Below are 144,179 nucleotides of genomic sequence, written 5' to 3' on the forward strand. Positions count from 1 at the left end.
TCTAACCACTAAGCTATGTTCACAAAACCTATACATAATAAAAATAAATAAATAAATAAATAAATAAATAAATAAATAAAAGGACTATACTAACTGGGACTAGGAAAAGAGACCTTGGTGTACATCTTAGTCCTTTCCAAAGACACCCAGCCCCAGAAGAGGGAGCCAAAAGCTGTGGGTTTCAGATATCTCTAAACAGGGTACTCAGGGCAGTCAGAAACAGCATCTGACACTGTCTAGAACTAGATATTGGGAGTCATAGCTAATATATACTAGTAGACACAAACTCAAAGAGGCAGCCAAAATGGGGAGACAAAAAAAAATAATAATAATGAAAGAACAAGAAGAATTCTGTAAAAGAAGAGCTAAATGAAATGGAGGTAAGAAATTTACCAGATATATAGTTCAGAATAATTATGGCAAAGATGCTCAACAGCATGGGAAAAGAGACAATAACTATAAAGAACGACATAGCATTAATAAAGTACACAGTGGACAGAATACCGAAGATTCTGGAAGCCGAAGATTGAATCAGTGAATTAGAAGAGAGTATAGAAAAAAAACCACTCAGAGAACCAAAAAGAAAACATAAATTAAAAAACAAGAAGACAGCTCAAGAGAGCTGTGGGACAATGAAACATACCAATCAAATCATAAAAGTACCAGAAAAGGGAAAATGTGAGCAAGGGGTAGAGAACGTATTTGAAGAAATAATGGCAGAAAATTTCCCTAAACTGGTAAAAGAAAAAGTTACACAAGATTACAGAGTCTTAAGCAAGAAGAAACCAAATAGGTCCACGTCCAGACACGTCATAATTAAAATGCCAACAATTAAAGACAAAAAGTGAATCTTAAAGGGAGCAAGAGAAAATCAATTAGTTACCTACAAAGGAGATTCCCCATAAGTCTGTCAGCTGATTTCTCATCAGAAACTTTACAGGCCAGAAGGGAATGGTTTGAAGTATTCAAGGTAAAGAAAACCAAGGAACTGAAACCAAGACTACTGAATCCAGCAAAGCTATCATTCAAAAAAGATGGTGAAATAAAGAGCTTCCAAGAAAAAAAAAAAAAAAAAAAAAAAAAAAAAAAAAAGGCTAAAGGACTTTATCACTACCAAACCAGCACTCCCAGAAATGCTAAAGGGATTCTTGTAAGGAGAAGAAGAAATATAGATGGAAACATATGTATAAAGAATTAAAATTGCACCGGGACCGGTTTGGCTCAGTGGATAGAGCGTCGGCCTGCGGACTGAAAGGTCCCGGGTTTGATTCCGGTCAAGGGCATGTACCTTGGTTGCGGGCACATCCCCAGTAGGGGGTGTGCAGGAGGCAGCTGATAGATGATTCTCTCTCATCGATGTTTCTAACTCTCTATCCCTCTGTCTTCCTCTCTGTGAAAAATCAATAAAATATATTAAAAAATAAATAAATAAATAAATAAATAAATAAATAAATAAAAAGAATTAAAATTGCAATAAATAAGTACCCATCAGTAATAACCTTAAATGTAAATGAATTAAATGCTCCAATCAAAAGACATATGGTAGCTAAATGGATAAAAAAATATGACCCAAACATATGTTTTCTACAAGAGACACACCTCAGAACAAAAGACTCACACAGGCTGAGTGAAAAGATGAAAAAAAAAAAAAATCCAGGCAAATAGAAATGAAAAAACAAACTAACTGTTGCAATAGTCATATCTGGCAAAATAGATTTCAAAATGAAGGCCATCGCAAGAGACATTAAAGGTCACTACATGATTTTTTAAAAAGATAAACAAGATTGATGAAGCTTTAGCCAGACTCAACAAAGAGAGAGAACCCAAGTAATTAAAATCAGAAACAAAAGCGGTGAAGTAACAAGTGACATCACAGAAATACAAAGGATTGTTAGAAAATACTATGAGCAACTATATATGGACAATGTGGAAGAAAGGAACAGATTTCCAGAAAAATACAATCTTCTAAAACTGAATCAGGAAGAATCAGAAAACCTGAATTGGCCAATAATAAATGAGGAAATTAAAGCATTAATAAAAATATTTCCAGCAAACAAAAGCCCTGGTCCAAACGGCTTCCCGGGGGAGTTTTTCCAAACATTCAAAGAAGAACTAACACCTACACTCCTCAAACTATTCCAAAAACATCCAAAAGGAAGGAACACTTCCAAGCTCTTTTTATGAGGCCAGCATTATCCTAATTCCAAAACCAGAAAAAGACACTACAAAGAAAGAAAATTACAGGCAAATATCCCTGATAAACGTAGATGCTACAATCCTCAACAAAATATTAGCAAATGAGACACAGCAATATATTAAAAAGATCATAACACCATGACCAAAATATTAGCAAATGAGACCCAGCAATATATTAAAAAGATCATAACACCATGACCAAGTTGTATTTATTCCAGGGATTCAAGTATTCACAAATTAATAAATGTGATACATCACATAAACAAGTTGAAAGGCAAAAATCTCATGATCATATCAATAGCACAGAAAAAGCTAACATTCATTTTTTATAAAAACTTTCAGTGAATTGGAAATACAGGGATCATACCTCAACATAATAAAGGCCATATATGACAAACCTACTGCCAACATCACACTCAATGGGTAAAAACTAAAACCACTTCCCCTAAGTACAGGAGAAAATGGGGAAGTCTGCTTTCACCATTCTTATTCAACTAAGTACCATAAGTGCTAGCAACAATAATTAGACAAGAAGAAAAATTAAAAGGCATCCAAATTTGAAAGGAGGAAGTGAAACTCTCATTACTCACAGGTGACATGATATGTTACATAGAAAACTTTAAAAACTCCACCAAAAACTATTAGATTTAATAAATGAATTTGGCGATGTAGCAGGATACAAAATTAACACCTCAAATCGATAGCATTCTTACATATCAATAATGAATTCTCAGTAAAAGAAACTGAACAAACAATTCCTTTTACCACTATAAAAAATTTAAGATACCTAGGAATAAACTTAACAAAGCAGCTAAAAGACTTGCACTCAGAAAATTATAGGATGTTGAAAAAAGAGATAGAAGAAGATATTAACAAGTGGAAGAATATATCATGTTTATGGACTGGTAGAATTAACAACATTAAAATGTTCATACTACCTGAAGCAATCTATAGATTCGATGTACTAATAATTCCTATTAAATTATAAATGGCATATTTTATATATCTAGATAGAACATTTACTCCAAAATTTATATAGAACCATAAAAGACCCTGAATAGCCACAACCATCTTGAGAAAGAAGAACAAAGTTTGAGGGACCACAAGAGCAGATATCAAACTATACTACAAAGCCACTATAATCAAAACAATCTGGTACTGACATAAGAAAAAGCATAGAGATCAATGGAACAGAACAGAGCACCCAGAAATCAACCCAATTAATATTTGACAAAGGAGGTAAGAGCATACAATGGAGTCCAGACAGTCTCTTCAATAAAGGTTGTTGGGAAAATTGATCAGATACATGCACAATAAAAAATGAAACTAGACAAACAACCTACACCATACACAAGAACAAACTTAAAGAAGACTTAATTGTAAGTTGTGAAACCATAAATATTCTAGAAGAAACCATAAGCATCAAAATCTCAGACATCTCTTTAGGGCAAAGGAAACTAAGGATAAAATAAACAATATAGGCTACAATAAAATAAAAAGCTTCTGCACCATCAACAAAATGAAAAAGGAACCCACTGTATGAAAGAACATATTTGGCAATGATGTATCTGATAAAGGGTTAATATCCAAAGTACATATGGAACTCTTACAACTTAACAGAAGAAAGACAAACAACTCATTTTAAAAATAGGCAAAAGACTTAAGTAGTCATCTCTCCAAAGAGGACATACAGATGGCCAAGATACATGAAAAAAATGCTCAAAATAACAGATCATCAGAGAGATGCAAATTATCAAACAATCACTTCATACTTGTCAGAAAGGCTACCATAAACAAATCAACAGCTGAAACCGGTTTGGCTCAGTGGTAGAGCGTCAGTTTGAGGACTGAAAGGTCCTGGGTTTGATTCCGGTCAGGGGCATGTATGTTGGTTGAGGGCACATCCCCGGTAGGGGGTGTGCAAGAGGTAGCTGGTCGATGTTTCTCTCTCATTGACATTTCTAGCTCTCTATCTCTTTCCCTTTCTCTCTGTTAAAAATCAATAAAATATATTTTTAAAAAATCAACAAGTGAGAGGTGCTGGTGAGGATGTGGAGAAAAGGAAATCCTAGTACACTGCTGGTGGAAATACAGACTGGTGCAGTCATTTAGAAAACAGTATGGAGTTTCCTCAAAAAGTTAAATTTGACCCAATGATCCCATTTCTAGGAATATATCCTATGAAACCAGAAAATTGTGGCAAGAAAGGAAATAAAGAAAAAAAATCATGTAGAAAACCAATAGACATTTCACAAATAGTGAGAAGTATTTGAAATTTCTATAAAGAGGAAGTAATTCAATAGAGAGTACTTATTTTTTAATGTATTTAGAGCTATATATTATTGTTGATTGATGCATAACAGATTACCCCAAAATTTAGCAGTTTAGGACAACAAACATTTATTATCTCTCAGTTTTTAAGTGTCAGGAATATGGGAAAAGCTAAGCTGGGTGGTTCTAACTCAGAATCTCTCATGAGAATCCTGGTATGCTGTCAGCAAGGACTGCAGTCTCATCTGAAGGCTCAGCTGGGGCTGGAGGATCCACTTCAAGGATTATACATATGCTTCTTAGCAAGAATCCTCAGTCCCTCAACACATGGCCTTCTCCATCAGTAGTTGCCTGACATGGCAGCTTGTTTCCCCCAGAGCAAGTGACTCAAGAGCAAGAGAGAGAGCTACCAAGAGTGAAGCCAGAGGTCTTTTACCAGTGAGTCTTGAAAATGACATACCATTACTTCTGCCATATACCCTTGGTCATTCAGACCATTCTTCATAGAGGTTTTACTAATATCTATGATCATTCTGGATCATTCTACAATGTGGAAAGGGACTGAAATGGTGTGTATACCAGGAGGTGAGGGTCATCTCTGGTATCTTAGAGGCTGCCAAATACAAGCAAATATAGTTCAATAAGAAAAAAAAGAAAAAGAAGAAAAGAAACAACCCTCAAAACAATAAAATAGACAAAAGCAAAAAAAATCTGTTCATAGAAAATACATATAAATAACATATATTAAGTTACATCTTAAACATAAAAATTAGAATAATGTAAATTGAAACTACATTGAGATACCATTTCTACCCATAGGATTTTAAACCCACTGTATTTAGGGATTTAGGGAAATACAATCTCATATTTTGTCAAGGAGCATAGATATTAGTAAAACCTCTATGAAGAATAATTTGGCAATAACTATCAAAAGTAAAAATACACATTTCAAACAAAACAACATCTGCATTATAGTTGTACCAGAAGGAGAGGAAACTGAGCAAGGAATAAAAAAAACCTGTTTGAAGAAATAATGACAGAAAACTTCTCTAATATAAGAAAGAAAAAACTCACACAAGTCTAAGAAGCTCATAGTATCCCAAACAAAATGAACCCCAAAAGACCAACACCAGGACACATTATAATTAAATTGGCAAACACCAACAACAAAACAAGAACCTCAAAGGCTGACAGAGAGAAGCAGAAAGTTACCTACAAGGGATCTCCCATCAGACTACTGACTGATTTCTCAACAGAAACACATCAGGCCAGAAGGGAATGGAATGAAGTATACAAAGTCGTGCAAAACAAGGGTCTGAATCTAAAAATACTCTACCCAGCAAGGCTATCAATCAAAGTTGAGGGTGAAATCAGGGGCATCACAGACAAAAAAGGACTAAGGGAGGTTATTACCACTAAACCAGAAATACAAAAAATGCTAAAGAGACTTCTGTAAAAAGAAGAAATAGGAAGGGAAGGGATAAAGAATAAGGCATAAAGACTAAGAATGGCAACAGGCATAAAGAATAATAATGGCAATAAACAAGTACCTATCAATAATAACTTTAAATGTAAATGGATTAAATGCCCCAATCAAAAGTCAGAGTAGCTGAGTGAATAAGAATACATGACCCATATGTATGCTGTCTACAGGAGACCCACCTCAGAACAAAGACCTCATACAGACGGATGGTGAAGGGATGGAAAAAGAGTTTTCAGGTGAATGGAAATGAAAAAAACAAAACAAAACAAACAAAAAAAAAAACACACAAAAAGCTGGGGAAGCAATACTTCTATCTGACAAATTAGACCTCAATGTGAAGACCACAATAAGAGATAAGGAAGGCCACTTCATAACACTAAAGATATAACTCTGGTAAACATATATGCACCCAATACTGGAGCACCCAAATACATTAAAAAAAAATTCTGGAGGATATCAAGGGAGATATTCACAGCAATGCAGTCATAGAAGGGGACTTTAATACCCCACAGACACAACTGTATAAATCCTCTAAACAAAATATCAGCACCCGCCCAGTGAATTTTGTGCACTGGGCCTCTAGTGTAGGATATAATGATCAACATAATTTGATGAACAAGAATAGATTCAGAGACAAATGGCAGGGGAGGGGGTATTAGAGAACAACCAAAGGGCCTGTATGATTTCATATTAACATAATCAATGGATACAGACACATTGGTGGTGAGGACTTGCCCAGCGTAGAGATGGCTGGAGGGGCTAGGGGGGCATGAATGTCAAGCAGGGAAAAAGAAGACATATGTAAAACTTTAGATAATAAATAAATTTTTAAAAATGAATGAAACAGCCCTCTTTACACTGATTTTGATTTTCTCCAACATGTACAGAAAGATGTGAAGGTAAGGTGCAGAATATTGTATCATAACTTGTGGGAAAACTATGTATGAGACTGGAAAATGAATGCAGTATACACTGAGTGGCCAGATTATTATGATCTCTGAACGCATAATAATCTGGCCACTCAGTGTGTGTGTGTGTGTGTGTGTATGGCACCTGTTGCAGGAATGCAGGAATATTTCTGTAAGACTTCTGGCAGGCTTCTTTCCTTCCCCCCCTCCCCCTCCCGCCCCACCTCTCCTGCTGTGGCAGGCAGGGCAGGGTGGGCACCTCCGCCACTGTCTCCAGGGCCTCGCGTGCTGCCAGTGCTTTCCCTCCAGCAGCTTCAGCTGCCTTGCTTTCCAATTTCCCTCCCTCTTCCTTCTATGCTGTCTTCACTCTTCACTCCCTTTTCCCTCCGTATATGCAAATTATCCTCCATCTTTGTTGGGTTAATTTGCATACTCAAACTGATTGGCTGATGGGTGTGACTGGTGGGTATGGCTCATGTAGCAGAGTGATTGTTAATTTGCATATTACTTATTTATTTATTTTAGAGCATGAATTTGTGCAAGGGTGAGGTCCCGCAAGCCTGGCCAGGGGGAGGGGACATGGGCAGTTGGCTGCCCTGTCTGCGGGTCAAACTTCTGGTCCAGGGGACAATTTGCATAATAGACTTTTATTATATAGAACATACACTGAATGGCCAGATGATTATGCGTTCAGAGATCATAATAATTTGGCCACTCAGAGTATGTGGAAGCATCTGTAAGAGATTGGAATTGTAGTTGCTTTTGAAGAGGGGAACTAGGTGGCTAGAGGATACAGTATGAGAAAGATTTTTAAAAATATATATATTTTATTGATTTTTCACAGAGAGGAAGATATTTTCACAGGAGAGGGATAGAGAGCTAGAAACATTGATGAGAGAGATACATCGACCAACTGCCTCCTGCACACCCCCCGCCAGGAATGTGCTCACAACCAAGGTACATGCCCCTGACCAGAATTGAACCCGGGACCTTTCAGTCTGCAGGCCAACGCTCTATCCACTGAGCCAAACCAGTTTCGGCTGAGAAAGATTTTTTAATGCAGACACTATTGTACACTGATTTTACGTGTGTACAGGTATTACCCACTCAAAATAATCTTAAACATTTTTTTAAAGTATATTGTAAGAACCCAAAATAATGGTGCCTTAAGCTAAACATGCGTCAATAGAAACAAAGAGAAGAGAATTGGCAGGACATGATAAATAACTGGATTGGCAAGTGGGAGAAGGAAGAGTCCAGAATGGTGCTCAGATTCTGAGTGGATAGAAGGCAGAGAACCTAAGAGCATATTGCTTCAAAGAAAAATTAATCCTATCTAATAAAACTCTAATATGCAAATGGACTGAATGGCAAAACGACCAGTCACTATGATGTGCACTGACCACCAGGGGGAAGACTCTCAACACAGTAGCTGCTCCCTGGTGGGTCAGTGCACTCCCACAGGGGGAGCGCTACTCAGCCAGAAGCCAGTCTCATGGCTGGCAAGCACAGTGGCAGTGGCAGGACCCTCTCCCACCTCCACTGCAGGGATCCAGAGGGAGGGATCCCAGACTGTGAGAGTCCCTGACTGTGAGAGGGATATCCACCTGCCAGCTTAGGCCCCATCCCCTAAGGAATCGAGCCGAAGCTGGCAGGTAAACAACCCTTAGGGGTCCCGTACTGCAAGAGGGTGCAGGCTGGGCTGAGGGACACCTCTGAGTGTATGAATTTCATGCAGTGGGTCTCTAATGTACATGATAAGACACTTAAGTTTATAGAAAAACCACATTTTAAAAAATTCAAGGCTGTTCCTTTCTGTATTGAACTATCATAAACTACTTGTAATTAGATTATATTTTAATTTTCCTTTTATTTCTTACAGAACCTAGTATGGTGTTTGACTTGTTGTAGATGCCCAATAGATATTTGTTACATAAATGTATGAAAATTAAATTTCTAAAAATGTAGGGTGTTCTCTTCCCTCCTCTCCCCCCTCCCTCCCCCCTCAGGGCAAGGATACTTGCCCTGATATTTTCTGAGCATGAGCATCAAAGAGACTGAAAATAAAATAAAATATCTCATCATCTTTTTACTCGAAGGTGACAGGCACAGGTGGAGAAAGATGTAGTTCCTGCAGCAAGTTGCTAATTGGAACAAGGCATAGGACTTGCAAAACATAAGTTCATTTATTTTAATATCTCTAAGTAAAGGTAAGAGTCAGTTTAGCCACCAGAGGGCTCTCATCATTCCATTTATTGTAGGCCTAGAATTATTCATGAAATAAAAAAAAAGTGCAGTTGAAGACTATAAGATAAAATATGCTCTCTCCCACCCCATTAAATGTATGCTACCATTGTAAGGCCATTCTGCCAAGTCATCTTATTACACAATGAGAGAATTTAAAGTAAGCAAATGTGCTTTAAATACTCTATTTCCAAATATCAAGGATGGCCTCCTTTTCTTTTGTTAATTAAAAAAAATGAATGTATCTCTGGTGCCTTGTAATGCAAAGACTGCTTGGGAGGTATTCTATTCTATTTTAGGCGGCAAGGAAGAGGAGTTTGCAATGGGCTGCTTCCCTTAATGTAAGCCTACATGATGTGATGTTTGTTGAAATTTGAGTGCTTTATGAAGACCTAGGGTTCTAAAATCGAGGATTCCTGGAATCTATGGCATTTACAAGTTTTCATTGCCTTCTCCCTATTTTTTTATTCTGTTGGGTCAAATGTAATGGTCTCACAATTATACTTCAAGTTAGGGAGTGATTGGGACCCTCTTGCTGATTCTGAAGAGTCACACAGACAATAAGTTATTCTGACCCCCTGTACCCCATTGGCTGTTTTGTCCATTGATTTAACACTAAATCTACCAGGTTCACAAAGGATGACCTATAAATACCCCTCATTGGATTAATAGAGCTCTTGAGTTAAGAGAGCAGACAAGGAAAGTGATGTTTACTGACTGCCAGATCTTTGTGTGTTCCAGATCCATTATGACATTTCATCCATATATTCCAGTAACTCTAATACAGGGTAAGTATTTCACATCAAGTTTATATATGAGGAAACCAGCTATGAAAGTTTGGATACGTCGTCTAAGGCTGTGGAAGTGGGACTAACTGAATTTTGTCTGCCTACATAGCTCACCCTCTTTCCGACATTGCAGTAGCCCCTATGATATGAGCTTATACTTTAGGCATTCTTCATCCTCTGGCTACCACCCTTTCCCCAAACCATTCAGGGGTCTTTGGAGCTGTGGTTCACTTATGGAGCTTTAAGGCAGTGTGTTCTGTAGCCCATGCAATGCCCACTGGGAATGTGGTGTAATAGTGGTTGCAGAAACATCACAGGGCAGTAGGAAGGGGAAGTAGTATTCCCCCAACCCTCCATCAATCACAGTGCATTGGACAGTGATTAGAACCTTCCAGTTCTTTTGCAGTAAATTCTATGAGCTATTAATGGCCTCTGACTCTGGAATGGCCTGCAGGTCAACACAGATGAGGTTAATGAGCCACCAGATCAGTGATTGTGTGCCTTGCTGTGGACTTTATGTATTGGTCATTTGTTCTGAGCTTATATAATAATGGGTCTTGCTCCCAGGAGTAAGACACAGTGACCCATGGTCAAAAGGACATATGCTTATGGATTTGTAGTGACTCCTTCACACCTTCTCATCCAATTCACCTGGTAGACAGTGTTACCTGAGCAGGATGGTAGTTGAGGATGTTTATAAAATCTGTAACCTTAGAGAGCAGTGGTCTTCAGTACCTCCTTCAGAAAGTCCTACCCAAGACCATGGCCTTATAAGCATCATTAGCACATTTTCCAAACATGAATGCCCTGGGCAATCCGATCGTTAAGGCATAGCATTTTGAAACATCAAGTTCCCTCACGGTCACGAGTGGAACAATTTTGAAGCAGCACTCACACATTAGTGCTTTCTTCCTGAAATCTGTTCACTGAATGAGCTCATCTGAGGGAGGGCAGACTGTTGTTTCCTTGATTGGAACATGTGGGATTTCAGTAAATTCTTGAATGAAGGGAAGAGAGAGACTTTGGCAAAGGGAAGCAGAGGGCTTATTATAGGCCTATGAGTCACAGGGACTGCAGGCAAATGATCTAGAGGACCAGTGAGTGAAGGCAGGTGCTGAGTAGGGCTGGAGGGCAAACTCAGGGGAAGGTAGAGGAAGGCATTAGTCAGGGTGCTCCAGAGAAACAGAACCCACAGGGTGTGTGTGTGTGTGTGTGTGTGTGTGTGTGTGTGTGTGCGCGCGCGCACGTGCATGCACATGCATGTATGATTGATAGATTTAACTTAAGGAATGGATTCATGATATTGAAGAGGCTGGCAAGTCCAGGGTTTCCAGGATGGGCTACAGCTGGAGATCCAAGAGAACTGAGGCTGCAGTTTAATCTAAAGGCCGACTGCTGGCAGAATAGCTACAAGGAGCTCCCACCATGTTCTAGTCTGGGCTCTTTCTCTGCTGAGGAAGTGAACTGAGGTGTGTAGGTAGATGTGAGAATACCCAGTCAGAAGGCTCTGTATGGGCCCTGCACTCTGCCTTAAAGTCACCTCTGATTTTGCAGCCAAAGGGACCAGGCATCAGTCATACCACCAAATATGCCAAACATCAGGATGGCCGGGCTGGAGAAGGCAACTGAGAAAGAAAGTTGTAGCTCTCCCAAGTTTGCTGCATTAGAAAGACCTAGAGGTGCTTCCAAACTCCCAGTGCATAATCTGTAGCCAAATCCAAACATTATGGAGGAAGGATCTGAGCAGAAGTATTTTCATAAGCTCCCCAGGTGATTCTAAATATGCAGACTAGGCCGAATAGCTCTGCCATGCACCCCTTCAGCAGCCCTTTGCATTATCATTCTTCAGTGTCCATTTAACCATTTTCTTGTCCATTCAGGCTGTGAGGGCTCAAGAAAGAGGGTTGTTGTTTTTTTGTTTTGTTTTGTTTTGTTTTTTTGTTGTTGTTGGTGGTGGTTTTTATTGTCTAAAGTTTTATATATGTCTCCCTTTTCCCCACTTGCTGCCCCCCTAGCCATTCCCACCCCCAAGGACAAGCCCCCACCACCCCAGTGTCTACGTCCATTGATTATGCTAATATGCATGCATGCAAGTCCTTTGGTTGATCTCTAACCCCTCACCTTCCCTGTCATTTGTATCTAGATCTATTTTTGCTCATCAGTTTATGTTGATCATTATATCCCACATAGGAGTGAAATCATGTGATATTTTCTTTCTCTGACTGGCTTATTTCACTTAGCATGATAGTCTTCAGCCATGCTGTTGCAAATGGTAAGAATTCCTTCTTTTTTTACAGCAGTGTAGTATTCCATTGTGTAGATGTACCACAGTTTTTTAATCCACTCATTTGCTGATGGGCACTTAGCTGTTTCCAAACTTAGCTTTTGTAAATTGTGCTACTATGAACATAGGGGTGCATATATCCTTTCTGATTGGTGTTTCTGGTTTCTTGGGATATATGCCTAGAAGTGGGATTACTGGGTCAAATGGGAGTTCCATTTTTAACTTTTTTGAGGAAACATCATACTGTCTTCCACAGTGGCTGCACCAGTCTGCATATCCACCAGCAGTGCACGAGGGTTTCTTTTTCTCCACATCCTCGCCAGCACTTGTTGTTTGTTGATGATAGCCGTTCTGACAGGTGTGAGATGTTGTTTTGATTTACATCTCTCGGATGATTAGTGACTTTGAGCATGTTTTCATATGTCTCTCCACCTTCTGCATGTCCTCCTTCAAAACCAAGAAAGAGGGTTTTCCACAATAATGCGTTTTCTTTTTTTCAGGGCCTGCATCCTTTCCATATTTCCTAAGAAGGTTTAAAATGAACATGTTTAATATTTTGACCTTGAGGAGGCAGAAGGAAGGATTTTTTCTAGACATAATAAAGAAACAGAAGCAGGAATTTGAAGAAATCATGTGGCATAAGGAAAAGGGAACACACAGCCCTTTTCCTGACCATGCTGGGCATGAGCTCCATTCTTCTTGGGTAATTCTCCTTCAGAAAATCCACTAATCTCGCTGAGCCTTGGTTTCTTCATCCTTAACTTTGGAATAATAATATCTTCCTTTCAGGGATGTGGGGAGGTCTAGCAATAATAAGGTGACCCTTCTTAGTAGGCACTCAGTAGTATAAATTATTGGTGACTGTTTGAATTAAGACAGACAATTGAGAAAAATAAAAAGCTAAAATTTGATATCTAATGACCTCTGACCTTCAGTATTCTTATTTGTAAAATAGGGATAATATGCTGAGTTGAAGAGCATCTCCCCAATATTTATGACCTAGAAAGTCAGAATGTGACTTTTATTTAGAGACAGAGTCTTTACAGATGTGATCAGTGAATCATTTTTATCATTTTCATAGTAATTTCAGCAAGAAGTGATCATTTCACTTAGTTTCATAAATCAAGGGGGAACCCAAAAAAAAGGGGACACAAGAGATCACAGAAGTCTGGAAACAGATGGGCTTGCATGGCCCTGAGTTCCTTCCCTAGGAGTCTTGGCAGGTGTATTGGAATTGAACCTTCTTTTTCTTCATTCAACTTAAGGCCTGGTACAGAAAGCCACTCCTCCTCCTGCCCCACCATCAGAGGCAGAGAAATTGGTGTCTCCATTGTGTGGATGGATTTAAGTCTGGGGCCCCTTGTTCTTCTCCCACAAGGCACCATCCACTGCCCCTGTAGCCAGAAAGGTGTACTGAGAGGTGAGAACTCTCTGGTAGACAGGTTTGAATGAAACATTCTAAACTATGGTTGGGCCTTAAAACCAATGACTGTGTCTTTATAAGAAAAAGGGATTTGGACTCAGATTCCCTTTGTGGTAAGAGATACAGAGGCACACATATATAGAATCCATATGAAGATAAAGGCATAGCTGAGAGTGGTGTGCACAAACCAAGGATTATCATGAGCCATCAGGAGGAAGAATTCTTTCCTAGGTCTTCAAAGAGAGCATGGTGCTGCTGACACCTTGATTCATACTGTCAGCTTCCAGAACTGTGAGAGGGTAAACTGCTGTTTTTAAGCCACCTGGTTTGTGGTCTTTTGTAATGCTAGCCCTAGGAAATCAATGCAGAACATAAAAGCTATACTACTTATAGGTTATTGCAACAACACATTAATTTATATTGTAAATATAATTAAATTTAATAATGATAAAGTTTTAGTTCAATGTTAATTAGGATTATTTAGATATTGGATGAACAGCCTAGTCTGATAATATACTTTAAGAGGAGCCAAAGCCGCTGGCACTTGCAGGGTCTTTCAAGGGAGACCATGTGAGATAAAGGGAAATGACAAGTGTTGAGTATAAAAGGGGGCAAGGAGAGATAAGGCAATAACTCAAAATCAAAACCCTCCAAGGATACCTTCACCCACCAGCCAGGGAAAAAGGGCTGACTGCTTTTCGATCTCAAGTACACAAGCACAACCCTTTGTTTATTTATTTATTTAAATATATTTTATTGATTTTTTTCAGAGAGGAAGGGAGAGGGAGAAGAATAGAGAGTTAGAAACATTGATGGGAGAGAAACATTGATTCAGCTGCCTCCTGAACACTCCCCACTAAGGATGTGCCCGCAACTAAGGTACATGCTCTTGACCTGAATCAAACCTGGGACTTTTCAGTCCACAGGTCAACACTCTATCCACTGGGCCAAACTGGTTAGGGCAAAAGCAAAACCCTTTGTAACACACACAGACACATACACAAATAGCTTAGAGCTTTGCTGGCTCTCATCCTTGGGGACGCACCCTGGAGTGGTGCTTTGAATCTCTTTCCCAATAAACAGCCACTGAACTGAGATTCATATGCACATATATTAAACCCACTAGAATGCTCATAGAAATATCCTTCCACCATTGTTTAGATCACTCAAGTAATCTCTGGATTTCATGTGGAGTCTAAGATGGCTCCCCAGTGGGCCAAAGAGAAGTTTATCTGTGAGTTGGAAGGGTAATTTGCAACAGGCCTCTTCTTTCTCTTGATGTGAGAAAGCCACATTGCTTTGCAGGAGACTGACAAATTGGGTACAGATAGATCCCTTGGCCTCTTGCTTTTAGTGTGGCAACATGTGAGGGCACTAAGAGGTCGTGATGGCAGGAAGTCTAGCAGAGGAAAAACATGCAGTGCCAATACAATCTATTTTATAGTAAAAATAGTTTTATTTAATCCTATGACTTTAAAAATTGGCAAAGTTGAGTTAATGCAGGCACATAAAATGACAATGTGAGTACATTTTAGCATGTAATTTAAAAAATTTTAAGTGGAATAAAACATGGCTAAATTGAGAATTTTCAGAATTGTGTGCCAGATTTCTGGCAAGGTAAAATCATACAGTACTTGTTTTCCTAAATCTCCATCATTTTAACTTCATAATTCAAGTTATAATGAAATTAAGTGTTGAGTGAAAACAAATCCCTAAATGTAACCAAATCTACCTGCTCAGACCAGACTTAAGCCTCAGCGGAAGGTTTGCAAGCTCTTGTAGAGGAAGTGTTTTTTTTCTCTTCTTCCTGTCAGCATCTCAAAGGAGCTCAGTCCAGCAGAGCAGCTGCTAATGAATGAACTGGAAATCAGGGCTTGGTTCTGCATTCCCAAGAATGCCGCAGGGTAAAAGGATGGAAATCTCAAATCCTAATGCAGATGGACTGGATGATGACTACCATGTTCCTATTCTCATAAGCATGTACTGGCCAGGGCCAAACGCATAGTAGGCATTTTATAATTACTTGTTTAATGAATCCTATGGTATGGTGGAGTGGAGTGTTGTTCAACTTATTGGTTGCAACTCTATCACTGGATTTTAAAAAATCAATGTAATTGTCACAATATATTTCAAACAATAGAAGAAAATAGGGTGGAAAATAAAGGGGTATATCATACATGTTAAAAGTTCGTATGTGTGTTTCTATTGGACGTAGAAGTAAAATGTATTTCTGAGGGTATCAGGAAATATTAAAAGCCATTGGTGGAATAGAAGCTATTGGAGTCAGATAGATCTAGGTTTGAGTTCTGTCAGCATGAGACATCTGATCATGTTACTTAAATCTGACCGAACATCAAATGTGTGCCATTTATAGTGTACTATGTATTATGCATTGTGCTGTGCATGGAGGATTCAGTGGTAAATAAGATATGGTCTTTGCCTTTAATGCACACAGTGTGCCTTTAATAAGTGTGAGTCTCTCTTCAACATTTCAGTAGCTCTGAGACTGGTTAGTAAGATGTTTGAGTAAGAAGGAATCTTGGGGAAGTTCAATCCTAGATCTCTTCATGAGCCAATGGAATTCAAAATTCTTTCTTTGCTCTGTTGCCTTTCCTCAAGAATGATGACAGCCCAATACTGACTTCTCTCCCCAGCCAAAAATGAGTTTAAATTCCTGTAGTGCCAGGCAGGCAATCAAGACTGGAAACAAAGAGTGACATGTCACAGCTGTGTCTCCTCTTTCTACTCCTCCAAAGGCATCCAGGATTTTATTGACCCGAGTGGCCAGGATCACTGTCTAGCTCTATTTTGGGGCACGATAACCACAGAGTAGCTCTCTAGGGAGGTCTGGAGAGCCAAGATACATACCCAGTCTTCTCTTGGCAGCACACATGGTAAAATGTGAATGAGGCAAAGTCTGTCCTCAAAGTCTGAAGCTCACCCATTTTGTAGCTGTTCTTTTCCTCACAATATCCCCATTTTCACTCTGCCAAGCATACCACCTCCCATACTAATACTTGCTTTCAAATCATGAACTATCTTTCATTGGAAATTGAACATAAATAAATAGGTCACCCCTGTCATAAGCATTTACATGCTAAATTTGTCTCTCAGTGTCACATGGAAGGCTTTACCCTTCACCCCTGGTGAAATACATACATATATATATTTTACATTAGCAAGATACATGGGATGGTAGTAAAAGCAGAGACCCTTCCCGTGGTTCCTAAAGAATCACACCATAGAAGTGGCTAAGGAAGTCTCCATTATGATAAAACAAGGGTTAGACTATACCAGGTCTTAATGAGAGCAAATATCATCTGTAAGGAAGGAATGAGCAGGCACCTGAAGGAAAATAAATTCTGATGTAAAGAAGGTTTGTCTTCAGTGCTCCCCCTGCTCCATTTCTCTTTCAAACATCAGTTTCTCTGACTTGGAACCTCAAACCCCATATGCTGTCCTTGGGGTAACTGTCCAGTGCTTCACCTGCATGCAACCATTATTCTCCAGGCCATTCCACATGTGTTTTTCCTCTTTATCAAAACTTATTTGTTCTGTGTCCCATTTTACCAATGTGCTTTCCATGCTAGGTCCCATGAACTATAACTTGATCACCATTGTTGTCAATAGGATTCCGGGATATAAGATGGGGAGAGTATCTTAAGTGAGATAGGGAGTCTCACGTTGAGAATACCGACTTTTAGGAGAGCAGAAAGATATTTGGTGAGGAAGCTTATAGGCAAGAAGCTGGAAGTATCCTCGAGTCCGTCTGTAAGTATTTTCTGTATGTTCTCACGGTGCTGAGGCAGGCCTTGTTGGGGAGACAACTCAACATGATGATTATGGCCTCGAGGAATTTGCAGTTAAGCAGGGTGGGATGGGGAATCCAGGATGCCAAGCACATGCATTCACCACTGAAATAGTGGTATTTTATTATGGTAGGTATTATCATGGGACTTGAAGGCACCAGGGCTCAGAAAAGTCAACTATTTTCCCCAACTTCTATATAAATTGTGAGTGTGGAGTCAGGGTTTAGATTCACATCTGGTTGGCTTCTGAAGCTTACACTCTTCCCAGCATTCCATACTCTTATGGAAACAAAAGCCAAGAGGAGAGATAAAGGAGAGAGTGCTGGAATGCCATGTAGGACTGATGTGGACTGCAATGGGTAGCTTAAATAATGTAATCAGCCCAGGGCCGAGAGAAAAGAGGAAACCTTTTAGGAAAACTAGGAAGTGATGTTCCAGTAAGTTCTGAAGCCATGAAGAACAACATATTTATTCCATAGTAGCAGAAAGAAGGAGATATTTTTAGGTAGAGTTTAAGGAGAGGCTTAGGAGTAGGAAGAAAAGTGTGCTGCTGGCGGCCAAAGCCAGAGACTTAATTCAAGAAATGAAAATTATTCCTTGTGGGGCGCCTTCTCTTTTGCCTCATCCTAATTCAACAGAGGGAGGGAGACCCACCGCAGGAGAGGGTTCCCTCTCAGGGCCAGGATCTGAACAAACCCAGCTTCCTCACAGTCCTGCCCGGAGCCACAGCCTCAGGAGGATGTTCAGGGTCCCCAGAGCAAGGGGCCCTTTCTCAGAAATCCTAATGGCGCAGGTTGCGAACTTCTGGGAGGAAGGTGAGGGAGCCAGGTGGTTCCGTTTTCTTTTTGAAATCCTGGCCAGTTTCAATTTACATAACACAGCTTAACCTACAGGGACAGGAGCCAGGAGGCAGGTCCTGTCCCTTATTTTCCTCTCCAAGACACAGAAACCTTTATTTTCTCCCTATTCCGCAAACCAGTGCTGTTAAATAATATTGGATAATTGCACCTGTCGTCCTCTCCATATTGTGCTGAGGAAAAATAATTGCTGGTTTTCTGCTCTGCAGTTTAGCTGTGACTCCGTCATTTGACTCCGAGCATGTCATTTTCTCCCATTTTATACTGTGTATAGTCGAGCTCTGTGAAAGGACTCACCCATAGCGGCCCCGCGTGTGTGAGTGGGCGCGGGCCTCATTCAGCAACGATTTCTAATTTATACAGCATTGAAAATCCACAGCTATAAATAAACAGTTCTGGCTGGCTTGGCTGCCTACTCAAATGCTTTATTTAAAAAAAAAAAAAAAAAAAGAAGAAGAAGAACTGCCAACTGCATGAGAAGAGCAATATCTGGATGTAAATTCTGGTTTCTGACTTTTGGCCCTCTGAGAGGGATAGCAGGTTAGGGATGGGAGACCTGGCCTCACCTCACTCCTTCCTCCCTCCTCCCCCAGCACGCCCTCCTCCCTCCCCTCCCCCACACACACTCTCCCTGTGCAGGCACAACGTGTTTGGGGATTATTACAGTATATGAAACTGACTTCCTGTTATGACAAGTATTGCGAGGAGGTGCAGAGGAGCTGGAAATAGCTTGAGAAATGTATGACTCTCCTGGGGGATGGGTGGGTAGAGCTAATGTTTTGTTTAGGCAAACAAGACAAATCTCCTCAAATTCAAAATTAGCGTCACATGTGAGACCGGCCTCCAGAACATACACATGGGGATGGAGCAGTGAGGTCCCTGAAGCAGGGGGGGTCGCTCCTCCCTCTACCAGCATGCATGGGTGAGAGTTTCCACCAAGTTAGGGTCCCCTGTCCTCTTTTATTTTTTTATCCAGCCTTGCAGATATACTTACATTTTTGCTTTTTTAAATAAAGGCTTTTGCATAACCATTTATTGCTTTGCTCGGGGATAAAAAGGAAGATTGGCTCAGGAATCAACCATCTGTGTGGCCTTGGCCCTGTCTTTTCCCTTCTCTGAACCTAGTGCTGAACTGGAATCAGCTTGTACAGGCTTACAAGGACCAACTGGTGGTTCACATCTCTTCCCAACTCTATATTCAGTGACCTGTTGACAGCTTGGAAAAGGCCATGGCAGAGTATTTACACCAGGAAAATGGGCAAACACTATAAATGAGAACCTTAAATTTTTTTTCCAGATAGTTGTGTGTTTTTTCTTTAAGAATAGTTTACTGATTTCTAGAGTAAGAGAAAGGAAGAGGGAGAGAGACATTGATGTAAGAGCACAACATCAATTGACTGCCTCCTGCATACCCCCCACTGGCGATGGAGCCTCAAACGCCTGGATTATGCCTTTGACTGGGAATTAAACTGGCAACCTCGTGATGCACAGGGCAACAGCCAACCAACTGAGCCACACTAGCCAGGCCTAACGAGTTGATTTTAAAACATGTATCAGGATACCAATATCAGAAACTCAGTATATTCACTTGTAAAATGAGAACAATAATGCATTTTCTACTTAAGATTTTTGTGAGGATAAAATGAGATCACAGAGGTGAGTATGGCTATAAATTACATGACATGATACAAATATTATTGCAGGATATATGCACCCCTGTTCACAATTTACAAAAGCTAAGATATGGAAACAGCCTAAGTGCCCATCTGCAGATGAGTGGTTTAGAAAACTGTGGTACATCTACACAATGGAATACTACACTGCTGTAAAAAAGAAGGAATTCTTACCATTTGCAACAGCATGGATGGAACTGGAGAGTATTATGCTAAATGAAATAAGTCAGTCAGTGAAAGATAAATACCACATGATCTCACTCATTTGTGGAATATAAAGATCATTATAAACTGATGAATAAAAGTAGATGCAGAAGCAAAGAAGCATCAAACAGACTGTCAAACTACAGTGGGAAGGTAGGGGAGGGCTGTGGGAGGGGGAGGTAAGATATCAACTGAAGGACTTATATGAATACATATAGGCTTAACCAATTGATACTCGGGGGAGAGACGGTGAGGGCATGTGCCGGGGGATAGGGAAGACTAGGGGGAGGGGGAGTTGTCAATGGGGAAAAAAAGGATACATATGTATTACTATTTGTAATTTTTTAAACAATAAAAATAAAATTAAAATATATATTATTGCTGGTATGTAATCATTTCTATATATATATATTTTTTACATATTAATAGCTTAACACAGCCTGATATGGGCACTGCATACCTTTTAATGAATATTTAATCAATATTCTTCATGGGTGTTTTTTTGCCATTCTTTTTCAAAGCTACAGCAGCTCCAAGAAATCATGTGTGCTTGTGTATGTGCTTAATAGGAAATGAATCTGAGATAGTTCTGGTGTTGGAATAGATACTGTACAATGGCCAGTCATGTAGCAATCAAGGCTTACTTTGGTTCTAGGGACAGTAAATGAAAATTTGCAGGCTCGCCGAAACCAGTTTGGCTCAGTGGTAGAGCATCGGTCTGCGGACTGAAAGGTCCCAGGTTTGATTCCGGTCAGGGGCATGTACGTTGGTTGTGGGCACATCCCCGGTGGGGGGTGTGCAAGAGGCACCTGGTCGATGTTTTTCTCTCATCGACGTTTCTAGCTCTCTATCTCTCCCCCTTCCTCTCTGTAAAAAATCAATAAAATATATTTTTAAAAAATCTTAAAAAAAAAAGAAGAAAAAGAAAAAAGAAAAGAAAAGAATATCTGCAGGCTCATTCCAGCCAAGAGCTTGCTATGACTGTTAGAAGTATGCAGCCAGAGTCATCTTTTGGGTGTGGAAAATTTGGGTGATCCCTTGCAGGCTTCAGATTTGGGGAATTTCCACTGTGCCAACTGCTTCCGGGCTCTTGCTGAGACCAGGTGCTTGGAGCAGTCAAGAAGCAGCAGGTATAGGAAAAGAGTGGGTGTCCCAGCTCAATCCAGAAGGATTTGAGGCTCCTATTTACATGAGAGTAGAGGAGTAGGAATCAGGCAGGTTTCCTGGTGTCTGTCCTAGTCTTCCCTTATACTGCTGACTTAGTGGTATAGTCTGCTCTCTTCCCCAGCCCTGCAAGACCACTCTAGGTATTTTTGAGGCATTTTTAGAGTCGGAACAGATATTGCACAATGGTCAGTTATGCAGCAATCAAGATTTAATTTGGTCCCAGATACAGTGTTACCAGGTTTTACCCATTTTCACCAAATTTCTTCTGTATCATGTTTGGTTGTAAAGCTCAAGTACTATTTATTCTGGTGCCCACACCCCAATGCCCCTGGGCCTTCGACACACCACTAGATTTGACTATCTTTACCCACCATGTATTTCTTTACAAAAATAGACCTGGAAAATTCCATTAGGAAAATCGAAGCAGGGTTCATGAATGTGCTTGCTGACAATCAGCTTTGTTAAACCATAAACTAACTTAGCAAAGTACTTTGTACCAAAGCAATCTCAGCAGTCCTCATAATTATATCACGTCCCACTTAGACTGTTCCTCAAGTAAAATGTACAACATTTATTTGACAAGTTAATCAATACTTGAATGAAAGAGGTTTTGACAATGTCATTTGTTCAGTGTTTAGATATGCCCTGAATGCTGCTCACATGGGGGAAAGATTTCCTAATATTTTTATAAGTGATTTTCTCATTGCCCCAAATAATTTGCCACTATACCATATCAGGTAGAATTTCCCTACACACCTGTCTAGATTGAGGGGGGGAAATAGATGAGAAATCCATGAAAATAACTAGTTATGAAAATGCTTGTTTTTAGGAAAGTTGGGATTATTAAAAACATGACACAGGATTGAAAGTTAAAAGATTTGGGAGACAAAAGCTCCTGACTCAGTTCTGACACTAACTCTGGCCTCATGCAGGTAACTTCTCATCTACATCCTCGGCAACCTCCTCTGTAAAGTGAAGATTTTGGATGATCCTAAATTCTTTCTCTGTCTAAACATTCTCTGACTCTGAGTTTATGAGTTTCTTTGGCTTTTGGGCAGATTTTGACCACAGACCATACTCTACAGAGTTCAGACAAAGGTCACAAATTCTGAGACAGCAGGATTTAATTTTGTATGGCCTTTTAAAACCCAAGAGTCCTTAGATTGAGCTACCTTCATACCCTATTCTTAATTTAAATATTGTTTTATGTCCTTTTTACTTTCCTATGTTTCTCTACCACCTCCCTACACCAAAAAGAAAAATAAAATCCACATAAACAAAACAAAAAAATAAAAAAAATAAAACCAAAAAGATGGAAAAAGAACACCCTCTTGTGCTTTCTTTCTTTTTCTTGGAAAACAGCATACAATCACTTCTTCTTCTTTGGCTGCCTCATGTCACCTGTGCAAACAAGAACAGAGAGAGACTTCAGACTTCAGGGTTTCCCTGGTGGGTTCTTATGTAGGTTGACATTCACCCTGACTTCAGGCAGTGGAAAGTCAAGGACTTTTACTAAGGCAAAAGGATGTCCTTCAAGGAGTTCTGAAAACATACCACCACTATCAAAACAGCAAGAAACCTCTCTGCTGTCCCCGTTGGTGTTTAGCTCATAGCCAGCCAGTTGACCAATGATGCCCTTGGACTTCATGTGGTTTTGTATATCTAACATGAGCCAATGATTGCTGTTGCTTTTGGCCACATGTTCCCAAAGCTATACACACTCCATCAACAAACTTGGAGGCTTTACATATGGAGACAAAGAGACCACATCAAATTAGAGAGGAAATGAAAGAGTGAATATTCACCTAATTAGGGGTCATTTTGTGACCTCTCACTAAATCAACTTATCAACCGGGGAAGAAAAGTACTTACATATTGATTAGTTTTTAATAAGCTCACAAAAGTTCTTTATTCAGCTGAAATTATAGCCTTAGACTACTAGAATGACTTCCATTTACCTCCATATTTAATGATCATAAATCTTTGCATAAACTTTGAAACTTTACTAACTCATTATCCTGTCTATTGGTAAATGCTACCAATCCTACTTTGAAAACTTTTCAACTCAGTCTCTGCTTGTTCCTTCTGGAAGTTAGAGCCCTGTTAGATCTGGTTCTGTGGTACCATAGCAGCCTCATGCTTCTTATTTCAGGCTTTAAACCCTGACTCCCCCCAATCCCTTAAATTATATCCTTAGCAGTAATCTCTAAATCTTTTCCTAATTTATGTCATTGGAACACCCCTTCTCAGAGGCTTTAGTAACTGATAACTTGAAGTCTTGCTATGGCCTGGTCATCACACTGATTTTCTAGGACAGCTAGCTCCTAATCACAACAGCTGTCATGGCCATCCGTGCATTGGTGTCTCTCCACATTCTTAAGGACAGTCCTCGTCCTTGTTCTTGTCATCCTCATCAGTTCAGACTGCCTCCAGTCACTCCAGCAGTCTTACAAATTTATCCAGCTTTACAGGGTTCCTGTTCTTCTCATTTATGCTTCCACTTACTATTTATTTTTTATGAGAATTCTCTCCTCCCCAATTAGGTTATCTATATTAAGTCTATAAGTACAAATACCATCTCTTTTCTGAAATATATACTTTGGGCTGTTAATGAATAATTTTTCAACTAAATAACACATTTATTTCCTCAGGTTCAAGGGCTTGGCCAATATAAACTTTTCAAATTTGTTCCCCTTGTAGTCATTCTGAGGGCTCCTAAAGCTTTCATTACCCATATTGTTTACCAACCCCCAGTGCTTTGAGTCTAACTATAATCATAACCTCACTCCCTCAACCCCAGGTGCCAAGGATTGGAGACTCCATCTTTATTTAAGAAACAACAGAATATGAAGGTTTAGAGAGAAGCAGCAGAAGCAGGATTGGAAGTAGTTGTGGGAGTTCCTCTGAGAACAGGTGGCTCCTTGCACTGGATCAGAGTCTCCCACATCCAACTCCAAGCAGCTAGATGGAGCACTAAGGAATTCTCACATACCTACCACTGTGCTAGAGAAGGCATGGGCCCCCCTGAAAATATACCTGCATGGAGTTCCAATAGTCATTTCATTTTCTAGAGACTTACATGATGTGAATATAACAGAAACAATGTTTTATTTTTGTTTTACAAGTGAGGGTGGGCTCTTAGTTTTGAATTCTCATGAGGCTGAGCAGTTTCTAGACTTCTTCAGAATTCCTCTCGCACCATATTTCCATAGTTCCAGAGATAAGGAAACTGTTGACTTAATAATAGATCATATAATCTTACCCAAACAAAGTTCACAAAATTTATTTTAAACTCTGAATTCCCAACATAATTGGGAAATTATGTTGTTTGTTATCACCCTTTTCTTCATTTATGGGAGTTTTTCTGAGTGGAACAGTTCCTAATTTGTGGTTAGGGAGTTAGGTCCACTTTTGTCTTTAGTCCTTTCTTTATCCTCGTTATATAGTACCAAGAGTAGAGATATTTTAGGCCAAACATTAAATGTTCTTTTGCAAAATCCAAATATTTTCTGCTGGCATGGTAAAAAACAAACAAACAAACAAAAAAACATTCTTTTAATCAATATCACTATGTATATTATATATAATTACACATCTTATTATTTAAGTAGTCAGGACATGAGCTAAGTAAAAACATACTGTTCACAAAGATTTACACTAAGTGTCTAAAACCACAAAAGCTACTGCTAGACTTCAAATTAAAAATTTGAAGAATATTTGCCTAGTTTCAGCAGGTTGGCTTGGAAAAGGGCAAAATAGCAGATGGTTAGAGGGATATGAGGTGTTAGAGGAATGAGATTTGAGCACCAATGAGTACAGTCACAGTGCAAAAGTAGCAGGAAGTAGACGGAGTTGAGGATGGCTGGAGAAACCTTGAAGGTAAAGAGGCAGAGGAAGAGGGATAAGGAATAATCTAGAGTAGACTATTTAGGGGAAAAAAGTTAGGACAAGAAAGACAAAAAAAGCTTTAGAAATACTTAAAGAGTAATGTCATGATACGATCCTTTTGTTATGAAATGATCAGGGACAACATGCAAGGCAGTCTTTATAAATTATTTCTTTATGGATAAAACCAAGAAGGTAGACTAGATGGCTTTTAAACAGCTTTTAACAATGAAAATCTCCTTTAAGACAAACAAGTAAACAAAAAACAACAAATTGCTCTAGTAGGGGTGTCGAACTCAATCAGAGAAGGGGCCAAAATCTAAAATCCAGCCTAAATCGCGGGCCAAATGGTTTACTGAACAGTCATAAACTGTCATTGTGATGGAAACGCAGCGGAGTGCAGTGATGACAGCGCGGTGCGGGCCACATTGCAAGGCCTGGCGGGACGGATTTGGCCCGCGGGCCTTGTGTTTGACACATGTGCTCTAGAGCAAAGAGTATTAAAGGAAGGTTTTAATGTCATTCTGCCCAAGATACTATTACCCTGTCACTTGGCCAGATTGAACTTTTCATCTCCTAAACTTTCCTTAGGAGGGGAAGGATCTATGGTCTCAGGCCTCAGAACATATCCCTCATGGATGTAAGGAGAGTGGCCATGGGCTTCCAAACAAAAATGGCAGGTCTCCCATATGTAGTAGGTGTGGCCAGAGCAGCAGTCAACTTATTGTCCAGGACTCTCAATTGGGCTATACTGGCCTCAGGATTTCAGAAACAGAGATTCCAAGAATTCTAGCTTGAATTGCTTGTTCTCCTATTTCACTCATTAAGTTCTTCAGGAACTGCACCATCTCTGTCAATTTGCATTCAGTTAGGTGGTTGTCACTTTTCATCGTCTTGCCTGGGGGAATTGGTAATTTATGAAAAAAATAGAAGGGGGTAATCGGAACGTCAACATAGACAAGAAGTTTTCTGATATTTTTCTGGAGGAGAATGAGATTAACTGCAATAGTGACTAACTGTATGTGCCAGGCCCTGTTCTTGGCCCTTGACACTACCCAAGTCATTTAGAGTTCTCCAGGCTCCTAGGAGGTGAGTACTAATATTGGCTTCATGATGCTCAAGTGAAAACTGAAACAAAATTACATCAAGTCTTTTTGCAGTGTTACACATCTGTGAGTGGTAAAAACAAAATAGGAACCCATGCAGTCTGACACAGAACTTTTCCCCTAACCACTGCTTCCCATCACGTCACCAATGCACTCCTTTGAATTTCTGTTCTCATTCAAGGAATCTCAGACTGCGGAAGGATATTAGACAGTAGGGTTAACCCTGGATTTGAACAGAGTAGATCCAGAACAGAAGATTTGGAGAGGAACCCAAGATAGAGGATCCACATAATTGACTGTCCAAGCATAGACAATATTATACTATGTGCCCGTTGGCAGAGCAGGCATTAGCCGGAACCCAACTGAGATGTGCAGCTGCCCTAGTTAGAGGTAATCTAATGGTGTTGACACAAGTCATATAGTTGAGGGAAGCCTTAGAGTGTTTTAAGCCCAGTAGGACATGAGAACATGTGTTTGCATAGATAGTTTAGTTTTAGACAATTTAAAAGTGTTCACTGCCATTGGAATTTTAAGTAATCTACTCTCTTAATGTCTACTCAACCTTTTGTAATTAAGATCTGTTCAGAATTTAACACATTATGATCCTATTCTGATGCCATATAGCATGAGTGAGTTTTCACTCATTCGATTTTTAAGGAGTTGGAAATCTAGAGAGAGGAGAGTCATAGTAGTCTCTATCCACTTACAATAGTTTATCCCTCATATAAACATTCACATATGCACATGTAAATGAAGGTCCACATAGTGATGCTGGCCTGTTTGCTCAGTGGGACTTAATTGTAATGAAAAAATGGATCTAGTATTTAAACAACAAGGCTTATTAAAAAGAGCTTGGTTTTGAAAATAATGACTCAATATTAAATATTGTGAAAATTTTGTTTTTTAATTCAATGGATGTTTCAAAGTCTCTGTTTAACAATTTAAAAATCAATCATTATTGATCTAAATACTTTTTATTAAAAAAAGTTATTGTTGCCAAAATCAGTTTGGCTCAGTGGTAGAGCGTCGGTCTGCAGACTGAAAGGTCCCAGGTTCGATTCTGGTCAAGGGCATGTACATTGGTTGCGGGCACATCCTCGGTAGGAGGTGTGCAAGAGGCAGCTGGTCGATGATTCTTTCTCATCGACATTTCTAGCTCTCTATCCCTCTCTCCTCCTCTCTGTAAAAAATCAATAAAATATATATTTTTTAAAAAGTTATTGTTTTCTACGCTCAATTTTTTGTCTGTACATTTTTATCTGTCAAATTTTATATGGATTTGTTTCTTTCTTCTTTTCTTTTATTTTTATAAAGATAGATTTGGGGAAGGCATCAGAAATCTTTATCCTGATTTTCAAGGAGCCAAAATAAGTTAGAATTAGATATCAACACATTTCAAATGTTAACACTTTTTTTTTTCTCCTGGAGTTTTCTGTGATTTAGAGTCTGATGTTGGGATTAACTTTTAGTATTCCATTTTTTAAGTGTTTTCAAGGAGGTTATTACCTTTGGCACTTTCTTAATCAGTTAAATTCTTCACAAGTAGAAAGCATGAACAAATTGCTTATCCAGGGTCCCAATATCCTCTCAAAAATATACTCTTTTGTACTGAGCCTTCTGAAACTGTTGTATTGTGTGTTTTTTTCATACACAGTTTATGTTTTCACACCAGTTCATAAATTGGGTGGAAGATGCCACTTCTGCCACTTCTATTTTGATATAACAGAATGGCATGTGGGTGTGTGAGGTGGGCCTTCCTTATATACAAAATCGGGGTAGAGTTCCTGTACTTCTCCTCAGGTGGGGAAAAAATCGTGGGTATTGTGCAATTTTGACTTTTTGGTGGTTAATTTTCCAACAAAATAATATTTTGGACATTGGGGTGGTGGGGAAAGCAGGGAGGAGAATGAAACTTTCCATTTTAAAATCAACTAAAGATTATTTTTTCTTATGAAGAAGCAACATGGTTCTACCGACCTATAATTAGAAAGCTTAGCTTGCTGACATATTCTCATTGCCCAAGACCCTGTCTAAATGAGAATTTCAATCTCAAGTACAGGATGTGATCTTTATCTGGTAAATGCTTCACTAAAGGTTGAAAAGCAACCTAATGCGAAAGGGATGGGAACTCATCCCGGAAGGCACTGCTGAGGTTGGAAGAGCTAAAAGGGTCATTTCCTTCAAACCAAACCAAAGCAAAACAAACAACAAAAAACCTTGACATTTAAACATATTGTATCCTTCAAGCCCTTACTTAAGGGAGGATGACCCTGAATTCATTTTTTTATGCCAGGCCTGGTGACACCTTGCTCTCTGGGCCCTAAATTCTCTACAGATCATGTCTAGCCTTAAAGGTTTATGGGAGAAGAGGAGATAATGTGATGGGATTCTTTGAGAAAGTATGAACTTCCCTAGGCTTTTCCTTTGCTTCTCTTGATAAGACCCATCTGAGTCTTTGGCACAAGCATCAAGGTCACTGCTTTCTTCTTTGAACTAATTTCTCTTGTTTCTAGGAGGAATGGAGAAAGGACAAGGAAGAAGAGTCTGCAGGTAAAATAGAAATAAACTGACCCCATTGTGAGTGGTTGAGCTTCTCTCCAAGTAGGTAGATGCTGGCAATACAGATGTAGCTGAGCGAAAAGAAGGCTGCTAGACCCACTGGGCTGAGTTTGGCAAACACAGGATATACCCACGTACCAGTCTCAGAGTAGATCCAAAGGACCCTGCAGAAAATGACAAGCCACAATGATTAGGACAGTAGAAAGAAAATATATTATTTATTTATTTATTTATTTATTATTTTCTTTATTGATTAAGGTATTACATATGTGTCCTTAACCCTCCATTGCCCTCCCCCACCTCCCCACTCATGCCCCCTAGTGTCTGTGTCCTTTGATTATGCTTATATACATGCATACAAGTCCTACAAGGTTGATCTCTTCCACCCCCCACACACACACTCCCCTTCCTTTTTCTGAGGTCTGATCAATGCTACTCGGTCTCTGGATCTGTTTTTTGTTCATCAGTTTATGTTGTTCAATATCAATGAATTCTAGAGCCCAGGCAAACAAACAAACAAAAAAACTCATAGGGGATATTACCCAATAGCTTGGGTGTACCAAAAACCTTCAGAAGTGAGTCTTTTCTAGATAGATTTGATTCAATGGGACATCCTATTTCATGAGCTGGGCTTGGCTATTTTACCTAATCTCTATCAAATTCAATTATGGTGAAAAAATGTGGGAAGACATTGAATATATCATTAGTCAAAGACAATATTTGAGAACATGAGTCATTCCTTTCCCTGAGAGGTATAACCTGCTGAAACATTGAGCCTACTCTCAGCCAGACAGGTGGGCTTTGTATTTCTGTACTTGAGTCATGTGTTGCTTTCTATTAGCTCTCCAAGCCTTTTGGGGTAGGAGAGACAAAGATTGAACATTATTGCTATAACACAATATGCCTTGATTTTCATTATCAACCTTGATTTTATTAATACTTCCTGGATATAGCCATGGGTAGAGTGTTAAGTAGGAATGGATGGAATTACAGAAGGCTCAGATTTTTGCTCATGTGAGGATAGAATATGTCATTTCTGTAAGACAAGAGAAGGAAAAAAAATGCTAGAAGAGGAGTTACAATGTCTTAAGTGAAGCCTAAAAATGCAGTTCTCTGGAAATCAACTGCACTGGAAGATGCCAAAGTCTGAAATAACTTTTAAAATTAAATGTGGGGAGGTTGCCCTCAGTGCAGTAGGCAGTGCGTCAGTCTCATAATTTAAATATGGGGAAGATGATGTATCAGCTACAGTTTATAACTGGTGTAGAGTACAGAATCTGGAACCAGACTTCCATGATTCAAATCCCAGTTCTGACACCTATTAGTCATGCTGCCTTCAACAATTTATTCAATCTCTGCCCCTGCCCTCATGTATAAAATTGGAGTACAAATATCATGCACCTTAGAAAGCCATAGTAAGGATTAAGGGAGTTAACACATAAAATAGAACATTGCCTGGCATATTGTAGTAATTTAATAACAGTTTAAAAACATCTTCTCTGGGGATCACACAGTGAGAGTCTTCTAAGAAACCTTTCTTTTGAGGCAGTTCATCTCTTATAACCTAGGATAGGCTAGGTAATGCTTCATAAACAATATTCAAGTTATCAAAAGGTGGAAGAATGAAATTCTGTGCTTAATTAAACTTTCAGAAACCCAAATGTCATCTTGTTTCAAAAGTTGAAGTTTGTCAAATGCATGTGGATGAGACAAGGACTAATATCAGGGCCAGGACTAGGATGAGGCATTAAATTTCAGGGGCTATCTCTGTGCATCAAAGGGTACAACAGAGTGAAAATGGAAGGTATGGAATGGGGAAAATATTGGCAAATCATATATCTGATAAGAAATTAATATCCAAAAGATATAAAAACTCCTATAACTCAACAAACAACCTAATTAAAAATGGACACGGGATTTGAATAGGCATTTCTCCAAAAAAGATATGTAAATGGATAACAATCACATAAAATGATTTGCATTTCCCCATAACATTATTAATCATTCGGTAAATGCAAATCAAAACTGCATGAGATACCATTTCATACCCATTAGAATGGTTACTATCAAAACAGCAGAAAATATTAAGTGTAGAGGATGTGGAGAAGCTAGAATCTTTGTGCACTATTGGTGAGTATGTAAAATGGTATAATTACTGTGGAAAACAATATGACAGCTACTCAAAAAAATTAAACATAGAATTACTGTATGATCCAGCAATTCTACTTCTGGATATATACCCAAAAGAGTTGAAAGCAAGGACTCAAATTGATACTTGTACACTTATGCTCCTAGCAGTATTATTCACAATAGCTAGAACATAGAAGAAACTCAGGAGTTCAACTATGGACAGATAAATAAAATGTGGTATATTTACACACAATGGAATATTTGGCCTTGAGAAAGAAGGAGATTCTGATATATCCTACAACATGAATGAAACTTGAGAATATTATGTGAAATAAGCCAGTCATAAATATTGTATGATTCCACTTGCGAGTCATCAACTTCATAGAGACACAAAACAGAATGGTGGTGGCCAGTGCCTGGGTGGGGGAGGGGAACTGTAAAGTTACTGTTTAATGGGGACAGAATTTTCAGTTTGGGAAGCAAAGAGTTCTGGAGATGGATGGAGGTAATGGCTGCACAACAATGAGAATGAACTTGATGCCACAACACTATATACATAAAAATGGTTTTAAAATAAAAAATTTTATGTTATGTGTATTTTACCACAAAAAAAAAAAAAAAAAAATTAAGGAGGCATCAGGCCTGGCAGTGTGGCTTGGTGGCTGAGTATCAACCTATGAACCAGAAGGTCATGGTTTGATTCCTGGAGGAAAGGAGTGCTGGGATGCACATCCACAGGATTCTACTGTTGGAAGGTATGAGGAACACAAAGTAGACAGCCCCAAGGAGCAAGGGTTAGGAGTTTGGGCTCAATGAGGACATCTGAATATATTCTAAACACTAGGATTAGTTCACTTTGTTTACTTTATATACTTAAAATTAGGGCTTGCTAGTTTCCATGCACATTTATATAAGATAGTCTATAAATAAGAACATTGCTCTACAGGCCTGGAAAGTTTCTGTTTATTTACTTCATTTTTGTTTCCTTCAGCATAAGGTTCTGGAAGGAAAGTTTCTGAAATAAGATAAGAAAGTCTGTACAAAGAAAGTTATAGGTGTAGTAACTGACAGTGAGAAAAGTAATGAGAATGCAAATAGAATATCAAGCAAGAATGCAGTTATTTAATGAAGGGCAGTTAGCAGAGAAGCCTGAGTGAGGAGATGTCACTCAGTTGGTATTGTTTCTTTATGGATTGCCTAAATATATGTTCAAAGGAGAGAGAAATGGAGAAGGAGAGAAGTTGGGAGAGAAAAGGAAGAGAAGGAGGAGAGGGGCATAAAAGAGAAAAGGGGAGGAAGAGAGGTGAGGAAGAAAGGGAGGGAAGGAGAGAGAGAGTGAGAGAGGGAGGGAGGTAAAGAAGGAAAGAGAGAAGAAAGAATGGAAGGAAGGAGGGAGGAAGGAGGAAAGGAAAGACAGGGAGGAAGGGAGGGAGAGAGAGAAGAAGGAAGGGAGGGAAGGAGGGAGGGTGCGAGGGAGGGAGGGAGGGAGGAAGAACTGGCTTAGCAAGTCCAAAACGGAATGCCATTGTTCTCTGTCTCAGTCAGTGTCAGCTTTTTTGAGCCCCAAGTGAGATCCCATCAAATCATATCTAAATGTTTCTCCAGTGCACTCATTTCATGATCTCAGTCTAGGCTCCTTCATCCCACCTGGATTTCTGTAATTGTCTATTCACTGGGCTTTCTTGCTCCCTTTAATTCACTTTCTGCACCCTAGGCCACGAGTAATCCAATATTCTTTCTAAAAGAGAGATGTGTTCATGGCACTCCTCTGATTCCAGTGGGTCCCTGTTGCTTTAGGAAAATATCCAAGCTCCTTCACCGAGCCTACCTGACCTCGCCCTGCCTACCCATCCACCCTTAGATCTGCAGTCCATTCATATTGAATCCCTTTCTGTTTCTTTAGTAGTAGTAGTGGTAGTAGCCCTGCTCAGGAATCTGTGCACCAGTAGCTCTCTGTGGGACCTGGCCACACTCCATACCCACTTCCCAGATTAATGATTTTCTCTCATCATTGATCTCTCTCTCTCTCTCTCTCTCTCTCTCTCTCTCTCTCTCTCTCTCTCTCTCTCTCTCTCTTTCTCTCTCTCTCCTGTCTTTCTCTATGAAATCAATAAAAATATATATTAAAAAAAAGAAAGTGCTGGCAATAGTAAAAGTTGGGATGGCAACCTCTTTATGGCATTTAAAACTGTTAGCAATCTCTCCCTGGAACGTTCCCTTCTGGCTTGAAGCTTCCTCTTCCCTTCAGGGAGCATGAGGTTCTTGTACATTCCTGATTTTCTAACATCTGATTATTCTTTGCTACTTTGCTGCTCCCTTACACCTCCTGTCCCTTAGATGAGGACATTTCCCCAGCATTCTCTTCCCATGTTTCTCCCCTTCCTTTCTCTCTCTCTCTTTCTCTTCCTTCCTCCATCTCCCTTCCCCCACTCCTCTCATTACTCCAGCAATCTCATCTCACCAGGAGGGTTAAAATCCGAATCTCTTGAGCCAGGTTTGATTAACCAAATAGAAGTTTCTCTGAGTAGGTGGTTCTCAGCCTTGACTGATGATTAAATTGCCTTGGGGGCTTTAAGATTCTGATGCCCAGGACATATCTGAACCAATTTAATCAGAATCTTTTGAAATGAGGCTTAGATATGGGATTTTAAACTGAGTTTTTACTTATACCCAAAACTATTTCTTTCCTAACTTCTCTACATCTATTAATGGAAGCACTATCTTTCCAAGCTGCTGGCTGAAAATTCTGAGAATTATCCTTGATATTTTCATTTGCATTTGTCTGCTACTTGCCAGTCAATCCATAGAACCTTCTGTTACTTCAAACAATGAATCTTAGGTATATCCCTCATTACTGATTGTACAGCTGTATCCCTCTTCAGGTTGTCTTATTTCCGATTTCTGTAACAGGCATTTTGGGTGAGCAGGAACTGATTTTGGACAGGAAGGATGAGGAACATAGATAGCCATTTCCTCTCCCAGCCCTTCACTCTCACCCCTCTTCAATATCCATGCTGGCTAGCCTGGGCCCCAACATTGATAACAAGAGAAGCTGTGTGGCATTTTTATATTTACTTTCATAGATTAATTTACAAGAGAACTAAGGAGTCCTTTGGAAAAATGGGGCTAATATTCTGATCCCCATGAGAATTTGAGGTTATAAAACTATGCAGTATCTAGATGGCCCCAGGAGGTCATATTTCAGGTAACTGGTTCTGGGAGAGAATTCACACAATGCACTAGTGGGAGTAGAAGAGTATGGTCATGCCAAATATGGTGAGGTGGCTGACCCTGGAACTCAGCTTAGCCCAGCCCTCTGGCAGTTTTTAAGGGATTCTGGGGATATGATGTCAGTATTTATATTTATAAGTGTGTATGTGTAAATGGCTGCATCAACTTAGAGGACTATTAAACCTGCCAGGTGCCCTGGCAGCTTAGCTGTGGTCTTCACCTCAGTAAGCACAGTATAGGAGAAAGGAAACATCTCCCTCATCTCATACAAACTGTTATTGAGAAGTGACTTTGCAAATATCTTCCCCAAGGCTGACTTATGGCTGCATATCTGTGCAACAGTCACACTGTGCATGCAATACCTTGCACACTAGCACAAATACTTATGGCATAAGCAGATTTCTGGTCTACCAAATTCAAGGTAGTGATATCCTCCAGGCTAGCTGTGGCTGTGGCAGTGGTCAGCAGCACAGTTCTATTTCTACCATCATAGGGGCAATGGTAGTGTGGCATTGTTAGCAATGGGGGTGGAATACTAACCCTAAAGTAGAGCCAGGTGATGTTGGGCCCAGAACACTAGGTGTTGTGGCTCTACAGTCTGTGTAGGAGAGCAGTTTTTGGGACTATGAACCACAAAGGCCTGTGTGAGCACTCATTGGATTATTAGAACTCCATAGAGGTAGGTGCTTTGAGCACTTGGACCTGGAATGACTTTGGGACTATTAAAAAACCATGGATAAAGAATAAAACAATGTGATTAAACTAGATGGAAAGAATATTCAAGATAATTTTTATTTGTTTATTGTTTTATTCTATTTTGCTTCCCATGTCTTAACCATTCTTGTCAAGATACCTTTTGAAAGCATAATTCTCTGGCCATGTCACTGATACTTCTCACTCCCACCTCCATGCCATAGAAATAAACAACAGTGACAATCAAATCTCACATTGTCTAAACTATATCTCCTCTTTTAGCCTGCTATCCACAAGCCCCTTAATAGGGCAGTTCCAGTGTGATTTCCTATCAGTTTCTTTCAGTAAGAGCAAATTGCTGACCATTGTTCTGTGACCTGTTCTCCTTTGGCCTTGGGACTATGCTGTGTTGTCTACTTTCTCTCATTTTTTGAAGCTCCAATCCAACCAATCCTTTATTGCCCACACTCAATGAGCACCTTTTCCACGCTGGCCAGCAAGAGACAACCACTTCCTCCTCCAGGTTTCTCTGGCTCCTTGTATTTGTTCTGACATTTTATCACTTCCCATTGTGTGTCTTATAATTTGAGTGCACAGCTCATCTCCCCTTATTAACTACAAATCCCCTACAGGCTGGGTTAGCCTTATATAATGTTGCTTTTCCCAGCAAGACCAGCCTTGTGTTAGGGGAAATATTTGTTCAAAAAGAGAATGAATAAGAGCCAGCAGTAGGAACATTTCTATTTCCCTCTTCCTCGCCATGGCCGCAGAGAGAGCTAGGTGAGGTATTCTGAGGTGAGAGAGAAGGGAGGAGTGAGTGAGCTACCACATTTATAGGTGACTAATGCTTTCCAAAGGAAATGAAAGATTTGCAGTTATTACTACTTTGCAAAGCTTTATTTTTCCACTTAGGGGCCAGCCTCCAATTTTGCAATCTGAAAAATAACAAAAAGCAAGTTCCACATGTAAGGCAGTCCCCACGGTCTCGGCAATTATTTTTAGGTCATTGTGATGTGATTTCTGCAGTGAAATGCTTCCCTGACTCAGAATTATTGTCATTTTTCTGACTCGTGTTTGTTTCTCACGCTCTGTCTGGCCAGGGCCCATATTCCTGACCTCATTTCTGCTATACCGTTTCCCTATTTGACCATCCAAACAGGCACGCCTAACAGCTGACCCACAGCCACTTCCCCAAAACATCTCCATGGATATCCACAGTTTGTGGAGCTTGTTGATGGCCACCTGTGGCTTTGAAGGTTCATGGGCCTTTGAGCATTGCATAAGGGTGGAGACAGTAGGCAGCAAAGAGTCTGAACTCCCTTAACTGAGGAATGAATAGAAATAGGGAAGCTTCAGTCAGTGGTGCAGCACAACGTAGCCACATACAGGTGCATTTGATTTAGAAATAAAGGGGCCTGATGGACCAAATGCTGATTTACTGCTTTGTTAATAAGGAGGTCCAAAACCCAAATCACTGGGTGCACCCAGTCACATTTCTGCTGGTGCTTCCTCCCACTTGCTCCATTGCATCACTTTTCCATCACAAGCACAGTGCTGGACACTACATCATGAAAGCTTTTAGACAGTAGGGACCATGTTAAGCTTTTTTGCATACCCATGTTGAGCTTTTTTGCAGCACTTAGTGGAATATGTTTTGCACATGCAGTGAACTGAACAAATACATGGCCATGTGAATAGAGTGGAAAGAAAACTGGATTTTAAAATAGACCTGCATTTAAGTCCCAGCTTTGAATTCCCTCGCCCCTATGACCTTGGGCATGTTATTGAACCCACTGAGAATTCAGGTCTCCAATGCTAGGTGGTCTCTAAGTCTCCTTATCCTGCCCACCTTCTATAATTATATATGAAATTGATTGATATTGTCATCAACTGGCTACTACTAAGTCTCACAAATAGTACCAACTGGTCTCCCCGTGTTTTTCTCTTTAATTTTCACACTCCAGCCAAAATCAACTTTTTAACCATCTTTCTTACATAAGCCACATCATTTCATTCCTCTGGTTAAAACGTTTTCCACAGAAAATCCCTCTGGTTTAAGTCCAAACTCATTGATGTGAATTCATGCTCTAGTTTTACCCTGTCCTGCAATTGAGCCACACCCTCAGCTCCCTTCAGCCCTTAACAGATGCTGATCCCTCTGCCTAAAGGTCTTTCCTATACCTCTTTTGACTTATTCCTACTCATTCTTTGGGCCTCAGCTTACACATTCTTTTCTTAAGAAGACAGTCCTCAGCATCCCACAATGCCCTGTGCTTGCCCCTATTACAGTCTCATCATCCTGTCTTCCCACTGTGTGTGTACTTTCTTCTCTCCCTGAAATTCCTGAAAGGCAGCATGGTATCTTTTACATTCCTGTGTCCTTGGTAACTCAGCACAGTGAACAACTGAACGGACCTGTGAGATACTCACACTTGACCCCCATCTTGTTGCACCTCTTCTCCCCAACCGCCCAGTTCCCTGCATTGTCAGAACACATGCCAGGCACCAACAAGCCAAGCCCTCTTGACTACTGTTTCTCATCTTTTATGACCACTGCAATTTCCCCCCAAATGGTAGCTAAGCCATGGTGCTCTTGTGTGTTCTTGGTTTCTGAGGAGGAAAATAACAAGGGTTAGATCTGAGGATTAGTGATCAACTTCCAATTTATTAGGTAGAAAAAATTAATAGATCAAAAGTACTATCTTATATATGAACTGCAGAAGTTATACTTGGCAAGAAAGAGTAAATAAGATTAAAGTCCACCAAGCCAAAGCAAACAAACCAAAGAAAGCAGAGTATAGAAATGCATGTATATAATCAACCAGCTACTGCCCTCCTTTTTCCCAACACATACAACAGACATATCATTATGGATATATACTTTTACCTCATCCTGGGTTCCAAGTATTCTGTCTTTAGGGGTTTATTCCTTTGAGTCAAGGCAGATTTGGCAACTACATGGAATATATCCTGTTACTCTACATTTTCATGCTATTGGCTAATATCAATGAGCTCTAATACAATTTTCTTTTTTAGGGCCTGAGAAGAACCCTTCCCAGCACAGGGCTCCCAACATCAGCTACCAGTAGGTCCCCAACTTAAGCAATATTCTCTAAAATGACCTTTGTTAAAATGCAAAGGCTCCAGGCTGTAGGACAGTGTAGATCACTGGAATCTTGGGATAAATTGACTAAATACTTTCTTTAAAACAGGAGAAGCAAGGAAGTGTTTGAGCACTCGGGGAAAGAGGGTATGAGGATGGGAGAAGCAGGCTTCACAAAAGGGAAAGAAAGACAAGGAAGGAACCATCATCTGAGTTCTGGCATGAAGGTCACTTGCTTAAGACAAAGGCTCGTGAAGCCCATGGAGCAGGCACTGAGAGCCCACGCCCCTGTGGAATGTGTTTTCTTTCTGGCTTTTGTTTCTGGCAGAGCACCGTGTTCCATTAAACTTTTCCCTACATAGGTATTGGGGGATTACCCAGCTTGTCAGATATGAATAGTATATCTGAGTCTAGACTAGAGAGGGAACATCATAATTAGCTTCTGATATGCAGGCACTATGCTTGGCATGCCTCTTTCAGTAAAGCAAAAGCATGGAGTGGATGAGAAGGCTCTAAAATGGAAAGGGGTTTCCACTCACTGGGTGGAAGACCAAGCGCTTTCCCTTGATTACAGATCACTGGGCAGTGTTTCTGAGAATTAGTATTGCCAGGTGGTTGAGTGATAAAATCTAGGGCAGCTGCTTAAATGAGCTTACATGACTCCAGCGAGGCTGTTCTGCAAGCCCCTGGGCAATTGCCCAAATGCCCTCTAGGAGCTCTAGTGCCAGATGTTGATGCAAATAAACCCATAATGATGCAGGCAACAGGAATGGAACACACCTAGCATGCTAAACTGTCACATGCCTCTTTAGAAGGAATATATTTACATGCCTTGGATCATTCAGCTGTTCAAACACTTAATTGCAAGTGGAACCAAAGATCAACATTTTCTTGGGAAAAGTAACATATGTAGTAGCTTTGCAATGATTAATTCTTCATGAGAAGGAGAGAATAACTCATGACTTGCTGCATGTGTATATGTGTGTGTTGTACCAGCTGTGTATTCTTTTGCTGGAATGTGTCCACGAGTATCAAAAACAATCAAAATTCTTTTTACTTGAAAACTTAAAGATGGCTAAATCCCCATTAACTCAATATAAAGGCAGTCTTACAGAACAGTATGCTTCTGGAATATTTCTCAGAGATTTGAAGGACAAGCTTAAGTTGGTTTTCTCTCTGCAATTCTTACCTGCTAATGTAGGCAAGACTTGCAGCAGCCAACAAGCTGAGTCCTTTCTTCTTCATTGGATAGCTGTGTGGCCTGAGGATGACTTCAACCAGGGAAAAGGGGAGTATGAATGTGTGCTGCAGGAGAAAAGATAGCAGTCATGTCAGTGCCGTGGCTTCCTAGTCTCTTAATTCTCTCTTCCTTCTTCAGTTTACTTTTTCCACAACTACCAGAGTAAACTTTCCAAAACTGGGCTGAGATCATGCTCAAGGACCTCCAGTGGCTCTCTCTTGCTTATCATACGGATTCAAACTTCTTTGTCTGGCTACCAACATTCTTTTTAATGTTCTGTTGCCCAATCTTGTCCTGCTTATTGCCTGCTGCTTCCCTCTCCTAATACACATGCATACATGTACACACACACTCACACACATGTGTGCACACACACTCACTCCTCCACTGAAACAAGGATGTTTCCTTCATTCTTCTTTGTACCCAGCGTGCTTGCTCCCACCTTCACACTTCCATTCATTCCTCAACTGTGTTAAATGTGTCTTTTCTCCCTATATTCACATTCTTCTGTGTTCTCACAGCCAATGCAATTTTCCATGATGCTGTCTCTGAATTTTCCTTTTGCTAATTGCTCTCACCCAACCTAACTGTGTTTATATCCTATGCCATGCAGTCTAGCACTTGTGATGTGTATTTGTAAGATCTTGGGGGCCAGAGAACATATCTTAGCCCATCTCTGCATCCCCATTGCACTTGGCGCCATGTAAGCTTCCTGTTGATGGGATAGGTGTTGTGGGGTATGTGAGAGACTCCCTCCAAAACCCTCTATGCCCTCCCCACTCCTTCCCTGCTTAACCCTCTCCTTCATAACCATCTGTCTTCTCTCACATCTTTCAAACCCTTAACATGTTTTTAAAACAATCAAGGAAATAAGCCTTTAGTAATAGTGATGTTTTTGCGTGGAAATACTACAGAGGCCTACTCGCATCTTAGTTGTGGGAGCTGATCTGGGAATTAAATTTTGCCCTTATGCCATACTCTGTGCTTATTGGGAATGTCTGATAGTGTTAGCATTTTACAATTCTTGCATTTTTGTCATTCCTCTTTCATCCCTCTTGCATCCATAGCCTTTTCCTGCAAACTCCATCCCATTCCCATTCCTGAGTCCGAAGGCAACTATGTCAGCACCTTGGTTACAGTAGTCCCTGGGGCTTAGGAATGCCACAGTGCCCGCATGACCATGCTCCCGTGCCCAGCTATGCTGTCCATCCCATTATGCTTTTGCTCAGAGGCAGCCCCAGGAGGCAGTAGCTTCCTCTTGCCTTACTTGACCTAAGGTACAGTCGGACCAAAATCTTTAGATGACACAATTTGAGCTTGCGATAGCAACAAAGTCTAACCGATTCCAGTGCTCTCTCCTCCATGAGACAAGCCATTATATAGACTTAAACAGTGTTAAAAACATAATAATAAGTTTTACAAAAGACCTTTAGATAATGGGAAACAAGACAAGTGTTGGGATGAGTCTTAAGCACAAGGTGTTACTGAGCAGAGAGGGCCTCCTGGGAGCCCCCAGTCAAGGCTGCTGTTGGGTGGCTCAGAGCAGTTAGGCCTCTTTAAGGCCCTGGGTGCCTACATTTTAGTAGCAAAGCTTAGAAAAACAGTCTTTGGTACAAACCATAGCTTTTATATAATCTGTCCCAAGCTGGTCCTGAACCTCCTGGCTGGTTGGATATGCAAATGGAAAGACTGCCAGGTGCACTGTCGCACCTTGCTTCCTGTTTTGGTCTGATTTTAGGCTACAGCTTCTGTGTCTCTCCCTCCAGTAAAGGAACATGATATTTAGAGGCACAACTTTTGAATCTGGCCCTGGACTAGTTTCTGAACTTCTGCTTCCTCGGTTGTGAAATGGGGTAATAACTAATGCACATGCGTTAGGGGCGCTGCCCTGAGGACTGAGATAAGTGCATGTAAAGGGCTGGCCCCTTGGCCCAGGAGACTTACTCTGATATTGTTCTTCTCTCATTGCTGACCCAATGTGGAGCAGGAGAGGCAAAGTTCTAGGATGCCCACAGCACCCCCCAGTACCCAGATGCACCCTAACCCATAGGAGGAGGCTGTGGTAGCAGAGCCGTCCCCACAGTCACCCCATGACTCTCTCCTCAGCCCTTAGCTGGTGCCTGTGCTCCCAGCCTCAGAGCCCTGGATGTGCTGTGAGGGATATGCTGCTTTCCCCCCCAAGAAGCCACCTCAGGAGGTGAGAGATGGGGCTGTCCTTCCAGCAAAGCCACTGCCTCTCCACCTGCCTTCATTCTACTGCAGCCAGGAAAGATCCATCTCCTGCTAGCAACCATTAACAATCCCATTATACCAGCCATTGATCTGATAGATTTTATTAGCACTGTCCACTGGCAGCAGCTTCCGCTCTCTACATTAATGATCATTTGGAAAAGAATTCCTGTGAAACAATGCAGTGTGTCTGCATTAGGAGAAAATGAGTTCCCAGTGATTAATGCTTTCACAACAGATAACTGAGAGATGCATGACTGGTCACCTCTTCAAGGGGCCTGCCCTTTACAAGTGACATTCAATTGAATTTCCAAGTGAATTCTCCCTGATGACTCTGGGAAGTTTACTTCAGTGATGTCATTAGTGATGGGCCATATACTGTGGCTTAATATCTACTAAAAGGTCTTTAAAAGAACCACAGTTTTTGGCTGGGCTGGCTGTAGAAATGAGGGGGTAGAAATGAGGGGAGGAGAAAGACCACATTCTGTAGGCTTTCTAAATATTTAGCTACTGTGCAGAGCCAAGCATGACCCACTAAACCTTGTGGTATTTCAAATGTACTGGTATGTCACCTCATGTTGATATAAATTACATAACCTTTGTCAGGCAGCATATTTTTTTAAGAGGAAGAAATAATTCAGTAAGAGAAAAATCAAATATGCTTTCTACTTCCAAAAGAAGCTAATAATTAGGCTGGGATTGACACAAATTAGAATGCTGCCAAAAATTTGCTGAAAACAGTGACTCATTTTGTATTTCAATTAACAGTTTCTCAGTTTCCCTTATAAACAGTGAAGCTGACAAAAATTAATTATCTCAGAGGGGGTAAAATATTTCTTACCAAAGTAAACAAAACACCATGGGCTGAAATAATAGTGTGTGTAAACAGAGAAGATGGAGGAAGCTATCTTTCCTTGTCAAGTAAGCCATAATTCTGGTAGATTTTTCTTTAAATATCTAATTTTAAAAGCATTGGTTCAAAGGACAGTGTTGTTCTTTTCCCATCCTTTTTTTTTTTTTTTACTAAAATATGTCTTTTCTCCCGTCCTTGGTGTAATGCCTGCTTCCATTTGGATATATTAGAGACAGAACTATAAGCATGAAATATTGATTTAAGCATTAGTATAATAATTGCCATTTAGAGTCCCTGGTTGCAAAATAGCTTTGTGGATAAGTACTAAAATTTACCAGCCCATAGAAAATTCTTACAAGGTTACATGAGTAGCAACGTGGAAAATAATGAGCACTTACTTTGACTCAACTCATACCAGTAGATAAGTAGCTGCTACAAAAGCTTCCCTGTATATGAAGCTAAACTAACAATAGGATGCATTTGCCTGCTTCTTATACAAGAGGCCAGGCTTAATCACTGAGAGAACCCATGGAGCCGACAGCTCCTCATTGTCATACAGGCTCCAAGTACTGAGTCAGTAGGCTAGGATGGTCACACTCTTGCCTCTAAGATTCTTGGGGGAACAAGAGCACTTAATTTTCTGCAGGGGGAGAAATTCAGGGAGCCTCCACACTTTAAAATCAGGTGACACTTAAAATATGATCTCTAGCCAAAACCGTTTTGGCTCAGTGGATAGAGCATTGGCCTGCAGACTGAAAGATCCCAGGTTCGATTCTGGTCAAAGGCATGTACCTTGGTTGCAGGCACATCCCCAGTAGGGAGTGTGCAAGAGGCAGCTGATCAATGATTCTCTCTCATCGATGTTTCTAACTATCCCTCTCTCTTCCTCTTTGTAAAAAATGAATAAAATATATTTTAAAAAATACATAAATAAATAAAATATGATCTCTGTCTCTTTCCTTATTTCATTTTCTTATTGAACTAGCTGTTGGGTTGAGTTGACTAAGATAAACAAAACAGCTTCTATCTTCTGGGACTGGTCATTGAGAGACTTTCTCACTCATTGCTGTTTCTAATGAACTTGCATGTTGCCCACTTCATGTTTGCACCTGTCTTCTTCCTTTCCCTGTTCAGGCAACACTTGGATCTGAGAATTAATTCTTCCATTTCCTCTTCCCAATTTGATGTCCTTTCCCCAAGTCTCTAGAATAATGTCTTTGGTTTATGGTGCTCATAGGTAGCAAGTTTTAAATCAAGTTTTATTGAACCAACAAGATCTCATTTCTGGGTATGTTAAGGAGGATATTTTCACTTAGTGTATATTAAATATGTCACTTTTTAATTTATTTTAAAAATGAGAGCCTTCACAATCTCCTCAGGGTCAAACACATGATCAAAACATCAATTAAAACTTAAACATAAATACAACAGACATGAAAATGAAGGCAAAACTAACCTTATTGGAATGCTATTTTATGAGGCATGTCATTATACTGTGGATCATGTTCCTTAAGCCTAAAAACTACCTGCAGTAATAGTTGTTTTGTAAATTCTTGTAACACAATCTCTGGTTTTTTATAATACCATCCATTTGCCAGCTAAAAACTTTTACCTCGCTCCTTAGCACCTTCTCTTACTGTAGTTTCTGCCTCTAACCACCTATATTCTCCACAGTTCCTGTGTTGTTAAAGGTGCAATTTTGCTTTCAATCTGACATATGGCAACCCTGAAATGTAGATATAAGCTAAATTGTTTATATCTCTAGGGGAGGACTCCTCTCTCTCTCTCCTACACTATCTGCAGGGATTTTTTCTTTTCTCTCTCTCTCTCTCTCTCTCTCTCTCTCTCTCTCTCTCTCTCTCTCTCTCTCTTTTTGTCTCAAATGCTAGAGTTCAGAAGATAATTGGATTTGTAAAAATTCCCTTTTCCACTTTTTAGGAATTTAAGTGCATAGGGTGGCACCACTATAATTAAAGAATCAATGTTCAAATGCCTGGGAGGAGGGATTGGGCAGATAAACCAACCACAGAAAGAGCCACAGACTTCTCTTGACTCTATTGTCGATGTAGGTAGCTGACACAGCTCAGCTTGCTAAATATTCAAAAACAGAAGTTAAAAACCAATAATTTAATTTACTGCAGAGGAGTAGTAATGTTTGCAGTTTACTCCAAAATGCACCAAAACAAGATGAGTTGATAGATGGATGCATACTACATGTGCTAGAGCAAATGCTGTGAACTAGTAAAACACTGTGAACTAGTAATAGTAGAACCTAAGTGGTGGGTAGTATAGGTGTTCCTTGTAAAATTCTTTAAACTCTGCTTAATGTTTGACTTTTTTTTATAATAAAATATTGAAAGAAATACAAATAGTCTTTACTGACCTGGAAAGAGAAATAAGTGCTCCATTGGGCCACGGAAGAAAAGCATGCCTTATTTATGAACTTGTGTGTGGATTGAACAGGTGGTTAAATGATAACTTTCAGAATTTTCGAAGATGGGTTTCTAAGTGATGTTTTACTTCCTATTCTGTTGTCTCTGGGGTTAATATGTAGTTAGGCCAACATCTCAAAGCAGCATTCTTCTACTGTGAAGCTGGTTGGCTTTGATGGCTTGGTGAGGAAGTGGCCATTTAGATTCTATTCAGGTAAGTATAAGACAAAAGAAAGATCTGGGATCTTAGGACTCTATAATCATGAGTATTAGTATATATCTGCTTCTTCCTTCTCTCCTCCTCTCTCTCCCTCCCTCTACAAAGCATCAATATCCTTCTCTTGTCTTAGTTGATTTGGATCAGTGGAGAGAGCATCGGCCTGAGGACTGAAGGGTCCTGGGTTCCATTCTGCTCAAGGGCACATGTCTGGGTTGTGAGCCCAATCCCCAGTAGGGGGTGTGCAAGAGGCAGCCGATCATTCTCTCTCATCATTGATGTTTCTATCTCTCTCTCCTTTTCCCTTTCTCTAATTTAACTCATTGGCAATAATAACAGCCTTAGATACCTTTTATTATATAATCACTAACTCATTCTTTTACTTCTTATATCTGAATGTGGTTTGCTTTCTCCTTCAAATACTTCTTATAACTCTCTATTTTTTAATCCCAGCACCACCTCCCTAGGTTTCCCCTATTTTGGTACAGACTCAACATTGCAATTTGACCAACCTCCTAAAGCAAATTTCATGTTGCTACTCCCTGTTCTAAAACCTTCTGTGGCTCCCTGTTGCCTCTGTCCTCTGCCAATACTCCTCTAGTCCCATCTCTCTCTCAGTTTCCACAGTATCTTAAGACTCCCTCCTTTCAACTCAAACCAATTTTCTCCTTAATCCTTGTGTTTTATTCTATTTCCTTCCATAGAATTTCTTTTTTTCACCCAATCGTTCTTTAATTCTTCTCTCCCATCCACCCCAGCTTTGAGACGCCTTACAATAAAAAGCACATACACTAACATAAAAAGATACTTAAGAAAATCAAGACCCAGGAGAGCACTGAAACACAAATACACCAACGAGAGACCTTTTGGTCCACCCACTATTATTGAGATTCAAATTTAGCAATACCTTTCCCAACAGCCCAAGCAAAAGAGAGAGATGGAATGTACAGTTATTTTTTTGTAAGAGAAATTAATTTTGTATGCCCCTAATAAAGTTTCAAATAAATTTCTATCACTGTATTTTTATTTTATTTAGGGACATCAAGTCATGGTAGGCAGTGCTCTCAACTGTGTCCCCATAGCAAGCACAGAGGTCTTGGTTCCACAATCTATAAAATCTCAAGACAAAATAATAAAACACAATCTATTGAATGGGAGATAATATGTATAATTATGTAGCCTTCTAATGATCAGAGCAGTAGATGGACTTGAGAAAGACTATTTTCTTCACAAGTGTTTTTATTTGTGTTTGTCCCATTTGTGAGTCAGACAACAGCCATTATTTTATTGTGTGTAGAGCTGGGAGTGTAGATATTACACACTGTTGATGATGCTGTTGAATGCTTAGAGGAACACAGCGAGTCTGTGGTAATGTTCACAACCTTTTACTGCAGATAAAGATTCTCATGGAAGAAACCATCCTGCCTCTTGGAGCTGAGTGCCCAGAACTTTCAGTTACCTTTAAGGCCCATGTTGTATCCACATTATACACACATTACATCCTGTCTTCCTTTGTATGAGATGCTCACTCTACTGTTCTTCCCACAGCTCCTTTGCTCTGCATTAGACTCTGCAGTGCTTAATTATATTCAGTTTTATTTTTTACCCTGTGGAGTTCATGTAATTTTTCTTCTATTCTGAATTAAATTATACTTTGAGGTAAAAATTCTCCTTTACTTTTCAGAACATCCTCCCAACTCAGATTTATAAATGCCTTTTGACTGATTTTCTTCATTTGAAACTTTATGTTGCAAAGTAGAATTAAGCATTTAATATGGTTTATAGAGCCCCTAGTGAACTAGTAAACTGTCCTGTATTACTTTCATGCCCACACCCCACCTACAGGCTTCACCCCACCCTTACCTCCTGATTACTCTGCACTCCATTCATGGTACCCTCTCTCACCACTGATACATAGAAACATCCCTCCCCTTTCTCACCCTTCACCACCTTCTTCTCACTTTACAGGGATAAGCATACATATCACTGACTCTGGGACAGAATCTGAAACATCCAGCAGGTGCCCTTTCCTGGCATGGCTGGACCTCTCTGTGCTCATCCCCCTCACAGCATTACATAACTGCATTCACCTAGTATTGGACAAACTTTAAATGGAAAGAATTTAAAGAAGCTTGGGGCTATCACCATTTCATCTCCAGTGCCTAGCATGGTGCTTAACCTACCCTGGCCACTTAATATCTATAGCATTAGTGAATGAATCAATGAAAGAATAGAATGGGAACAAGAGGAAGAAGAGAGAGAGCTCTTCTGCATAGATGGAGAAGATAATCCAGTGTCCTGGTATGAGGAGACAACAGCTGCAGTCCAAATTCAAATGGCATGGGCAGCCATGCATCAGCTGTGTCCATAGTAGCAGGGTCATAGAGTCAGTCCCACTTCAGGCTGGTCATATTTACCCTTTGTCATGGCTATAGATTTCTTCTAACATTCTGGAAAATGGGTGTTATGAATCACAAAAACTTGCCAGAAAATGTGGCTCCTGAGAATACCTCTCGGGTGTCCATGTTATGGCAACTAAATTGCAGACTCTGAAGGGGTGTCACCATCCAGGAGTCAACAATTCTGCAGAAGCTGGGAGATATATAGCCAGTAAAGGCTGTTCTTTGTTAATCTTGGGACCCACTGACCTCTGGCCCTCTATTCTGAAATTGTCCAGGTGGAAAACCCCCAGGTTTTACTCGATATCTACTTATATCCCTCCTCTGTATTAATCTGTCATTCACCTTTCCTCTATGCTTCAGTGCCTGGCTGCACATAGCATACATGGAGACTTGTTTTTAAGACATAGACAGATGGACAGCTCTTTAGAAAGCTGCTCCAAGTTGGAGGACGAAGACTGTTCTTTTCAAGAAAGAGAAAGTTTGGGAAGCTTGGAAATCTGTTCTTGCTTAGAGACATCATCTCTCAGGGCATCATCCCTTCCTCTCAAATATCTTACCACAATGTGAATAAAGGACTCAGAATGTGTAGACAGCTGGTTTCCCTGGGAGATAACAGTATTTTAGGAAAGCATCCTGTAAGCATAAGCTCTGGGGCAAAGTTCCAAACTCCCCACATGATGATCCCACGATGGACCCAGTTTCCACCATTTCTCCTTTCTGCCTCCAGCTTTCCCTTGCTGACCCACCAGGGAGTTCCTACAGGGACTCACCCACTGCTGTGCTCAAGTGACAGGTGCTTGCTGGTGAGTTTCCCAAATGCAAATAATTGGTTGATTCAGAGTTAGTCTATATGTCAGGCTATATGAGGGACACATGAGCTCACCATGTGAGTCTTAACACTAGAGGAGGAGATGGCTGAAAGAGGGACCTAGATGTAAAGGAAAAAGAGAAGGTTTGCTTGGAAAATGCCCCCCTTCAATATCCATCACATATCTCATGAGAAGCAGTTAAGTTTCAGCTCTCCAGGCAATTAAAAGGAATGTAAGATATGGTCCTGGAACTCAAAAAATATTGAATTTGAACTTATGTGTAGCCTTACAGAACTAGGACTAGTCTAGTTTTAAAGAATTATAATGGAGGCTCTGGAAGTGATAGACAACAGGTGGCTGGGTTGAGCACTTGGGAGTCCACAATGAAAGAACAAGGTCTTGTTTAATGCAAAGACCAATTTCTCTCACTCACAAGGTAAAATCTCTCTGACAGAAAAGACTTAGGGGTTTTTCTTTACCAGCTTTTGTGACATCTAACACTGTGTCTTATTATCTCATAGAGTGTCACTAAGTTGTGTTTTGTTCTTTCAAAATAAAAGTTAATTGTAATTTCCCCTTTATTAAAAATAGATCACTATATATTACAGATTAATTTTTCAATTATTAACCCCTTTTTTCTGGAATAAATAAAACCAAAGGTTATCTGTAGGCTATAAAACTGAAGATGCAAAGTAGGATAGTAGATATGAGTTTGGTGTTCAGAAGATAAATTTAGCAGAAGATAGAGATTTGGGAGCAAACAGAGTATAGATATGACTTTCTTTTTCATGGCAGTAGATGAAAGGACCCTAAGAGAGTGTATGGATTAAGAACAAAGAATCTTAGAGTAAACACTGTGGAACAGCAATAGTTAAGTCAGAGTTTCTCAACTTCCACACTACTGATGTTGTAGAATAGATAATTCTTTGTTGCGGGAGCCACCTGTACATTGTAGGATGTTTAGAGGATTCTTAGCTTCTACTTACTAGATGCCAGAAGCACCCACTCACCCTCAGGTGTGACAATCAAAACTGTCTCCAGATATTGTCAAGTGACCCCTGGAGAGCAAAATCAATTCCAATCGAGAATTTCTCATTTAAGTGATAAGCAAAGGAAGAACATGTTGCAAATATAATTGACAAGGAGTGGTTATAAAATCTGGCAGTAAGGTAAAGAAGGAAAGAGAATATTTTGAGAAAAACATAAGCAAATGTCAAGGAAAGGCATCCTATATAGTAAAAGCCCAATGTGCAAATTGTCCAACCAGGAGTTTGACCGCTGGCTATGATGTGTGCTGACCACCAGGGGGCAGCATCGATGACTCAGCATTGGCAGCGGGCGGCAGTGGAGGCACTGCCAGCCCTAGTGGGCCCTGATGAGGGTGGGACCATGGCAGGATGGTGGAGCAGGTGAGCGGGCGGCACCAGGCCAAGAAGGGTGTGAGTGAGAGCCTGATAGCCCCGCCAATTGCCCCACAGGTGGCGATTAGGGGAGGTGGTGGAGAGCGGGGCTGCCGCTGGGTTCCCAGGAATTAAGGGAGCCACATGAGGGACTTGGCCCAATCAATTGCCCCACAGGCAGGATGGTGGAACAGGTGAGGGGGCAGCACCATGCCAAGGCGGGGTGCCAGGTGAAGCTGTGGGGCTGCAAGGCTGAGGTGGAAACTGGGGCCCGATTTCCACAGGCTACCCCAAGGGACCCCACCCAAGCACGAGTTCATATGAAGACATAAGTACAAACCCCCCAGCTCCGTTTTAGAGATAAGCATACTGTAGTGAGTATACAGGAGTTTGTTTTTTGTGTCCCACATTGCTTGTTCTTCCTTCTAGGGTGTCATACATATTTCTCATCTAGTTCTCTGCATCTTTGGATTTCAAAGCCCTGTTCCTAGTATTCTTGGACTTGGGTCATAGAGCCCCTTGAAGCTAAGAGGTTAACATGGAAATGTCTCCATGGCTACCATTGCCATCTGTTCCACAAAACCTAAGGGTGGGTGGAAATCTGGACAAGTTTGTAAGTGTGAAGTGAGGAACCTACATGCAGGACAAGTCGATGATAAGTTGGCTTGCTCAGAGCCCTCTACACTTCAGGAAATGCAAGCCTGTGGCATTAAGACAATCTTCCCATTGCCAAGAAATTTGTCTCACTTCCTTATTGTGGTCTTCTTAAGAAAAACAAAACAAATTTTTTTGAAAGGTCAAAAAATTCCTTCTCACCACAATAATGTGGCTCTTATGAGTTCCTGGATGTGTTTTCAGAGAGACACCGAAAACACACATGCTTTATTCCCAACCAATTCATGCTAGGTGGGCTCTCTGGAATACCTCTTTGAAATGATGCACTTTTTAGTTTCCAAACTCAGGGAGGAGGGGAGAGGGGGGAGAGAGGGGAAAAAGTAGGGAAAACACAAAGGTTTTGTTTTGTTTTCAGCTTTCAAATCTGAATTTTCACTGGTAAAATCTGTCCCTATTAAGGGAAATGAAATCCCTCCCTGACTATATGAGTTTTTTATTCTGTCCTCATAATAAGAAGACTCTTGATTACTATTTTACTGTTAAAATGTTAGTTTCTATGACAGCCACCAAAGAATACTGATGGAATTCCACATTCCTGGGTTCACTTTTTACATACATATAGTTAATGAACCCCATCACAAGCCTCTTTGTCCATCAGTAGGAATCCTTGGTTGGATATTATCAAGTATCTCTCTCAGGCCCAATGCTAGCCCAGCAATGAAGAGAATGGGGATAACTGGCCTTTCACACAGTTCACAGAGATAGAAAGAAACTGTTTTTAACTGAATCTCCTTTGGCCACCTTTCTTTCATCGAGTTATCTCTGAGGTGATGTCTTCATTCCTTCTTCATTGCAGCCTTTGCCACCCTTCTTCCTTGACTCGGTGGCTTTTTAGAACTCTCTTTGGTTACATGAGTACCCGGTTGCCTAATTAAGATCTAAGAATGGTGGTTACATAGGCAAGTGTGAGCCTGGAAATAGTTCTGCCAAAGAGCTTTCATCCTTGAGCCAATTTACAAATCAAAACAAACATAACCTCTTCTTTAACAAAATACATGCCACTACTATTGCCAACAGAGGGGAGAGGGTCTTGTCTCCACAGTTGTTAGTGGGGGTAGATTTCTTGTGATATCCCGAGAAAAAGAATTTTCTGAGTCTCTCGCATGGAGGAGTTTTCAAAGTTCTATATCCCTTTGTCCTTCCATAGAAGAAGTATAGCTGGGTCTTTAGTAGAGCTAAATTCAGAACCAGTATCAAGTTTCTGTTCTATGTCTGCATAGCCCAGGCCAGCTTAATTTATGTTTCCTCAATCCATCAGTCCATTGCATGTGGGCTCTGCAGGGAAACATGGGCAAATGCAAGGAAACCTAGAGCAAGCCAAGAGCATAAGAGAGCCAAGAGAACTCTTTTGTTTAGGGCACATGTGTCAAACACAAGGCCCTCGGGCCAAATCCGTCCCGACAGGCCTTGCAATGTGGCCCGCACCGCGCTGTCATCACTGCACTCCGCTGCGTTTCCATCACAATGACAGTTTATGACTGTTCAGTAAACCATTCGGCCCGCGATTTAGGCTGGATTTTAGATTTTGGCCCCTTCTCTGATTGAGTTCGACATCCCTAGGGGGATTAAATATTCCCAAATTTTTGTGTGCCTGCAAGTGACCATGTCCATTCTACCTAATGACCTTCATTCCCAGGTATGACTAACACCCCATGTCACCCCAACTTTACCTGGGCATAAATCTATTTTCCCATTGTTGGATCCCTTCCCCCAGAGTTTTTCAGGGAGTAGGCCAGTGATTCCTTGTGCAGTTTCCTGGTGAAGCTGCCCAAGTGACATGCCTATAATGCCTCATCTTCTATCTTTGCTCCTTTCTTACCATTAATAACTAGCTATTTGCAATGATATCACCATGACTCTGCCTCTTTTTCAACATAAATCAGTCACTAATATGTCATGTCTTTAATGTAACAACTAAAGCTCCATAGATATTTCAAGATACCAACACTCTCCCTGAAATTTCCTCTCTTATAACTTTCTATACAAAAGAGCACATCAAAATATCAAAGCATATACTGTCAACCACAGATTTTAGAGGTAAGGCTGCTAAAGGCTTTCTCTTTACCTTCAATGTTCCCTGGCCCCAGCACATCCCACTCTACCCCTAATGAGGAACTCTGGTGTCAGTCAAGGACATAGAAAAACTACCAGAGTTAAGAGATAAAAACTTCATTCATTCTTATACACAGTAGTCTTCAGTAAGTGCCTACCCCATGCCAGTCTGCATTAGGTGCTGGGGATTAAATGGCAAAAAAATATATGGTCCCTGCCCTTGTAGGCCTATAGTTTAATCAGCAATATGTTATATAAACAAGTAAAAAATGACTTATATACCAATCATGGCATATGCTATGAAGGACACAAACAGGAATCTATATTTCAGAAGAAAAATAGAGAGACATTAAGTAAGGTAGTCAGGGAAGGCCAATCTAAAGAGGTCATTTTTAAGCTGGTCACTTTTTTAAAAGTGCAGAATATTATGGAAGAGGACTATTTTCCTATTTACAGTTGACCCTCAAGCAACATGGGTTTAGGGACACAACACCTCCCTTCATATCCCATAGACAAAAGTTCACATATAATTTTTGATGCCCTAATAACTTAGTTGTCCCCTAGTGTCCATGGGGAATTGGTTCCAGGACCCCTATAGATACCAAAATTTGTGGATTCTCAAGTGCCTCATATAAAATGGTATAGATCTGTGCATACAGTCAGCTTTCTGCATCCATGGATTGGAACAGTATAGGTATTTGTTGAAAAAAAATGTGTAAAGGTGGCCTGGAGCAGTTCAAACCCATAATGTCCCAGGGACAACTGTATTTTTTTTTCCCTTCTGTATGGAGAAAGCTGAGAATGAAAGTAGGAAGGTCAGTGTGGAGGTATTGTGTTATAGAAGCAAAGGTGAACACCCAGGTATTAGCAGTGGAACTAGAAAGTGAACAGATTTGCTCCATATTTTTTAGGTGAAAAGGACAAGATTAGGTAATACATTTAATATAGTAGTGGTGGATGGAGGGAGACAACAAGGTCAATGCCAGCAATTGGGTTTCTGTCTTGAGCAATTGGGAGGATGGTGGCTCCATTTCCTGAGGAGGAGCATGCCAGGTCAGGTTTGGCAGTGAGTATCATATGTCCATGTCTGGACAAGTTGACTCAGAGATGGGCCAATAACAGCAATATCAGGTAGACAGTTAGAGATGTGCTATCAATAGAGGCCAAAAGGCAGTTTCAAGGACAGAGAGATCTACTGTGATGAATGCCTCTGAGAGTTAAGTAACATGGGTGCAAAATAGGAGTCATGGATTGGCTGATGTGTGGAAACAGCTGATGACTTGAATAAGAGGAATGCACAGAGTAAGTATGGATCATACACACAGGTCTGGGGCAATGTCTCAGGCTCTGTTCGATTCAGAGAGACATGCGCTCTTTTTCTTGTGAATTGAATAACAATATCTGCCCTGAAGGATACTAGCCAACCCCACAACTACCCCCCACCTCAGCACCCAAATCCTGGTGACATTCAGGGCAAAGCTCAGAAAAACTAAAGTTATAACTTGAGGTTCACCTCTGTTTCAGGTGATAGAAAGAAGGGATGCTCTTTTTTTATGTCTTTCCTTTCATCTTCTGATAGAGTAGGCAGTTCAGAAGATAATGCCAGAGAAGAGGTCCCAGAAAAATGACCTAGCAGCAAACTGCCTTCCTGCTTCTAGAAAGGCTGGCTCTAAGTGAAAGAGACAATATGGCTCAATCTAATTTACTAGAATTTAAGGGAGCAGGAAATTGGGGCAGGGGGTGGGAAGTAGTACCTATGTTAGCAAAGTCTTCATCGTGGGTCATTAGGCATTTTGGGGGAGAGATGAGCATTTGGTTAAATCTCTCAGTGGGGGAAATTTCAGTTAAGAATTAGGACTTGCACTTCACAACTCCCCTGGCCAGTAGGCCCAGGCTGTTCTGTAGGTTTGTATGCTGAATACCCATGTTGACATTAACCAGAAAGTAAATCAATCAATCCTAAGGTCATTAAAACCCAATCCTGAAACTTTTAATTATATACAAACACATAAACAGTATGCATCAGAATATAAAGTAATACCAAAATGTGCTTAATTGCTACATTGCTTATCATGGAAGGCAGGCAATTTGATCACCTCAAGAGATCCCTTTATGATCAAGAGCCTTTCATTAATTGCCAGAAAACTCTAAGAACCTCCTCAACAGGGACAGCTATCAGGATTAGAAAAGAGAACATATCACCCAATTCATCTATAATCGCAATTTAGTATTATTCAATAGTAGCCTGTGGGATAAACCTTAGGAAACAGGGCTCTTGTGTAAACAAAGGGCTGAACAAAACAAATTACTTAATCATTAGTTCTCTTTGTTTATGCCTACTCCTTTGAAATTAGTACTTTAGAAACTTCACATTTTCCTCTCACATGTTTTCTGAACTTACCATATTGCTACCTGTCCCACATCTGACTACAAGCATGTCAAACTCATGGTCCCCAGGCCACATGTGGCTCACAATTAATAGTTTTATGGCCTAGCCATACAACAGCATACAAAAAATGTCTTAATAAAAATTTCATAACTTAAATTTTAAAATATCCTGTTATACATAATTATTAATAATGAAATAAATATCAATCATGGCACGTTCGGAATGACTAATTACCATAATCATGTTCCTTGATTTCCTTTATGCACCTTATGTGCAGGTACATCATTTCTCCCCACTAATACTAGCAGCGAATATTTTAGCAGCTGATTGCCACATCATTAGTCTTGGACTGTCTTGTTTGGTGTGAGCAACAGGAAATATTTTGTTTTCAGAGAACAAGAAAAATAGGTTTATTTGTATTATGCTTATTAATTTTTGCAGTTATTCGGTGTCTGGTGAGTTAATGTTCAAGAAAAAATATTAAATTTTATTAAAATGTTCTATTCCTTTATATTAACAATTACTTGTTTATTTCAGCCTTTTATATTCAGCATGTCTCTATCGAAATAAACCTACATTTTAATGAAAATTGAAGCTTTTGATTTTTTCAGCCCACATACACTTAAACCTTTTTTTTTTTGTTTTGTTTTGTTTTTTGGCCTGTATTAGCCTTTGAGTTTGGACATGACAGGCTTGGACTACACGATTCGCTGGAATAGCCCAATTAGGGATTATTGCATAACTTGAGAGCTTTGTGCCTTTGAAAATAGTATAAGTATTTCTAAGGGGAGGAAACTTAATCCTGTACAAAAGGCCTTCCTATATTTCTGGATTTGCATCCAACTCACACCAGGGCCTGTTCCCATTCTTTTCTCTACATCTTAAACAGCCTCTGACCATGGACTCAAATTCTCATCAGTTTTTCCTCTTCCTACTAATGCAGAAGTCATACATTCCAGTTCTATGTGGTTATTTTAGACATTATAAAATGCTTATTTAACTTAGTAGTGGCTAATATGTCATTGTCTCTAGCCTCTGTCCACCAGCAATCTAAGGAAGCTTTAGAATGCCTCTCCCGATTTTATTTTTATCCAGTATTTTAATTCATTCTTTTTCTAATCACCATATGTTGAACAAATTGCTTGCTACTGCTTTTGATATCTCAACTCTCCCTTCTGAGATCTTTTTGAAGTATGCATTCCCCTTTACAAGGAGGGTTGGTGAGTGATCAAGTCTGTTTTCCTGTATCAGAAAATGTCTTTATATATTTTCAATGAGTAAATAGATTGGCAGGCTTTTTTGTTCAATACTTGGAAGCTATTATTCTATCATCTCCTGGCTCCTTTGTTGCTATTGAAATATCAGCTATCAGTCTAACAGTGATTTCTATTTGGGGAACCATCTTATTAATTTGGTTGGATCTTAGATCTTCTTTTTGTATTAATGTATTATATGTGGTGTCATACAAGTGACTAGATGTCTGCCCTTTATCCTGTGTGACATTTTTTTCAGGCACTTCTTAAATTTGAGGATTAATTTTTCATAAATTCCAGGAAATAATCAGTAATTCTCTCTTTAAATATTGCCTATGCCTCATTATCTTCATTGGACACTGTTCTGTTTTCTTTTAGTTTTGGGGAATTTCCATTACTTTCTTGTCAGTAAGTCAAACATTTAAAATATTGTAGATGCCTTGTAATGTTTGTTTATTTCAGGCTGCTGTTCCTCTCTGCAGCCTGAAACAGAAGTCACTCATTATTTTGATTCTTTTGTCAGGGTTTGTGGGCATGATTTGGAAGGAGGCAGGAATTTTATGGTCATATATCAATCATAATTGCCTCAGGAACACAGAAGTCCATCAAGGCATTCCAAGGAGGAAGCTTTTAGAGCATAGGCAGCTAGCTGTTGGAAAGGGTAAGACAGTAAAAGTCAGAAAAGTTCTGCTGGAAAAGGGGTATTCCAGGGAGCTGGCCCAGAAGCTGGAGCACATCTCAAGTCTCTGGGGGCTGTCACATTGGGATCTCAGCAACTTGTAGTATAAAGTGTGTGGTTCCTGGGTGTTTGTTGAACAGCTGCTGCTAACCCTGTGTCTGTGATCTTCCCACACAGCTATACATCTCCCTAGAGACAAATGGATTCTTCTCTTATTTTAACAGCTTATGAGAATGCCTCTCACTGGGTAACTCTCAACTGGAATCAGATGCAGAAAGGGCTTCTAGGAGCTGTTTGTGGTTCCAGTCTTATCTCTTGTTACACAGAGAAGAACGGAGAAGGGGTGATAGTGATTTTAAGTTGACAACAATTTGGCATAGGTCCTTAAATATTACTAATATAACGTCATGCTGTACATATTTTATTTTCTCCTAATCACATGGCTGAAAATTAAGAATTAACCCATCCATCTTGTTTTCTTTTATTTCAGAGAGGAAGAGAAGGAGGTGGAAATATCAATGAAGAGAGAGAATCACTGCTCATCTGCCTCCTGAATGCCCCCTACTTGGGGTTGAGCGCACAACCTGAGCATGTGCTTTGACCAGGAATGAAACTGAGACTTACTGGTTTATAGGTTGATGCTCAACCACTGAACCCAACTGCCAGGCTTACACACCCATTTAAGGGACCAATATCCAGAGAGGTCTATTAACTTTTCCAAAACTACATAGGAGATAATGGCAGAAATGGGGTCAGAATCAAGGGTTTCCTAGTACTGAAGTACATTATTTTCATGAAATAAAATGTTAACTTGTAGAAAATATCCAAGATTATAATTTCTGCAACTTAGACAAAGAACTAAGACATTTTGTTCCCATTCACCCCAATCTGACTTTTATAAATCAAGTTCCAGCACCTTTCTTCCTGATAACCTATCTCTTTCAACTTTTTAGTCCCAAGAGAAACTTAGCAAATGTGAAAGGACATTTGTGAAGGTAGAATATGATTCCAAGATGGTTCATTTCCTGTCGACCAGTATCGGGGGATGTCTTGGGCTATCTGCACCATGCTCTAAGAGTTACTACCTCAAAAAAAGCCATCATGACTAAGTGTCATTTCTATTGGACATGCACTCAATATACCAACTGTCAAATATCACTCAGCAAGTACTTCTTAAGCACCTTTTTTATTTTTTGCCAGGCTTACAATTCCTATGATCATTATGATATTTCCATGCTACTAACTCTGACATTATTACGTTAGCAAAGTATTTTAAAATATGTCAGTAAAAGTATGCATATTAATTAAAATGTTCCTACATATAAGCCTTAAACTACACTCCTTGAGCTGATTAGAGACAAAAGACTTCTATTAAATACTACTTGATAGGGTAAGTATTCTAATATCTCTGCCAATCATTGCTACAAAAGAATATTTATTGTCAAGCCCAAAATGGATGAAAAAAGGAAATATTAGCATATTGTTGTCTGTTGTGGCCTTATGTTCTTAAGGTAACAGAAAAAACAGCATTTTTAAGCAATGCCCAGACACCTTGCCCCTGGTGGAGGCCTGTTATCTACCATCAGGTTTTCATTCTGTTTTAAACTCTCATAATTAAAAGACTGATTCTTTGAGTGGATGGATGGAGTGTGAAGCAACATGCCTATAGATTTTTGTGTTAATGGAGATGCTCTTTAGTAGCATATGGAGCGCTTTTAGTTGTCAGTCCACTGTGGATATATACTTGGCACTCAGTGTGGAAGCACTGAGCATAAAAACAGAATTCCCACTTTGAACAAACCTTTATTCACACTCCTTCCTCCCTTTGCTTTAGCTTTGCTATAGTGTAAAATTTTAGAGAAAATGGATGAATCTGGCAAATATGTGAAGGAGACAGAAATAAGATGAAGCTGGTTAGTAAGTAAGGATGGTGATAGATTGGAAAAGTTGGTGAAATTTAGGAGGAAGTTGGCAAAGCAAGTGCCTCTGTGTAAATGAACATGCCCATTGGATTGGGAGAGAAGAATAAAGGCAGGGCTTAGGATTAAAAATACTAGACATAAAGTATCCGAAAGCTAGGAATCCATGAGTATAGTTTTTGGGCAAGTGGAATCACCATCAAGACAACCAGATAAAGCCCTGCAGAAATATTCTACTGGCTGGTAACACAAGGATCTGGAGGTGAGAGGGAGTAGGGAGATTTGGACAAACTCAAATTCCCATTTAACCCTTAAACAAGACTGCTCTGTAGGTAGAGAAGATGAAGAGGCCAGGGAAGAGATATGGGGGCTGGTCAAAAGCCTGTCAGCAGCTCCTTGTTCAAGGCAAGGACGGGATTTCACAGCTGTCAGTCAGTGTCTGAGTTGTGTAGCCATGGGAGACACAAAGGGGGCTCTTCTGTGCTGCCCTCTAATCAGGAAGAGGATGATGTCCATTTGAATCTCACAGAAAGGCTCTCCCACCCACCCACCCACCCACCTACGGGGCAGCTCTTGGACATTTTCATTTCTATTCTGAGATCACAGGATTTTAGCTTTTTTTCTATGCACTTAGATTTGATTTTTTTTTTTCTCTTGAAATTTCAGAGGGGCTTTGGATTTTCAGTAATGAGTTTCTCCCTCCTGGTTTTTCTCCAGCATAATGTCATTCTTGCCTTTGGTAGTATTACACATGGTTGCCATGGAAGTGAGGATTAATTACATCACACAGGAGGGGAGGAGACCCACTAGCAAACCCTCTGGGGCACCGAATGATTTCAACTATTAAATTCCTAGTAACTTCTTAGGAGACAGGATATATTTTTTTGATCATTACAATTTTGGCCTTGATTTTGAAGCTGAGATGTAATTTTTACTGTTATTCTCCTATTTAAAAAGGAGGCTATGGACAGAGACTCACTGGATATTGGGATAATAAAAAATATACTAGTAAAAGCAAGCTACTTTTCAGCACACTTTGGAACTTCTCTGAATTGGAATTTAAAAAAAAAATAGAAGATATACTGTCACCATTTTGATTCCTGCTCTCAAGAGCTAAAGAAAGCAGGCACCATGCATGCTTGGTTCTAGTTATATAAAATCTTAAAGGAGTTGGTAATCCTTTGGCAGCTCATTATCAGAATCTCCTCTACTTACCTTAAGACTTCCTGAGAGGCAAAACGCCTTTATTGTCCTTACTCAGCTAATTCTGTTCCTTAATTCCAAGTTAGCTTCTAGTTTAATTGCTGAGCTTTAAGCATTCATTTAGCTTCTCCTTGTTTCCTAGGTGAATGCCTATGGGGAGTCTAGCCCATTTTAGAGTAAGAAGCAAATGGAATGAATAAAGGGACAGCTAGAAAGTGTTTTAACCAAGAGGACAATCCATAAATAACACTGTAGTGATTAACCTGAAAAAATATCCAAGTAAATATCTGTGTGCTGCAAATGATTCCATTTTCATTCTTGCTCAGGAGCTTCAGAACAATGCTCTGAAAAAGGACCTTTCCAGTGGTAAATATTGAAGCATCCATTCATTGCTTAACTAGTGTATCTCCACCCTGGCCAGAGCCACATGATAAGTTTTTTCTACCATTACCACTTTCTGGTCATTGTGGGCCATCATGTTTTCTCTTTCTTATGTGGACCTGGTATAGAGCAGATAATTGCCAGAGTAGATTTTAAAATTTAATGGTACAACAAATTTGAAGGAGGAAGAGGCCATGAGTCAAAGAATGTAGGCAGACCCAAGGTAGAAAAGACAAGGAAACAAATTCCACTCTAGAGTCTCCAGAAGGAATGCAGTTCTGTTGCATTCTCATAAGACACATTTTGAACTTCTGACCTCTAAAATTATAAGTTAATAAATTGTCTCATTTTAAGCCATAAGGTTATGTTCATTTCTTACCACAGCAAAGAAGACTAATGCATACAGCATTAAGGTTCTATCTCTCCCCACCACCAGAGTTCAATATTGCCAAATCCAATGGAAAATTTTAACTTAAGTCATCTTACAGTGTCATCTTATTTGACCTCTCAGCAGCTTTTGGCATAAAATACTTCCTTTTTCTTGAAACATTTTTATAATTGACTTTCAGGAGAGACTACACTACAATGGGTTCCCTCCTAAGTCATTGGCACCTTTTTCTCAATTGCCTTTGTTGCATTTCCACGCTTTTCCTCCCAAAGACTGAAAGTTTAAGGCTTAGTCCTGGGATATAGTTTCTAACCACTCTGACTTCCTATGAGATATTATTTTACTTTAAAATCAATCTTTATAATGAAGAAAACCAAATCTATGTCACCTGCCCAGAACTCTCCCCTAGGCTTATTTGTCCAACTACCGGTACATATTCTGCATCTAGATTTTATTGTCTAATAGGCATCTCAGGGATAATTTCATCCATACAATCCTTTTACCTCTCCTAGCATCTCTGTTCACACTGCTTCCCTGTGACTCAAGCTACAAAGCTTATCTCATCAACTCTACTACCGTCCATTCCCCTAACCAAAGCCATCATTTCCTACTGTACTTCAGAAACACCTCCTCACTGGTCTTCACTCCTCCCTTCCCTATCACACCTCCATTGTGTCCATCCTTAGTTTTCATCTTCTACACGACAGTGAATGTGATGCTCTTGAAATGTGAGCAAGATGAATAAGTAAAATGCAAATAGATGATGATGATAGATAGATAGGTAGATAGATAGATAGATAGATAGACAAATAGATAGATAGATAATAGATAGACAAACAGAGTGATAGATACAGAGGTAAGTGCTGGGGAAGAAAGAGGGATTTACATAACCCTAAGCACTATTTTATATATATGTATTGTATTGGGAAGAAACAGGTAAGGCCTGCTCTTCAGTCTTTATATAGTTTATATAGTTAAACATTGAAAGTGCTTCCTCAGCAGAAAAGGCTTCGCTGAGAAGATTTTCTCCCCATCATACTCAGAATAAAATCATAACTCCGTTGTAAGTCATGTGAGGCATAATTGCAACCCTGGCTGCAGTTCCATCACTCGCCTCTTTTTCAGCCTGAACCAGCCACACTGTCCGTTTTTGCTGGTCGATTTCCTAAAGATGCTGGTGGTTCCTCTCAGGGTCTCCGTCCTTGCTGTTCTGTCTGCCTGGGCCTTTCTGCCAGAACTTCCTGTGGTGCCTCCCTCACATTACCCAAATTTCTGTTTAAATGTCAGTTCATCATAGAGGGGTTTCCTGACCTGTACCCGATTAAACCTGTGTATGTGTGTGCATTGTATTATTTACAGTTAACATGTGTATTGCTGTCTTCCCCACTATGATGTTGTATTCTCCACAGATTCGGGGTGAGGGGTTGCTTAATTCTGCATCCTCAGCTCTTAGAAAACAGCTTGGTTCATAGTAAGCACTCTATAAGTAAGATTATCTATGTGTGTGTATGTATGTATAAAATAAGCAGACTCCCTATGATGAGGGAAAACTTTATTAAAATTGGTGTCAATAAAAAGTGTTGCTTACAAAGATATTTATGCAAGGGCTTTACTTTGGGCCAACTCACTGGATAAGAGCTGCATGGTTTCATTAAGTTTGGACCAAGCTTCGTGTGTCTTCCAAAAGATCTCCCTTACCACCCTGTGAGCGACATGGGCTGGGCACTGTGTCAGCAGAACTTACTCTGGCTCATGTCTTATATCATGTGGAAACAGAAGTGGATGGGAGGTGAGTCCCTCATGGGAACCCTGACCAGGTCCCTCTTTCTTTTCAGACATGGGCTTATAGGGGACTAATAAAAGGAGTTGTTTTTAACCATACAAATGTTCTCCTGAATATTCTTCAGAACACAGCCTCTGCTTTTAGCAATTTCAAAAACTGAGTGTTTGTGGGGGAAATATAAATATACATGCATATTGTCAGATATATAATGTCTATAATTTAAGCTTTTTGAGGTTAGAAACCATATCTCATATTTCTTTTATCATCCCATAGAAATGAAAACAGCGGGGGATGGGGGAGGGGAAGGAGAAACAAGTGTAATAATCTGAGCAATATTTATTTTAAAAAAAATAAGTAAATTAATAAATAGGAGGTGGTGAAGTAACCACACACACAAAAAATCTAGACCTTGTTTTAAAACCTATTTCCATAAGGATCAGATATATATACATCAAAACAAAGTAAGAGAATACATGATTTTCCCAAGGCATGTAGAGCTGCCCAATGCTGAGTGCTTCAATTATAATCTGGGACCTAGGAAGTAGGGTGTATGCCAGGGCTTCTGATTGAGATAGATATTTTGTAAGAAAAGACCACAGATAGTTGAAAATATATAACCTTGCAAATAATAAATATAATTTTACTACCTTAAAAAAAACCCAGCACTAAGCATATAATAATGACTTTGAAAAATAAGTATTCTTAATTTTGTCTTTTTTATATGAACTCAGCATTAGAAATCATCTGGGGTCCTTTTTTTCTAGTATATGCTTGGTTATGTCAGGAGATCTTTACCCGAGGCCCATAAATGGAGTTTTGTAGGTCCGTAAACCTTCTAAAATACTACACAACATTTTATGGGTATTTATGTTTTCTTTGGGAAAAGGTTCGTAGATTTCCTTAGGTTCACAAAGGGGTCTATTCTCTGAAGGTTGAAAACAACTGAGCTATTCAGACTTGTATGGTTTGTGGGTCTCCTCTACCCAGAGGAAGGGCTGGGTGAATGAGGAAGGCATGCAGGAGGGCTCTATAATGTGGGTGGACAAAAGGTGGCCATTTGGTGTTGAAATGCCTGCAGTCAACCTTCTTTACTCACCAGGACTCACCTATCTCAACATAGCAGCCCAACAATTTCACATGAAGGTGGGAGAGAGAAATTTGACATTATGTCTGAATTTAATGACAGATAACATGTTGCATGCTATGAGGGAGGAATAAACTAGAAGGTTAGGGTTTCACTCCCTTGACATTTTGAGTCCTGGAGAGGGCACAGAGGTCTTTCAGATCCTTCAGCCATGACCCACATAATATTTTTTTCAAGTGATAAATGACAACACATTTAGGATGTATTTAGGATGTTTTACACAGCCTGACTCTTAAGAGCACATTGTTTGTGAATGAAGTTTTTTAGTTCTAAAACTCTGATCATGGTTTAAGAGTTTTACATGATAATAACATATTTATGCAGTCCTTGATAGTTTACAAAGTATTGTGTTAGTGTATGTAGTTAGATATTAACAAGAAAGGAAGCAAAGGAAATCAAACATTATTGTTATTCCAAGAAACTACAGCTTCACACACTCCAGAGGATCACAGTATTGCCCCACAAGGTTTAACACTCCTCCCTTCCTGGCTCTGGAACTGGATTAGGAAGGAGGTGCAGGGGGAGGTAAGCACATACACAATAGAAGTCAAAATGGCATAGGGGGAAGTGCTTGACCATAGAGGCCTGTCAATCTAGCCTGGGGAAAAAAGAGATTGGTTGGGAGGTGGATCTTAGAAGTCATCAAAAGCTTGGGAAGTTGATTGGCTGTTTTGAAAAAGTGCCTGATCCTTCCCAAGCCTGAGATGATATAATTCCAGGGAACAAGGAAGAGCTCTCTCTCACCCACTAACCCATGCTCATCCCTTGAGCTAGCACGTTCTCTCTCCATAGCCTCTTCTTGTGACACTGCCTAGACCCCACTTCCACAGCAACACTTACACCACGTTCTCAATAACTGTGTACTATTTTCAAACGTAGAGGAGGCTCTGAATGGGTTCCCTGATCTATCTCACCTCTCTTTGGGGGAAACTTGAGCAATTTAGATTGATTTCCTGAGAAATATTTGCCCCAGCTCCCTTCGGGTTGACATCTAATGGTTTCCTCAGTTACTGAATCCTCTTCCTGCTATTTAAATCTGCCTGCTCTCCTCCTAGCTCTAGTAGTCATTTAATAAGACCTGAGGAGCTAATGTTTTTCTGGCAAACCTGGAGGGATACTTTCCCTTCTTTCATGAAGACTGGAGAACTGTTAGCAGTAAAATAATCAGGTTGATGTACTTTAAACAAGGCAGCTGGTTCAAAGGGGAGTTCTTAGGGCACTAGTGAATGGCAGCCTGTCCATGATTGATGCAAATATTTCACTGCTGTTACTACTTGGTTTGAATACAAGACAAAGGTAGAAAAATGTTCCTTAGAGATGATAGTCAGCTTTGAATGGTCCTACTGCAATGACAAGTCTCCAGTGAGCTGGAAAGCTTGCACTAGGAGGATTCCAAAGACTTGATAAATCATGAAAGTTTAGAACTTCACTGTGTCAAAGGGGAGAGTGGTATTTATTAATTTGACAAATATTACTCCTAAAATGCAGGGCATTGTCACAAATAGGGAAAATATTTCAAAGCTAAGGACAAAATAAAAAAATGTAACTACCGTGAAATGAAGGAACCTTTCAAGAAAGTTTGACACTGGCTATGTATGCCAGTATTTCTTATATTATGGAGGAGGAAGAATAAGGAGCAGTACAGGAAGCAATTTCCCACATACTGTGTAGGCAACTAGTACCAAATGTCTGGCCTGACTGCCCATCATCATTCTGGCTGCCACCGTGGTGGCTTCTGGGTATTCATTCCTTTGGGTTGTCATGGAAGGACACTGTTAAAATGTATTGTAGACAGTGTTAACAAAGTGACTAGGTAGCAGCCATTTCCATATTTGTTTATACTAGAATTTTAGAAGTTAGCAGAAACCATCCCTTGACACAATAGGCCAGAGGACTTAATGATGAGGACAGAAAATGTCCAGAATTGGAGACACAATCTGGAGAGAGGGATGAGGTGCAGTCATGAGGACACTGGATTTGAAGCAAACACCAAAAGGAAGCATGGAAGTTTGGAGATGACCACATTAGGGATACTCAAAGCTGGTTTTGCAGACACCAACCTTTTCCCCTAGGAATGCTCCGTTGGTAGTTTCTCCACTTAAATTAATGGAATCACATATTCTGTGTCTGATTGAAGACAGGTAGCCACCTCCCCTTTTCCCTTTATCACCATTGCCCCAACTCCTTTGTCCCTAGCCCCCTCTCTCTAAGATATTCAGGTTGCTTCATTGACCAAATGACTAGGAACAAACCGAAATCCCAAGTTGTGAAGACTTAAAAACAATTTTGAAATTCTACTGTACAGTGTCCTCTTTGCTCTTGGATGTGTTGCACATTGTACAGCCATCTAAAAATCCACATAGTGGTTTAGTGAGGTTACAGAAGCTGGGTGTCACCAAAGCAAGTATTTGAAAGAAATCCAACCTTATTTCCACTGGAAAATGAAACCTGAAGAGCTGGGAAGCTTGGAACAGTTGTAGGAAAACACTACATGAGCTCACCAAGCCTGGAAAAGGTGTCATGTATGTGGTTGGCCCCATATAAAAGTCTGCCTTCTTTTTTTTTTTTTTTTAGTTTAGTAACATCTCAGTCCATTGTCCCAAATCACTTCATTTTCATAAATCAAGTTTGGGCTTATTAGCATACAGATGGGGATTCTGGATTTTTTTAAGTGAGAATTCTCACTTTGCTGTGTTAAGCAATCTTTTGCTTGCCTGGTGCATCATGAAACCAGATCTAACCTCAGTTCTGCACTCACAGCAGCAAAAGATAAGGGGGAACAGAATTACCCTTGAATTTAAATCTTAATGTCACCACTTACCAGCTCTGTGGCCCCAGGCAAATCACTTAATTTCTCTGATCTTTTTTCCTAATTTGTAAAAATCGGGATTATAGTTGTTATCAAAAGAAGGTTGTGTGAATTAAATGAATTCATATTTGAAGAACATGTGTGGTAAAATACCATGAAAAAGCAAAAATATTTCCTACAGAGGTGTCTCAGATTAACATTAATGGGAATTAAAAATGTGGTCAGACCTTCCCCAAAGGAGGTGGTCAGACAAAAGAAGGTGGTAGGAGAGGGTCCCTGAGAAACGAGATTTATTTAATATATTGTTTTTGGTTCTAAGCTCTAAATTAGTTTAGAACTTGGATATCTTAGTCAGTAATCAGTACCTATTGAACACATGTTTAAAATGGAAACTACATTTTCTGGGGGAATGCAGTACGTGGAAGGGCAAGTCAGCGGACTGAGTTGCTTTTCTGGATTGGAAACCATGTGAGTGTTAGGACAATGGAAGGGCTGTAGGAAAAGAATATCTGAGATCTTGAGGTGCGTTAATAATGCTAGTCCCTTGTGATTTTCGCTGGTTTTTAAAAGTCATTTGCTTCACAGACTCTGAAACCTCATTCTGAACTCCTAACTGTGTGAAACAGCTAGACATTGAACGCTTTCTTGATGCCTGTACTGCCAGTGACGCAGGCCCATCCTTCATCCAAGACCTGGACAGCCTCGCTCCCACTCTGCTTATCCAGGTCACTGTTACTGGTATTTGGACACTAACTTGAATATCTCAGAGTAAGTCAGGTTTACTATTTAGCCCTTTAAAAATAAGTTCATGAGTAAAAAAAAAAAAAACAAAAAAAAACACAGGAACATATTCATAGAAACATGTAAATGATCATTTCACTTGCGAAGAATAGTCCTGTTCAGATGTTAGCTAAGAAGCTTATGCCGAGCTCTGAGATAGTCTTTGGAAGTCAGAGTGGATTTTCTTAAGCTCGCTTACTTGCATTCCTGGACCAAAATTTTCATTACATGTTACTTGTTGAAGTCACTTCTCTTTCAGGATGGCAGCCATCCAGAAGTTGCCTGCCCTATGGTTGCATGTCTTTTCAGTGACTTCATATGTAACTTGGCAGAGTCCTTCCTGGACACCCCTCTACTCTCAGTGACTGCAATCACAGTACCAGTTTTTGTTTGTTTATATCCTCAATGAACACTTTAAATAAACAGTGACAGGACGGAGAGGGAGGAGAGAAAAGGATGTTGGAGATTGAGAAAAAGATCTGAAATAAACAAGGCACTTTGGAGTTCAATCCAGAAGCTATTGCCTTTCTATATTCACTAAATTTCCCCCTCACTTACCATTGCATGATTGAGCCACACTGGAAAGATACCATCTAGGGCCTCAGGGTAAACGAGTTCTCGATCGTAGAGAAAGAGTAGCCAGAAAGTCAAAAATACAAACTGGAAAATAAAAAATAAAAATAGCATTAGGTTTGTTTTCAACCAGGGCTTTTAAAGAAAACATAACAAAATAAAAATAAATACCAGTTTTAAAGACATTATAAAAATGTAAAATAAAAAAAATTCCATATCGTAGAATTGTAATATCAATTCTCTGGGGAGTCTGGAGAGTTAGGGATCAATTATTTGTCACTATGGCAGGCAGAGGATAAAGATAAACAGGATTTGCAGACCATTAAGTCATTTCATCTTAACCAATGACCTCTCTTCTTTAAGCTCACCAAGAGTGCTGAGAGCAGCCACATGGAGTGCCTTGAGTCTTACACTTTCCTTACCCACCCCCACATAGACATGGCAAGGGAAAGTAGGAAGGGGAGGTGGGGGTAGTGACAAACTCCCAAACTAGTTAACTGAGAGTTGGATCTCTCCATTGCTCAGAGGTTTAGGTTCATCCCCATTCTCACACAGCCCTTGGCTGTCTTTCCAAAGTGTCTGTGCTCTGTATCAAAGTCAATGAAAAAATGGGGAGGGAGGGGACTGTTAATTTTCCAACTTTCTTATCTTCTTAAATTTCAAAGCTTCAATCTCCAAGCCTTAAAAAATGAATAACTTCCATTGTTATATAAAACTCGGCCTTTAGATTTATGGGGGTGACTGGGGAGGTATCCTGCAGAGTGAAAGTGGAATACCAGTACTTGCTCTGTAATCTGAGAGCTTGGAGTTTGGAGAGTTTCATTTTACATTTAAGTTTGAAGTCTCAATACTTTAGGAAGCAGGACAATGACAAGTGGAAGGAGGTAGTCATGTCTAATTATAGGTCCTGCTGGGCAGCTGGCTGGCTTGATCTGTTTGTTCCCATTCTAACTAACGAATGAAAACATAAGCAGTGTCATAGAAGTGTGGACAGTGTCAGCAAACAAGCTTATTCACTCTGAGTAAGTCTTACTTCTTTCCAATGTCCATTCATATAACAAAATGAATGAGGCACCTATTTTATGCCCCACACCAGGTATTTCAGACAGATTGTCTCTTGTTTCAATTGCCGTTTTCATGTGCCAACTTTGAAATTTCCATTCTCTCTTTTGTATGGTTTCTACTTGCAGAGGTAACACATGCTTATGGCAGCAAGTGAAATAACACGTATAAAAGGGACAATTAGTTATCTTTCTCCCTAGCACTCTTCATCCCCATCACCCTGCTGGAACCAAGGTTATTCCAGTTTTATTTTGATTAAGAAAGGCCCTTTAAACATCCCTATTAGGACAGCAATAAGGATTTTGTATCAAACATTCACAGAAACACAAAAGCTAATGAGAATTCTGTCAGTATTGTGCTCCCTATGCAGATCTCAGGACATTAAAGCAAATGCAGTTGCTCTGGTCTAAAATAATGGACTCAAAACAGCCTTGCCACCCAGGAGACGTGTACATCCATATGCACATGTGTATTGCGTTGCATATACATTGTTGGAACTCACCGTGGATATAGGAAAAGCCAGTGTGGTGAAGAGCAGGTCTCTGAAGGCAGTTATGAACTTAATGTCTTTTTTCCCTTTCATTTTCTTCAGCACATCTTCCAGGCAAGCAACCCCGAAGAAAATGGCCTGCAAGAGCTAAATTCATTACAACAAATGAGGGTGTTTTCATTTGCTTTAATTAATACATTATTCACTGACGTAAAGCTCCATCCCTCTGGGAGCAATGTGGATTTGAGAAGGAAGGGTGATGTTGGCTGTTTTGGTTGAAAGCCAATTCAAGGGCTGCACTTCCAGCTCACTGGGCCCTGACCTTGCTCGCTAAAACCGATTGAGTAAAATTGTTTAGGGGATAATAATGTGTACAGTATTTAGTGTAATGGACTTGAGCAAAAATGGAAACAAACAAACAAAAAAGTCAGCTTAAAAGGAGAATGCAATGAGCTAGATACCTTGGCTGGGGAAAAATAAATAAACAACACAAGGGCAGAGAGAGCCACATACAATGATGGTGGACATGTTCTTCCTAGGAAGAAAAATTTAAAAAAATGCCTAGTGCTGCAATCTAATTAGAGAAGCCAGAATCAGGGTCAAGAGCACCATAAAGGAGCTCTTTTCTCTCCTGGAGGAAACACACAAAATGCATCTATTAGCTTATTTGAGGGAGAAGACAGTATTCTTCTTTCATTAAAAGGTGGTACCTGAGCCTTGACCTATGTTGCTCAATGGTTAGAGCATTGTCTTGCACATCGGAGGGTCACAGGTTTGATTCCCTGTCAAACATGTACCTGCATTGCAGTTTTGTTCCCCAGCCCCAATCAGAGCTCATGCAGGAGGCAACTGATTGATGTGTCTCTCTCACATCGATGTTTCTCTTCCTCTCTCTCTCTCTCTCTCTCTCCTTCTTCCCTCCTTTCCACTCTCTCTAAAATTAATGAGGGGGGGGGGATGTCCTCATGTAAGGATTAACAAAAAAAAGAGGGTTGGTGCCTGAGGCCTTACAGAGAAAATCTGTCTGAGAAAGTGATTTAAGTCTACAGAGATACAGCAAACCATAGACTCTAGTCAGTCACTAACTCCTGTGAATCCTTAAGGTCAGCAAAAAGAGAAGAGGGCCTTTTCAAAGGAAGTAAAATCACATAAAGGCAAACTTTGCCCACTCTTGATTGTTGTACAAACCTGTGACTTCTTATACAGGGTTGGGGTTGATTTTGAATTATGCTTGCATCAGAATTCATGGAATTCCTTGAAAGCTCTTGATTGGTACAAAAGGGTCAAGACTCTGATCTGAGAGTGTGTGTCAGGCAAGTTCTGGAACCTGGGAACTTGATAGATCAAGTGGGCTATTGGGGAATGACCTCTGGGTCTGAATTCTAGGAAAGCTCTAGCAGGGCTGGCCTCCTGACATCCTTAGACTGAAGGTGTGAGCGGGAGAGGATGCAAACATGAACTAGTTCAGGGATACTCTCAGGTAGGTCCCTATATATGCTAAAGTTCTAGAACCACTGTATCACTTAAAAATCCTAGTGACTACTCAAAGCTATAATATAATAGCTATTTTTTAATGATGTCTTGTTATATATTAGGTACAGATCTAGGCTTTTAATTTCTAATTAACAACCTTATGAGGTAAGTCCTATTATTTTTCCCTCTCTTGACCTATTTTACAGATGAGGAAACTGAGGCATAGAGAGATGAACAAACTTCCCTAAAGTCTCATAGCTGGTGTCAGTCAAGGCCAGGATTTGAGACTCAGAGTCTGGTACTTGAGCCAGACTTTTTTTTAAAAAAGTATCAGATTTATAAGAACAGTTCAGATAAAGAACTGCAGGAGGTCAGAAGAAAGCCAATTATCCATAGGTGAGAGAATTAAAAATGACTTCAAAAAATACTGTCTGGCCATCATGGTTCAGTGGTTGAGTGTCAATTTATGAACCAGTAGTTCATAGTTCAATTCCTAGTCAGAGCATATGCCCAGGGTTGCAGGTTCCAACCTCAGTGTGGGGCATGTATGAGGCAGCCAATCATTGATTCTCTCTCATCATTGATGTTTCTCTTTCTCTCTTCCTCTCCCTTCCTCTCTGACATCAATAAAAATATATTTTAAAAAATAGTGATGCCTGATTTCTTCTGATCCAGATATTCTAATTTAATGGGTCTGGGGGTGTAGCCTAGGCTTCAGGATTTAAAAAAATTCTCCCAAGTGGTTCTACTCAGGGCAGCTAAGACTGAGAACCACTTGCCTAGAGGAGCTTCCACTTGGAAAATCAGACTTGGTCTTCTCAGGAGAGGTAGAGTTGTAGAAATGTAGGAAGTTGAACCCTATAGGTGGGATGAGATTGCTAGAAAGAGGAAGGAGAAAAGAGATGAGAAGAGAGAAGTGGGAAGTGAATGCGAGTAAATGCTCTCATCTAAGATACAGAAGGGGTAAAGAGCCAGCAAAACAGCAAAGAATGATCACATGGTGGAAAACCAGGAATGTACCAGAAACTCATGGTCCCAGAAGGAGAAAGCTTCAAACAAAAAGGGGGCATTCCAGGGAAGAGTGGGCAACAATTTTATATTCCATGAAGAGGTTGCCATCCCAATACTTGTCATTTACTTTTGACATTTGGCCCCTAGGGCTATAGCATTTGAAGTGCAGTCTTTTGCACATGGATATGAGGAAAAAGTCACTCCTCCTCTCTACTCCCGCCCTCAGCCCAGCTATTTAGGCCACAGCAGGCAGCTGCTTTAGTTAGGAAAGGCAGGCCTGGGGCCTGGGCTCTGGGTGAGAGAGACTGCACTGTTCTATCAACACAGCAATTAATCATGTACTGAGCACTGAGTGCCTGCCAGTTTTCTCTCTTTGGGGAGAGGCTGCCTCCACCCAGCATGTGAAGTCCATGTGACCACTTTCCTTAGCGAGAGCCTCCCCCAATCATCAGGAGCCAAGCTCCTCCCGACTTTCTTTTTCCTTCCCCAGTTGCAGAATGTGGAAATTGAATTGGGGGAAAGAACACATTACTCAGAACTTCCACGGCTTCTTCTTCATCAATAAAAATTGGCTCCACACCATAAACATGTCAATCACTCCTCCCCTTTCACCCTCAGCTCACATATTATTTCACAGGCATATGCCACAGTGTAAAGATACCAACTTCCCCAGTAATTTTAATCTGCACTGATGTGCCATCATCTGTATCAGCCAGGAATATTATGGAGCCCTCACACAGGAGCTCAGGAGGGAAGAGCTAGGGTGTAGCCAAGAAAAGTAAATAGGCAAGAACTGGGGCACAGAGAAACCACACAGAAGAGCTGGAGGGCAAGGAGAGGGAGGCACCATGGCCTCACTCAGTGAGGAGGCTTCTGGAGGCCTCAAGGACAGGTTTGGATCAGCTCACTGAAGAGCACAATGGTCTGCTCTGTCTCTAAGGAGAATACAATGGAAGATTTTACAAAACATGCATGGAAAGAATAGTCAATGGAAAAAATGGTAGCTGTTATGGGGTGAACTGTGTCCTCTGACATAAAATTGATATGATGAAGTTATAACTCCCAGTGCTCAGAATGGAACTACATTTGGATATAGGGTCTTTAAAGAGGTAATTAAATTATGACTGGTGCCTTCATAAGAGGAGATTAGGACACAGAACTTAGAGGGAAGACCATGTGAAAGCATAGGAAGAAGGTGGCCATCTGCAAGTCATGGAGAAAAGTCTCAGGAGAAACCAGCCCTGCCAGCACCTTGATCTTGTACTTTTAGCCTCTAGAACTGAGAGAAATAAATTTTAAGGCACCCAGTCTGTGGTGCTCTATTATGGTAGCCCAAGCAGAATAACACAGCAGCCTTAAAATAAGATAGCAACAACTGGTCTTATCTTAATAACATTAATGTCATTTACATTTTTCGACTATTTTGACTTCCTAGGAAAGCAGAATTAATGGTATCCTCTTGATCAAGTACCACTTCAGAGCTGCTCTCTGATTTATCTTTTCTACCAGTCCTTCTAGAATTATGTTTGGTTTTTTTTTGTGCCTTTTTCTGAAATGCTGCTGGTCCTAGTTGGTTAGATGTTTTCCATTTTGTTGCTTGCTGACAAACTTACCACCTGGGAGAGCTGAATATACATTTTTACAACTAGTACAATTTAAGACAGAAACCATAGCTAAAGGATATTTAATTTTTATATTCATGTGTCTTCACAAAATTCACAAAAATCTTGAAATTACGGAAACTTAGTCTCTCTAAGTTATCAAGTTTATGTCTTCGCCTTTAAGCCAGAATTAAACCATTGCAGGAAATGAGAATTTTTGTATGTAAAAAATAATTCCAGAGAGGGATATTCCACAAGTTTCCTGAGCAAGACATTACAACACTTATTAGATGAGTCAAGTAATCCAATGCCCAGCTCAGCACTCCATGACTGACTTGGACAGGCCGGGACTTTCTTAGGTCTCACTTTGGAAATGATGTAATACTTGCAATGAGAGATTATTTCAGAATAAAAGCAAATGGGGACTAATTGTAGTGTAGTGGTTAGGGTGGTGGCACGAGGAACAGGTAGAGGAAGCCTTTGTCAAGTATAGATATATTTGTATTATATACATAAACTATTTCAATAATCATTAATGCATATAGTTTACTATTAAGTAAGAATTTGAAATAAAGAATAAGGAAAAGAATATAAGGGAAGAATACAAACTGGACTGATGAGGGGAAGGGGGAAAGAGAGAAGAAACCAAGAACACTGAGGGACAGGTTGGGATGAAGAATTATAAGAATGCTTAATAGGGCCAAAACTGGTTTGGGTTCAGTGGATAGAATGTCGGCCTGCAGACTGAAGGGTCCCAGGTTCGATTCTGGTTAAGGGCATGTACCTTGGTTGGGAGCACATCCCCAATAGGGATGTGCAGGAGGCAGCTGATTGATGTTTCTCTCTTATGGATGTTTCTAACTTTCTATCCCTCTCCCTTCCTCTCTGTAAAAAAATCAATAAAATATATTTAAAAAAGAAAAAAGAAAAGAAAAGAAAAAAAAAGAATGCTTAGTAGGATGGCTATAGGGTAGACTGTCTTACAGACTGGTCCCTAGAAAATGGCTCTTACTAGTTAGAAACATGCTCTTGTCATTTATGCATGCAACCAACATTCACAGAGTGTCTACTGGGTGCTTGAAATTGTGTTAGACATAATCCAGGGCAGGGCAAGCTCTATATTAATATTCTTTTATTAGGAAGAAGAAATAAATAGAGGAGGAAAAGGAAAAGGAGAAGGAGGAGTAGGAGAAAGAGGAGGAGGAGGAGGAGGAGAAGGAGGAGGAGGAGGAGAAAGGTTCTGCATGTTTACTCTTTTATATTATGTAGCTCAGGTTCCTGGGAAACACAACCTGAGACTCCAGGGTCAGCCTGCAGAGTGTTCATTGAGGGTGCTCGTAGACCTTCTGTGAGAGTGAGGGGAGGAAGTAGGGAACAGGACTGAGTAGCAGGAAAAGCTAAGTGGCCCTTCAGAATTGTCCTGGAGCATAGCCCTTGTACCCCAAGTCAACCAGTCATTGGCTATAGCAATCCCAGGGAGGTCCTTAGGCAGCTCCTTCAGCTGAGCCCAGGTCTGGGACAGGTGCTCAACTGTGACCCACCAGCAGCTCACACTTTTCCCCAAATCAATAAAATATATTTTTTTAAAAAGAAAAGAAAAGAAAAGAAAAAGAATGCTTAGTAGGATGGCTATAGGGTAGACTGTCTTACAGACTGGTCCCTAGAAAATGGCTCTTACTAGTTAGAAACATGCTCTTGTCATTTATGCATGCAACCAACATGAGCGGGGGGATCAGTACCTCCATGCTGGAGAGGTGGGGGATCTGAGTAACACCTCTCAGTATCCACTACATATAAGGAAACTAAGGCACAAAGAAGTTAGGTAACTCACTTAAGATCCCACAGCAAATAAATGGCAGAGCCAGCAATCACACCTAGGCAGTCTGATTCCAGAAACTAAGCCTCCATCACTCATCTCTCTCTACCAAAATGCTGTAGTGGTTGCTTAATTATATAATTACAACGCTTTCCTTTTGGATGTTAGTGGTGACTATTCCCTTCTATCAGCCCTCATCCTTTGCAGCTAAGAACAATGGCCTAAAGTATTTTTGTAAAACACACAGTTAAGTATATTTTTGACAGTTGAATTTAAGATTAATACATTAACCTGATGATATACATTAAAGGTTGGCCCCAAGTATTGAATTGGGTTCTGTAACATAAATGGATCATTGTCTTCTCACTGTTTGTGGGCTGCCTTGGAGTGTGGACCAGTGGAGCATCCTCAAGGACCTCTGTTCCCCAAGCCCTGCTTTGATATCCCTGGGCACCTATGTGATGAGATCACTGTAGTCATCAGAGAGCTCAAGGAGAATGAGGTCAGAGCTGCCTGACGCTTGGGCAAATTAATGAAGAGGGGAGGAGGAAACGGTTATGTCTTTGTTGAAGTGAGGTGCAAGAAACGGTGGAGTCTACCCAGAATCTCCTCTGGAAAGCCCAGTTACCTGGAAACACCCCTAACGATGTTTCAGAAGGACTATTATTTTCAAAAAGAGGAAAACCCAGAAAACTGTGTAAACTTTGCAAGCCAAATTATAGCTTAAAAGTGTTCTCCATCCCACAACTCCTCAGCTTGCCTTCCCTGGGGTCAGAGACAGTCAATGGGTTGAAGTGGAGTGGATGGCAAGGAGGGGCACATCAGTGGTGGAAGACGGAGGCGCTGGAAGCCTGAGCTGACATGAGCACCCTGAGGGTGTCCTCAGCACAGCACGGCTTTGTTTCCACGCCCAGCTTTGGGAACTTCCCCATTTAGCACCAGTCATTGCTGCCTGCAGGAGCCTGCAAACTCAACCTTCAGACTGTCCCAGTGCTGAGGGCCTCCACCTGGCAGCTGCAGCAGGAAAAGCAGGGCTCCCTGAGGAGCCAGAGCCTGCAAACTGCTGAGGGTGGTATTGAGCAACAAGGCATGATCCTTGCCTAGAAACTAACCCACCCAACATGGTGCTCAGTGAGGGGACCCATGTTCTACTAAAGCATCCTTTCCTCTTGCACCTCTATTCAAAGATGAGATGACTAGAAGCTCACCACCACCCTCCCATCTTCTCTCTCCCTCACACACTGCTTACATCATTCTGAGTGCTTCCCACATGCCATCTTATTTATCACATATGGTCACTTTGGGATTATGAATTATTTTTATTCCTATTTGACAGATTTGGAGATGAAGATACAAAGAAATACCTAGCTCAGGGACACGGAGCTAGTAGGTGGTGAAACTGAAGTATATCCCAGAGAGCTCATGACCTAAAACTCTGCTTGTAACCATTAGTCAACACTGCCTCTCCCTCCCAAGAGAGAATTGGCTACCTCTTCCCAGGAATCACTGTACTCCCTCATTAGGCAGAAACTCGGTCTCCCTTCTCTTTCTTTACTCTCCTTAGGCACTAGGCATTAACTGGTCACCATGACCAATTCTCAGTGGCACTCCCTGGCACCTCAACTTACCCTTGTGCCTGCCACCAATCCTGTTTCTTTCCTTTGAGTCCCCTGGAATAGCTCCAGGAGGGAACTAGGAACACTTGGAATGCTGACTTCCACTAATATGGACTTTGCTCTTAAAACCAGGCATACCTGCCCTAGCCAGTTTGGCTCAATGCATAGAGCATTGGCCTACAGATTGAAAGGTCCCTGGTTTGATTCCAGTCAAGGGCAGGTACCCCAGTTGCAGGCTTCTCCCACAATTGGGCCCTGTTATCAGTGCATGCTGGAAGCAACCAATCGATGTGTTTCTCTCACGTTGATATTTTTCTCTGTCTTTCCCTCTCTCTAAAAATCATTGGAAAAATATTCTCGGGTGAGGATTGAAAAAAAGGGGGGTGGTGGCATAATTGATATTTAGCCAATTAGAAAGTAAAGTTATTTAGAGGAGAGGGGTGTAAATTTCCTGGAAAGCAGACTTCCACAATCTTATAAAAAATAAACTTTAAAATGTTATAGGAAGCCAAAACCGGGTTGGCTCAGTGGATAGAGCATCAGCCTGTGGACTGAAAGGTCCTGGGTTTGATTCCAGTCAAGGGCACATATCTTGGTTGTGGGCACATCCCCAGTGGGGGATGTGCAAGAGGCAGCTGATCAATGTTTCTCTCTCATCGACATTTCTAACTCTCTATCCCTCTCAATTCCTCTCTGTGTAAAATTAATAAAATCAATAAAATATGGAAAAAATATTTTAAAAAATAAAATAAAATGTTATAGGAAGCTATGAGACCTCAATAACTTTATAAGTACAATCATTAACTAATTAATCATTAGTTAACACTAATTAATCTTTAGGAAACACAACCACAGACCTCAAGAGTTAGAAATTTTAAGGCTCAAGATTTTACCTTAACATATTTGAAATCCAACCTTCAATTGATCCTCTGAAACACACTCAACCCATCTTCACCAACTGAAAAACTTTGCATTGTCACACTGTCAAGATGACATCTAATAGAGCTCAGAAGGAAAATAGCCACAGGTGAGCCTCTCTGCTCATTTCAAGGGCCAGAAGGTGTCAGAAGAGACTAATTGCTCAGGAATGCAGAAAAAGCGAAGGTCAAGTTCAGTCAGCATATCAAGTCACCCAGCTTTTATTATGGAGATACTCTGTGCCGGCCATTGTAGCAAACACTACTAAGAACCATAGACTGTTAATACTGGCAAGGACCTACGGAACGAAATTTCTGTTATGGAGCCTCTTACAATTTGACTGGAATATTAAGACTCACATATGGGTGGAAATTAGAAAACAATACTAAACTTAAATAAGCAGATACTGAGAGATGCTGTAAAAACTCAGGAGAAGTAAAAACAAGTTGGGACTGGAGTCAGTCAGTAGAGATTTTAAAGAGCATATGGGATTTCAGGTGACTTATGAAAGTGACAAAGTGGACGAGAGTTAGGTGCCATTCACTGAAGGATAGCGTGAAAGTAGGTAGAAAATGATAGCAAGAAGCCTGGGGACCAACCATGGAGAAGACATGGGCATTCCTGGAGAAGAAAGCAGCCTTCCTTGCAGTGAGGGAAAAGGGTGGCTGAAGGCTGGATAGTGAGCTTTTATTATTTCATTTTATTTTATTTATTTGGCGGGAAGAGGTAGTGAGCTTTTAAATCAGGAATTTGAAATTGGTTCCATAAGGTCAAAGGGAGCTACTATAGTTTCTTAAGTAGAAGACAACACTTCTTAAGCAGGCTTACAGTATGTTTAAAACCACCCCACCCAAAACAACAACAACAACAACAAAAAACAAAACCCAAAAAACAAAAATAGCACTTTAGAAAGATTAATCTGGAATCTGAGTGGTAGATGGATGGTTTGATAACAGGAGGACAATCAGATGATCTGGTCACCCAGGTAATAAGAGCCTATATCATGAGAGAAATAGAAAAACTGAGGAAAATGAAAAACATAGGATTCAGTGGCTAACTAATTAGGGAAACAAAAAGGGGATTAACACCAGGAAAAAAATCATGTCTGGAAAAATAAGTGTGTTTTTTCCCTCCCCATTTTTAGAAATGTGGGGGCTCTGGGGCATGCAACCAAGGTAGAATTAAGAAGTCAGGGAGCTGGTTTGTAGGTGATAAATCTATTCTTAGCCATGCTTACCGTGAGGTGGGACACTGGAAATTGGATTTGATTCGACCATTAATTCTGACTACAGACACACCTCTTTTTTTGTTGACCATCTACATATATAAACAGCCAGGATTTTAACATCCAAAATGACCAGGGCTCGACCAAATGCCAGGCTGCACCACAGCTGGTGAGCAGGCTGAACTGCTGACCTCACAGAGAGAGAGAGAGAGAGAGAGAGAGAGAGAGAGAGAGAGAGAGAGAGAGAGAGAGAGAGATGCAGGACTGATCAGCAGTGAGCCCTAGAGAGGAGCAGGGTGATCAGACCCTGCTTCTCTCTCCAGGCCTCACCGGCAGCCAAGCCTCTCTCTCTCCCAGAGGTCAGCAGTTCAGCCCACTTGCCAGTAGCCTGAAGCGGCTGCTGATCAGCCCTGCCTCTATAATCAGGCCTGGAGATAGGCCCCGAGATGCTGACTGGCATAGAAACCAAACAATCAGAACCTAATTTGGGTGAACTGCAAAGGCAGAACCTAAAGTGGGGGCTGAGGAGGGGTTTTAAGGGCAACAGCTGTTCCATGTAGGTGTAAGAAAGTGGTTCAATTTTTTAATGACCAGTTTGGCAGTATAGTGCATATGGCTGGCTATCAGTTCAGATATGGGGATTATGTGTTTTTGTCTGTCAAGAGCATTTCCTCCTGCTGAAAAAGGCTTCCCTCCTTGCCCATTTAAGCAATTCTATCCTATATAATCTATCTATACTATTAAAAGGGTAATATGCTAATTAGACCAGGTCTACTGGCCATCTTCCAGATGTCTGACTTCCTTCAGGATAAAGCCATGGTGGTGAGGGCCGAGGTAGAGGCAGTTAGGAGTGATTAGGCTGGCAGAGGAGGGCAATTGGGGTCAATATCAGGCCAGCAGAGAAGGGTAGTTAGGGGCAATCAGGCAGGCAGGCAGAGTGGTTAGAAGCAATCAGGCAGGCAGGTGAGTGTTTAGGAGCCAGTTGTCCCAGATTTGAGAGGGATGTCGGTCCCAGATTGGAGAGGGTGCAGGTAGGGCTGAGGAACTTCCTCCTCCATGCATGAATTTCATGCACTGGGCCTCTAGTTTTTAATATAAAGTCAACAAATACACAAAATTGAGATTTTTACTGTATTATTTTAGCTCCACAAAAAACATTTTCTTTTTTGTTGTTTTTTAGGATTGAAATAAACTGTCACCTTGATGTTTTCAAGAACATTAAAGCTGTGTTCAGGCCTCGGATTTTTCAGGCCAAAATCAAAGGCCAGCAATTGACCAGAGAAGGAGAAGTAGAACCTCCAGGCTTGTTTGATTTGAACTTTCTGAATTTCCAATCCTCAGCATTTCCGAGTGTCACTGTTTTTGACCACGCATAACTTCTGCTTAGGAGTATGATTCCAAAGGATTGGCATGTTTTGTCCAGTTTCTGAAATCAGATGTTGACATTGGCACTCTACATTTTAGTTAAAAATATCAAATATTAATTAGCATTCCCAAAGGATGTGCCAATTTTAGCTTTTAACTCTAAAAATATTTTTACATGTTTCCAAAATTAAAAGTCTGTTTTTCTACCATTCATTCACACTTCATTCATCAGAATGAGGTGAGCAGGGCTAGAGGGACAAGAAGGGATCAAATCATATGATTGATTTGTAAATAGTTGAAAATCTGTATTTGTTATTTGGTTGAGTGATTTTATCCTTTAAGATAGAGCCTTGAGCCTATAAAAAATTGTAGTGGGATCTTATGTGTTTGCTTTTCTCAGATAAATCTATTAGTCTGCATGTGCTGTAAAATGGCATTTTCCTCCATTGAAAATTCCACTTCCTGTGCAACATATGTCATTCTGCCTTCCTTGCAGACATGCCCAAATAAAGTTCAAAATCCCTCTTGCATTTGTAGTCAATCTAGTCCTCTATTTAAGGTCAATTGAGAACAGCCCCAAGAGAAGTCTTTTAAAAAAAAAAAAAGCATTTAACAATTAGCTAGCACAAAATGCACCTCTGGGTGACTTCTAAATTGATTGTCTCAGAGCAAACGGTTAGGTAAAAGAGAAAGCCGAAACTCAAAAGCAAAGAAGAAGGAAGAGGAATAATGGGATTTTGTACTTAATAAAATTTAAAGGTGCTATACTTTACTGTAGATAAGTACTGTAGATTGCTCCCTGAAATGGTCATAGAGACTTACCAGATTAAGGAGTGTCAAGTACTTCCACTGTCCACCATTTAGAAAGATTTTGGACATCTGCTTACTCCTTCCTTTTTGTGAGATGTGATAATTGAGGAAAATATACCAGCTCGAAACAAGGAAGTGGTATACGCATATAGAAGTCCTCGTCATGGCTCACTCTGGCTGAGAAACTGAACGTCTGAAGTGGCTGGCTTTCCACGGTAGTCCTCGTGTTGGGTAAGAGCTGAAATCCAGCAGCAGGCGGGGGAGCTGTAAAACACACCCCTACAGTTGAGAGTTACAACAAGATTGGATTTTGCTTCCCTCGTAGGTTTCCTCCTGATAAACTTTGTGACAGGATTATTGTGTATTTTCAGATGGCCCTTTTTAGATAACAGGTAGTGTGCAGACTTGCATATAGGCAGGTCAGATCAATTCAAGAGCTGCACTTTGCCCTATCAGGCTGGGACGGGGCGTGGTTAAGTGACTTACTGAGAAGTGCTGCTAAACTGATGAAATCCTGTCAGGATTGCATTCTCTCTTCTTTCCTTTTTATTTGAGCAGAACAAGGAAGTTGCAATAATATATTTTGAGAGAATAAGGGGCAGGTTGGTAAACCAGGAGGGAGAGATTATGGACATGCTTAGGACTTGAAAGGAGGTAAGTAAAAAAAGAAAAGGCATTGTAATCTTGCTCCTGAGGTCTCTGAGGCCTCATGAAATCTGAAAAAAACAGTTGGACCTCCAGAGAGCATTTCCAAGAGTTTTTTGTTTTTGTTTTTTAATTTTGTGCATATGCCCTGAAGAACCAAGGGTTGCCCAAGGCTGTCCCAGACACTTTTATTTGCATGGTTTTTCTATACCCTGGGAGAACAGAAGCATAGCAAGTCATCTGTGGCTAAAGAAGCATAAATAGGCCAAAGAGTGTGCCCATGATCCCATCATAACTGAGTATAGACATTTCCTTGGGGAGAAGGAGAATATGCTCAGGCTGGGCAGTTTGAAGAACTGAATTCTGCCTCAAGCTGGATGGAAAGGACCTGAGAGAGAGCTGAAAGTGGGAAACTTTGTGTCATCACCAGCTTGTTTCCCTAAGCAACTCACTAAGAGGGTTCTAAGCAAATCCCTAAGGGAAATATTCTCAACGTAGTTGTGTAAGTATGTAGTTGGTGCTGTACAACAATTCAACCAGTGTTTAGAAGTCTGGGAGAAAGAACTTCAGGCATGCCCTAGCTCCGTGGTCGGCAAACTGCGGCTCATGAGCCACATGTGGCTCTTTGGCCCCTTGAGTGGGGCTCTTCCATAAAATACCATGGCCTGGGAAGTGGCAGTAGAAGAAGTTTAAGTTTAAAAAATTTGGCTCTCAAAAGAAATTTCAATTGTTGTACTGTTGATATTTGGCTCTATTGACTAATGATTTTGCCTAGCACTGCCCTAGCTGGTTTGGCTCTGTGGATAGAGTGTCAGTCTGCAGACTGAAGGGTCCAAGGTTTGATTCGGTCAAGGGCACATACTAGGGTTGCAGGCTCAATCCCCAGTAGAGGGTGTGCAGGAGGCAGCCAATCAATGATTCTCTCTCATCATTGGTGTTTCTATATCTCTCTTCCTCTCTGAAATCAATAAAAATATTAAAAAAAAGAAACTTCAGGCTGTACATGTAGGACAAAACCAAACAAAGCCACTATCCAAGAGTCAGTCATAGGATCCCAAATATTAGACACTGCATATGGGCGTAGAGCAAATCTGAACTAGCACTAAAGGGTCTGCACTGTAAACATTCCCAAAAGAGAGGTGATCTGGGAAATTGGTGACATAAAACTATACACAATTCCATGACCTAGGTTAAAATTCCAAATAACAATGATCAATGGAATGGCGAGACCAGATATTTTCCAGATATATTCCTAAAAGAAGGAATAATTTGGTGTCTCACAATGCCAAAGAATGAGTTCTGTGAATCAAGGTGTGGAAAATTTATTAAAAGCAGATTCAGACTCCCCACAAGGGCGGGGGACCCAATACTGGGCTGCCCATTAAAAAGTCTTGTAGTCCAGGGGTATGTATCTCCTACAAGACTGTTTTATGTCTATCTGATTGATCCCCTCAATTGTTTTTGCCTAGCAGTGGACCTAAGCTTTCCCTGTTTCTATGTGTTGTTATTATGTTCCTATGCTGAATTTTTTCTCTTCTACGTATGTGTTTGTTAACAAGGAAGGGCATAGAAGCAATAGGAGAGCCTAGGCTTTGCTGCCTTACCTTGTTTACTGCAGGCTCTCTCTTGGTTTCTCACACCTCCTGCTTTAAGTCCAGAAACACTTTATTATTTCTACTTGGTTGGTTCCTGTGGTTAGGTTGCTCAAACTGCTATGTCTGTCCCTGCCTATGTTCCACCTGCCTTTGTTTTCCACTGGACCCATGCCCTAGCTGCCTGCATTTCAAGCTAACCCTTTCAACAATAGCATCCAATAACTTTGCAGTAATTAATGCATGACAGGCATTGTTCCAAGTACTTTACACACACATCAACTCATTCACCCTCCAAACACTACTATGAATTAAGTACTATTATTATTATCGGTGAGACAAGGAACCCTGAGTTCCTGACTTCTTGAGGGAAATATTTCAATCAAGAGACAAAGTGTAGAAAAGCAAGCAAGAATTTATTGACCACAGCAAAAATGTACTTAGGACAGTGAAACAAGGAAGGGCGTAGAAGCAATAGGAGAGCCTAGGCTGGGCTACCTTACCTCACTGGGAAGTCAGAGAATAGGGGGCCTTGGAGACAGGTCCAGGAGGTTAGTCCGGGACCAGCTACTGCTGCCCATTGCTCCTCTGGTTGCAAGTCTTATGGGGTCTCTTAGAGGCTGGGGATGTATGCCTGTTGGGAAAGGACAGAAGGAAGGGAATGGGATGGGGGTGCTCCCAGGAAAAGAGCGAGAGAACACCCTGGGACCTTCATTTTCAGGGGTTTTAAAGATTGGGTGTTTAGGACAGATCTTAGGGGTGAAAAATAGAATATCCATCAGCTTTATGCCCATGTACCAAAATGAGATTTATTTTCTTAATTTATCTCTCCTTGGATGTGGTTGGCAAAAGGCACCTAATTGAATTTTGGTTATCTGTCTCCCTGAGTGTTTAGCTATTTACCCTCTGGTTGGGAAAGAGAAGAGCTAACCATTTACTCTTAAGTGCCCTTGGTTTAGGGAAGATAGGATTTACTAGGTGACTACAAAATGCTGTTTAACTATCTGTCTTAGTTTCCCTATTCTGATTGTCCTGGAATTTTCCTAGTTTCTTACTATTCTATAACAATTCTGTCCTCATTTTCAGATGAAGAATTTGAAGCCCAGGCTGCTGAAGTAGAGCATTCAGACACTTAATAGGCAGAACTGGCAGTCTGCACTCTTAACAGGGGTGTCTGACCCTAAAGAAACCATGCTTGCTCTGCATACCTGTGGGCTGCCTTTGCATTTATCCATTCTCTGCTTACCCCTTAAATTCTCTTCCTTCCCCATTAGAAAATTCTCTATAAGGTGTTTTGAAGCTTGGTGCACATATGAATTGTTGTGCTATGTCTCCCAGGGCATTACCACAGCAAATATTACTGTAGATGTAGAGATTTTACTCCTTTATGCAAGCATCTCAAGTATAAGTCTGCAGATGGGTAAGGATTTGAGGCACAAGTAGGAAAAGACCCCAATCTCTGCAGTGTGTCTGTTCAAACCTGGAGACTGGCCTTAGGACATCTGGACTTTTTTTCCCTGCATTAGCATCAGTACCCACAGATGAGGACTTTCATAAATATTGATAACATTATTTCAATTTATTTGTAAGAAGTTCGACATTTAACATTGAAATTCAATTTTTAGCATTTTAATAAATGATGTAACATGTAATATAAACAGTCATGCACTGCTTACCATTGGGATACATTATGAAAAATGTGCCATTAGGCAATTTCATTGTTGTGCAAACATCAGAGTGCACTTATGCAAATGTAGATGGTGTAGCCTATTTCTCTGTAAGGGATGAAAAATAATTTTCCCTTCTGGGTTCTTGGTTATCCTTGAAATAAAACACTGGTTAACAGGAGAAAAAAAAGAAGTCTAATAGCATGTATAACATACAATATTTATATCCTGTAAACATGGAGAGACCTAGGAAAGCTGAGTAACTTACCACAATGACTAAAGCAGTACCTTAAATGACATCTCCAGCTGAAGTCAAAAGATGCTGGAGGCGGAGGGAATCAGTTATGGGGGGTTACCAGGAAAAGCATAGCAAGCAAGGGTAAGGTTGTTATGCAAATTTAATTGGAAGTTGTCTTCTGCTTTGGTAGGAGTTTCTAGAGAAAACGTAATTCCTCTCTTCTCTTACAAAGGGTAACTTCTATTTGATTTTCAGAGTTTCTCCCATGTCTGCTCTTTTTATAAATTAACCAGCCCAGCCCTAGCTGGTTTAGTTCAGTGGATAGAGGGTCCTAGGTTCAATTCCAGTTAAGGGCACGTGCCCAGGTTCCTGGCTCAATTCCCAGTAGGGGGTGTGCAGGAGGCAGCAAATCAATGATTCTATCTCATCATTGATGTTTCTATCTCTCCCTCTTCCTTCCTCTCTCTCTAAAAATCAATAAAAATATGTATATTTTTTAAATTAATTAATTAATTAACCAGCCCCAAATAATTTTTACATCAAATAGACATATTTTGGGCTGATGAATTTTGTCCCCTTGCATCTCCTAAGATCCAAACCTGTATTGTGTGTTACTATACTGAATACTGTAGGCAACTTGTATATCGCATTATGGCGTGACTTTAACATGGCCATGACATTACTAGGTGATAGGAATTTTTCAGCTCCATTTTAATCCTATGGGACCACCATTGTGTAAGTAGTCTGCTGTTGACTGTATGAACAAAAAGAGGACTATGTAATAAATCAGAGAAGCTCAGCAGTGGCCTAAAGTAACTTCACAGTGTGATCTGATTATAAATTCCCACCTGGGCAGGTCATGGTTGACTATAGCCTCCTTAGTAAGAGTTTTATTTTTGCCTTAAGCAGCCCTTTCCATTGTTTTGTGCATCTAGGTTAACACACCTTTGAAATGAATAATCCTCTATTTTAGACCCCGGGAGGTTTAACCAAACTCAAGGGAGCACATGAGCTTGTTGCCTGTAAACAACCCTATTTACTGTAAGAGTTAAATATACTATACCCTCCAATGTAAAAGAAGTATGTGAAAAGGAAAAGGGGGTGGGAGTTTGCAACCTAGTTTAGTATCTGGCTAAAACTGTAGTCTTACTTCCCCACTCTGACTGACTTGGGCGGAGCTGTGGAGCATGGCCCCAAAGTCCCGCCAAGAGTGACCTGGGCAGAGCTGCAGTGACCCTCATGGGCCCACCACAGGAGGAGATATATAAATCAGAGCCTCCCTTGGAGTTCAGTTCAGTCTTTGGATCTGGAATTCCCCTGGAATAACAGATCTTTGAAATAAAGATTGAATTTTCCTCCATCAGAGTGCTGATTGATGGTTCTCCCATACATTCTGCAACATTATGTGCCCTGACTGGGAATGGAGCTCTCAACCTGTTGGTGTATGGGACAATGCTCCAACTAAGTCATCAGACTAAGGCTGGAAAACATTTTTTTTTTTTAATTTCACAAATACTTATTGAGCAATGCAGGCTCTGGGGATTCCTTAGGGAATAAGAAATCCAATCCCTGATCTCATGGAACTCATATTTTAACAGGAGATCTAGAAATTAAATAATAACACAAGTGGGTGTAATTTATAATCATACTAGCTTTTGTGAAGGTCAAACACAAAGGACTTATTAAAGGGATAATATAGTACCAGGCTTGAGGTAGACAGGGTGTCAGGGAAAAGCTGGTCCTGAGGAAGCCACATGTGAGCAGGGCTGGTCCTCCCAACACTCCTAACATGTTGATTGTCCCTTTTCTCCTTCTCCTTCTCCTCCTCCTCCTCCTCCTCCTCCTCCTCCTCCTCCTCCTCCTCCTCCTCTTTCTCCTCCTCCTCCTCCTCCTTCTCCTCCTTCTCCTTCTCCTTCTTCTTCTTCTTCTTCTTCTTCTTCTTCTTCTTCTTCTTCTTCTTCTTCTTCTTCTTCTTCTTCTTCTTTTCTTTTTTTACTAGCTCCTTACATGTTCTATTTCCCAGGGAGCTGAGCCAGCCACTGCCCATTTCACAAAACATTTTATCTTGGTGATTTTGCCAACTATTAGATTCTACCACTACTTTACAGTTTGTGACCACAAATTATATACCTCTAGTCCCAGCCTTCTCCTCATCCCCATAAAACTTCAAACATATCCATCTACTTTTGGACATCTCCTAAATGTGTCAGTTATACCTAAAGCTCATGACATCTAAAATTAACTCACTGCATTTTCCCAAACTTGGGCTTTCTATTCTCTGTCTTCTGAGAATGCCTTCATCAACCTCATCTTTCTTGCCTCCTCTCTCACCCCAAATCTAATTAACCACCAAATTTTTCCAGGTTCACCTCCCAAACCAAGCTCAAATCAGTCCTCTTCTTTTCATCCCTTCTACAGCTGTCCTAGTCCAAATTGTCTTTATTTCTTTCCAGTGCCAAAGAAACTGTCTTCTAATTGGTTTTCCTGATTCCAGTCTTATTCCCCAACTCTGTCCTTCAAAAGGCCAGGGAGAATTTTTATCAGGAGTTCTAGTCTTACCACATCCCTCCCTCGCTTAAGTCCCTTTACTGTATCTACAACCCCTGAAGCATAACATCCAAATTCCCTAGCTTTTTATAAACTTTCCAATTCCCTATGGCTTTGTTACTCTTTCTAGCCTCATCTTATCTCACACTTGATGTTCCTCCAACACCACCAAATTGGCAGAGGTTTCCTCCCACACCTCACTATATCATGTCCCAAAGCCTTTATTCCCACTTTCTCCTCTTCCTGATGCCTTCTTCCAACATAACTTTGATTCTCTCATATCCATTCTCCAAAATGCAGCTCAGTAGTTTTCTTCTCTAGAAACTCTTACATGAGCCTCTCTCAACCAGGTCATCCTATATAAAAGGCAAATTGTCCCCTCCACCACTCGACTGGGCATTTAAAGAGGTTGTGGGGCCAGCCCGCCAACTGCCTGTCTCCACACCTGATTGGCCCCGAATGGGGCGGGGCAGGCAAGCCAACCTCATCATCCCCTCCCCCTGGCTGGCCTAACCCAATCAGCCCTGATTAGAGTGGGCCGGCCAGACCCCACCTGTCCACGAATTGGTATTAAACAACCTCTTCTATTCTTTCCTAATACCTTGTGCATATGTAAATTGCATGATAATTAATTAGTGTATTAGTCCACTTAGGGTGCTATAACAAAAATACCATACATTGGGTATGAACAACAAAAACTTATTTTTCACAGTTCTGGAGGCTGGGAAGTCCAAGATCCAGGCACCAGCTAGTAAAAGCTCATTTCTTTGACAGTTGTCTTCTCACTATGTCCTTACATATCAGAAGGAGTTGGGGATCTCTTTGGCAGTTCTTTTGTAAAGACACTAATCCTATTCAGGGGCTTCACCCTCATAATCTAATCATCTTTCAAAAGTCCAACCTCCTAATACCATTACTTTGACAGTTATGATTTCAAGATATGATTTTTAGAGAAACAAAAACATCTAGTCTAGACTAAACTGGTTTGGCTAAGTGGATAGAGCATTGGCCTGCAGACTGAGGGGTCCCAGGTTCAATTCTGGTCAAGGGCATGTACCTTTGTTGCAGGCACATCCTCATTAGGGGCTGTGCAGGAGGCAGCTGATCAATATTTCTCTCTCATAGATGTTTCTAACTCTCTATTCCACTCCCTTCCCCTCTGTAAAAAATCAATAAATATTAAAAACAAAAACAAACAAATCTAGTCTATAACAATTAGTAATTAATCTTTTTATGTGCAGTTATCTCTCAGGATTTAAAGGGGATGTGTTTGTATGCCTAGAGCTTACCATAGTGCTGGGCATCCAATAAAAACTTACTAAATATATATTGAATAAATAAATATGTGCATGTCAGGCATACTTTCTTACTGAGTCTTACTATAAAGCCAGCTCATTCATTTAAAATCTAGTATTCTTGGATCCTCATAGCCAATTGGCTTGGAGATCAACACTTCCCAGGGATACCAAGAACAAGCAAGGCTTAACAACAATACTGCACACACAGCCCACAAAGGGCTACACCAAGACTGTCCACCTCAGGTAACTGGGAGGCTGACTCACTGAACCATATAGGACACCTTAGCACACAAAGCCACCCTACCAATTCAGGGAAGCTGTGAAAATGCCGAGATAAGGAAATAGATCACAAACAAAAGAAATGGAGGAAAAGAAGAGACTGGATATAGAGTTCAAAACCACTTTATAAGGTTTTTCAAGAATTTCCTAAAAAAGGTCGATGAGACCTATGAGGAAATGAAAAGGGATCAACAAGAACTAATAAGGGATCAACAAGAAATAATAAGGGATCAACAAGAAATAAAGAATACATTGTCTGAAATAAAAAAAATATTATAGAGTCCTAAAAACAGAATGGAAGATCGCAAGAATCAAGTCAAAGATTTGGAACATAAAGAGCCAGAAGACACTCCTCCGCAGAAGCAAGAAGACAAGAGAAAGTTGAAGATAATGTAAGAAACCTCTGGGACAACTTCAAGTGAACCAACATCAGAATTATGGGGTCCCAGAAGATGAGAGAGAGCAAGATATCGAAAACATACTGAAAGAAATAGTGACAGAAAACTTCCCCCACCTGGTGAAAGAATTAGACTTACAAGTCCAGGAAATGCACAGAACTCCAAACAAAAGAAATCTAAAGAAGACCACACCAAGATACATCATAATTAAAATTCCAAGAGCAAAAGACAAAGAGAGAACATTAAAAGTAGCAAGAGAAAAGCAGGTAGTTACCTATAAAGGAGCACCCATACGATTGTCAGCTGATTTCTCAACAGAAACCATGCAGGCCAGTTGGGAATGGCAAGAAATATTCAAGGTGATGAATAGCAAGAACCTATAGCCTAAAATAATCTACCCAGCAAAGCTATCACTCAGGATCGAAGGTCAGATAAAGAGCTTCACTAATAAAAAAAAAAAAAAAAAAAAGCTAAAAGAGTTCATCACCACCAAACCAGAATTATATGAATTGCTGAAGGGGGTTCTTTCGGAAGAGAAAGTAAATAAAGATAAAAACTATGAACAACAAATATGTAACTATCAACAAATGAATCTAAAAACCAAGGGAATTAAAAAAAAACCGATGAACAATATTAACTGGTGAATATAATAGAATCAGAAGTATGGAAGGGGAGTGAACTGATGATTCTCCGGAAAAAGGGGAGAGGGGGGTGTGGGAAGAGACTGAACATAAACTGTGCACCTATGGATGAGGACAATGGGGGGTGGGGAAAGGACAGAGAGTGAAATGGGAACCTGGTGGAGGGGAACAATGGAGGGGGGAGAAATGAGGAACATTTATAATAATATGAACAATAAAGATTTATTTAAAAAAAATAAAATCTAGTATTCTCAAAATGGTTAGCTGCTTGGGTTCAGGGAAGCAGGTAGAATACTAAGATGAGTAAGACATATTCTAAACCCTGGAGGAACTCATAGTCAAATGGCAGAGACAGATATATAAACAAAAAAATTACAGCATGATGTGATAAGTACTATAATAGAGGCATGTGTAATGTACTAATGGAACCTAAATTATCCTGCACATTATTCTGTCATTCTGAATATACAGAAGTTTGAGTTAAAGATGAATACATTGAGTAAATCTTGGGAAACTTCAGATACCATGTAAGAGGAGAGGAGGATTAAAATAATCTCTCTGAGCAAAGTGGTCATGACCACTGGCAAAGGTAACACTTTTGACTGATAGGGATTAAAACTCATTCCTAGGCCAATCACAGAGTGATGAGGTACAAAGAACAGGGGATCAAACCTGGGCCAGAATCTACAGTGTAACCTTGGACTTGTTAACCATCAGCCTCATTGGGATGTTTCCTCAAGTGAAATGGGGTCCAGGGATTCTGGAGTGTTGATTGTTTCCTGAAGCCAGGATCTCTAGCCCTTGGGATTCTTATCATTCCTCATTCATGCAGTCTGTTTGTATTGTCCTGCCACCCCTATTGCCTCTGAGCCAATATCACCCTGTCTTCTAAAGTCCTCTCCCTGATAAAAAGTGGGTGATGCTGGAAATAATTAAATATGTGTGTTGCCCCGTTGAAACCAAGGTGAAGGGAGACTAGGATCTTCCTTTCAGTGAACTTTGCATCCCTAGAAGTCCCTGTCCATTAGCTGTTCCTGCAGCTGAGAACTGAGAATGAAGCTCACTCATTCTAAGAGTATTTATATTTCAAGTATTTATATTTATATTTCAAGCTAAGAGTATTTGTTTTTCTCAGAGGTCACTGTGACTGACTTTCTTTTTAAAAACTAGAACATTAGTTAAAGGCCCCCCATATGAAGTCTGTTTGATGAGAACATGTTTGGGTTTTTAGCCACCAAACAAACCAACTCTGGAAGGCACTGAAACCTATTTTCTTTTACAATGAGAACTTTCTTGGCCCACCACTCTACTTTGTCTGTTGCATTGGGAAACCTGATTCATAACTGCCTTACTCCTTGATCACTAGCTTTGTTTTTACAAGGATCTCAGTGTTCTGTGATCTTCCCAGATTCACTCAGACAAGCAGAGTTCTCTGTTGATAGTTTTGAAGGTACATTTTCAGTTGGGAGTCTAAAGAATGTTTCCTGTTTACAAGCATGAAATTGACTCACATTATTTTAAAAGTTTAGAGCTGTGAAGATCCACTTGAGGACAGTTGATTCAATGTTTTTAACTTTCAGGTGAGAAAATGAAAACTCAGAGAGGTTAAGGGGCTTTCTCAAAGTCTAACAACTATGTGGGAGTAATGACCAAATACAGGCCTCTTAACTAACAACCAATACAGGAGGCTTTCACTGTTTCTTGAATTACTTTGTTTTGTACCCAAATTCTAGAATTTTCAAGTGAATTTCTCTTGCATGAATAAGTTTGCATGTTACTTGATTATATGAGGTCTGATGACGTTATTAAAGAGAAACTATTAATAATTAAAAGGGAACACCATTTTACACTCTCAATTTTCACTCTTTTGCAAATACCCTGTTTACAGAAATGCATACATTCTCTCACAAGGAAACTCAAATATTTAATATAGATTTTTATATCTTGAATTAATCAGCAAGGTTAAGAAACATATTCAATGCTGACCATAAGCACATTCATTTTCATGTTTTGAGCATCTCATATGAATTCCTACTTTCCTGGGAAATTCACTACAAATACAACAGCAGTTAAGCTCTGATTACCTAGTTTTAGCAGTCTATAGAGACACATGTCTGAGTTATGGGTACTCATATATATGAACTGCACTCTGCTGATTTTCTATCTAATAATTGTATCATTTACTGGAAAGGGGCTATTACAATCCCTAACAATAATTATGAATTTGTCTATTTCTCCTTTCAGTTCTATCAGTTTTTGCTTTGTGCATTTGAGACTCTATTGTTTGGTGCAAACCTACGGATTGCTATGTTTTCCTGTTGATGCATCTTTTATGTAATTATGTAATGTCTCTCTTTGTCTCTGTTAACTTTCTTTGCTCAGATAAAGTTTACTTTACCTGATATTTATATTGCTATCCCTTCTATGTTTATTGGTATACTAGTAGCCCTGTGCACAAATACATGTGCTAGTAGTTCTTTCTGGACCTGGCTGTTCCAATCCTGTCATTTGTCGCCCAGAGACCCATCCGTGGTGATGAAGCAAGCATTCCACCAGGCTGCTCACACTGCCCACTCTCAGTGGCCACACCTCCCCACCCCAGCACTGGAGGACTCCAGCAGGGCTAGAGGACTGGGTGCCACCATCTTATGGCTATGGGCCCCACCATCTTTGTGATGGTGTGACAGTTAATTTGCATATTATACTTTTCTTAGATAGGATATTTTTCATCTTTTTACTGTCAAGCTATCTATATCATTGACATTAAATTGAGTGTCTGGTCAACAATATAGTGAATTAAAAAAAAGCAGTTAAGTATGTTGCTTTTTTTTTAATTCACTATGCCCATATCTGTCTTTTAATTAGTACTAGAGGCTCCTTGCATGAAATTCATGCATAGGAGGGAGGGTTCTCCTCAGCCCTGCCTGTGCCATCTCACAATCCAGAACCCCTCAGGGGATGTCAGCCCTAAACCAGCAGTTGTACATCCCTCTCGCAATCCAGGATGCTATATACAACAGTGACTATGCTTTTCATACCGGTGAAAGGCATCTTGCTGTTGTATGGGCAACTACATTTTTTTTCCTCTGATTGTAAAAGGTAGTACACAACATGATCCTTCTGAGGCAGTAGTATCATTTTCCCCATCTTCCAAGAAGGAAATCATCCCCAATTGCTCTTTAGAAACCAGAAGAATGCAGTGCCCCTCTGTAGGACAGGCCATGATCCTGTGGGGAGAGGGGAATGTATTCTTCCCCCAAAGCCTTATGTAAGCACTTTAATCTGTGTTTACATGCACCAACTTTTTTGGTATTGGAAGAGAAAAAGACTTTATTTGTCTCTTCCCAGCGCTCCCCTTCGTGTACTCAGAGAGGTTACTGAGAAGGGCTCCTATTATGGAACAGAATTTGATTTCCTGTGTAATGCAGCTCAGAGACTAAGTTAGCCCTTGTCAAACAAGTGGTCTTTATTAAGGAAGTATAGCAATCAAGTGTGAAGGTGAAATCCTCTTAGTATTACACATATATGCATGCATATTTATATATTCTGCTTTAAGACATGCTGCCAAAGATTTTTTTATCAGATGCATCCTTTTTGCTTGTTAGTTGTTTTTATTATTTCTACATTTCTAGAATTATATCATATGACCTTTGAAAGTTTTTGCTTTTCTGCCTGAAAACATAGGGCAGTGTTTTATAAAAACAAGGAAAAGTTTGCTAGGCTTTCAATAAAAAATCCCCTTAACTTAAAAAAAAGAAGAAGAAGTAGCAGAAGCTGGGAGACTGTTCATTCCAGAGTTGACTTATTTGGTCAAAAAGAGTTGTTTTGGTTAATGTTTACTGCCCTTTGAATAAAAATGACATTCTCAAACTATATGAAAATAAAACAAACTTCTCAATACCTTTGTTTACTTTGAAGTTTAAGGTCAAACATGTTGGTTCCTTGACATTTCTGCCTACCAAGCAAATCTAAATTAGTGTATATTAATTATTCATCTGGAATTACTTCACTTATATCCATGGTTGAGGAGTATCCATGATCACTAATCATGGATACTCACCAACAATCTCCTCTTTGGGGCTACTCAAAGTGATTCCAGTTCTCGTTGTGGCCTAAAATAAATCTCATGCCAATGCTGAATAAAATCAGCTTTTCTCTCTTTGTACCTTCAACAAACTCAGTTTCTTTGAAGCTTGGCCTGCTCAGGATGAGAATGCTTTACATGTTGTGAGCTCCTGGAGACAGAAGTATAGCTGATTATCAGCTGGTTAGAAGAAATGTCTCCTCCTGACCCTCTACTCCAGTACCAACCCGTTGTATACTACTCTTCAAAGATGTCAAAAAAATTTTTTCATGATAGTCTGACATTTCCCCTTCTGTGTTCACCTTCCAAGATGCAGAGGCAGACAAGTTTAAATTATTCAGAAAAGGCCTACATAGGGACTCTGTGAAGCTTACCCACTTGACCTTAAGATTGTTCTCAAACCATGAAGCCTCTTTGTCAATGAAGTTACTTGTAGTGTGAGAGAACAAATTTTTCCCCCTGTTCTAAAAACAATGATTTCTGCACTATAGGCCTAAAAACACCCTCCCCTACAGTTGTAGTAACATAAAACAGTTTTTACGTAGTTTTTGGCTCTTTAGTTGAATTAGTGTAAGCATCCCTTGTTCCATCAATCTGGCTTTAACTCTCAAAGTAAGCACTGGCCAGGAGCGAAAAGGAGAGTATGCTGGACCTCAAAGCCACTGAGCTAAGTGGCCAAGTAGGAAAATACAGCCCTCAGCCCTGAAACTGCTGCTGTTCTACCATCAGTGACATAACTGTGGAAACATTGAGAGTAAGAGGATGGCTGAGAAAATGTTTGCAAGCTGCTGGAGGATTTGAGTGGCTCTCAATTTGCTTTCTGTTGTTTTGGTAAGGCTCCCAATCTGCAGTTAAATGTTGGCTTCTAGCAAAGCATGGACTCCAAAGTGAAGTGAGGCAAAACATTTTTACACAGTGGCCAAGTATGTGGGCTCTAAGGTCAGTGTGCCCTAGTTCAGTTCTGGCTTCACTTCTTCCTACCTGTGTGACTATGGCCAAGCTAATAAAACTCTCTATGTCTTAGTTTCTTCAATTATAAAATGAGGATAATAATAGTGCCCAACTCATAATATTGCTGTGCAGGCTGAACAAAATAGTACATGTGGAATGCCAAGGATAAAGCCCTTAAGGTAATAATTGCTCAATAAGCATTTGGTTTTATGATAGCAGAGGTATTGGGAGAATGTCTGTCCTCATGGCCACCACCTAATCAGAATGCCCATTTGGGGCACAAGAAGTATCTCACCACTAGGAAGTGTGTTTATAGGGATAACTTTTGCAGTGTGACTTCAGTGAGTGGCATAGTAAAAGTGCTAAACCTATAATAGGCTTTCCACTGCAAGCCTGAATTCTTTCCAGAAAACATATTGCAGAGTCATCAATATCAGCATTAGCTTTTAAACTGGAAAAATGTTCTAACTCTTGACCTGGGGCTTTCCATTAAGATTATAATGACACAGAATTTCCCAATGCCCCTGATAAGTTTTTTAGGAATTGAAAAGAACAACTGAAATTGAACTATAGTCTAAAGTTTATGAATTACCATAATCTCTCTCTGAAAGAGAGAAAAAGAAGAGAGAGAGAAAACCAAGGGACAAGTTCATGTAAGCAAGGGAGTTAGATAAACAAAAACACTCAATCTGAGTTTGTTTTAATGAAGGGAGATAGTAAGTGACAATTATATTCACCTGACAATCTTTCACCTAGGTAGCAGAAAGAAGTATAGAAAAATTCAAGTGTGCTCAACTGTTTGCTGAAATATGAAGCCAGAAAACTGCTTTTGAATCCATTGCCCAAATACTGTCTAGTTAGAAGTATTTTCTTCTAAAGAATTCATATCATAGGAGGGACTGTTAGTCTATGATGGAGGTGAGTATGCATGGCCAAATGGGAGGTGAGTGTGCATGGCCCAAAAGGAGTTCTCAGAACCTCAGAGATCATATTATAGAAAGGGAAGAAGTTGCTTAGTCCCCCAGTTTCCCAGGTTTTTGAGACCCATCCCCAGTTTAGCAGAGAGACATGGGAGGCTGATTTGTGTACTGTTCACCAGGTCCACAGAGAGGGAGTCCTTATACCCATTCTCAGAGTGCTAAGAGGGTGCTCAGGGAGCCCTCTCAGTGAACCCAATCTGAAGACATGCGAGCAGAATGCTTCAGCTTCTTATCCTGGAGGGGTGCTGTGGACTAAATATTTGTCCCTCTCAAAATTCACATGTGGAAACCCTAATCTCTAATTTGATGGTATTTGGAGAAGGAGGCTTTGGGGAGATAATTATGTCATGAGGGTAAAGCCTTCGAGATGGGACTAGTGCTCTTGCTCTTATAAGAAGATACATGATAGAGTTTGCTTCTTCTCTCTGCTTTTCACATAAGATGGCCATCTGCAAATGAGGAGGTGGGCCTTACCAGACACTGGATCAGCTAGTACCTCAATCCTGAACTTCCTGCCCCAAACCTGTGAGAAATGCATTTATGTTGTTTAAATACCCAGTCTATGGTCATGCGTTACAGCAGCCTAAACTGTCTAAGACAGTGATTTTCAACCTTTGAACTGTGGCACAGTGGTGTGTGGAAAGAATTTTGATTCCAGGTCAGTGTACATGCCTGGGTTTTGGGCTCAGTCCCCAGTGTGGGGCATGTAGGAAGCAGCCAATTAATGATTCTCTCTCATGCAGTACCTGACTATTTAGTCAGGGCCACAGACCATTTTTTCTTTAGATTGTCAAATGAAAAATATGACAACAGCCAATATAACAATAGTCATTTGATGTGAATGAATCAAAATTATATCTATTTTTTTGTCAGATAAACAAAATATATTTTTTGGTGTGCCACAGAATTTTAGTAATTAATTTGTGTGTTCCATGAGATGAAAAAAGGTTGGAAATCACTGATCTAAGACAATGAGTATGCCCATAATATCTTCCCTCCATTCCTGTAAGTGGGAAGAGACTTGTTGATAATGTGACACAAAAAGATGATGGGTCCATTTGGCTTGGTGTGGACAGAGCCTGAGTGGAGGTTAGAAGAGAGTTTCCTCCACTCCCTAAGAAAAGCAGCAGGATAAGGAAGGATATGGAACTAATCCTTTAAAGAGCTAAAACTATAATCATTATACATTGGCCATTTAAAACTATTTTAACATATGATTTTCATTAATTAATGGGGTGGTGATGGCCTGAGTGGGGGTGGAGGGACAGGAACAGGCTGGAAGAGGTTAATGAGGGGAAAAGGAGGACCTATGTAATACTTTCAACAATAAAGATTTAAAAAAGAAAACCAAATATATTGGTCCATATAAATAATATTAAGTGTTAAGATTTATTAAGCATGTCAATGGTCCAAGCATGTGCAGAGCACTCTACATGTGTTCTCTCATTTTTTTTTTCTTGCAACCCTCTAAAGCAAGTATTATTGTGCCATTTTTCACTTTTTAATTCTTTATTGATGAAAGTATTACATATGTCTCCTTTTCCCCTCATTGTATTGTGCCATTTTTAATTTAAGAAGCCACATCTGAGGATATGAGTGGCTAAATAACTTATCCAAAGACACAATAATAAATAACAGAACTGGGACTTGAAACCATTGCTCTCTGACTTAGAAACCAATTAACATATGGGGATTCTGTGTACCTGCTTTGCAACTATTCCATAAATCTAAAATGTTTCCAATATAAAAGAAAATTATTACAAATAAAATTCAATATCAAAATTGCTCTACTATGTTATCTCACTAAATAACTTATAAGAGTTTTGCTTTGTTTATATGCAAACTTTGTTGGAAATTTTGAAAAATAATGTGCTATATTTTCACCTGACAATCTTTCTAGCATCTATATTCCCAAAGTATTGTCTTGTACTTTTTCTATGTAAAGCACTTGGCAATAGAGCTTGCCATTGGGAAAGCTTCCAATAAATGTTAGGCATTGCCATCATCATCATCACTGTCTTAACAAATAATCATTTGTCACATTATGTTTTTAAAGCTAGTGAACATGTTAGACTTCCCCACTGGACTAAATGGCTCAAGAGTAGGAACTTAGTAGGTTCTAAATAACATTTTCTAAAACAAATACTGCCATGCCTCACTCACTGTGCTTTGCTTTATTGAGCTTTCCAGATATTGTTTCATCAAAATTGAAGCAAGACCCTCCACCAACAAAAACGTTATGATTCTCTAAAAGCTTAAAAGATGGTTAGCATTTTTTAGCAATAAAGTATTTTTTTAAAATTAAGGTCAGTAAATATTTTTAGATCTAATGCTATTCCACACTTAAATATAACTTGGATATGCACTGGGAAACAAACAAAAAAAAATCTGTGTGACTTTATTGCACTATTCATTGTATAGCAGTGGTCTGGAACCAAACCTACAATATCTCTGAGGTATGCTGGTAAATCCCTGTGTTCACAATTAGATCTTATAGCAATGTATCTTAAAACCCATAAGCAGGCCTGGCCAGTGTGACTCAGCGGGTGAGTGTCAACCTATGAACCTGGAGGTCATGGTTTGATTCCAGGTCAGCATATATTCCCGGATTTTGGGCTCAATCCTCAGTGTGGGGCATATAGGAGGCAGCCAATCAATGATTCTCTCTCATTGATATTTCTCTCTCTCTCTCCCACTTCCTTTCTCTCTGAAATCAATAAAAAATACATATAAAAAAAACAACCATAAACTCATAGGCAGTTTGTTTCCGTTTCTATTTCTAATTCACCTTTGTCTTGAGGGAAGAGAGATGTGGCCAAAGTGGTGCCTTCTCCATGATTCTTGACCACTGTTTCCAAGGAGAAGCCCCATTGTTTCATCCAACTGATACTAGAGGTAAGGATATGGCAGACTTAAACTCACTCATTCCAAAGGTGGTTTCCCTCATGTATGTCCTCCTTCAGCTATCACTCAACTAGATCCAGCTATCCTCTCTTCTGTGCTGTGCATCAGGGGGGAAATCTCCAAATAGGACCAAGATAGAGCAATTCTCCTGCCTTACAGACAATTTAAAGGGGTCCGATCATTATTTTTGCTGTCATGTCAAATGTTTCTTATCCCATGTTCCCATTCCCACTAAATACTAACAACTGTTTATAAATTCCTGGCATCTAGAAAGGTTAAGGGCCTAGTTCCAGAAGCTTATGTGTCAGGAAATGTGAACTCTGAAAAACAAAAGTTTTTACTGAGGCTTGGCTGAGTTAGCACACTCTGCAATCTTTTTGGAACCACCAAACTTTATTGTGCATAAGAATTACTTGGGGCTCTTAGAAAAAATTCCTGATTTCTCCTCCCAAAAGATTCTGCTTCAATAGGTGTGGGGAAAGGTCAAGAATCAGCTTTGTAATAAGTCATTCCCCCACTTCTATGCAAGCAATCCATGACCAAGCTGTACTCTGATCCCCAGGAATACTGGAGGAGAGAATGAATGATCACTAATGCAACCTCATATTGGTAAAACAGCCTTCACTGTATTACGTGGTGACCACTGCTCAGAAGCACGATCACATAATTGCTAGGAGTTGGGGAGTGGAGGGTGAGTGTGGGTATAGATGTGTCCAGAAACAATTAAGAGTTTCTATCTATGAAGTTAAACACTTGGAATTGGTTTTTCTTTTCTCTCTAGAAGATGAAGCTTATTTAGGATATATCTATTTTCAATAAACTAAACAATCTTTTAGAAATGATCCTTTTTAAATCTTATACCTCTAAAAATTATTTGTAAATTCCTGTCTCATTAACAACTGTGCCATTTTCCCCTTCAAGAAATGATTGTTTAAATCAGATGTTCTGGGTGCATAGTTAACAATGGAACTTAGGTCAGGTATGAATCTTGGTCCTGGAGTACACTTATTATGGAGCATCAAAAAAATACAAGCATCATATGACATCCTACTGTACACTTTCCTCTTTGTCACATATTAGTGTCATTGGGTTGGGATGGTAGATGTATAATTTATTTCCTAGAAACCTCTTAAGCCTCAGCAAATAGACCCTAAATTGGTGAGCCTGCGTCTCAGATCCTAATCATGTCTAGACCTGTCTGTTTCTCAGCATGAACATAGGCCATTATTCTGAAGATAGGACACTAGATTTCGATAAAGAGAATGATAGTTGCTATAAATATAGAAGTCAAGTATAATTTCAAGTTCAGGTTCTTCATTGTTATAGTGTAATTTTTAAACATTCAACATTTTCATTTCTTTGTTTTGAGTCATGACCCTTAAAAAAATCAATAAACGTAATTAGACTTACTGAATTTCTTTCTCTTTGCTTCTAGGAATTAATTTGATAAGCCATAACTAATTTAGTGAGCACGTTTGCAGTAAAAATATGTTATATATCTGACACATTGTATACAATTGTGCACTGGAGTCGCTTCAAAATGCTGCCTACAGCCCCAGTTATGAAAGTTCAGAGCTGCAGGAGGGCTTTAGGGAGACCCCTATGGTATAAGAAAGGAGGGTTTCTTTCTTTTAAAAAAATATATTTTATTGATTTCTTACAGAGAGGAAGAGAGAGGGATAGAGAATTAGAAACATTAATGAGAGAAAGTCATCGATCAGCTGCCTCTTGCACATCTCCTACTGGGTATGTGCCCACAACCAAGGTATCAATACATGCCCTTGACCAGAATCGAACCTGGGACCTTTCAGTCCACAGGCCAACGCTCTATCCACTGAGCCAAACCAGTTTCGGTAAGGAGGGTTTCTTATTTCTTGATTTCTTTTACATAAGGCCTATCCTCAAGTGTAAATCAATTTGCTGCTCATTGAAATCTTGTCAGTTCTGAGAGAAAAGTATTCTGGAGATAATTTGAAATCAAATCCATGGGATTTCTGACCCAGAATCCCTGACATTTGCTAGTTGGGCTCAATAGGAAGATCTAACAGCCAAGGAAGCCCTTACCAGTAAGGACACAGCGTGCTACAGAGGCTTTACATTCAGCACCTCATTCTGTTGTCTTCCTTCCAGGGCTATCATGCTTCCCTACAAGACCTCATCTCCCCTCTCCTCATGGTGGCTTTCAGTGTTTACCAAGTATCTATCAACCAATTTCTGGTAAGTGGAGAGGCCAGAGAACTGTGGTGGGGGTAGTAGACTGTTATTAAGCTTGTCTGAGTGGCACAACGCACTGGCCAGTGATTTTCCCATCAGCCTGTAGTCTGTGGGGGGAAGCCCCTTTTCCTTCTGCCCCAGCTAGCTGGAAATTTCATCATATATCTGAGATGCTAGGAAATGATGCAGGCTGGGCAGGACCTAACTCCTCTCAGTTTGTTTTCTTTCTCAGGACATGGGAAAGTTTTCCCAGTCACTAAAAAAAAAAAAAAGAAGAAGAAGAAGAAGAAGAAGAAGAAGAAGAAGAAGAAGAAGAAGAAGAATAAATGACAGCTAAACTCCTAAGTGTTTTTTTTTCTTGTTGTTGTTGTTGTTGTTGTTGTTGTTGTGTGTGTGCGTGTGCGCATGTTTAAAAAGACCCTAGGTTTTGAAAGGAAGAAGGATGGGGGTGGGGACATTTTCTTAACTTCAATATATCAAATGTTCGATGATTCACTGTGTATTGAAAAGGCTGGTGCCTGGGCACCCGTTGTTGCTTTTCTGGATAGGTGAGTTGGGTGTAGCCCAGCCTGGTGTGCACACCTAAGCAGCAAGCGGCAGGACACACCTGGGCTTGCTTTCATCTCTGTCTTGTTGAAATTGTGTGACCTGAGTCTTCCAGAGAGGGGGCACTCAGCAGCTGAGCCTGTGGTAAGTATGCATTTTACCAGGGCCTCTGGCAGCAAGAGCCCCATGTTGGTTAGCTAACATACTAGTGACATGGACTGTTTAAAGTTCAGGGAGGTTTTGGCTAGATTAGAGAAGGGGAGTGGTACCTGGGCAAGTCATTGGGAGGGCCTTTCAGCGCTTTAGAAAATATATCCTGCTGAAACCTGCCTCCTCTGCAGTTTCTATCTGCGAGCTGTTTAGAGCCAAATTGTTATAGTGTTTAATAGGACCAGGGAGCACTATTTATATAGGAATCTGGATATTAAGTACCCACTGTCAGCTTGCTATTTCTTGAGAACAAAAGAAAACAAGATGCCCTAGGTAGTCATGAGGTTGGAGGAAACTAGAAGTGGTTAAAAGGCATTTTGCTCTCAGATCCCACTTTACCAAGTGGGTAGGGAGTTCCCCCTTCTCCCCCTCTTTTTCTCTACCAAAGCAATAAATGGCATTAGACCTCTTTATCTGATTTCACATTAGCGACAGTCTATTGACACACTGGATAAATGTTCAGAAACCCAAGTTCTAATTCTGAGAAGCTACACAAATCTATGTCCCTGCCCACCCACTCCCTCTCTGTAACTGTTGTTCACCTTCACACAGTGATGAAGCTCAGATGCTGACTCTAACATGCATGGAACTCGCCCCAGGCTGCTGACTCTCCCAAGAACAGGACTGTAGAGAGCTCAGACCAAGCCCAGCTTCCTGTGCATGAGGGATTTCTAGGCCCAGACCACAGCCCTGCTGAGTGAGACCCCTGTGTCGAGATCAGACATGTTATGAAGACGCAGAAGCCTCATTGCCCTCTCACCCCATTCATTGCCCTCTCACCTGGCCACAGGCCACCTCTCCAAGTAATCATCAGGCCGAGCAGACACTTACCTGCAAGCCATTTTTCTTAAGATTTGGCCTCACCTGTGGTTTCCGCAGAATGACCCTCTTCCTGAATATTGTCACTGTGACTGAGGATGACGAAGAGCTAAGGTCTCCCTTGCTCATGGGTAGAAATTCATTTTGTTGATTGAAAAAGAAAAGAAGAAAGGCTTGCTTTGGAGGGTCTCTCAGGCTGGTAGTCTGTGAGAATGCTATCAAAGGTGAGCAGGCAGCATACCTGACTGATGAATTGATAGTCATTACTGCCAGAAAGTGTGGGAGTGGTAGCTGCTGGCAAGAGCCACTATTTATTTATTTATTTATTTACTTTTTTGAGAAGGAGTTCAGAGGCAACTCCCTCCATGCAGGCACCAACCATCTGGCAGGAGTGTGCAGGAATAGGGCATGAAGGAAAAGTGTGGGGGTGCGGTGTATGAACGCAGCACAATGGGTTTCTATCAATGAAGTAAAGAACTGGTTTTCCTTTTGATTTTATTTAAATAGCTTTATTGAGGTATATCCCTCCAGAGAATAGAGGAAAATTTGCCTGGAGAATACGAATGCCCATTCTTCCTTCAAAGGACTACTTAAAAAGGAGACTTTAGGCATCCAGCTAAGAGTCTAATGGGACACCACCAAGTGCCCCAGTGCATTGGCTTGAACATGGCTACGCTCAGCTAAGTAGGAGCTGCCACATTTTAGGTTGTGGCTTGTCATGTCGCCTTATTACTAGTAATTCCAGAACTCTTCCCCCAAATTTCTACTCTCGAAAGGGAGCTGTAGTCTCAGGGATATTCCTTGGAATTGCAAATGAGACCCAGCTCTAGGGCAAGTTTAGAATCTCGTGGGCTATGTTTGGCCCAGGTACCATCCCTTTGGCCACTTTGGATGGTGCTATTATTTTTAAATTGTGGGGCAATTATTGTATTCCTTTGCACAGCCTTTACTTGGAGAGTCTTAAAGATCTTTGCATCAGTTCCATTCCATCACAGCCCTTTTAGCAATGACCATTCTCTTGCATTTTATACTAGAAAAACAAAATTCTTGCTGAGGCAAACTAACTCCCTTTAACCAAGTAAAGGACACCCTTTGGAGAGGAAAGCACATACTTATTCACCTGGGATGACCTTAACTCACATCTTCCCATTACACACAAATACCTGTCCTGTTCTTAGCCAACCTCCTGGGTCCCAAGCAATTCTCTTAGGGAATTGGATTTGGTTTTGTTTTTCTGTCTCTAGCTATTTCCTGCTTTATTATTCAACAGCCTAAATTTAGCTCCACACTCCATCTTTATAGCCCAGATTTCCAATGTGCCATGAAAGCAAAAGTAACTGAGTGGGAGGCATTGGAGAGGTACTGGGGGCAGGGGCAGAAAGGAGGCACATGAGGGCTAGTAGGGAGGAGGAGAAGTCATCATATTAGCAGAGCTGGATGCTGACATTCTGAGAGGCTGCTCTCCGCACATAACAAGTCCCAGGACCACAGAATCCCTTTAATTCACCTGACGGGAGGTGCATCACTGCCTGCCATGAAATAAGTAATCGGTTCTTCCTTTGCTATATTCTATGATGTGCTGGCACAATGCATAGTACTTGCTAAGCACTCCAGGCAAAAAAAAGAGCCACTCACTTTGATTAACTGTCAGAACTAATTCTCATCCATGTTATTATACAATAAAGAGGAAAAAGGAAATCCAAGGAAACTGTGCTAAAGGCCAGTGCCTAATCAGGTTTCTTTCCCTTTCATCTGTTTCATAGAAAAACTTCCTGGAATCACTGGTGTGAGCCATTAGGTTCCGCTCCTCAAGTGTTAATTAATTAAATGTGATATTTTAAAATATATACACCTCTTTCCAGGTAAAACAATCCAAGCTCTTTGTAAATTGCTCAATGCCCGCTGGTCCCTCCTCACGCAGTTCTACTTCATTGCCCTGTACCTTCTTTTCCCCTGTTGGGCCACAACTCCAGCAGCAATAAGTATAGAGTAATTATTTCTGCCAGAAATGTTTCCCCTGAAAGGGGCTTGCCTTATTTTGGTTGTATGTGTGTGCTTGAAAGAAAGGCATGTAATAATATCAAGCCTCTTTGTTTTCCCTCTTTTATTACCCACTGGTTCTCTAAGATGTCATTGGCAAACACAACACCATTTGCTTTTGTTCCCTTTATAAATTTTTTCCACTTGAGCCCTATTTCTTACTTACAATTGCTAAGTGTCTTGCTATGAAAAGCAACTGTTGCAAAGCAGTAGACTGAATGAACACAGCCTGTGTGGTTTTGATTTAGGAAACATTCAGCTTTTGGTCTGAAATGCCCTGGAATCAGAGCAGTTTATAGTCTCTTGGATTCTTGAAGGCAACTCAAATGGTAGGTATGTGTGTGTAAGGTGAGAGCTGGGGGCAGATGGGAAGACGTGGAATATCTAATTGATTTGTCATGTCTATTGCAATCATGCTATTATTCACTCAATAACAATTGCTGAATGCCTACATCTGTGTTTGCTACTCCTGGACAAGTAATCCCCAAAAGGTGACCATTCACAAGTAGAAAGCTTGTGTTAGATACTCTATGTCATGGAGGTCAAGAGACCAAACTTCATCATTGTCACAATCTATGTAAGATATAAACCCTATCCAGAAATCTGGAGACATTGAACACTTCCCTATCTTGAAAGAAAGCTTACCAGAAGATGCTTAAATAATTAAGAACTTTTAAAAGGAAAAATAAATAAATAAAGTTTATATTATGTCAACAGACAAATCACATTATCGCCTCTCACTCTAATAAGGCCTAAACATTCTGTTTTACATTGTGCCAGGCTCATTTCTTGCTAGAATTCATTGTAATAAGATGCTTGAAAATATTCTTTCTGTCCAGGTTCAGATGCAACAAATCTAATCTACATTAAGCTATGACAAGAGGACAGACAATTATGAATCAGAGGCTTGAATAACATCCTCAAGATTCTGCCTTCTCCATCTGAGAAATGTGCCTACCACTCTTCAAAGAGACTCCAGTTTTAATTTGATCATACCACTCATTCCCCCAGAAGAAATGGTCTGTACCTCACCTTAGACCAGGTTCTACCAACCAAGCCTTGTAGAACGTCAAGCAGTGATTCCTTAGTTTGATCCCATCAAACTCTTAAAAATATATACATATATTGCAGAGAGGAAAGGAGAGAGAGAAACATCAATGATGAGAGAGAATCATTGACTGACAGCCTCCTGCACATCTCCCACTGGGGACCGAGCCACAACCTGGACATGTGCCCTTACTGGGAATTGAACTGTGAGCTCCCCGTTCATAGATCAATGCTCAAAAACTAAGTCATACCAGCTGGGCTCCCATTAAGCTCTCCATAGGTTAGGCAAACATCCCAGGATTCTTAGAAGTATGTGACTAGGTGAACTTTGAGGAACTATCATTTCTAGCATACATCTAAGTTTGCAAGACATCAGGACAAATGGTGGAGGACAAGGACTGGCTCTTCTCTTCCTGTGCAGCCCACCATCCCTAGTCTAGTGCTAGCATTGGGGAGGACATATGAAATAACGCTCAATGTCACTAATCATCAGAGAGATGCAAATTAAAACTACAATGAGGTATCATATTGCCAGAAAGCCTACCATAAATAAATCAACAAACAACAAGTGCTGGCAAGGATACGGAGAAAAAGGAACCCTACTTTACTGCTGGTAGGAATGCAGACTGGTGCAGCTACTATGAAAAACAGTGTGGAGTTACCTCAAAAAAATTAAAAATGAAATTGCTATTTGACCCAGTGATCCCACTTCTAGGAATATATCCTAAGAATCTCAAAACACCAACCAGTAAGAATACATGTACCCCTGTTTTCATAGCAGTGCTATTTACAGTAGCAAAGGTCTAGAAACAACCCAAGTGCCCATCAGTAGATGAGTGGATAAAAAAGCCATAGTACATTTCTACCATGGAATACAGCAGTAAAAAAGAAGGATCTCTTACCCTTTGAGATAGCATGGAGGGACCTTGAGATTATTTTTTTAAATATATTTTATTGATTTTGTACAGAGAGGAAGGAGAGAGATAGAGAGTTAGAAACATCGATGAGAGAGAGTCATCGATCAGCTGCCTCTTGCACACCCCCTACTGGGGATATGCCCACAACCAAGGTACATGCCCTTGACCGGAATCGAACCCGGGACCCTTCAGTCCCCAAGCCGACGCTCTATCCACTGAGCCAAACCGGTCTCGGCACCTTGAGATTATTATGCTAAGAGAAATAAACCAGTCAGAGAAAGACAAATACCACCTTATCCCACTTATATGTGGAATTTAATGCACAAAATAAACTGATGAGAAAAATAGAACCAAAGGCATGATGACATAGAACAGACTGACAAATCTCAGGGGAGGGAGGGGTAGTGGGAAGAGATTAACCAAACAATTTATATGCATATATGCATTGACCATGGACTCAGACAACAGGATGGTGAAGGCTTGGGGTGAGGCAGGAACCAGGTGGAGGAGGACAAGAGTGGAAAAGAAGGGAACATTTGTAATACTTTCAACAGTAGAGATAAATAATAAAATAAAATAAAATAAAATAAAATAAAATAAAATAAAATAAAATAAAATAAAAAATAGTTCAAGTTTTCAAGTTCCATACAAGAGAGCTTTGAAAAGGCCTTGTGGTAGCCGAAACCAGTTTGGCTCAGTGGATAGAGCGTAGGGTTGCAGACTGAAGGGTCCTAGGTTTGATTCTAGTCAAGGGCATGTATCTTGGTTGCTGTGGGCACCAAGTGGGAGGTGTGTAGGAGGTAGCTGGTGGATGTTTCTAACTCTTTATCCCTCTCCCTTCCTCTCTGTAATAAAAATCAATAAAATATATTTTTTTAAAAAGAAAAAAAAAGGCCTTGTGGTAGATTATGTTTTCAAGGTGTCTAAAACAATATTCATTCTATAGCTCTTTTACACTATAATCTTGCCACTTTCTATTAGACAGGTGGGGCCTCTCTACCCTCCAGGAATCTAGGCTTGCCCAGTGACCTCTTTTGATGAATATAATGCTGCCAAATTACCTCTCAAATCTTGCCTTTACTTTTTGGAAGGCTCCTTCTTAGAATCCAACTGCCATACTATTAGGAAGCCCAAACAGACAAGTCCATATGAAGGAGAATTGGAGCTCCTCACTGATAGCCCAGCTGACCTCCCAGAGAGCCTTCAGAAACAACTCTCAGCCATGTGACTGAGGTCCTTTTGAACCTTACAATTCTTCCAGCGCCCCATCCAACATCATGCAAAAAAAAACAACAAAAACCTGCCCAAATTGTGAGGAATAATACATTGTTTATCTTTATAACTCTGAAAGTTGATTGGTTACACAGCAATATATAATCAAATAGGCCTCTTAAGGGCCATTTGTTTTCCAGATTATATGTGTATGTGTTTGTGTGAGTAAGGTCTGCTGTTTTTCAAAAAACTATTCTTATGTGCTCATTTATCTAATCCTTTACCTTTACTACTGACTTGACAACTTCTAGTAAATCTTATGGCTAGAATAGGGAGAGAGAGATATAATTCATTCTGTGGTTGAAACTGCTTCCATAATCATCCCTTCTGATATTCACTACTCACTGCTTCAGAAGTGAGCTTTCTAAAATCTAGGTCAAGTCATATATCTCTTGTTCTAAAACCACCAATTGGTCCACATTGCTTACATAATAAATTCCTTGCCTCAACAAATGCTTTCCAAAACAAAGATGTTTTTCAGAATAGATGTTTGCTGGAACAAAATTATCATTACTGTGGAGATGCTGAGGCCATTGGTCCCAGAAGCAGAACTAGAAATTAAAAGCCAGAGAGAGAGAGTTAATCTTTAAACTAACGTAGAAGATTTGGAATATTTAGAGATTCATAATGGAGAATCCAAGGGGTGCAATGAGTTTTGAACAGTGTAATATGGCACTTTTGACTTGGATTTTTACAGGCCAAGTTAGACTAGAGTCTAGGCAAACTGTGGTTTAAGTTATTGAACAGAAAAAGTGAAATAATGTATGTGGGACCTAAACTTGTGTCCAATTGATCAAATTGCATAAAGATGAGAAAAATGACACAAATTATCACACATTTGTCTAACAATAGGTTATATAAGTGGCCTAAATAATGCCATAAATCCCAGATGTTTAGCCTGTGCAAAAAAAGAATTGTAATTGTGTATAAGGTAGGTTTCACTCAGACCCAGGGGATTTAAGATGGAAGATAGAAATAGGAATATTTTCTCAAGAAGAGTTTGGATTAGGGTTAGGGTTAGGGTTAGGGTTAGGGTTAGGGTTAGGGTTAGGGTTAGGGGTTAGGGTTAGGGTTAGGGTTAGGGATTTGGATTACTGAGTCCCAATATTCAAACCAAACAGGTTAAGTTTTGGGGATATAATCTTTTCCTAAAGATATCACTAATATGCAGTAGGACCTGTGGCTCTTAATCAACTCAGGTTTCTAAAATACAAATGAGCATCCCTTGAGCAGAAAAACTAATTAATGAAATTCTTGGCATTGGAGGGCACATGGTGGGAGGGGGATGAAGTGCATCTTGGATTACTGGACTTTCTCAATCATTGAAATCATGTAATTTGGTTTCCTGACCACTCTTATGGGAAATTGGGAAGGATGGAAGGTGAAAAGAATCCAGAATTGTTTTTATTTGAATAATGGCATCTTAAAAACAAGCTCTGAGTAGCCTATTCACTCCTCCTTGTCAGAGTGTCTTAGTGGGCAGGGTATTGAAATAAGAAGCAGATTTCCTCCATATTCTTCTGGAGGTCTTTATAGTTTTCTCCTCCCCAACCCTTCCATATCCCCTACAATTACCAGTTATCTTTTACTCAAGCAAAAATCAATATTGCTTATCTATGAGTACTTACAATAGTGCCCACACTAAATAGGCTTTCTCACAAGCCACATCAGCTAGGACTCCAACATAATGGGAATGCTGATTCCATTTTCATTAAGAAACTTCAAAAAGATTCTCATGAAAATAATGCTCACCCCCAAGAGGTACTAAGCAGAGGTCTGTATGGCCAATGGATATTGGGATTCTGTTTTCCCAGATTTGGAAGAACCAAAGAGATTTAAATTTGAATATTAACTGCAGATGGATAATACAAAATTGGAGTGAACTTGCCATAATGTTCCTCCTAGGGACTTGTCCATCTCTGCATGTGGGGCCTCAGCTGAACTTCCCGTTGGCTAGAGATCAGCATTTTTCACACTTCAAGGCCCATGCAAACTACTTGGGATCTGGATAAAAATGCAGATTCAGTCAGTTTGAGAGTGCCTGAGATTCTGCATTTCTAACAATATCACAGGTGATGCTGACACTGTTGGTCTGCAGAACATGCTTTGAATAACAAGGATGTGGTAAATTGTCAATGAGTCCAAAAACATAGGTTCAATTCAAGTTCTGCCTGACTGAGAAAGTTACTTAATCACACAAAAATTCTGATTTTACATCTATGAAATGACAATTAATAATATCTGTCCCAAAGTATTGTTTTAAATATTCAATGGGATATCCAGTACAGCATTTTATAAATCTATATTGGTTTAAACATTCAATGGGATTTCTGGTACATCATTTTATAAATCTATATTGGTTGGTAATCTTTTTAAAAAATAGATATTTTTATTGATTTCAGAGAGAAAGGGAAAGGGAGAGAGATATAGAAATATCAATGATGAGAATCATTGATCAGTTGCCTCCTGCATGCCCCTGAGCCCACAACCCGGGCATGTCCATGACCGGGAATCGAACTGGTTTATAAGACAATGCTCAACCTCTGAGCCACACTAGCTGGGCAGCTGGTGATCTTGAGATCTGCTTGGATTCTCCAACAAATGTGTGTAGTGAACATCTCTGAGCTTTTCACAACAGCAATAGGTAGGAGGAGCCTTGCTTCTTGATGACTGATGATCCCCATGGCTGCTCCCTTGGGTCTAAGTGGAGGCATTAGCAAAGACAAAACTGATTCCGGTGACACCAGGGGCCAGTCAGTTGATACTGCAGCCCCTTACAGAGAACAACAGCTAGTTGTGTCCCCTCTTCATTTCTAAAGGAAAGCCAAGGACACATTTCCCTTTTCATTTTATATCTTATTAAAGAGAAAGGATGGAAATTCCATTTTTTTTTACTGAAATATTGGAATCAAGGAATTTATGGAACATATGGAGGAATTCTCTCCTTGAAATAAAAGTGATAATTCAAAAAAAAAAGTTATAACTCCTGGAAAAAGTCTTTGAACTCTCTCATACTTATACAATTCTAAGCAATTCCAAGCCAGCTCTATTATTTTGGAGTTTTGTTGTTGAGAAAGATCTGCTAGACTAGGGGTGTCGAACTCAATCAGAGAAGGGGCCAAAATCTAAAATCCAGCCTAAATCGCGGGCCGAATGGTTTACTGAACAGTCATAAACTGTCATTGTGATGGAAACACAGCGGAGTGCAGTGATGACAGCGCGGTGCGGGCCACATTGCAAGGCCTGGCGGGACGGATTTGGCCCGTGGGCCTTGTGTTTGACACATGTGTGCTAGACCATATGTTAATCACGTTTAATTAGTAAAAGTCTTATAATTCATTCAAGTGAAGTGGCTTACCTGGGTCCTGGCTGGTTAAGCTGGTTCTAGCTGATTATCAGTTCTAGCTGATTGGGAAAACCTGATTAGGTAAAGGTCAAACAAAAATCACATTCCCTTATTATTAAACAATTATTAAACTTCTATATCAACCCCCTTATGCTGCTGTAAAGCTTCTCCAAATCCTTTTTTAACTTTGGTTTTCTGCCAGGAATAGATGCAGATTCATTAACTACCTCACAAGGAAAACCTGTTCTCACAAGTTTTATTGTACCACTTGGCAGGAAAAAAGGCTTGGGTAGAGGCTGAAAACTTTCACATAGATTCAGAAAGCTTGGGAATTCAGCCATCTTGACTTACCGCCCACCACCGAGAAGAAACTTAGCAAATTTTAAGAGCCAGGATCTAATATTCCTTTAATCAGAAAAGAAGAAAACTCTACAGGATCCAACTTTCTTTTTGAGACAAATTCCATAGATTGTTACAAAGACAGGCCATTTCAGAACTCTTCAGGGTAACGAGGGAGCTCAAAATTGCCAGGGTTTCGTACTCTCATATCCTTCTTGTCCCTCCCCCCTCATCCCCCTCCCCCCCACAGCCCCCTGAATCTTCATTGCCCCAGAGAAACTTCCCTCTGAAGACTGTAACTTCAGGAAAATTCCAGATTGGAACTAGAGGGGATAAGAGGGTAGTACAGAAAGGGGAATAAAAAGAAGGATTATTTTAGTTGTACAGTACTATTTTATGTTTTGGGGAGTCCACAAGAAATATGAGACAATCTCACTCTAATTAAAGAGTAAACAATTAAGGCTATGGAAATGTAACTAGGAATCTACTGAGAATGTCTTCACATTATTCACAAGTTAATAATTTTCCCAAGAGTGGGAGTTTCTTGAGGATGTTTGCAATTTATTTTTAAGCCTTTTAGAGCCTTAGAATAATACTTGCAATTTCTCTTTTATTATTTTCATAGTTTTCAAATGTTTTGAACCCATGCATTTTAGAGCCCACCCACTTTTTTAGATGTAGTTAAAAATACAAAAGGATCTCTCAAAATCATTTCAGAACTTATCTGGAATATGTGAGATAGATGATAAATATATATGATGATAGATAGATAGATAGATGATAGATAGATAGATGATAGATAGATAGAATTCCTTATTAAAGAGAAGGGCTTGAAAATAGAATTTTTTACTGAAAATTTGAATCAATGAATTTATGGGACAGATGAAGTAATTTTCTTCTATGAATATATAATATATATATATATATATATATATATATATATATATATATATATATATAATATATATATAATATGATACACATATCCTATATAATAAAGAGATAATATGCAAATTGACCCTCACACCTTCATCATCATAAGATGGCCACCCCCATGTTGTCACAAGATGGACACCCCCACATCATCACAAATGGCCACCACAAGATGGCCACCCCCATGTTGTCACAATATGGCTGCCCCCACATTGTCACAAAATGGCCTGCAGGGAAGGGCAGTTGGGGGTGATCAGGCCAGCAGGGGAGCAGTTAAGTATCAATCATGCTATCAGGGGATCAGTTGTCAATCAGGCTAGCAGGGGAGCAGTTAGGGGGCTATCAGGCTGGCAGGCACAGTGGTTAGGGGCAATCAGGCAGCCAGGCAGGTGAGTGATTAGGAGCCAGCAGTCCCGGATTGTGAGAGGAATGTGCCAGATTGGAGAGGTTGAAGGCTGGGCTGAGGGAAACCCCCACCCCATGCATTAATTTCATGCACCGGGCCTCCAGTATAATCTTCATCAGATACAGCATGTTGATTCCATTGCAAATTTAGTATTGTATTCATTGTATGGTTGTCCCTAAGCTACGTCATCACTTATGCCAAATACTTTTCAAGGAACAATTTCTGAGAACTTATGAGGTAGATAACACTGCACTAGGGACTTCAAGGGAATACATCATCAGAAAATGTGACTCCCTGCCTGGGAAAGAGGCTTCTGAAAAATTATAAAGGGAAAGAAAAATCAGCCATGTATTGGGATCTTGATCTGCTCATGTTCCTAGGTTACTCAAGGGGAAAAGTAACTATTGAACTTGCTGACCATTTGTTGGTTTCACAGGTAATCTTATTCCAAATGCCATTAAGCCTAATGAATATGCAAAGATGAATATATAATGCGATTAAATGAATATAAATCAATGAGGCCCAGTAAAGCATGGCACATGATAAGAACATAATAAATGTTAGCTCTTATTATCATCATTATCATCCTTATCATTCTTATCATTATTTCTGTCATTAGTTAAGGACGCTTAAACCTAGTAAGAGAAATGGTATGCATATATTTGTAATAGAAGCTAGAAAGTATACAGATTTTATTGTTGGTGCTGATAAAAGTCTGTAGGAATCCAAGGACAGGAAAAAATAATTTCAGACTGGAGATAAGCATTTAACACATGTAATAATAGGGAAGCCCAATACCCTTATGCTCTCAATAGTATGTGTCTGATAAAGCAATCTGTCAAGATTTTTGCCAGAAGGCTTGATAGTTTGCCTTTCAGTACAAGAACCTCAAGTGTTCCTGATTTCCTTAATGATACATTATGTTTCTGTGCACCATTAATTCATTCCAGTCCTACATATTTATATATGTAATTATAAGATCAATAAACGAGTTCTCCAACCCTGTTGTTTGCCAAGTGTCTTTAGGTGGTAGAATTACAGGATTTAGCAGGCAGTTTTGTAGTCAATATTTTTATCTTCATTATTTTATAAACTTTACATTTCTTATCAGCCTTTCTGGAGTCTAAAGTAATTCTGGTATGTCAATTGATTTTCCTAAATGCAGCCAATTACTTTCCACTTTGAAATGCCTTCTCCCAGGTCTCTGTAGCTCTCAAATACCAGTTTTAAGGTATGAGAACAGAATGCATCTCAGACTTCCTCAGGTAGATGTATCTTGGTTAGGATAGGTTTTAGTAATCCTATTTCTAAAAACCATCCCCAATATAGCAGGAGTTATGGAACCAGCTCCATGTTGACAGGGAACTGTGTGTGTCATTGGCCAGGGAGCACTGTTACCCAGGTCACAAAAATAAATGATGTTCAGTTACAAATTGGTGATGGCTTCATATGGAGTTGCGTAAAAAGAAGATGACATATATGATCAATTTTCTCTCACAGGTCCTTTTTATACCATGTTTTCAGGGGAACATATAATCAAATTATTGTTGAGCATGAATTATGTACTCAGCATTGTGCTAAGCATTCTAGGGCATGCCAGAGAAGCACATGGTAGGTCCCCTGTCTGTCAGAAGTTTTAAATCTACCTGAAGCAATATAAAACATGAGAGGAGAGCACATGACCCAATATAATCTATAATAAATGTTCTGCAGAAAGCTTCAGGCAGAAATAGCTTTTAGGACTTCAGAGAGTGGCAAGATGAATATTGACAAAAGTAGTTAGGTTAGGGGCATGTTTGGGGGGCTGAGAGGAGCTCTTCGGTCTGCATTATGGAGCAGAAATGGCCTCTTGTTATAGCTCCCCAGTATTCAAGAGTCTTTAGAAATAAAAATCACAAGTGGGCTCCTTGTGTAATGAAGGACATTCTGTATGTTCTCATATGTTTTCAAAGGAGGTGGTTAGAAAAAAAATGAAGCCCTGTGTGTGCTTTTATACACTCCATGTTGTTCTTGAGCAGAGCCAAATGATCAATCGCCTTTCCCTGAGGAAAATGTCTGAGTTATCTTGTCAGAAAAGATGAAAGTTTGCTGTCATCCTCATACTCACTACAAAGGAGAGGGGAATATTTTTCAGCTGAAAGGGAGCATGTTGGTCATATCGTCAACATTGCCAAACTAAAAAACAAAACAAACAAACAAAACACTCACACACATTATATCTGCTCCCTTTTGAGAAAATTCCTTGATGAAATGCATGAACCAGCTTTACAAAATCATCAAAAGTGTGTTTTCTCTTTTCATAAAGTAGCCTATACTACAAGGCAAATTAATCAGAACAGAGCTGGGGGAAAGTGGGTCAGGATAGCATCTCAGATTTCAACCTCTCAGTCTCTTTTGTTAGACCATGTCCTGGGCCCTTCCCTGGTTACAGATACCACCCCAGGTCCCTCCCACCCATGGAGGATGGCTTTGTGGTTGTGAAGACATGACCTATACAACATTTATGGAAAGTTTCTCCTTTGCTTGTGGTGGCAGACACAGGGCCATGGAGCCTTCTGTAGCCAGAATGAGCACCCAGGCTAAGAAGTCTGGATCAAAGCCTTGTAGCCAAGGGGAAGCATCTTAGTCACCCACTATGCAGGCTTATTCATCCAACCACCATCTGCTAAACATCTGAACACCTGAGGCCTACTGCCACCTCTCTGGGAACCATCCAAGCAAAGATAAATGAAACCTTACTTATGAGTTCTTCCTAAGTCTGGGAAGAGCTAGACATGAAAATACATAATCAGAATAAAGAATGGGAAGAGCTATGGAGGAGCTTTAAACAAAGTGTCATTGAGCTCAGCGGAAGTGTGACTAACTTGGATGAGGTGTGACTGTCAAAACAATCTTGAAGGGTTAGTTGGAGTTCTAGTGGAGAAGTGGAGGAGGGCCTAGAGTATTTAATGAATTGCAAAATAGTCTTGTGTATGGGTAGAGTGTAGGGTATTGAGGGTTGGATAGGACAGTGGTCAGCAAACTCATTAGTTAACAGAGCCAAATATCAACAGTACAATGATTGATATTTCTTTTGAGAGCCAAAATTTTTAAATTTAAACTTATTTTAATGCTACTTCTTCAAAATAGACTCGCCCAGGCCATTTTGTGGAAGAGCCACACTCAAGGGGCCAAAGAGCCGCATGTGGCTCGCGAGCCGCAGTTTGCTTCTATGGGGATAGGAGGTGGGGACAAGATAGTGGTAAATGATGGCTAGAAAGCTGAGAAGATGGCCAAAGAAAAGATTCTCAAAGGAGCCTTACACGTTACACTAAACTGTGAAGTCAAATGGAGGATCTTTGGAGGTTTGTCATTGGGAGAATAACATGTCTATTTTAGATGCTTAACCTCGTAGCAAGGGAATACCAGGAAGTGAGACTGAGGTGGGAAGAAAGTTATTAGGTGATTTGCTCTCAACCTGGAGAATGTGTGAGGGAGAGCTCATGCTGCAGGTTTAAAGGACCAGTTCATCAGCAATAAAAAACAAAACAAAAAACCTACAGGCTGATTCTTATTACCACAGTAGAAGTAAATTCTGCGTGGTTATTCTAATTCACCAGTCACTAATCATCCCAACATTTCTCATCAAATTTTTATTGAGCAATTACTATGTGCTAAACACTGGAGATACAAAACAGACCTAGGTCTTTCTTCTTGGAGTTTAGATGGCAATAGAGAAGATAACAATTAAATCAGTAAGTATAATTGAGTTTAATTCACCTGGACCCAAATTAAACACAATATCTAAAGATCCACAGTTTAAGGTATGCTAAAATAATGCCCTTCAGATCTCCTCGGAATTACCTAACTACTAACTTTTAAGTTTTTTTGTTGAATGGAGAAATAAATAAATGACCGAGTGCAAAAAGATTTCAGTCCCTCAGAATTGTGCATCGCCTACAGCGTCTCTGGCTGTACAGCTCCTATCTCTGTGCCTTAGTTCACAGGATTGACAGTCTAACAAAGCGAAAGTGTTTGGAGGCTGGAGTTAGGTAAACCCACTTAGGAATAGCGCCTACACCTTCTCAGCTGGAGGAAGTTGAGTAAATTCCTTAATCTCTCTAAATTTCAGTTTCCTTGCCTGAAAAACAGAGTTGTTAAAATCTACCTTGCAAGGATAACATATAAAGGGTTAAAAGGGGGAAAGTGAATTTAAGTATGAAGATTAAACAAAAGGATATATTTCAGTACCAGGCACAAAGGAAAATAGTTAAAGAGTATTTAACTGTTGGGTCCACCTGAGACCTTTCTACCTATAGGGCACTTGAAAGAGCTTCAGAGTTAATCCCTGATCATGCCACTCTTTTACCTAAAACCTTAAATGACCCTAACCCTAACCCTCTTGCACAGCCCCCCAACAAGGGATGGAGCCTGCAACAGGGAATCCACACCATGACCTCCTGGTTCACAAGTGTCTCAACCTGGTTCACAAGTGACTCAACCACTGAGCCACACCTACCAGGCAAAATTTTATTTTATGTACAAGGTATTTTATGCCCTTTTTCTTGGTATAGCATTTAAGGCCCTCCAAGAGTGAGTCCTTGTCTCTCTTTACAATCTCATTTTTCTTTGCCAACTTGGCATAACTACCTCTTCTAGGTCCTCTGCATTGCAGAGAAGCCAGGGATTATATTTCCCCAACCCCTTAGTCCATATTGCTCCAGGTTAGAGTTTGCCAATGTGAGCTATTTGCACAAGATTTGGAAGAGAGAAGGAAAAGCCATTATTTTGTGGAGGCGGTTGCAGGCTGACTGGTAGTAATTTGGTTCCCATGGTCTACTATTGATTCTCTACCAGGAAAAAATGCGGAGATGATTTCTCAGGGAGAACAGTAGATAATGTTCAGAAGAGGGCACAACTATGTATCCAAATCTCAAAAGTCTGCATAGTGATTCTCCTACTGAGGCTTTCAAAGACTTCACTCACCCTCTGATCTTCTAGATCAAAGCACCCAAGTTGTAGAACAGTTTATGTAGCTGCCTGGACCTGTTGTAGATCCTTCTCTTGCTCTCAACATCTTGCAAAAGTCCACAATGTCAAGATAACTTGGTAAATTGAATAAAATAGCACACATAACTATGACATGTGATGTTTCCAGAATCCAGAGTCTCACCAGCCTCTGTGCCTCTTCCTTAGTGGTAAGAGGTGCAAGATGATACAACTTTGGATTTATCTCAGAAGGAATATGTCCCAATAATTCCATAAGGGACATATGCACAGGTGACCTAGGGTGCCTCAGCCAGAAATATGACATGTATGACCCTAGGTACTTAATTAATAATCCACCGAGCATACATTAGACAGGAGACAAACATGCAATGCATGAATTACACACGGTTTATTTACCAGAGTCCTGGTGGGTTCCAGACCTCGGCAGGCACCTGGGGGTCCGCACTGACACACATACATAGTTCACGGAGGGTGCAGCAGCTGCACCTCGGCTTGAGTTGAGGCCTCTCACCAGGGCTCACAGTCCACAGCTCATGGTTTGGGGCTCACGGCTCAGGCAGAGCTTTGACAGGTGCAGGCAGGGAAGTGGAGAGCGACCCTCTGTGGAGGAGCAGAAGGAATGTCTCTGATCTTCTGTGGAGCTTGCTCTTTTTATGTGTCTTCAGTGCTCAGAGGTGTTTTCAGTGTGTCTTATCAGCAGGTCCCAGGAGCCTTGCTATCTGGTCTTACATATGGGGTACAGATCACTTTATCTATTTTCTACATACAGGCCACGCAAGGGTGCTTATCAGTTTGTTTACATTCCATTCCATACTTTCAGATATCACACTTCAATTCCACACTTTAATATTTATTCAATATTGTATTTTTCCTTATTACTATTACTATAACAGAATACCTCAACATTCCCCAGACCTAGAAACTTCACTATGGGTTTGGGCTTCTGCTCTCTGCCACTTGAGGAGCATATCACAGACAGAAGCTGCTCCTCCAGCCTGGTGCTCCAGAATAAAGAAGAAAGGTAGAATAGGGCCAAACAGAGCTGCAGGCAATCAGTAGATTTTTTAGCAGAACAACAATAGTTGTCTTTACAGTAGCCATCCCTTACCTGTAGGGACTACTTTCCAAGACCCCCAGTTGGAGGCCTGAAACTGGATAGTACCAAACCCTATATATACTATGTTTTCCCTACACACACTTACCTGTGATAAAGTTTAACTTATAACTTAGGCAGAGTAAGAGATTAATAATAATAGCTACATGTAAAATAGAGCAATTTTATGACTACTAGAGGCCTGATGCTTGAAATTTATGCAAGGAACTTGGCCTCCACCTGCCGCTGCTGCAGCAGTTGCTTCTGCCTCAGCCCCTGCCACCACGGCTTCATCAAGAAGATAGTCTGGAAGAACCCCCAGAAGGACATTCGGCCTAATTATTATATCAAGCTTTTATTACTATAGATATTGTAATAAAAGTTGCATGAATGTGGTCTCTCTTTCTTTCAAAATATCTTATTGTAACTATCTCTTACTTGGAATAAATGAGCTTGGTGGCACTCTTATAGGCTCAATACTTCCTAATACAATATGTCACCATCAGTCAAAACACATTTCTTATTCACCTCTTCCACCCACAAATTTAATGGTTTTTCATTCTTAACTAAGCACTTACCATGCAATGTAGCCATAATTTTTGCAGTTGGAAATGTAACAAAAAAACCTAGAACAAATTTACTTTTCCTTCACAATTTCACAGATAAATTTTGTTCTTAACCATATATTTTAGAAACCTCAGCATATAATTTATTTTTCTTTCCTTATTAAGTCGAGAACTTTCACCTTCACACTTACTACCATGTTTCCCCCAAAATAAGACATCCTCCGAAAATAAGACCTACTTACAGGTTTCCTTCTGAGTGAAATATAAGGCATCCCCTTGAAAATAAGGCCCCCCTAGGCTAAACATGAGAGATTTGGTCCACTGATTCTGAAAGAAATGGAGTCACAAGAAATTCACCAGGAAATTTAGGAATTGAATTGTTATGATGATGTTCCAGAAGATGATGACATGATTGTCATTGAATAAATGAGTAAATTCTTGATACTATAGGACTCACAGTTTGTCTGGTTTGTGTTGACAACTACCGTACTACCATACCGTATACAGGTAATAAATTTCCTTTATTTTCATTTAACAATAAATGTGTACCGTATTCTTCTTCATGGAAAAATAAGACATCCCCTGAAAATAAGAGCTAGCACATATTTGGGAGCAAAAATTAATATAAGACACTGTCTTATTTTCGGGGAAACAGGGCAGTAAATGAAGCACTTTATATGACTGTTCTTTGGCACATCCAAATTGCCAGCATCCCTCACAATTCTTGTGCTTTGGGGTCATTATTGAATAAATTAAGGGTTTCTTGAACATAAATACTTCAATAATAGGGCAGTCGATCTGTTATGGATGACTACTGAGTGCCTAACAGGTAAGGAATGTGTAGAGACAATTGGATGGAACAGGACTGCATGAGATTTTATCATTTTTCCCAAAACAGCACACAATTTAAAACTTGAATTATTTCTAGAATTTTTCATTTAATATTTTTGGACCATGGTTGACCACAGGTAACTGAAATTACAGAAAGTAAAACCATGGGTAAGTGGAACTACTATAAACCTCTGAGATTGGGCTTATAGTAACAGCAAAAGCTAATCGATATATCTTCATATATCTTTATCTCAGCCAAATGTAGCTGGTAATGTTATATATGTCCCATTCTTTTCCATTTTCTTGACTGACAAATTAAAAAGCTCTTTTTCATCTTGCACATAATTCCAGTGTTCAATTCAGAAGTCAGTTCTTTCTTAATCCCCAGCTGAAAATAAATTATTTAGGTTTAACACCCAAAACACAGTTATGTCTCTTTATGTGCCTATCTGTGCTTTGTGAGTTGTTTACCTGCCTGCTATTATAGCTCTTCTGGTTGATTTCTCAATATCTACTCCATCTGAAATAGTTAGCTTAAGCCAATCACAGTAATCCCATTATTTTATCAGTGATGGTTTTAGAAATGGTCTTAGAGCTAAATTCTGACTAGTGAAAAAATAGGGGAAAGCTCTGGAGGATTTCTAGGAAAAATTTACTTGCTTCTAAAAATAAGAAGGTCCTAGCTGGTCTGGCTTAATGGATAGTGTCGGCCTATGGACCGCAGGGTCCCGGGTTCGATTCTGGTAAAGGGCACATACCTGGGTTGCTGGCTTGATCCCCATCTGGGGGCATGCAGGAGGCAGTCAATCAATGATTCTCTCTTATCATTGATGTTTTTAACTCCCTCTCCCTCTCCATTCTTTTCTGAAATCAATAAAAATATATTAAAAAGAAAAAGAAAAAGAAGGAGGAGGAGGAAGATAAAGAGGAGAAGAAGGAGAAGGGTTGAAGAAAGTGGCAGAGGCAGACCTCCCCCACCCCTTTTTTCTCTACTTTGCTAACAATATGGGGATTAAAGGCACATAAGAGAGGAAGCCAAGCTGAAACAAGCACAGAGGAATGTCCTACATAGTTTGGGGCCATGTGCCACTGCCCTGGATACTCCAGATCTGTGCCAACTGCACTCAGTGTGGGCCCAAATAATTTATGACATGAATAAATGGAAAGAAATACTTTTCGATTATTTAAGACTATGATATAAGATCTTTGAGTAAAACATAAGACAATCATGATGGTTGTAGCCTGGAATGGTGGAGGAGAAGCTACTCATGAGTAGTTTTTAAAAAACAGAACAAAAGCCTTTAAAGGAATCATTGAAAAAAATAGGAAAAGAACTCTCTGGAACAAAACTCGAATAACCTCTTTTTCCAAGGTCTTTGTAAACTAGACCAAAGATCATATAGATTTCCCTTTATATGTGAAGTCTTGGTGCAACTCTGAATATAGCATTTCAGTGAGTGTACCAAACCTATTAAGGGTGGGAACCAAAGTTCAATAGCATTACTGACCAAAACCACACTTTAAAAAAATAGTAATTGATTATATAAAATAAAATTGACAGGTGTTTTCAGTATTCATAGTACTAAGAGTTTGGGTTTCATATCAAGTCTTTTAAGGAACATAGTATTACATCTAATCACCAGTATTCAGAGTAGCAATTTTCCTCCTATTGCTACTTTAAGCTGAGTTTTGACCTTTTCTGTATTGAACAAAATAGTAGGTGACACATCTTAGGGACCTTTCTAGGATTCTGAGTTTACAACTGACCTTGAGGCTCCAATATAAGAATGGTTTTTGGGAGATCAAGAAAACTGTTTTTCTCAACTTCATAGCATGGAATAATTAAAGCTCCCAATAAATGAATGTTTTAAGTAAGATGAATGAGCATCTATAGAGTTTTTGTTTTGTCTTCAGAAACAGTAGTAGATGTGCTATATGGATAGGGCAGCTGAGCTTTCAATCATTAGAAGAAAAAGGATAATTACAAAATCCATCACTATATATATGTGTTAACCTCACTTTTTCTTCACCCTGGAAAAAAAAGAAAAACTCCATTTTCCTTTCATCTGTGATTCTCTTTCCCACACCTACTTTAAACCCTAAATGCATTGATATTACTGGGGAGAATGATAAAAACAAGGACTAATGAGATTACTGATAAATTAAAAACAGAAGTTCTCATTTAAAAACTACAGTATATACTAAGAGTCAGGAAAATATATCCTGTAGTTATTATCTTTTCCCCTTTGCAATACTAAAAGTAAATTGCTTAATTCAAGTAAAATGGTATGCCCAATAGGACAGGTCACTGAAGAATCAATATTCAGGTTCAAAAGTAGTTATTTATCCTCTCGTGTACACACAATGTGTGATTTCCAGGTACTGTTGTGCTCAGCCTGTAGTAGTGCAATCTTAAGGTAGTGACTGAGTGTGGTGCAGGATTAGAGAATTTAATATAAGATTTCTGACTTTGGTATCAACCCACAAAGAACTATAAAATTATAGTAATTCTTTATCTCATGATTCAGTTTGCTATGGAAAATGAACAATTACATTATGAAAATCTTAGCACACAGTGTTGAGAAGAGTAAGCCAAATGTTTCCCTTCAGGCTTTCCTTCATTAAAAATTATTAACTTTTGACTCATCCATACCCATTTTTGCAAAAAGCTGTTCTCAGACCATGGCTGTTGAGTCACATTTTAATAAAAACACAAGTATCCATTCATGTGTGAAAGTGCTCCTTTGAAAAATATATTGAAGGCAAGTGCTTTGTTTGGCTTTCCGGGGTAGATGCTGACCAGCAACCTAAGGGATAATCTTGACAGGAACTTTGTAAGGAGAGGGCTAGAATGGAAGAGGAGGGGGCAAGCTGGGATCTGGACAGATTCAAGAGGATGAAGAGGAAGCAGAACAGAGAGAGTGTTGTCTTTTTCATTTATCTTGTCTATTAAAAGATATGAAATCATTTTATGAGGTAGTGATAATGTGTTAGACTTTTATGACAAAAGATTTATCTTCTAAGATTTCTAAGTTGCCCCTGACTATGGTTTGTTGCCATTGGTTGACTTAGTTAACTAAGTGTGTTGTGAATATTCAGGTAGTTGAGAGTCTGCAAAACTCAGTTTTTTCAGGTTTCTTTTGGCACTTTTATTTACAGTCACTCATTTATATAAACTATTGAGTAGGAAGCTAAAATACACATGAGAGATGAGGTGGCTGTGAAAAGTGCCTCCCAGATCTTGGCCACTGGTGGTATAACTGAACAGCTTCAGCTATTGCACTCTGAAAAACTCTACCACATTGGTTCCAAGGCCATGCTTCCTATGGGCTGCCCCCAGCCAGTGACGGAGTATGGCAGGTTTATAAAGCAGGCCCTTTCCTGAACTCCCTCTCAGCTTTGCCAATACAGTTTTTAATGTAATGCAGTCTAAGGTGATTCCACTTAACCACTCTTTCCTATCTTCTCCAAGGTCTAGTGATTATTCCAATGTACCTTTCCTTTCAAGACATTTCCCCTAATGAACCTCTTCATAGCTAATCTCATCTTGGGGTTTCCTTCTTGGAGAGCTCAGACTAACACAGAGTAGAAGAAGGAAACTAATCATTTATTGTCTGATACCTACTGACCCAACAACATTCATTTTTAATCTGTTCATTTGATATTTATTGGCTTTCTACTTTGGTAGCATTTAATGACAACAAAAACTTGAGGTTTACAGGGACTCAAAGGCCAAGTTGTGTTGACTGCATTTCTAACCTTATCATTGAGGTAGAAATAGGTAGTGATTTGATCAGCAAAGAGGCAGCAGATTATCTAAAGAAGGTAGCTAGACACTTAGGCAGGAAGGAGCTATTTTTCTTGGCATTGCTCCCTCTACAGTTTGATCCACAAACTCAACTTTTCAGTGCCTCAGAATTGATTAGGTTCTTAATAACAGATTCACATATTCAAGGTCACCAGTCACCTCCACATTACTAAACCTGATAATCAGATCTCAGTCCTCTTCTTACTGAACTATCTATAGCATTTGGCAAACACAATTGATTATGCTCTTTGCCTGAAACAACATCATCACCTGGCTTCCAAGAACCACACCTACCTCTTCTTACCTTCCTGGCCACTCATTATTGTTTCTCTCTCCCTCTCTCTCTCTCTCTCTCTCTCTCTCTCTCTCTTTAAATATATTTTATTGATTTTTTACAGAGAGGAAGGGAGAGAGAAATAGAGAGCTAAAAACATCGATGAGAGAGAAACATTGACCAGCTGCCTCTTGCACACCCCCTACCAGGGATGTGCCCACAACCAATGTACATGCTCTTGACCGGAATCGAACCTGGGACCTTTCAGTCCACAGACTGATGCTCTACCACTGAGCCAAACCGGCTTCGGCTCATTATTGTCTCTTGTTGGCGTTTTCTCATGTATTTGACTTCCTATCATTGCAACCCTCCGGATCTTAAGCCTTGGACATTTTATATATATATATATATATATATATATATATATATATATATATATATATATATATATATATATATATATATATATATATATTATATATATATATATATATATCCTCCATTCAGCTGTTTTATGCAGCTTTTTGTTTTCTATTTGTTTGGTTTGTAAATATATTTTTATTGATTTCAGAGACTAGGGAGAGGGAGAGAGGTAGAAACAAGAAGGATAAGAGAGAATCATTGATCAGCTGCCTCCTGCATACCCCCACTGGGGATTGACAACCCTACAATCCAGGCATGTGCTTTGACAAGAAATTGAACTGTGACCTCCTGGTTCAAAGGTTGACACTCAACCACTGAGCCACAATGGTCAGGCAACAGCCTCTTAATAATCTATAATAATAAAATGGTAATATGCTAATTAGACCAAATATCCCAGATGTCATTCTGGATATTCTTCCAGACAAAGCTGGAGCTGGATGGAAGCCAGCCTTGGTCCCAGGTGCCAGAGGAAAGCCAGTGCCAGCAGCTGGGGAAAGGAAGGCCTATTCTTGCATGAATTTTTGTGCATCGGACCTCTGGACTATAATAATAAAAATGTAATATGCTAATTAGGACAGACATCCTTCCAGATGAAGCCAGGGCTGCGAGGGAAGCCCTGTGCCAGGGGGAAGCCAGTGCTGGCATCTGGGAGAAGGAAAGCCTACTCTTTTTTTGTTTTTATTTTTAATTTATCTTTATCATTGAAAGTATTACTGATATCCTCTTTTATCTCTATTGACCCCTTCTACCTAGTAGAAGGCCTACTTTTGCAGAAATTTTGTGCATTGGGCCTCTAGTATCTATATAATAATGACTCTAAAATTTATATGTTCATCTCACACTTCTAGCCTAAATTTTAGACTCATGTTCACATGCCTTCCTGGCATCTCTATTTAGATATCTAATAGTCATCTCAACAATGTGTCCTAAAGAGGAAGGAGACAAGATGGTGACCGAACAAACAGACTTGTTCTGACCCTGATACCAGAACAGATAAAAGCAGCATTTAAATCGCTCAGGGAATGTTGATTGGCAGCTAAGGGGCAGTGGAACTCTAAAGGAAGGTAAGGAAGGGTCCGCTGGACAGGATTTCCTGAACCAAGCAACCAGCGCTGCAGCGGCAGAGACCTCTCCCGGAGATACGGGCTCAGAGGGAAGGCTGCACCATCTTACCAGGAAAGGAGGATCTTCTCTGAGGCCTGGAAAATCCCACAGCAGAGGAGACCAACGAGCAGCTGGGACGCCCCAATCAGCACAAACATGTGGATTCGAAGGAGTTCTTCAATCATCCATGGAAAGGAGAAGGAACACCATATAACCAGACAATCTGGAAAGAGAGACCATGGGGAGACAAAGAAATAGCCCACACATGAAAGAAAAGCAGGCATCACCAGAAAAGGAAGTAAATGAGTTAGAGGCAAGCAACCTACCAGAGCATGAAGTCAGAGTAATGATCATAAGATGGATAAAAAGAATGGAAGAGAAATTTGACAATAACCAAGAAGAAATGAGGAAGAACCATGAGGAATTGAAGAAGAACCAAGAAGAATTGAAGAAGAACCAAGAAGAAATGAAAAATGACCTCGCTACCTTGAAGAACTCAATAGAAAGCATCAAGAGTAGACTAGATGAAGCAGAGGACCGCATCAGTGAGCTAGAAGACAAGATGGAAAAAAATACCCAATTAGAGCAGCTTCTAGAAAAAAAAAATTAAAAAGCAGGAGGAGAGCCTATGGGAGCTTTGGGACAATACAAAACAAAATAATATTTGAATAATAGGGGTTCCATAAGGAAAGGAAACTGAGGTAGACATGGAAAAAGTATTTCAAGAAACTATGACAGAAAACTTTCCTGAGATAGAGAAGAAAAAACCCACACGAATCCAAGATGCTCGCAGAGTCCCAAGCAAAATGAATCCCAGAAGACAGATGCCAAGGCACATTATAATTAAATTGGCAAACAACAACGACAAAGTAAGAATCTTAAAAGCAGCCAGAGAGAGTCAGAAAGTTACATACAAAGGAACCCCCATCAGACTAGCAACTGATTGGGATGAAATATACAAAGTCATGCAAAGGAAGGGTCTGAATCCAAGAATACTGTACCCAGCAAGGGTATCAATCTAAATTGAAGGGGAAATCAGGAGCTTCACAGACAAAAAAAGACTAAAGGAATTTATCTCCACCAAGCCAGCAATGCAAGAAATGCTAAAGGGTCTACTGTAAAAATAAAGAAATAGGAAGCAAAGAAGGAACACGGGTATAGAATGAAAATGGTGTCAAATGAGTACCTATCAATAATAACCTTAAATGTAAATGGTTTAAATGCTCCAATCAAAAGACATAGGGTAACAGATTGGATAAGAAAACAAGACCCATACATCTGTTGTCTACAAGAAACCCACCTCAGAAGAAAAGATGCACACAGACTGAGGGTGAAGGGAGGAAAAAGGTTTTCCAGACGAATGGAAATGAAAAAAAAGCTAGAGTAGCAATACTTATATCTGACAAATTAGATCTCAGAGTGAAGGACATAACAAGAGATAATGAAGGCCACTTCATAATACTAAAGGGAGCAATCCAACAAGAAGAAATAACCCTGGTAAATATATATGCACCCAATACGGGAGCACCCAAATACATAAAAAAAAACAAAAAAAACAAAACAAAAAAAAACTGCTGGAGGACATTAAGGGAGAGATTAATAGCAATACAATCATAGTAGGAGATTTTAATACCCCATTGTCACCCTTTGACAAATCATCTAAACAAAAAATCAGCAAAGAAATATCAATCCTAAATGACTCACTAGAGCAGGTGGAATTAATTGACATCTTCAGAACATTCCACCCCAAAGCCACAGAATATACATTCTTCTCAAGTGCACAGAGGACATTCTCAAAGATAGACCACATTTTGGGACATAGGCAAAGTCTCTTCAAGTTCAAGAAGATAGAAATCATATCAAGCATCTTCTCAGATCATAGTGGCATAAAACTTGAAATTAACTACAATAAGAATAACCCAAAAATATCAAACACATGGAGACTAAACAACATGTTATTAAACAAGGATTGGGTTACCAGAGAAATCAAGGAAGAAATTAAAAACATCCTGGAAACAAATGACAATGAAAACACAACAATCCAAAATCTATGGGACACGGCAAAAGCAGTTTTGAGAGGGAAGTTCATATCCCTACAAGCCTATTGCAAAAAACAAGAAAAAATGGTAACAAATTATATAACTCTACAACTCAAAGAGTTAGAAAAAGAGCAACAAGAAAAGCCCAGTGTAAGCAGAAGGAAGGAAATAACAAAAATCAGAGCACAGATAAACGACATAGAGACTAAAGAAACAATACATAAGATCAACAAAACCAAGAGCTGGTTCTTTGAAAGGATAAACAAGATAGATGAACCTCTAGCCAGGCTAACCAAGAAACAAAGAGAGAGGACCCAAATAAACAAAATCAGAAATGAAAGACGTGAAATAACAACAGACCCCACCGAAATACAACGGATTGTTACAAAATACTACGAACAACTCTATTCCAACAAACTGAACAACCTGGAGGAAATGGACATATTCCTAGAAAAATACAAACTTCCAAAACTCAAACAGGAAGAATCTTAAAATCTCAATAGACCAGTGACTTGGGAAGAAATTGAAACAGTCATCAAAAAGCTTCCAGCAAACAAAAGCCCAGGGCCAGATGGCTTCACAGGAGAGTTTTACCAAACATTCAAGGAAGAACTAAAACCTATCCTCCTCAGACTATTCCAAAAAATTTAAGAGGAAGGACTACTTCCAAACTCCTTCTATGAAGCATCACCCTAATACCAAAACCAGATAAAGACAATTCAATGAAAGAGAATTACAAGCCAATGTCCCTCATGAACATATCAATAGATGCCAAAACCCTCAACAAAATTCTTGCAAATCGGCTCCAGCAGAGCATCACAAAGATCATACACCATGACCAAGTAGGATTTATTCCAGGAATGCAAGGATGGTACAATATCCGCAAATCAATAAACGTGATACATCACATAAACAAATTGAAAGATAAATATCGTATAGTCATATCAATTGATGCAGAAAAAGCATTTGATAAAATCCAACACCCTTTCCTGATAAAAAAAACTCTCAACAAGATGGGAGTACAAGGATCATACCTCAACATAATAAAAGCTATATATAATAAACCCACAGCCAACATCATACTCAATGGGCAAAAACTAAAACCATTCCCTCTAAGAACAGGAACAAGACAGGGATGCCCACTCTAGCCACTCCTGTTCGACATAGTACTGGAAGTACTAGCCATTGCAATTGGACAAGAGGAGGAAATAAAAGTCATCCAAATTGGAAAAGAAGAAGTAAAATTATCCTTATTTGCAGATGACAGGATAATTGTACATAAAAAACCCAAAAGACACCATTAAAAAACTAATTGACTTAATAAATGAATTTGGCAATGTAGCAGGATACAAAATTAATGCCAAGAAATCCATGGCATTTCTATACACCAACAGTGAAATTACAGAAACAGAGACTAAAAAAGCAATTCCATTTACCATCGCACCAAAAAAATTAAGATACCTAGGAATAAATTTAACAAAGGAAGTAAAGGACCTATATGCAGAAAACTACACGACACTGAAAAAAGAGATAGAGGAAAAACATACCATGTTCATGGATTGGTAGAATCAACATCATCAAAATGTCCATACTTCCTAAAGCAATTTATAGGTTCAATGCACTCCCCATTAAAATACCAACGGCATATTTCACTGACCTAGAAAGAACTCTCCAAAAGTTCATTTGGAACAATAAAAGACCCCGAATAGCCACAGCAATCCTGAAAAAGAAGAGTAAAGTAGGAGAGATCTCAATACCAGACTTCAAACTGTATTACAAAGCCACTGTTCTCAAAACAGCCTGGTACTGGCACAAGAACAGACATATAGATCAATGGAATCGAATCGAGAACCCAGATATCACCCCAAATCACTATGCTCAATTAATATTTGACAAAGGAGGCACGAATATACAATGGAGTCAAGACAGTCTCTTCAATAAATGGTGTTGGAAAAATTGGACAGATACATGCAAAAGAATGAAACTAGATCACCAACTTACACCATACACAAAAATAAACTCAAAATGGATACAGGACTTAAACATCAGACGGGAAACCATAAAAATACTAGAAGCATCCACAGGCAGCAAAATCTCAGACGTATGCCAAAAGAACTTCTTCACTGATACTGCCCCTAGGGCAATAGAAGCTAAAAAGAAAATAAACAAATGGGACTACATCAAAATAAAAAGCTTTTTTACAGCAAAAGAAACCATCAACAAAACAATAAGAAAGCCCACTGTGTGGGGGAACATATTTGCAAATGTTACCACTGATAAAGGTTTAATCACCAACATCTACAAACAGCTTATACAACTAAATAAAGGGAAGATGAATGATCCAATTAAAAAATGGGCAATGTGTGCTCCCAAAATTCATATGTTGAAACTTTAACTCTCAGTTCTTCAGAAAGCAGCTGAATTTGAAGATAGGCTTCTTATATAGGTTAACTTAATTATAAACCCAATTAGTTAAGATTAAGTCAGTAGGGTGGGCTGGTATCCTTAAAAGAAGAGGAGATTAGGAAACAGACGTGTAATGAGGGGAAGACCTTGTGAGGTCACAGAGAGAAGGTGGCTATCTACAAGCCAAGGAGAGAAGCCTTCGTTTTGTTATTTCAACCACAGAAAACTAAAACAGTTTTTAGTACCTAAAGTAGGATGCTGCTATAATAAATAGCTAAAGTAGGAAATGGCTTTGGAAGTAGGGAGAGACTGGAAGAGTTTGGAGGTGCACATTAGAAAAAGCCTAGATTACCTTAAAGAGATTATTGGTAGAAATAGGGATGTTAAAGATGTTTCTGGTGAGGTCTCAGATGGAAATGAGGAACATGTTACCGAATATTGGAGAAAAGGCAATCCTTGTTACAAAGTGGCAGAGAACTGGGCCACATTATATTCTAAAATTTTGTGGAAGGTAGTACCTGTGAATGATAAACTTGGATATTTAGCTATGGAGATTTCTAAGCAAAATGTTGAAGGTCTGGCCTGGTATCCACTTATATTGATAGTAAAATATGACAAAAGAGATATAAATTGAAGAAAGAATTGTTAAGAAGAACCAGACCTTGAAGATTTAGAAAATTCTCAGATATATTTCAAAAAAAATTAAAAAGTGTGTTGTGTAGAGAGCACCACCGGTTTGGCTGGACATCCATTTGTTAAAGAAACTACAGGTGTATCTCATGAATTCCATCAAACATGTTAGTAGAACACCACCAGCTTGGACTACAGGGACAGGTGCAGGAGGAAATAAAGCTTCTGAGCTATTGAGCTTCTGGAATTCTACAAGACAGGCCAATAGAGAAATCCAGTTACAAACATGTATTATTATACCCTTCAAGAGAGTTGAAGAATGACCTAGAAGGTAACTCAGAGATAGGCAGAGCTGTAACTGCCACTGCATACCCAGCGAGCACTGGGGTTAGGGGTGGGGGGCGGTGAGGCTGTCTCCTCCTCAGTTCCAGAGGCCAGGGCCACCTCCTTGGTTTCAGCAGAACAGGCTGCTGCTGCCCAGGAGCAGAGGGGAAGGGTAACACTTACAGAGGGGCCAATTTATATCTCTTTTGTCATATTCTTGAGACTTAAAATCTAATGGAATTCTTGCTAGGTTTTGGAATTTCTTTAGACCCATCACCCTTCTTTCTGACTCTCTCTTGGAAGGGGAATGTCTATCCTACACCTGTCTCATAATGTGTTTTGGAAGCAGATAACTTGTCTGGTTCTACAGGTCTACAGCTGGAGAGGAACTGTGCTACAGGAGGAATCATACCTTGAGTCTTATACATACCTGATTTAGATGATATTGAGATGAGACTTTGAACTTAAAGTTGGTGTTGGAACAAGTTAAGAGGTAAGATTTGGGGGGATGTTGGAATGAGATAATTTTTTTGTCATGTGAGAAAAGCACAAATTTGGGAGAAATGTTAGGGACTGAATTATATCCTCCAAAAAAAATTATAACTAGAAGTTATAGCCCTCAGTACTTCAGAATGTGACTAAATACATGTATTTGGAAATAAGATATTTAAAGATGTAATTAAGGTATAAAGAGGTTTTATGGTAAATCCAATATTACTGGTTTTCTTGAAGAAGAAATTAGACAATACAGAGACTGAGGGATGACCATGTTAGCACACAGCAAGGAGATAGGCCTCAGGAGAAACCTACTCTGCTAGCGGCTTGATCTTCTACTTCTAGCCTCCAGAATTGTAAGAACATAAATCTCTGTTGTTTAAGGCGCCCAGTCTGTGGTATTTTGTTATGACAGCCCTAGCCACCCAATATATGAAGTGATAAAATTCCTCCACTTTGAACTCTCTAATAGCTCTCCATCTTCCTGAGAATTCTTACAGGGTCTACAAGGTCCACAATTGGATGCTCAGATCCCAAGTGTGTGGGTGGGGGTGAATGTTGGAAAGACTTTAATTACTAGAAGTTTAAAGCCTCCAATACCTTTTTTCAAGGGCTAGTTGTACTCTCCAAGGCCAATAGTGCCACTAACCTGATTTATACATTCTACTGGATAGTAATATAAAAGTGCACTTCCTTTTTGCCTTTGTAACTTCTCATTTTGTATTTTCATCTAAGGCATTTTCCTTTGGTCAACACATTCTGTCTTTAGATATGTCTACACTGTTGATTAGACTTTAGAGCAGTGGTTCTCAACTTTCCAATGCCACAATTCTTTAATATAGTATAATAGTTTCTCATGTTGTGGTGACCCCAACCATAAAATTATTTTCATTACTACTTCATAACTTTAATTTTGCTACTGTTAATGAATCTCGACCCACAGATTGAGAACTGCTAGCAGGATCACCTAAGACCATCGGAAAACACAGATATTTACATTACAATTTATTAACAGTAGTAAAATAACAGCAAGGAAAATAATTTTATGTTTGGGGATCATCACAACATGAGGAACTGTATTAAAGGGTCAGGGCATTAGAGGGGTTGAAAACCATTGCTTTAGAGCCACATAAACTTCAGATAAGTTATTTAGTAAACTATATGAATCAGGCCCTAAACAGTTCGGCTCAGTGGATACATCATCACCTGCAGACCAAAGGGTCCCAGGTTTGATTCTGGTCAAGAGCACTTACCTTTGTTTCAGGCTCCTCAGGCCCTGGCTCTGGTCAGGGCTCATGCAGGAGGGAACCAATCGATATGTTTATCTCATATCAATGTTTCTCTCTGCTTTCCCTCTCTCTTCCACTCTCCCTAAAAATTAATGGGAAAACATCCTGGGGTGAAGATTAACAACAAAAAAACAACAACTATGTGAATCTTCAATTCCTCATATATAAATTGTGAATAATAGTATCTATATTGTAGAGTCATTCATTATTTAGTAAGTAAATATGTATTGAAAAGCTGGTTGGTTCCAAGCACAATGTTGTGAAAATAAAATTAGGTAAATTATGTAAAGTATGACACTCATAATTTGGTTTATATTGGTTGCTCAATAAATGATATTATTATTGACTTAATATTATTTTTATTATTGTTAAAGCTAGGATGGAATTCTAATTCTGTTCTTTAATCTGAGAGATGTTTTGTCTTTTTTAAAAAATATTTTTATTTATTTCAGAGAGAAAGAGAGTGCAAGAAAGAGATAGAAACATCAATGATGAGAGAGAACCATTGATTGATTGCCTCCTGCATACCCCACACTGGGGGTCCAGCCCACAACCTGGGCATGTGACCTTGACTGGAATCAAACCGGGACCCTTCAGTCCATAGACTGATGCTCTATACACTGAGCCAAACCAGTTAGGGCTGTTTTGTTTTTTCAATGATGTTTTTGCATAAATTATCTCATTCATGATTTATTAATTTTCAAATTTAATCCTCATAATCCTGAAATCCCACATTTTCCCCAGTTTTCACTCTTCACATTCAAATTTCTTGAGTTAGCTATATACTCCCTGTTTCTACTCATCTCCCATTTATTCCTCAACATGCTCCATTCCAGTTTTTCATCTCCCATCACTCCTCAAAACAACTTCATCACTGGTTATTTATGACCCCTCATTGCTTGTATTATCCAGCTACTGTTGCCATAACAAAATACCACAGACTAAGTGGCTTAAACAATAGAAATTTATTTTCTGACAGTACTGGAGGCTGGAAGGCCAATATCAAGGTACAAGCAAGGTTGATTTCTCTGAGGTTAGTTTCTCTCTTTGGCCACCTTCTCCCTGTGTGGTTAACGGCCTTTCTGCTGCATGCATACACCCCTGGTGTCTCTTCTTATAAGGACCCCAGTCATATTGGAAAAGGACTCCACCCTTATGACCTCATTTAACCTTAATGACCTCTTTAAAGCCCTGTCTCCAAAAACAGTTACCTAAAGGCATTAGGTTTCAACATATGAATTTTGAGGGGGTATAATTCAGTCCATAATATACTAAGTAATATTACTCCTTGTTTATTTTACTTGACCTTACATAAAAATTCAAAAGTATATTCCACACTTACCTTCTTGAAACACTCTCTTCTCTGGGTTTCCAGAGCACCCACAGGCTTCTAGTTTTTCTCTTTTTTCCTTGGACCACTTCTTGGAGTCTCATTTTCACTCTCTAAAGATGAAATGTTGGAGTTCCTTAATACTCTAACGTTGAGTCCTTCACTTCTCACTTTATACTGTACTCTGAGGTGAGCTCATCCATCCACATGGCTTCATCCCAATTGTACAGAGAAAACTCAGTTTTTTATCTGTAGATCAGAACTGTTGACTTGATCTCTCTATGTATTTGTCTCTCCCTGGAACATATTAGACATTGAGAAAAACTGTTAGTGCTATCCTTTTTTTCTGTTCAGAATGGCTGCTATATTGAAATACAGTTACCCTATAAAATAACTGCTTATTCTAGTACCATCACACTCATCGGAGGGAGTTTCCAGGGTGATCTCAGATGAACTTGTGTGGCCCTTAGAGAAGTCACCCACATGTGTAGCTCCTCTTGACATCAAGGTGTTGGGGAAAGAGGGAAATTCCAAGCTGCTGAGTACATAAAAATAATTTTAAAAGTTAACTGATAACCATCTACAGTGCAAGCATTCTGTGACTAGTATATATGGTTAAGGATTCTGAGACCATTGCACCAAACCTGCCAATGTAGAAGAGGGGATTTTTTTATTTTTTTATTTTTACTTTTTTAGGTTGAGCTGACTTGTTCATTTGCTGGGCTGTGGTAAATAGTTTCAAAATATCATAACTTTCTAGATTTTAGCTATAATTGCCCAGTTCATGAGCTAATACATTACTAATTATTACTAATTAGAAATGAAAGGGGTTGGAAGAAGGTTGTGGGGCTGAGTAAAAAAGAAGGTATTAAAGAAAAAAACACACACACTAGGAGAAACAGACAGGTATGGTGATTACCAGAGAGAAATGAGGAGGTAGATGAGATTAAAGGAGAATAAATGGTGATGGAAGGAGACTTAATTTGGAGTGCTAGGAAAAAAAATAGAGAGACAGATAGTTTATGTAATTTATCTTTGAAGAAAAATAACTTCACCCCATTTCAAGTGGAGTTAAGTGGGTTCCAGTTGAAAGGATGTTAACTGTGCTAGAATGATTTGTCCCTCCCCTGCCTATCCCCTCCTCCTGAATGCTCATGTATTTTCCCTCTATATGGGGTTCTTACTAAATTCAAAAGGGAAGTGAAGACTTCCAAGTTAGAGGAAATGAGATGGGGATGAAAAATGAACTCCTGATTTCAGCTGAATTCACCCAGATGGCAAACAGGAAAAAAAAACGAAAAAGAAAAAAAAAAAACCACAAGTGACAATTTTGACCTTAGAAAGCAGCAAAGAAATAAGAAAAGTCAACTTGAGCTCAGAAAGCAGCAAAGAAATAAGAAAAGTCAAGTTGAGCTCAACTCCAATTTCCTCTTTGATGGCTAAATAAATGTTAAATTACTTTGTAAATATTTTTGAATGACTGGTTTTGGAGTGGGAGCGATGAGGAAAGAAAGGGAAAAAAAGGTTAACTACCACACATAAAACAACCAGCTCATACAGCCTATGGCCAATTTTTACAGTTTGATTTTTATAAACTCCTGGAAGAGTTGGGCAAGGGATGGGTTTATGATGTTACTATGGCAGTGCTATAGTCTTTTGACAAAATATTGTGACACTGAAGCAGATGTACGATGGAAAGACAGGCATAGCTGCCGGGACAAGTAGGAAGGAATTTAAGACCCTCACTAAATATTTCAGTGAAGAATGTCTCACTGAAATGTCGCTGGGTTTAATTAGCTGTAGAATGAAAGATGAAGGGTTAATCCAAGGTCAGTGTGGGGGAAACTGAAGCCTGTGACACATGCAGCTATTTGATATTTGCTGGATGCCACACTCTAGACAATTAGAACAGTAAATTAACAGAGCGTAGGAAAAAATGGGCACTTGGATTTTTTTTAAGTCAATTTGATATGACAGTGTTCAGTTTTTTAATTTCCATATGCATTTCTCTAAAATGCTTTCTGTCAATCCAGGCATTTCTTCTTAAATGTTAAAAGTGACTGCCAAGTAGGTAAAAAATATTCTCTGATTTCAGTGAGAAACAACTTGATTGCACTCAATTAAAAACAATTGAATCTGTTAAATATTGTTTTATGTCTATGTTTGCCTATTTACACTGCTTCAATTTTTTTTCTTATTCACAAGGAGGAAAAGTGTTGGGCAGATGTACGTATGTATGTATATAAAAATTTGTTAAAGTAGAACCAACTGAACTCTGTCTAGAGTAAGGGAAGATTTTTCAAGCATATTGAGCATTTCAAGCATTCATTAACTGATTCAACAAATATTCAAAAAATTTCTTGAGCCTCTATTATGGGCCAGGCATTGTGCAAGGCACTGTGTTCTCACTTAGCAACAGGACAGGGTGTGCTCTTTACAGAGTTCTATGGGTTGGAACCCATAACAATAGCATCTTTTTAGAGCAAGCTCTCAGGTGGGCTGTGGATATTCTTAGTCTACTAACCAGAGGAATGATTAAATTGTTAGTCACCTTGCAACAAACCTGAATTACAGAGAGGCTGATTTGCTAAAGATAATCAGCCATTTCAGTATGTACAAACATACTGAATAGTTTTCTCATTTCCATTCTCCAATTTAACCATTAGATAGATGCTCCATAGTATTTCTCACATAAATTACACATTTATACTTTTACATAGTATTAAAGACACATTTTGACTTTAATTTTTCAGAATTTGTACTAGTAGTATAACTTTATACACAATCTAAGTGAGTAATTTAGTCTGGCTTGAGTGGTATGTATGAGCAAATATCTCCTGCTCACCGCTAATGTAGTAGGAACGAGAGAGGAAAATCAACTAACTTTAGCAAAGTCACAGAATAGTAAACTCTCATGAGGGTCTTGAGTAATGTTAAAATGAAAAGTAAATATGAGCTGACATTTAGCCATGTTTTCACATTAGGCACAGGCATCAATCCAGAAAGCACTGGGCAAGTCTAACCGCTCTGATGTCCGTGAAAGATATCAGAAGGAACTCGGTTTAGCAACAGGCTTACAGGGAATGGCCAAAGGTTAAGTATAAGCCTCGGAGAATACTGCAGCCTCTATCAGCTGCCCTTCCAGGACTGACCTTGAAGCCTGAGAGTCTGGCAATGGTGAACAGTTGTGGAAATAAGATACAGAAGGTTCTTTACCCCTACCCCAACAGCTCATGCAACTTATCCAGTTGAAATCTGTTTACCCATTGCTGTTCTGCGGCAGGTATTGGACTAGGCACTGAGGATGCAGTTTAGACAAGGAAGAAACTGTCCTTGTGTAGTTTAGAAGAATCAGTGTTGGGGGAGTATGAGTTGGTGATCTGGGTATTTCAGTAAATCAAGATTTTCATTGCATTGTGGTGAGTGATCCCACTGAAGGTCTCTGAAATCAAATGAGCACAAGGAGGAGGACCTCTACTCCATGTAGTGAAGTATGGCTGACACAAAGGGGAAAGTGTCTTGGAGCTCCCTGCCTACTCAGCATTCTGTATGTGACAAGAGATGACAGAGGGATGTGGTCTGAGTCCTCAGTGCCTTTTCTGCCTTTGGCTGTTCTGCACAATTCTTATAATAGCTACAAAGAATGGATAAATGGGTGCAGCCAAAATGGCAATGGCATGCATATTCTATCTCCCTCAGTTGCACAAACCTGAACATTCCTTTTGCAACTGGATGTTGGAGCAGAACGTATGTGTTAGTGTCTGGAAGAGACAGTTGGAAGAACAAGAACAGGGGTCACAGTGCTCATGGTTAAATGACATACAATATATTGTCATGGGTTCTTAGTAGATTGCCTCATAAATTATCAAACTAAACTGACACTACTCATTCTTATTGTCATATGGATGGTGTTCATTTACTTAATTTAAACATATTGGAAACAAAACAACATAAAAAATTCTGCCTAGCCAAAACCGGTTTGGCTCAGTGGATAGAGAATCGGCCTGTGGACTGAAGGGTCCCAGGTTCCATTCTGGTCAAGGGTATGTACATTGCAGGAACATCCCCAGTGTGAGACGTGCAGGAAGCAGCTGGTCAATGTTTGTCTCTCATCAATGTTTCTAACTCTCTATCCCTTTCCTTCCTCTCTGTAAAAAAATCAATAAAATATATATATTTTTAAAATTCTGCCTAAAAAGAATGACTATGATTGCTAAACTAGAGGCCAGGTGCACAAAATTTGTGCATGGGGAGAGGAGCTCCCCTCAGCCCAGCCTGCATTTTCTCCAATCCGGGACCCGTCGGGAGATGTCCAACTGAGGATTGGACCTAAACCAGCAGTTGGACATTCCTCTCACTGCTACTAACTGCTCATCTGCCTGCCTGCCTGATCACCCCTAACTGCCCACCCTACTGGCCTGGTCACCCCCAACTGCCTACCCCGCTGGCCTGGTTGCCCCTAACTGCCTCCCACTGCTGGCCTGGTCGCCCCTCACTGCCCCCTCACCCCCAATCCTCAGGTCTGGTCACCCTATGGAACCTGCTATTCAGTCATTTGGTTGTCCCTCATTAAACCCCTGCCAGCCTGGTCTCCCTACGCAGCCTGTTTGGTCAATAGTTGCTTAGGCTTTTATATATAGAGAGATGCCACTTAGCTGTAGTTCGAATTAGTTGTATAATCCTTGTGTAGTTTGGAAGGGTATGTGTTTTTGCAGTGTGAAAAGTCAATGGCACAGTCCATTTATTTCACTTACCTTCAGTTAACCAGACAATCATTACCCTGTTAGTAGGAAAAACACTTCCACATATATAACTCTTTTCTTAAGAAGTCAAGTAGAATGATTGTTTGAATGTGATTAGTACCTTTTAAAACTATAAATGTGTTCAGCATAAAAAAGCAATTTAAGAAAATGCTGATTCTGAAAACTCCAGAGCCATTGAGATCTTCTTGAAATCTATGAAAGAATAAAACAAAGGTGAAGTTGAATTTTTAGTTCCCATTGGGAGATCAAATATCAAATATGGGTTACCACTATATTGATAATCACACTTTTTGTGTGATTTTTAAATTCTCTGCGACTGCTTCAACAAACATTTATTGAATACCTTCTAGGACAAGAAAGTGTATGGGGGTAATTTAAAAATGATACAAATTCTTATTGAAGATTTGACACAGAGAGATTAAGTCTTATTGACATAGTGGGGTATAAATAGTACTTGAGCTTCTATGTAAAGATATTTCTGTCTGTGGTTTGGTCCTCATATATAAATGCCCATATTGGGTAACAGTGCCAATTAAAGCCAGCCAAATTGTTGTACATTGACTCTTAAAAAAAAGTTTCTAACAACAAAAATTTTCCAATACCAATGAAGTGATAAAATACATAAAAGACTTTTAGGCCACCTTCTAAGAGAACCTTTTTTTGCTGATTTTAAAAAGACCCATGAAGTCAGCAGCTCAGGCTCTCATTTGGACATGGGCATTTGTTTTAATGACAAACTTGAGGATGAATTCATTTATGTCATCGTTTTGAGTGACTTGAATCTTCTTTGATAATGGACAGGAAAACCTATCTACAAATGGCCATGACATAGAAAACACATGCACATGTATACAAACCTAATATATAGGTGTATCATGCACATTCCAGGTTAAGCTTCTTCACTTTGCAAGATAGGGAGGCCTTTAGGGGAGAAGGTAGATGCTGAATTCTTCTTGATCTGGGGTAACATCCAGTGAATTAAGTAGAGTCAAATACATTTGGGAAGGAGCCAACACAGCTACATTCGGCAGGGAGCATAATCATGGAGAGGCTGGGAGCTTTGTCTGAGCTTCAAATGTCAAGATTGCAATTTGTGAGGTGAAAATTAATGGTAATGAGGAGCTATTGGAAGATTCTGAAATGTGGGTGGGCTTAATGATTGATGTAATTAAGCCCACCCACATACCAGTAAATGGCCTCAGATGGTAACAGTGATTATTCCGGTACAGTTGCTGTTTTTCTGACCTACAAATATGGTGAATCCTTTCGAGCCAATAGCCAGCTTGTGAGTGGAAAGGGCTGCTGGGAAGAAAGTGTTGACGATCACAAAGCAACTGCTGTCATTCTTTATGATTCTATGGAAACGGTGACTTGAGACACCTCTAAAACCATGGCCCCTTAGAAAGATGTGACAAGCTTAATGTTAGGACATTGGTCAACAAGTTATTTATGGCAGAGTCCCAGCTGCTGACAGAATTCCCCTTATTAAAATAGCCAACAGGTGGGTGACCTGGCCTTTGAAAACATTGTGTCAGAGCATGTAGAGTACACATTACTGCATTTGCATTCTTCTTGCTTAGAGACTATCACATTTTCTACTTGTAAATACATTTTAATTTTAGAACCCAGATATCAGAAAAACTACTAGTTCAGTGCCTTTCACATAGATATTTAATAAATGCCTGCATACTAAAAAGAAAAAGAAAAAAGTCTGCATTCTAATTTGTTAAAAATTCCTGAAAGTAAATGTGTATGTGCAGAGACTCTGGGTATGAAATTAATATGACCATCCATGTATTTTGTTCTTCTTGTTGTTTTATTGACTTTTATCCTATAATGTATGGTCCAAGTATTTGCTGCCTCGTCTTCTTAAAAGAATGCAAAACATGGCTGCATTTTCTCTCTCTCAAAGAAAATGAGGATGAATTTCTAGAAACCATTTTAATTAAAATCTATATCTCTTGCGCATGAAAAAGAAGAGTGGAGCTACATTTGTTTTTCTCTTGCAATTGGACAGTTCAGTTCGAGGAGAAAGCTGGTGCTGGAGGTGTGGCTGCTGGACTGCTCACCTTCCCTCCAGTCTATCAGCATGCTCTCTTAAGAGCAGAGAAACATGGGAAGTGTTCAGCCTTGATCTCAATTCAACCAAAGGCATGACAGGTGTGGTAGAGGATTGTTTCTGACCTTCCTGGCTTCACTGATGGCTCTAACACTTGTTCCACCGGGATGACATTTAAATCTCATCAAAGGGATGCATGAAAACAACTGCCCTAACTGGTTCTCCAGCAATTATGCCTTATATTGAACCTGGGTTCATTGGGGTGAAAGCGGGGACACTTAGGCCATGAGGAAAACAGACAGTAAAGGAAATAGAATTTCCAGAGGCCAAGAACAAAGGCTCTTCAGCAAGGGAGGCGCCCGCAGAGTAAGTGCTGAGTGATCTAAAGATATGATGATAAAAGTAAGGAACATTTAGGTGGCAAATTTAAGTAAAAGGAAGGAAATTCTTTTTTCTCTCCAGAGGTGAGGAACCATACACTCTAAGGGTAAATTTGGCATATGTACAGCTTAAGGACAAATGGTACAATCTGGGTGTAGGTAGCCAGGTGAAGGAGAGAGAGCCCCAGAACCTGGGAATTAGAAAATCTGAATTCTGATCTTGGCTTGCTTCCAACCAGCTGTGGATTCTTGGCCAGAACATGTTATCCTATCTGAGCCTCAATTTCCTCATCTCTGAAGTGTAGGCGTTGGATCAAATGACTTCTAAATAAAGTGCCTTTCATTTTTTGTAATAATATGCCTAAGAGAAGTTATTATTTTGATTTGACTCTATTAGGGTCATAGTTTTTTGTTTTTGTTTTAAAATCTAAATAACACGGAAAGTTTGCATGACAAAATGTGCTTATCGGTTTTAGAATTATCATTTCCTTTAATGTTTTCCATTACCCCTCCCCTTCTTGGCAATATTCATTAAATATGCCACATTCAATGGACCTAGGCATTCTGATCCTGATATGATATGATGTCTGCTGGGGAAGGCTAGGCTTTGTTAAGCATCCCAGGTTGGTTATCAGCCTACTTTTTATTGCCTGTGGGATGGCAACAGAGAACACATGATTATTATTCATTTGAACAAGGCCCTTATATCAGATTTCCAAGAAAGTTATAGGTGTAGCAATGATGAGTGGCCAAGAAATAGTTTCATAAACAAAAAATAGAAGGAAATAAAATTTACTCTTTGAAAACATCCAAGGAAAACTGTATTTGGACCTTAGATTTGAAGGGTTAATTTAAATATTAGAAAAATACTTTGATATAAAAGTTTAAAACTAGTAAAGAACTCAAAAGTCACCTATTCTGCCCTCATTATTTTTGGCATAGAAAGGCGCTGAGGCTAAGAAAAGTTGAGTGAATTGTCCAGAGAAACAACTGATAAAGCAAAGCTGAGATTCAATATAGGGCATTTGATTCCCAATACCTTTTCCCTTTTGCAATTACTTTCTGCTAAACAGAACTGGTGAAGACATCACTTTCCTAAGCCATAGGTATTGAAATCTACACACTACTCCCAGAATCTTCTACCCGGCACCCTGTCAAGACCTAGAAGTTTTCCACAGCATCCCAGGCCACCCCATCAAAGCCCTTATAACATAGATTCTTCTCAATTTGGGTATGTCATTGTAAGAAATATCCAAACCTGTAGAGAATTTTATGAGCTTATTTGAGCCAAACTAATAACATACTAGGGAGCAAGATCTCAAATTCTCCCAGAATAACAATATGTGTGTGTGGATAGATAGATAGATAGATAGATAGATAGATAGATAGATAGAGATATATTCTCACATACACATTTGGAATTAAGGAGGAAATATGAGAAAGATTACATAATCTTGGAGGAGAACAAGGCTGGGAATTACAGGACAGTTAACAAGATTGTGACTCTTGAAGGTGATTATTATTTCCAGGGAGTCTAAAAAAGAGGCTTTTCAAAGGCAAAACAATGGACAGACCTTGCTTAAGGCAAAGATAAACTTTTACTAGGGAAGGGTATAGGTTTATGGTGTGACTACCCATCCTGAATTGCCCAGTTAGAAATTCATTATCAGACTACCGGGTGAGGTTACTGTGTTAGATTTTATCCATAGATGTCTACTTCCAATTCAGCTTCATAATCTTCTCATTCTCAGTTGCATTTCTAGCTTTAGCATGTTGCCTGAAACATGGTCAAATCTCAATCAATAGTTGTTGAAACAATGACCAAAAACTTGAAGAACATAGTAATGAATAGATGAACAGAAACCCAAGATCTCTGTCATTGTATTGGTTAAGACATGTTCAAATAAAAAAAAATTATAGGTGAGAATGACATGTGAAACATTATGACAGCATTTCAGATTGCTATAAGTTAAGAGAAAGAAGGTTTTGAAGAGATCTGGGCTAAGGAGTCAGCATGGGAGGTGAGTGGCAAACTCTTCCCATATTTGTGTT

The 144,179-nt window shown here is 39.7% G+C and overlaps 1 protein-coding gene and 1 non-coding gene across 5 annotated transcripts; one reads left to right on the forward strand and one right to left on the reverse strand.

Moving 5' to 3' along the window:
* Positions 1-21,497: 21,497 nt before the first annotated feature.
* On the reverse strand, positions 21,498-103,267 carry LOC118723499 (androgen dependent TFPI regulating protein). Of its 4 annotated transcripts, none has more exons than XM_036445848.1 (7): positions 103,070-103,195; positions 81,024-81,275; positions 69,189-69,323; positions 67,610-67,711; positions 39,204-39,319; positions 28,870-29,021; positions 21,498-22,708 (listed from the first exon to the last, which is right to left on the reverse strand). In XM_036445848.1, the coding sequence occupies exons 2-7, from the start codon at positions 81,174-81,176 to the stop codon at positions 22,677-22,679; spliced, it is 690 nt and encodes a 229-aa protein (XP_036301741.1). In that variant the 5' UTR covers positions 81,177-81,275; positions 103,070-103,195; the 3' UTR covers positions 21,498-22,676. The 4 variants fall into 4 exon arrangements, with proteins under 4 accessions (XP_036301741.1, XP_036301743.1, XP_036301744.1 ...); XM_036445850.2 differs by lacking the exon at positions 103,070-103,195 and adding an exon at positions 103,037-103,053; XM_036445851.2 differs by lacking the exon at positions 81,024-81,275 and having other exon boundaries at positions 103,070-103,267.
* On the forward strand, positions 40,529-40,648 carry LOC118725123. The gene has a single exon (XR_004989865.1). It is a non-coding gene; the product is annotated as a small nucleolar RNA SNORA28 (small nucleolar RNA).
* Positions 103,268-144,179: the final 40,912 nt, after the last annotated feature.

This window comes from Pipistrellus kuhlii, unplaced genomic scaffold, assembly GCF_014108245.1.
Source record: "Pipistrellus kuhlii isolate mPipKuh1 unplaced genomic scaffold, mPipKuh1.p scaffold_m20_p_2, whole genome shotgun sequence".
Classification (NCBI taxonomy): Eukaryota; Metazoa; Chordata; class Mammalia; order Chiroptera; family Vespertilionidae; genus Pipistrellus; species Pipistrellus kuhlii.

Coding starts and splice junctions, on each gene's coding strand:
- LOC118723499 (XM_036445848.1), bottom strand. CDS start 81,176: ATGACGAGGACTTCTATATGCGTATACCACTTCCTTGTTTCGAGCTGG. Junction 69,324..81,023: donor ACTTGACACTCCTTAATCTG/GTAAGTCTCTAT, acceptor TAATGAATTTAG/CTCTTGCAGGCCATTTTCTT. Junction 67,712..69,188: donor TGGCTTTTCCTATATCCACG/GTGAGTTCCAAC, acceptor TTTATTTTCCAG/TTTGTATTTTTGACTTTCTG.